Source organism: Elaeis guineensis, chromosome 9, assembly GCF_000442705.2.
Source record: "Elaeis guineensis isolate ETL-2024a chromosome 9, EG11, whole genome shotgun sequence".
NCBI classification, from domain to species: Eukaryota; Viridiplantae; Streptophyta; class Magnoliopsida; order Arecales; family Arecaceae; genus Elaeis; species Elaeis guineensis.
Genome location: NC_026001.2, coordinates 9,831,135 through 9,975,313, shown reverse-complemented (window position 1 = coordinate 9,975,313; position 144,179 = coordinate 9,831,135). Strand labels below are relative to the sequence as shown.

At 37.7% G+C, this 144,179-nt stretch overlaps 9 protein-coding genes and 1 non-coding gene across 26 annotated transcripts; 6 read left to right on the top strand and 4 right to left on the bottom strand.

Moving 5' to 3' along the window:
• Nucleotides 1-4,816: 4,816 nt before the first annotated feature.
• On the bottom strand, nt 4,817-10,095 carry LOC105051711 (auxin-responsive protein IAA25). The gene is given in 9 exon segments (XM_073242997.1): nt 4,817-5,067; nt 5,139-5,200; nt 5,319-5,436; nt 6,473-6,511; nt 6,514-6,654; nt 6,657-6,771; nt 9,238-9,254; nt 9,257-9,611; nt 10,063-10,095. Coding segments are annotated over 9 exon segments (912 nt in total). The 3' UTR covers nt 4,817-5,035.
• Nucleotides 10,096-15,467: 5,372 nt separating this feature from the next.
• LOC105051712 (uncharacterized) lies at nt 15,468-32,571 on the bottom strand. Of its 5 annotated transcripts, XM_029266669.2 has the most exons (12): nt 32,179-32,571; nt 29,979-30,035; nt 28,094-28,171; nt 26,876-26,929; nt 26,473-26,555; nt 25,885-25,984; nt 25,740-25,802; nt 20,704-20,976; nt 19,007-19,298; nt 18,630-18,733; nt 18,466-18,526; nt 18,293-18,358 (listed from the first exon to the last, which is right to left on the bottom strand). In XM_029266669.2, exons 1-9 carry the CDS (start codon nt 32,473-32,475, stop codon nt 19,221-19,223), a joined length of 1,083 nt encoding a protein of 360 aa, XP_029122502.2. In that variant the 5' UTR covers nt 32,476-32,571; the 3' UTR covers nt 18,293-18,358; nt 18,466-18,526; nt 18,630-18,733; nt 19,007-19,220. The 5 variants fall into 5 exon arrangements, with proteins under 5 accessions (XP_010930581.2, XP_029122500.2, XP_073099651.1 ...); XM_010932279.4 differs by lacking the exons at nt 18,630-18,733; nt 19,007-19,298 and adding an exon at nt 15,468-16,050 and having other exon boundaries at nt 18,174-18,358; nt 32,179-32,566; XM_073243550.1 differs by lacking the exon at nt 18,630-18,733 and having other exon boundaries at nt 18,281-18,358.
• A 1,695-nt stretch (nt 32,572-34,266) lies between these two features.
• LOC140851773 (uncharacterized) lies at nt 34,267-36,259 on the top strand. Of its 2 annotated transcripts, XM_073243916.1 has the most exons (5): nt 34,267-34,504; nt 35,401-35,460; nt 35,598-35,680; nt 35,793-35,839; nt 35,985-36,072. In XM_073243916.1, the coding sequence occupies exons 1-5, from the start codon at nt 34,382-34,384 to the stop codon at nt 36,011-36,013; spliced, it is 342 nt and encodes a 113-aa protein (XP_073100017.1). In that variant the 5' UTR covers nt 34,267-34,381; the 3' UTR covers nt 36,014-36,072. The 2 variants fall into 2 exon arrangements, with proteins under 2 accessions (XP_073100017.1, XP_073100018.1); XM_073243917.1 differs by lacking the exon at nt 35,598-35,680 and having other exon boundaries at nt 34,276-34,504; nt 35,985-36,259.
• A 15,698-nt stretch (nt 36,260-51,957) lies between these two features.
• LOC105051715 (uncharacterized) lies at nt 51,958-61,500 on the top strand. 2 transcript variants are annotated; one of them, XM_073243370.1, is made up of 4 exons: nt 51,958-52,214; nt 52,433-52,510; nt 59,845-59,909; nt 60,064-61,500. In XM_073243370.1, exons 1-4 carry the CDS (start codon nt 51,999-52,001, stop codon nt 60,104-60,106), a joined length of 402 nt encoding a protein of 133 aa, XP_073099471.1. In that variant the 5' UTR covers nt 51,958-51,998; the 3' UTR covers nt 60,107-61,500. The 2 variants fall into 2 exon arrangements, with proteins under 2 accessions (XP_073099471.1, XP_019708422.1); XM_019852863.3 differs by lacking the exons at nt 59,845-59,909; nt 60,064-61,500 and adding an exon at nt 54,241-54,581 and having other exon boundaries at nt 51,959-52,214.
• Nucleotides 61,501-64,498: 2,998 nt separating this feature from the next.
• On the top strand, nt 64,499-84,432 carry LOC105051716 (uncharacterized). 10 transcript variants are annotated; one of them, XR_012134309.1, is made up of 16 exons: nt 64,499-64,680; nt 66,080-67,717; nt 67,822-68,403; nt 71,128-71,289; nt 71,633-71,811; nt 73,566-73,763; nt 74,261-74,433; nt 79,215-79,633; nt 79,707-79,800; nt 79,969-80,315; nt 80,461-80,870; nt 81,001-81,148; nt 81,287-81,448; nt 81,542-81,630; nt 83,952-84,177; nt 84,265-84,432. XR_012134309.1 is itself a non-coding variant. In XM_073243369.1 (14 exons), the coding sequence occupies exons 5-14, from the start codon at nt 73,651-73,653 to the stop codon at nt 84,097-84,099; spliced, it is 2,103 nt and encodes a 700-aa protein (XP_073099470.1). In that variant the 5' UTR covers nt 64,499-64,680; nt 66,080-68,403; nt 71,128-71,289; nt 71,633-71,811; nt 73,566-73,650; the 3' UTR covers nt 84,100-84,432. The 10 variants fall into 10 exon arrangements, 1 of the variants encoding a protein (XP_073099470.1); XR_012134308.1 differs by having other exon boundaries at nt 66,080-68,090; nt 68,331-68,403; XR_012134311.1 differs by lacking the exon at nt 67,822-68,403 and having other exon boundaries at nt 66,080-66,231.
• A 2,920-nt stretch (nt 84,433-87,352) lies between these two features.
• Nucleotides 87,353-90,599, top strand: LOC105051717 (protein MAINTENANCE OF PSII UNDER HIGH LIGHT 1). Its single transcript, XM_010932286.4, has 3 exons — nt 87,353-87,653; nt 89,194-89,328; nt 90,026-90,599. Exons 1-3 carry the CDS (start codon nt 87,483-87,485, stop codon nt 90,389-90,391), a joined length of 672 nt encoding a protein of 223 aa, XP_010930588.1. The 5' UTR covers nt 87,353-87,482; the 3' UTR covers nt 90,392-90,599.
• A 1,813-nt stretch (nt 90,600-92,412) lies between these two features.
• On the bottom strand, nt 92,413-105,633 carry LOC105051718 (calmodulin-interacting protein 111). Its single transcript, XM_010932287.4, is given in 12 exon segments — nt 92,413-92,717; nt 92,823-93,264; nt 94,155-94,345; nt 94,514-94,594; nt 97,273-97,699; nt 98,428-98,930; nt 100,736-100,858; nt 100,861-100,942; nt 102,062-102,251; nt 103,366-104,231; nt 104,456-104,614; nt 105,224-105,633. Coding segments are annotated over 11 exon segments (3,066 nt in total). The 5' UTR covers nt 105,524-105,633; the 3' UTR covers nt 92,413-92,717; nt 92,823-93,120.
• Nucleotides 105,634-108,230: 2,597 nt separating this feature from the next.
• LOC105051719 (uncharacterized) lies at nt 108,231-120,769 on the top strand. Of its 2 annotated transcripts, none has more exons than XM_073243600.1 (12): nt 108,231-108,554; nt 110,273-110,338; nt 113,628-113,716; nt 114,576-114,622; nt 114,715-114,795; nt 114,879-115,044; nt 115,387-115,633; nt 115,721-115,786; nt 116,646-116,759; nt 119,428-119,497; nt 119,636-119,673; nt 120,375-120,769. In XM_073243600.1, the coding sequence occupies exons 1-12, from the start codon at nt 108,346-108,348 to the stop codon at nt 120,430-120,432; spliced, it is 1,251 nt and encodes a 416-aa protein (XP_073099701.1). In that variant the 5' UTR covers nt 108,231-108,345; the 3' UTR covers nt 120,433-120,769. The 2 variants fall into 2 exon arrangements, with proteins under 2 accessions (XP_073099701.1, XP_073099703.1); XM_073243602.1 differs by having other exon boundaries at nt 119,428-119,492; nt 120,375-120,516.
• Nucleotides 120,770-122,522: 1,753 nt separating this feature from the next.
• Nucleotides 122,523-122,604, top strand: TRNAS-CGA (transfer RNA serine (anticodon CGA)). Its single transcript has one exon. It is a non-coding gene; the product is annotated as a tRNA-Ser (tRNA).
• A 1,735-nt stretch (nt 122,605-124,339) lies between these two features.
• Nucleotides 124,340-132,590, bottom strand: LOC105051720 (uncharacterized). Its single transcript, XM_010932294.4, has 12 exons — nt 132,187-132,590; nt 130,551-130,672; nt 129,436-129,880; nt 129,038-129,144; nt 128,145-128,955; nt 127,386-127,829; nt 126,749-126,934; nt 126,273-126,500; nt 125,897-126,127; nt 125,726-125,810; nt 125,321-125,504; nt 124,340-125,042 (listed from the first exon to the last, which is right to left on the bottom strand). Exons 1-12 carry the CDS (start codon nt 132,391-132,393, stop codon nt 124,568-124,570), a joined length of 3,525 nt encoding a protein of 1,174 aa, XP_010930596.1. The 5' UTR covers nt 132,394-132,590; the 3' UTR covers nt 124,340-124,567.
• Nucleotides 132,591-144,179: the final 11,589 nt, after the last annotated feature.

The following is a 144,179-nucleotide window of genomic DNA, read 5'->3' as shown; positions in this document are numbered from 1 at the left end:
AAGAACTGACTGTATAACTGATGTTGTTTTCTTTTACCAAATAGTTGTTTCTTAAAACATGGAAAATAACAGCCTTTCAGGTGAAAAGGAGCAACCTGGGCTACATATAGATGTCAAACAAAGGATTTCATGATTTTCCTATCATGAAGGGAATAGGAACTTAAATGCGAAGAAATCCTCACCATAGTTAAACCATGTTCCTAAGCTTCTCGATCCATTAAAATATCAGAAAATACAATTTAACCAAGCTACTTGGCAAATGATAAATTCTTGAGGTCGTACTCCCTTACACACTTGTTCCTTCAAAAACATTTTTTTGCCAGTTCTAGTAAATTAGCTTCTCTCAAAAATAACGGGAGCCTTGTGTACTTTATTAAGATTCTGGGCTCAAAGACCAGTTAGTTCCAAAACTGGCGCCCTCTTGTTTAATATGGTTTCTTCAACTTCTGATATCCAATCCCTATTACTATTGGATAAATACAACCACTTCTAACTTAATCATGTGTCATCTTTTATGGTACCAGTTTCTTCACATATAAAACATGTTCCAAGCCACAGATATGATAGATTATGGACCTTCATCAGTCATTTCCACACTTTGAAATGGTGAGAAAAAGTATACAACTTATTCATTAAAAAATGATTCAACAAAAATATATTCAGGAAGCACACAAGTATCCTTGCATGATACAAATATCTTAGTTTAATAACAATTCAAATTTCATTTGTTTCAAGAAGAATATCAATTTATTCCCCAATGTTTGCAGTTGTTTCATTGCAAAAACACAAGCATGAAATTTAGAGGTTATATAGTTAAAAAGTTCAATCAATAAATGAAGTTTTATCACCAACAATTGTTAGATGAGTTGGTTGGCACCTCTCCCTTAAGTGTTTGCCCATGGAGGTGATCCAAGGCTCAAATCCTAGGAAAGGAGGAGGAGGAGGAGAAGAAGAAGCAGTTCTTTTATTACAAAAGCAGCATGAAATTTACAGGTCATATAGTCAAGAAGTGTTCAAACAATAAATAAAGGTTTATTGCCATAAGTCAATTGCAGTTCTTTTATTACAAAAGCAAGAGCATGAAATTTACAGGTCATATAGTTAAGAAGTGTTCGAACAATAAATAAAGGTTTATTGCCATAGGTCAATTGGTTGACACCTCTCGGTAATGGCTTGCTCTTTGAAGAGGTCCAGAGTTCAAATCCTGGATGATGATAATAATGATGATGATGATGATCAATTGATAAATTTGTACATCAATTGATACAAGACCAAAACTGAATGTGCATGAGTGAAAAATAGCTGCCTAAAAAGCTAACTAGGAGGCTCCAATATGGACAAACTTTTATTCTGACCAAGACTCTTGAAAGTTTTATTTTTAGTAAGCAGGTATCTTTCTCTCTTCTAGCTTAAGATGGTCAGAACCATAATCATATAAAAACAGAGAAATTAATATTGCCACTCTCCCTCCTTTCTTGAACAATGCACGCGCAACCATGTCAGCTCTATGAATCATTTGGTCAGACATATAAAACATTTATGCTATATCAAAGAATAGGTCGCCCTTCAAGCTGCCAAAAAACTAACAAATCACCCATCCAATTCAAGCCATTAATATCTGCCCATTAGTGATTCAAAAACATTTATAAGCTTTACACTGTCACCGTCATAGACCATGATAATAAGCTGCCATTTGGAGAACAAATGATAAACAGGGTCATTTTTCATAGGAAGAGCTTCTTGCAACATTAAAGCAAGCTAAGATTTTCTAAACACTCTAAGATTAATAAAGTTAACAATCTGCAAATGACTTCAAGACTCGTAGACCCTTGACATGACATTCAACTGTAGTGAGATAAAAGATCACCAAACTCATGCGGCAGAGCCACAGAAAACCAAATTAATTGATTATGGAAAAGACAGCAAGCAACAATAAAAATAACAAACATCAAATTATCTAATTGGATCACCCAAGATTTCCCAAATCTTCAAAATATTATATGATCTACAAGGAATCCGGCAATGGAGATTAGAAATCAGAGAAACCCCAACCCGAATCGATGGGAACGGAAGTTGGACATACTATGACCTGCGATATATGGTCCCCAAAAGCGTCTCCTTTCGCGCGACGGAAAAGGACCCAGCCATCGTGCCGTCGACGCTGGAATCCTTCGGATCTTCTAGGGTTAGAGTTCCGGTGGAGGGGGCGGCGACAGTGGAAGACGGCGAGGGAGAGCAAGATGTAGCCGGAGACGAGTCTCGATTCGAATCTCTGGAGAGCACTGCTGGTGGTCGCATGGATTCGAGGTAGAAGAATTGGTGGTAAATTTATTCAGACATCCCTGACAGTATCTAAATTACTTTTAAGGACCTATGATAAATTCCAAGGCTTTCACTATATCAATCTGCCTAAATTATTTTGCAAGTGAGGTAAAGAAGATAATTTTTTTGATAAGAAGATAAAAATGGTAGTTGAAGACTGGGATTTTTCTTTTTTTATGTGGAGTTTTTTATTTTCTTCAAAGTTTCGAGATGGGTTAGTTTTCTAAAATACTTGTTTTAAAGGCTCTAATAACGCAAAGGTTCTAGATTTCTCCCATAAAAGTTTTCTCCAGCTTCCATATTACAATAGCAAGAATTATGGGGATTTGAGATTTGTCATGGCTATATTTAGTTTCTAATCCTATGCCACTTCCTTGATGCTCAATTTTTATCTCACATATATGAGATGGTTAAACAACAATCGAACGCACCTAGGGTTATGTATATATAGTATTAGACGTACTATGAAAAAAGCTTCATCGGACCGCTCTTGTCTCCACTACAATATTAAGTATTAACTCATGGTAGTTTCTAGGCTAGCAGTACCTATGGCCTGCCTGCCATCAACATTACCCCATATACCATGCCAATCCTTAAACTACCATGGAGGAACTGGTACACTGAGTGGGGAGTAGAGTGGCACTATGAACTAGCACTTGTCTACTATATAATGCATATCTTGATATTTGCCTTGTATAAGGCTTTTGCATTATCAACATATTCATATTTTCCAAGGTGCAAGGTTTCCTACTTTTCCTATACATAGAATCCTCTTCCAATACGAGCATCTCGAAGTGCAAATTCTTCTCAAACTCGTCAACATAAATATACATATGCATGTATGTGTATGCGCATGTGTCTATATATATATATATATATATATATATATATATATATATATATATAATATATATATATATATATATATATATATATATATATATATATATGTATGTATGTATGTATGTATGTATGTATGTATGCAGGTGTGTGTATCTTATTCATTGTTCATGCTTTTCTAGTTATGTTAATTGCACATGCCATACTCTAGTCTACCATAAAATGTCAGCTTTACTATGACTTTGCACAAGAGATATCTAACCGTCCGTGTTTCCCGCACTGCATTTTTCAATCGCATACTGTTCGTATTTCCCAATTGCTTTTGGTTAGAGCATAACCAAGTGATTCAAGTTTCAGTTCCCTGCTCTAGATTTATTATATATTAATTTATATATTTTGTTATTTAAAAATTAAAATTACATCCGTAATCTAATTCTACACTCTCTTTATCTCTTTCATATTTTCTCGAATCACATTTCTCTCATCCCATCCAGCCAACATTAAAGCATGTGTCTCTTAACCACGAGATCAAAGATTCAAGTTCTTCTCATAACTTTTATTTGAATAAATTTTATTTAAAAATATTTAAATAATTTTTACTAGAAACTAAAATTATCTCATTGTATCCATAATATTTATTAATTTATTTTTAATAAAAACACATGCGTAGCATATTTTATATTCTACTATAGAACAATATCAAGGGTGAGTATTTTGCTCCCTTGTAGAGTATTAAATCACTTTTAAGTTCTTTAATTACAAGCTTCATATGAAGTTGGTAGATTTTGCCAACTTCATTTTATCTGCAAGCCTTGAATTACTTGTAACTCGTACGATATATATTTATATGAACTTAGTAGATATTAATAATTATAAATATTAAAAAAATATTTACAGGCTATGCATTAATCCTTAAAGGTTTAAATTACTTATAGCTTCTAACTTGCAAACATCGCATATAGACCGAAAGGTGTTGCCAAATTGACTTTGTATATTTGGAAAATACTATCTACAAATACCTTATCGAGGTTTACATATAAATTCTCGGGAAATAGGGTTTTTATAAGGTTTATAAGACTTACCAACTTTATTATGTAAAACTGACTTGTATTTAAACAAAGCCATTTAACTTTGGCAATAAATGGTATGATACAACATTAAATATTTAATTTTGATATCAAACCTATCTCCTTGTATAATTGAATTTAAACTTTATTAGCATCAATTTCTTCTTACCTCATTCTTATAAAATAATGAACTTTCAATGATAACATATATCATGATTATAATTTGGTTTGAGTTAAAAGAGTAAGTTAAGGTCAATATTTGTTTGTAACATAAAAAGAAATTTAATTTATATCTACTATATTGAATATAATATTAGATTTATTTATTCTAGAGAGCAATATATTTTATGATTCTGATAAGTTAACATGACATATCATATCCATTGACAATCCTTTTTGGATAATCAATCAATATTGATTAGCTTGCTTTCCTAAGTTACAATTAATAATATATTGTCATATATCGTGCTCCAAAAAATGGCATCAAAGCATGAAATAACATAATATTGTATTGGAAGAATACAATAATAGAATATATTTAAATGAAAATAATAGAATGCTCACAATTCAAGCTAATAATGGCATCGGGCTCAATTATCATATATCTTGAATTTTGATTTGATTAACTAAGACGTACATGATACATGTCCCACTACTAGATAAGCCTGACAAAATGATTGAATTACATTATTAACTTCTCACTCACAACAAATTAAAGATAAAGTACAACATTAACAAAGTGAAAAGTAGATTGGTTACAACATAGTGCCTCCTTTCTCTTTCACTCTGCTTTATTGATTACTCACTTAGTTTTGATGTCTAGCGACTTCTCCATCAACTGTAGATTTATAAAAGAATATAATTAGTAAAAAAAATTTAAAAAAAAAATAAGTTTCCATATAATTATACCTTTATGCAGTGCATTCGGATTATAGGCAATATATAGCCTTTTTACTGAAGTGAGGAATAACCTGCAATTTTTTGTATTAATTTTTCTTCAAATAGCATATCTTAAATATAATAATATTTTTTTCAAAAAAAATTTAGAAATTATGATTCTCTCAAATAATTAAGTAATAAGATACGTACTTCCATGGCACATCTCCCACAAGCATTCTATCACCTTCATGATCTTCATAAATAAGAATGAAGTCGGAAGAAGCCACTTCATCTTGTTCTTGCCCATTAGAGTTATTTGAATCATCAACTGAAAATAAAGAAATACATATCTATTTAAACAAAAGATAATATTAACATATTTAACTTATAGATGCAATGAACATATTATGAACATTAAGATGGTAAGAATACTATTCAAAATAATTTTTATTTCCAATTAGTATTTGAAAAGAAAATTATGGATATTAAGATTTATGGAATTAGAATACAAAGATTAAAGAGATGTAAAGTAAACAATGTTATTAGTTTATTGCATACAAATAGAACAATAACATAAATACTCTATAACAATTTCATAGAATATAAGAAGTTATATATAATTATTTGATTCAAGTAATATGGCCAAATACAAAGATTTTATCATATAAACTAAATCAACAAATGCTTTGGAATGATACAAAGAAAAAAGTCTATTAATATCTACATTTAAAAAAATCAAATGCATTATAGATTGAAGTCTTTCTTTAATTTGCGACAACAAAAACAAAGGATAAATTTAATAAATTAATCATATAAATAAATAAAATAGTAATTTATCTTATTCTTTAGTAAAGGAAAAGGAATAAAGATACTCTTACAATGAAGCACAGATGAATCTCTAAAATAGTCATGCCATACAAGACAACCATAATTAAACTAAAATTAAGAAAATAACTTTATATACAAAGCTATCTCCAAGAAATATAAAAAAAAAAATGAGAAAAAGTACAAAACACCTACTTAGTAGTAATTTTTATGATGATAGAAACTGGAGCGCATTAATAGATCATCCACAATCAAAAAAATCTGTGTATATTTTTTTATACATAAGTATTATATTGAATACTGAATAATCCAAAAATAGAAAAAAAAAATATGCAAAGTTTCAACTTAACCTAGGTTTTTGAATGGAAAGAAACAAAATTATTAAAAAAATAAAATAAAAGATAAATAAGACCATAAAATGCATAAAAGGAAGGTATCTTTCTCGCAATGCCCAAAAGCTGTGAAATAAATGGAGGAATATACTTTGATCAAGGGGATCTATATTTAAGAAGTCGAACCTCATTTAAATTATAGCTCACTTACTGAGAGAAAATTGTGGAACATTTTTTTGAGGGCCGAAAGAGCGATTCATAGCTATCATGAGCGTTCAAGTCAATCTTTCTTCCGACGAAGTACCCTTCCATATTTACTTTCACAAACATTGTAGGTTTTACCTCAAGCTCTTTGATTATGGCTTCTACCTCCATCGGCTTCACTCTGTAACATCTTTTTCTCCATCCATCTCAGATTTCAATGATTGTGGATCTACTAAATTCCTTCGAAAAGCACAAATTGGAGGCCACCCCACACTGGTGGAAAAGATGGTGGATCTATGGCTCTGTATAATAATCAATACAATCAAAACTATGTCAAGATATCAAAAGAGGCATAACAAGAATAATTCACAATTGTGCTCTCTTAGAAAGACAACAATTGATAAAATTGAAAGAATAAAGATGAAAGAGAGATAAATCCTTGTTAGCATACATGGAAGAAGATTGTTAGACCTCGATGGAAAGTGATGGAAGTGGGAAAGTTAGCATGATTCATTGGACTTATATGTAGTGAAGAGCCCACGGAAATAGTGAGAATGGAGTTGCCCAATATCAGAATCACTATACAATCAGTGGCAAGCTCGACTTATGCTAAAATGACAAAAAGGCCCTCCACTTTTTTTTTTTTTTTTCTAATTTAGGAAAACTATAATCAAAGACTGAATTGGATGCATAATGACCATTAATTTGTTATAGTAGCCCCCACTTCTTTCCTTGAAAAATGAATAAGCAACAATCTTTGGAAGGGGCAATATAATGACATAACTCTATTGCTGAAACCTTGATATAGACTTCTTTTGGTGCAAGTGAATTTTAAAGATGTACATCTGTACCAAAAAAAGATGTAAATGTTCATGAATCTCATTTAGTTAGTGAGCCCCAATATGCAGCCAGGAATTCATTGTACTCAAGCGTTCTGGAGTGAGGGATTGCTTAAAATGGTCAACTCTTAGGGCAATGGCAAAACCTGTGGGTGTGGAAGTGGAAATGGAAAGCCAGCTGCATTGATTGATGGGATTCTTTTGTTGTCTAGTACAGAAATGTCTTTGGGCCACTAAGTAATAGCTTGATATCTTATGGGCCTACAAGCCCAGCCCATTTAAATGAGGCATAAGGTGGAAGTCAACATTTGAGACTGGCTGTATGGGACCTTGCCGAGTAAACAACATGGTTATAGTTTCTAAAAAATTAACATTTAGAGAAACTATTGTGGTTACACAAAATTGCTTTCTGATATTATTAGTGTTATCATCATCATCATCATCATTTTATTTATCACACATTAGATTGAGTATATGTTATGTGTCACACTAGTGCAAATGTATCACGCCATTACATAATTGGTCATGCTTAATGGACCGAGCATGGAATTAGTCATGCATGACTATTATAAAATAGAATGTGAAGGAAACGATCTTCTAGTTGGCTTATATTCTTCAAATTTTCAAAAGAATATATTTCAATTTTATTTTTATTTACCAGATCATGAAAGGTTGTTGAATATATATATTACATTTCCTAACGTGCTAGGATCGGTAAGTGTTTGTATGTCAAGATTTCTTTCATTGTCGACTATAAAAATAGGAAATTGAGGAACTTACGTGTAGCTATCAATGTGAAGTCAAATCAGAGTTTTCTTTTGAAATCTTTTAAATCGGCATATCATGTGGAATGAGAACCATCCTCCAGCTCTTGTTGAGAAAGAGAGAGTTGATTTGAGTTCTTGTTTGTTTAGTAGGAATGTTAATACTTAACCTTACGTCGTACTATCAAAAATCAGAAAAAAAAAAAAAAAAAATCATAGTTATACATTCGAGATGCTTACAAATGATGATAAAAGCTATTATTCTGGAAGGGGACAGCTCATAGTCAATAAAATTGAATCCTTGTGCAAATTTGGATTCATATTTCAGTTTATGTTAAGACATAAAGTATACTCCTCTCTCTCTCCTCTCTCTCTCTCTGAAAAAGAAAAAAAAAAAAGAGGAGTCCAAAAATATTTAGCAAAATATAGGTTACTTCTAGCAAGTCTATTCCACATCAAATTAGAAGCCCATTTGTTCCTATTTTGAGGCCACATAGCAGCACACTTTCAACTACACTTGTTCCTTTTCTAGTGCCTCTATGAGTACACCGTGCCTCACATCCACAAAAGAATCCAACCATGCCCATCTCATTATTGCACCTTGAACACATAATCATGGCACATTTATAACCTAAGGCCTGGTTGGTTGCGGAATAAACTGGGGATATCCGCCAGTTAGAGGGTATCTTTGCCAAATTCTAAAAAAGGCCACGATATAGGAAATTTATACTCTATGGGGTGGTTTCCACGATATAAGTGGTTCCAAGGTCCTATTCCCTCCAATCATCAATTTGCCCTTTTTCACTCCATAAACACATAAAAAGTGGAGTATAATTTTATCTTCATAATAGAATCTAAAATATTTTGAAATTAAATGCGCATTAGATGCATCTTATTCTCTTTACTTATTTCGATGGAATATCTCTATCCCTCCAACAGCACAAAGGACATCGATCCCTCCTTCCTCAATTTTGTTCCGCAGCCAAATGCTATCAAAGTTCTAGCATTCAATGCTAATCTAGCCATGCTTTAATTATATACAAACAACAGCAAAAATATTTGCCTTTAGGATGTGCCGGCGGATCAACATATCTAACATGCATGTAGAAATAGAAGCAAGAAGTACTCTAATGAGTTCTTAGTAGGAGAAGAAAAAGAGAGTGACCAACCGTGGTATGGTAGAGGAGGAGGAGGAGGATTGGAATTGTGGCGAGCTTGCTCGAGGACTGCCTTCTGTTGCCGTGCAGCAAGACTCCAAGGGTGAATGAATCCAGTGTGGGTTCGAGGAAGCCATGTCTTGTCCGCTCTAAGATGCAGCCTATCCGGCGGGGAGGCCAAGCAACTCGGTCCGCTCCCTCCACCAGATTTTCCATCACTGGTGGTGGTAGCCACCGTGTCGTCGGAGCCATCGCCATCGCCATCGTTTGAGGAGATACCAAGCCTCAGCTCAAGGTGGTTCTTTAAGCCACTGGCTCTTTCCTTAGCTCTATCTTCATGCAACCCTCCTCCACCCCATCCTTCCTTCTCTTTTGAGGGGGGCTTTCAAACAGGTGGCCTTCATAGTCCTCTTCTTCCTTATTTTGCTGTTGAAATATAAGGTATAGATAGATTTATTGGAGAGAGATAGAGAGTGCAAAGTTGGTGAAGAATTGAGGAGGGAGAAGGGATGGGGAGGAAGGCTTCCTTTTAAGGGGTTTGAAGGGGTGAGAGATGGTGGAGAACAAGGGGTGGTGTGGCAGATAAAAAATAAAGGAACGTTGGAGTTTATATTGCACACGCTAACGAAGGGAGAGATGGTTGTGTGTTTGTGTGTGTGTCGCATGTAAAGACTTGTCGTTATTTTGCTATGAAATGATATGGTTAGACTTCCCAAGTGCTCTCTTTTTAGATTCACAAATCACCGCTGATAGCCCAACAGCTCACTACTATAATTGAGTCAGTGAGATTTGAGAGAGTCGTACAAACAATGGTAATGCTACGTGGCAAAAACCTGCGGCGTGTGGATGTTAGGAACCGTCGTCATTCAACCGTTGCTGTACCCAGTAAAAGTTTGCACATAAATAAAACAAAGAATTACCAGAAGATAGATTTCCCTTTTTTTATTATAAAAGGTAAAGATAAAAAACTATTGCCTTTGTAATTAGGTTCATGAAAGTATCCTAATTTCTACCAAAAAAAAGAAGTATGAAAGTATCCTAGATTTCTACCAAAAAAAGAAGTATCCTAGTTAAAATACTGGAGTCCAACATACCTAACATACTTAATGCATGATTCCCACTGTTGCGGCCTATCTCCGATAGGACAGTCGGTCTGGAGTCGAGTCGTTGTGCTGATCACTGTGTGGCAGAAAAAGAGAACTCATCCATCGGAGAGAGGGGACAGTAAAAATGATCAAAGACGAGAGTGAGAACTTATAATGTACGTTGACGACGATTCCACCGTCGAAGCGGCGGGGTTTGGTGGAGCACTAGGCCGCTGAGGGTACGAGACTTGTAAAGAAAGTCCCACCAAAGGTTACTCCAGCAAGACCCTCCGACACTCAAGTCAGAGATGGAACTCAATAGAAGAAGAAGCAAAATCTCAACATTGGAGCAAGCTTTGCACATACCTGAAGGGTCCTTTCTTTATCTCTATTTATAGAGAGATCGTGGCGAGAGAGAGAGAGAGAGAGAGAGAGAGAGAAAACCTATTTTGAATTTTTTGGCCGTACCGAGTAGTACAAGCCGCCCCATTGACTCTGACAGCGAACGTGCCTTTTGTTCGATACGCAAGTGGCTACGACGGCATGCCTTATCACACATAGGGCGTAATTAATGATCTCATGGGTGTAATTAATAACTTCGTAATTTTTTGTCACGATGCACAGAATATGACTCCTGAGTGATGGAACATGATGTGACTCGATGGGATAGCGTAGCGGCCACACTTGATGTTCAGTTGCTTGGCTGATACTCGTGCTCTTGGATTTGGTAGTAGGTCGAATGAGTCCGTTGAGTGGTGTTACCCAATCGTCGATTAAAGCATCGGTAGGAACCGAATATGTAGTCAATCATGTGTCGAATACATTAGCTAACTCGTAGGCCGTGCGTAGGCTGCATGCCAAATCAAGTTGATAAAATCCGACTCGACTGAGTCACTTCTCTCATCGGTCAGGTATCGTCGATCTTAGTCGATGAAAAGCCAGTTAAGATCGATTGATCGAAATCCGACCAAATCAGAGTAGTTGATCAGCGAAGTCAACTAGTCGGTTAGGAGATGAAAAATAGACTAGCCGAGCAATCGACGAGGATCCACCCAACACCCACAATACCTGATGGCAGCATTCATTCAACTGTGGTTTGAGCTATGTGCTCCAAATGAGCAAAGAGGAGGGTGTTTCAAGTATTGCTCTGAAACATTATCATCTTGTTGATCAAATGTTTTCTTTTTTTAAGAAAATCTTCGCTATTTTTCTCCCGGCACTGAAGGCGCTATTTTGGTTACTTTTATCAAAGAAAATTTGAAAAACTCGGTGAGTTGTTCTGACTAAAAGCTGCTGTTATCCAAATTTGAGCATTGAACAAAGAAGAAAACCCGATATGTGCAAGTATGTCCTCATCGTGGGTAAATTGCATATTGATCTTTATTTTTTTCGATGCGACTATTGGATCGATTTTAACAATAAAATATTCTATCAAATTACCAGTTAGCTTTTACTCCAAATATGATAAATTGATGAGTGCAATTAATAGTTTCTAGTTTGCTTCTTTTCAATCTCCTCCTCTCAAATTACCATGTCATTAATAAATTAGTGCAGGTATACAAGCTTAGTTGGGCTTCTTTGTGAAGCTGTGACTCAAACCTCAGTAAATGCATTGTGGTTTTGTAATCTGTTTCTCTTTATCATCCTCAGTACATGAATCAAGAATTGGCATCTCTCGACTTCACCCAAAAGGTTCTCTCTCCCACCACCCCCCTCTGGAAATAATAATAATAAACCAGTTTTGCTTGGATTTACGGCTCATTGTGGGGATGGTATCTCCTTTCTTCCCCTCTTTAACATCTTTAATTATTACTAGAATCTCTGCTTTACACTCAGAATTTTTAAAAAGAAGATGACATGTCGACCCACTAAAAGTGAATACCATCTTTTTCCCAAACCAAGCATTATTATCAACTACATTCATCATTATCTCAGCATCCATGATAGATAGATTGAGAGCTTGTTTCATGTTCTCCAATGTTGCAGTTATAATTGTTTTCTTGTTGACAAAATAATCAAAACACGTGTTTAATCATGAGTAACCCTGTCTGAATTTTAAATTGATCAAGTTTCAGGCCTTCTAGATAGGGCTATCCACTAGCACTCACTTTTAGATATGCTTTAAGATATCCGATTTTTTTTTTAATAGCTATTACTATATCAAAGGATCTTAATCTAAACAAAAAAGTTTTGCGGCTGCATTTGTCAGTTCATATAAATAACAGTGACAAAATAGCACTAAGAAGAAAGTTTAACCGACCGATTAATGATCTCCAAATCTTCTTATTAAAAAATCTTTTTATGCCAGAAATATTTCACTCTTCTGTCAAGTTGCACTTATTTGTCCCAAAAAATGTATTTGTAATTTTGAAAGGCCAATGCCTTTTGTTAGCAGCCTCTAACAACCAATTTTGACTTCATTGGATGACCAAATAATTTTAATTCAAATATAATGTTCTTCCATTACATGGATTCTTGTTTAATAAAAAAAAGGAAACTGTTATAACAAGTTGGTCAATTAAAAGGATGATCTCTATGAGAACTTTCATTGAAATGGTGAGTTGACTAGGTTGACTAGGTTGACCATTTACCTAGGGATAAGATCTCAGATTGCATAAGAACTGCAGTATATTGATCCGATGCATCAGTGCTGATATGATCGCATCTACAATTTATTACTAAATCATGTGTATCGTTAAAATCATGGTAATGACTACATATGTAGGTCATTATACACTCAGTTAAAAATATGAATTATTAATAAGTCATGGTTATCACAAAGCCCTCCAGTTTAGAAGGAAACTATGTGGTGGAAGAGAAGAACACCAATAAAACACTGTAAGATCAATACTGGATTATATCAAGTAAAAACTACCACACTCATTGTTTCTTGACTTGCATTTCTTACTTTTCTCACCATAGGAGGATGAGGGGAAAGGAAAAATGACAACATTGGGAATACAGAGGATCATAACAGGATTATGGAAGAATTGCCAAAGAAGTGTGATAGGGTTTAGGACAACCAACTTGCCCTCTTGTTGACAAAAGGTCTCCTCATGAGTACCTCATTGAATGACTCCTGTGCCAAATAAAAGATTCCCCCTACGTAAGTGGTGAGATTCAAAATAAGATCAATAGGTTTTGGCTCTCAACACCATCACATGTGTGCCTTGCTGGCCTTTATTTATTGATTTGTTTTTTTCTTTTGGCAGTCTCGTAGTCTGATATGACAAAACTAATGGATCACTTCAGATTGAAAGAGCCCTTCTTGTGCGGAAGGCAAACTGCAGTGAGATGATGTGATGGGAATGATAAAGTGCAAAGGTGAGTCATGATCACACACTACTACGGGATGCCATCCAAACAGCCCTACAACCATCATCATATTCAAGCTTTCCTCTTTTCTCCAGTCCCCACCCTTAAAACTACTAAAATGATCTTCCTTTCTTTCTTAACAACTCAGCTGCAAAAATATACTCTCTGCAGTGTAAAAAGTTTAGCCACTCATCACTTGAACATGCATGCTGAGCCTAACTGTTCATCAACTCTTTTCTTCTTTATTTCAGCTCTCTTTTATTTGACAGGGTGAGAAAGAAAGTTCAGAAAAATGGCATAGAAAGAGACTGGTCATGTTAAAGAAGAAATCTTATGTATAAAGTAGCATGCCAAAGCTAATTTGCAGTATGATTCACTTTAACAAGCAAACTTGCAAACCTAAACCATAAAAGGGCAGAAGAAAAAGCCCGACAAAAATAAAGTGGTTCATCTGAGAAAATGTGGAGCTCTAATGACACAGTGCTTAAGGAATTAATGAAATTCCTTTCTGTTTGAGCTTAAATATAATTAAGGTCCACATTCTCTCTGATCCAGGTTCACATGATCCATGGATAGATACTGCTAAGATTTAAATCAAGTGTTGGATACCACTATGTGGATAGCAATGCCATACAGGCAAATCCAGTAGAGAACCCCTTGCATAATTGAAAATCCTTTGAAAAAATGTTGACAATTCAAAGTCCATGGACTATCCAATTTCAAGATCTAAACTATGGAATATAATCTACACTAACAAAAACTGCTTGAAAACCAAATCTAGCAATTTCTTCGTCATGATTAATGGGTGAAAAATGGAGCATTCTATGCAACATCACTTAAAGAGGTCATTCGATCCCAGCTCAACTAGGAAATGATCCGAGCTCAAAAACATCTTCGAGCTCATCTCTTGAACCAGCCAGCCTGAATGCTGATAGTGGAATAGCTTGGCTTGGTTCAGCTAAAGCTGGGATCAAGGCATATCTGAGCGGAGCTTGACCAAGGTACATTGAGTTTGGATTGAGTCCAAGCCGAGCTCAAGCAGCCTGTTTAGCTTCCAGGCTGAGCTTGAGCTGCCTAGTACCACTGACAGGCTCAGTCATTTCCATCATCTTCTCCTTCCCCACATTCCATCATGCTTCTTCAGACCAAACCAATTTTCTCATCAACTCTTCTTCATTTTCTATCACACCGTTCTGTCCAAATCAATCAAAACTTCAGGTCCCATTCAAATCTCCTCTCTGGACATCATCGTCACAAAAACCAGTGGGACACCACCAGGATTGACTCATACCACTGCACGGCACACAGCGGGAAACATACACCCCTCCTTGTAAGAAGCCAAAACACCACATGGCGAGGCACAACGAGCTACAATCTGCCCCAGAGCTCGAAATTGTGCCAGATCAAAGGGAAACATGAATTGAGGCCTTTAGCACCAGACCCACATTAACCAAAGAAGAGCACGGGAGAGGAAAGAACCATGCTACCAATAGAGCCATCATATCAATCAATCCACACTGCCATAAAGAAGCAGGGGTTTGCGCTTTAAACTCGTGCAGTGTCCTTTTCCAAGTGCACTACTATAGCGATTGAGAAAATGGAGGGTTTCTGATGCCCATCCTTGACTTCGAGTCACCTCCTTTCTTTCTTTCACGGGGCTCTCTCTTGTGCTCTCTTTTCATGGCAGCCTTATGCTGCCTCTTTCGAAGGACAACCTTTTCTTCCTTACAAGAGGATTATACCTCAATATATGGAATTTTGAGAGGAAGAAAAAAGAATCAAAGTTATGAATGTTATGAATAAGAAAGGGAGTTCTTACTTCTTAAGATGGATAAGAATTCAAAATAGCAGCCAAGACTCAAAAGCATCATATATAGATGAATCTAACAATAGTTCTGTCCTGCAGTCATGCACAAGGAGTAGAAATTATAACTACTTGCTCCATATAATAGCTAAAATGAAATTGTTTATTTTCTTGGAGGTGTGTACCATCAAATTTCTATTGAAGGAAATATATTCATGGTAATAAAAAGGGCAAAAATTATGTAGGGAACAGAGAACGTCCTTTTTTGTGTGCAAGGTTATTAAAATGGACTATTTAGGTGCAGCTACTTGAGATGTACTCCAAGAATTCCACAAGCATATAGATTCGGCTTTCATGCAGACCCTCATCACGAAAGCCTAGCAAATGATGATTTGCATTTCAGAGTACATGGATTCTACACCTCTTTGCACAGTTGATTGCAAGCTTAACCAGCGCTCTGGCATTCACTGGTTGCCATTTGATGAGCCACCAAGAAGCATCCAGAATAATAAAGGTAAACTGAGTACCTGCTTTAAAGAACTTGAGGCGAAGGGATCACAGAGGTCAACATCATTCTAGAAGAAAAGCCTTGTATACATTCTGTAGTGCATATCCACCTGTAGCAATGACACATGGTTTCATAAAATAGCTATGGTGCTTAGCGTGCACAAGTTCAACCATTATGAGTTCTGAATAAATTTACAGAACGGGGAAGAAAAATGACTAAAAGTCTACACTGTTGAACCAAAAAGATGTATGCATAAAATAGAACATGGGTAAAACGGAGGGGATAAAGTTTCAGCCAACAAGCATTATTTCAGTTCCAGGACTCGAAATAGACTAAAGATTATTTACAATAATATAAGATGCCATGAAGAGTGGAATCCTTCATTTTCAAGGGCATCAAAATTCAAAGGCAAAAAGATGGATTCGACTAACCCTTTAGCAACACACAAGGCTAGATGAATAGACAGACCAACTCACCCATGGAGAAATTCCTCATGCAAGAAATGTCTTTCATTCAAGCTGGACTCTTCATAAGCCCATATCTCCAAATCGAGTTGTGGGTATTAAATTACTGTAATGTTACTGGTGAACAATCACACAATATCTGACCAACAGGCAAAATGGAATACAATAATTGGGATGAAATTTTGGAGTCTAAATAGGAAGGAAACTTTCCACCGAAGCTTACAGCCACAACATACACCATAGCAACTCTTCATAGTTTCTCATTGTAACCAACAAGGAAAGAGACCCGGAAACTGATTGTGTAAATAAAAAGGCAATCTTTTTCTTAATAAAAGATTTATATCGGGTTCAATAGCCTCCTCAACGGGAAATTCTACTTCTTCCCATGGGGGTGGATTGAAATCAATGTCCCACTGAGGGATAGGGTTTGAGCTCAATGCACTTGAACTCCGAACCATCTTATATAGGATGACCTCGGCAAAGTCCGAGAAACCATTTACCACCCACTCATCCCAACAATCCAACTGAAGGCCGACAATTCAAAGAATAAGTAGGAAATGTTTGATTCTGAAAATCTTAAAGTTCAATGATGGTGCATGGATCAAAAGTAGCACACTGAAATGAGTCAATGTTTCTTAGCATATGAGAGGAATTCTAGCATAAACATATGCAGAACATAGAGTGGGCCACGATGAAATGAAGAGAATCAGAAGCAACAAATAAGTAGGAAATGTTTGATTCTGAAAATCTTAAAGTTCAATGATGGTGCATGGATCCAAAGTAGCATACTGAAATGAGCCAATGTTCCTTAGCATATGAGAGGAATCCTAGCATGAACATATGCAGAACGTAGAGTGGGCCACGATGAAATGAAGAGAATCTGAAGCAACAATCAACAGATGAGCAAGTGTCTCTAACCGAAAAATAAAGAGAGAAGAAAAGAAAGAGTTGTCAAAAACAGATCACAACGAAAGAAAACATTGTGATACTCAGACTTGCACAATAACTGCAGGATACTGTCAAATAGGGTTTGCTTTGAGTTGAAGGCATGGGTTGTGGAGGGCTAGATCTAAGAAAAAAATTAGGCAGATACATCCGGAATGGATCCCACATATGTTAATGGGATGTCTGTATAAAAAACTAATTGTTATATAAAACTAATGCTAGAAGTTGATTGTTACAGGTAATGTTTTGTTGCTCAATTGAAAACATCAAACAAGCTCATCAATCTAGTCCAAAATTTTAGTCAAGCAGGCTAGCCAAGTGCTTTTATTAGCAGTACGCATTCTTTCTCCATAATTCAGCTTATTGGCTGGACAAATCACCATACAGCAAAAAGCATTATCATTAAAATAAACAGCTCCCGCAGAAGTCTTATTTTTTCCCAGTTAGTTCTGTCAACATCGATAGCGGCAGGTAAGGCCTACCGTTGACGTGAATAATGACCCAGTTCCCACTAGAAAGCATTAAAATTTAATGGAAGAGCACCTACATAATCAAATTCGCATATTGTTCTAGAGTGCTAGTTATATTGAGATCAACATAGAAACAAACATGACAAAAAAGCCATGGTCAGTTTTACTCCACATATATCTACTGAAGAAGATAAAGCATTAAATTAATGGTTAGCATCACAAAATCCCATGAACAAATAATAATTTTGCAAAAAAGCACACTATACTTGCAATAACTTCCTTTTCTATATACAGTATGGCCAAGAGTTTGCAGCTCATTTTCATAATGAGATAATGACCAGGTTGGAAATTACCTTAGACTGATGCAGCAAGGCATGTTGCATTTGGCAGAAACTCCAATTACAGTGTCCATTAGTTAGAATAATTTCATTTCAGAAAATTCATGGAAGATCATATTTCACATTGCCAAGGTAGAGACCACAAGCAGGAGCCATAGGACTTGCAGCAGCAATTGTCTTTGCATTCAGAATTTTTTCAACTGCACCATATTAATAACTACATATAAATTTGATATAACCATTTAGATAATATAAAGGCAAATTATAAAAGCAATAAATAAGAGAAAGAATAAGAGTGAAAACAGACCATTGCTAAATGTTAAGTCCCCAGTCCCAACAGATTTTAGGACACCAACCATCAGTCTGACCTGCAGAAATTTAAAAGAAAAAAAAAATCAGTGCAGATTTCAAAACATTAGACTGCCATTCTAAAGGTCAACTAGGCAAGTTTCTAAATTGATATTAAATCACCTTTAAGTTAAAAATAAGTATGCAGCATTATTGACATAGCATATTATCTACAACTCAGGCAAATCTCATTCATTGTCCAACTTCTTTTTATAAGTGAAAATTATCTGCAAGTAAACAGTATACGAATAAGCCCTAAATGGAGATAAACACAATTAAGGATCCGAAATGCGGATTGAGGGCAATATTTATCATGTATTCAATGAATAATCAGTAGCGACCAGGAGCTTGAGTTGCATATCAAGAGGCAAGAAGTTATCATGTTGAGCATGGTACTAAAAAATCCATACTGTGAAGCCTTTGGATCTGGCACCGTACATCACATTTGTTGATTATCTAAGTACTGGTTATGTTGATATTAGTCTTGAGGATGTTTTTACCATGACTTCGACATTTGGAATCCTTTCATGTGGGCTAAGACTGCAGATTCAATACAGGCAAGACGATGGCTCTTTTTCAGATCACCATCATTCTGACCTTCACACTTCCAGTAGAACAAAACAATAAAGCAGTAGCAGCAGCATCCTCCATCTACTCTCAGCTGAATTTTATGGCCTCTCCCCTCCCTCTTTCAATTGGGTTGATAATCCTTCTCTAAGAGCATTGGCTTGGTAACATCTTGTTTGGCAGAAAGATTTCCAGCAATGAAGCAGAATAGGAGAAGTTGAACATCTGGAATGGCACAGCTTCCAGTATTAACCCAAATCTTGAATCAAACGCCATCATTATGCAACCCACTTCAATAGATTCCATGGGAGTTGATTATGCACCCACACAAAAAAGATGCACCTTCTAGGGTTAAACAGCACCTTTCAAGTCAATTCCAAGTGAAGCCAACATTCTAGTTTTAAGAATAGTGAAAACTGAAGGGATTTTTTTAAAAAAAGATTGTACAGTTCAAAATTTTATGTATCGCAAAATTTTATGTCATGCACTTTGTTTTTTTCAGAGGGGGAAAAACTAAAATGTCCCTGCCACTTATTGCATGGTTTAACAAGAAAAAGGGGAATTGCTTAGAAATATTCAGGTATAAGAGCACATTACCTTGGCTTCAACACAATGTCCAATGTAAATGTCAAAGGCCTTAACAATTTCAAGCATTCCCTTTCCCCTTATTTTTCACCTCCCATGTCCATTACATAATATCAAAACCATGTTTCTAATTAGTAAATGTTAGCAGACTTGGAATGCTCAGTCATGTGGGAAAAAGGTGTGAATCTCAGACAATTCTTTTGGATACTTTGCATAAGATTTTTATTACTGAACAGGAAAGCAACATGCTTATAATTTTTAATAAGCCTACTGTAAAAGTAAATTATTGAAAATCAAAAGGCAACCACTTATAGTGTTCTTTTTAATAATATAATTCAGTACATGTTACTGTAACATAGCAAGCAAATACACACAGAAAACATATATATAGTATAAAACATCTGTTTTAATTGACTACTAGCTTGAAGAGTAGGATGACACATCTAGAAGTAGGTATAGGCATAGCAAGATATTCAAATGAAATGTGACACCCCAAGAAGAAAATTCGAGCTTCTAAGGATTCCTGTTGTTTCACTACTAGTCATGGTTTCAAATCCCCATCGGATGTCCCACAGGATGCCAAGACTGTACCATCCCAAGTGTCGGGATGGGACCATCCCAGCATCCCTATCAGCATGTCTTAGGGCATTCCCCTCCAAAGTATCAGAATGGGGTGGGATGGCAGCACATCCTATCCACAAGAAAACTAGGACAGCCCATCCCACGGGATTTAAAACCTTACAACTAATGGTCCTGTTCTAATGCCATAACTTTGACGAAGGAAGACAATAATGTTATTCCTTCATATATTTAGAGAACGCATGCAACTTTTAAGATAATTATGATACAAGGAGATATTTTATCTTCTTAATGATTGCATTAGAGTTCAAAAATATTCACACACCATAGATCAGAAAAACAGGATAACAAAAAATTCTCTTGGGAAGTAACATACAAACAACTAGTATATGTTTATTTTCCTATGAGAGGGAGGGAGAAGCAAATCAATTCATTAATGCTGAATAAAAAAGTATAGATAGTGAACCTGGTGGTAAAGAAAAGAGCGTGCTCGTGCTGTTATAACATAGCAATGATGCCTTGATCTTCGGCCAAACTCTCGACCACTTTCAGCATTGCACTTCCCAACACTCATATGAGAGACATTAGAACATTCTGTGAATGATTCCAGTTCTGGTGTCTTAGAATGATGCCCATTCAAGGATTCCACCTCTGTTCTCTCCGAAATTGATGGGAAGTAAAGGGAAGGAAAAACTTCAGTAACATTAAGTTCATCTAGGGTTTTAATAGGAGAGTTTGCCTGTGCATCAGCAAGTGAAATAATTAAGTTTATAACACAAAAAAATATGGTCATATTCTTAGAAAGAATTTAGAGAAAGGAATCAACAGACCATTTGAGAATCCATCAATACAAGAACACTATTTCAAGGAAAGAAATTTAGGGTTTTACTGAAATCTATCTTCCCATGCAAACATTCAATTAGTGGCCAATCTATAGACATAAAGAAAGTAACATAACAAATTAAGAACAGAATCTTCGTTATACTGGAACTTTAGGAACATATAAGTTAAAAGGACATGCAGTGTAATCCCTACTAATCATTAGTTGTGAAGCACTGAAAGCAGTCAATTCAGTCACAGAAAACATCTCTGCTCACCAGTTTCTTGATACTATTTTAACTATTATTGTGATTTCTTGCTAGAGGGTAATGCTTAAATAGAAGACAAGATTTAATAACATTTCATACACATTTTTTCCTTTATGTTCTGAACTTCAAACTATGCAGAAACCAGCTCCGATTATTTTGAAGTTGAAAAGGCACAGCAAATATGCTATCAGATAGGCATTTTGTAACGGGGCATAAATAGATAATTGTTGCTTTGGATCTTAAATACTATAAAAAGACATATATCTAATTCAAAAGGAGTCTATTTATCAACCTCTAAGAACATCACGATGAAACAAGAAATTCCATAACGTCCATGCAACTAATCAACATGTGAAAAGGAGCTTATTTACCAACCAAAAAGCACATTAGTATGGAACAATAAGTTCCAAAATTTCCATGTCACAGATCAGAACCATGGTCCGAAGATTCACATGGAACTCTGAACTGACACTGAAACATTTTGATTCAGCCAGAGCCAGTCCAAAATTGAGGTCAGTTTGAAATATTCTAATGTTTTGCCACTTGTTCATTTTCTTCAATGTTAGGGGTCATTTCTCTTGATTAAATTGTTTAGATTAATTTTCTCCAGATTAAATAAACTAGAATTAGATAGTTTTGAGAAGATCTGGAAGCATCATCACATTAGACTCCAAAAGGATTTAGAGAAAAAGTATATTTGTTGGTGTAGGTTCGACCATTCTAAAAACTCGAATCTCATGGACACATTTATTGGCATATCTTAGATTGTCAGCAAACAGCAAAGCAATATATTAAACATATTTTTTAGAAAAATGTTTTTTTGCTCCTTTGTCAAACCACTAAAACAATACACCCTAATGTTTTAAGCAAGATTTTTTTAAGATGGTTTCTATTTTATCTTCCTGGATTTATTTTTCTTTTCTTTCTTTTTTTTTAATTTTTCTCTAAGGTTAATTGACACTCTTTATTTCCTCAAAAATTTCAGTGCAAAGTGTCAAAGGGACAGTTAAAGCGGTTTGAAATTGCAAACGTGATAACTCATTTGGTTCAGCCCAAACAGAAACCAAATAGAATTTATCTTGATTAAATATACATGCCATTACAAACCAAAAGGCAGCATCATTGATACAGATGGACGCATGACTGATACTAGCAGAACAGAGATTTTCAAGGACTGTTTGTCAAGAGGGTAGGTAACTCATGTAGAAGGAGGTCATCCCCCGATGTCTAGAAACGACATTTATGCCTTTACATCTATATATTTACCATTAATGCATTAAAAAATGATAGCTAAAGAGAATAGTGATTATCTTCTTAGTCTGAGTAATTTCTGGCATTGTATGATAGCACACGAATAAGATCTTTCCCAGCAAACAAATTAGATAGACTGCTTCATCACTAACTTTATGGATACTGCCACAATTTTTTTTAAGGCCTTAACATAATAAACATATTCTATTGACATTTTTACCGCATTATTATGATAATATGATTAATCTTTTTTCACCATATAGTTTTTTTCAGATTGCTTATCAGCTGGCTTCCCCTTCCATATTTTATTTTGTCATTGATGTCACACTACTTCAAGAGATCACCAAACAAAACCCATGAGAAACCCAAACTAACAAAACTTTCTGACAATTTCCTGTGATGATAATAAGACAAGAACTGTTGCTACACTTATGAAGACCAATGATACATGTAAGCATCATGGTGTTGACAAATGAGACTAAAGGAGCAAGCATTTGCAAAAGAGGTTTAGAAATTAGATGGATGAAAAACAATATAATTACATGGAACTTGTAAAGTAAAAATATAAATAAGGATGGGAAAAGGGGGAGGGAGTAATTTCCCACATAAGTTGTTCATGCCAACTTTGGATTCTCAAGAAGCATTAATTCAATGTGGGCAAAATGAAGATAGGCTTTCCATATGTTGAATCACGATACTACTGAAATTTGCAAGCAAACTTATGAAATAAATCATCTGTTGCATAGAACAAAATGCTAGGAAATAAACCAAATGAATAAGCAAAAGAGTAGCATAAATGCAGGGGCAGCTCAACACATATGGAGACCTAAAACTAAATACTAGAATGAGGCCTTTTTTTTTAATTAAAATTTATATAAATTTTTTACTAAAATCTTATTTTTCTAGCTTTTTGAGATGTAAAATTTTTAATTAAATATTTATAATCAAGTTCTTCTAATATTTCTTTTTCAATTGATAATATAGCCAATCCATTTAATCTTTCTTGAGACATTGTTGATCTTAAGTAAGATTTTATTAATTTTAGTTTTGAAAAACTTCATTCTGCCGAAGCAACACTTATTGAAATTGTTAACATTATTCTAAAAGCCATATATGCATTTGGAAAAGAGTCGAATCTTCTTATATGATTGAGTATATCCATTGGACTGTTATCTTTCACTTGTATAATTTCTTTTAAAACTTTTAGCTTTGAAAATAAAGCTAAACCATTAATATCAGAGTAGTTATTATATTTTAAGGAACATTCAAGATAAAGACAATATTCTTTCAAACTATCATTGTCTAATGACTTCAATTTTTTATCATTAAATAGAACATCAAAAATATTTTTATATATCTTAAATTATTTAAATTTATTTTGAAAAAAAATTATTTAATCTATTATATATAAAAAATAATTAATTTTAAATGATTTTCTAAGAAAATAATAATAATAGTGGAAGTCGGTGACTGTGCGCGCGGGCAGGAAGAGATGGCGAGATGGCGAGCTGAGAGCGATGTTGGAATGATTCTCCTCTCCCATCTTTCTCTATCTAACTATCTCTGTCTTATCCACGGATAGTGTACCAACACACGACTCCTCAGCCATTTACTCCCTCCCCGACTTTTTATTGATACGAAGGCGTGCATAGAAATTCCTAATTTCCCATGCTGTATTCCAAATCCACAAGCACAAAAGCCTCGGTGTGGATGGCAGATCATTTGTACCCAGAGAAGTTCCTACGTGGGAGGTTTGATCCGCTTGGAAAAGAAGCAAACCCAACAGCCATAAATGCTTTATATTGGGAAGTAAAAAAATAGCTCCTTGAGAGGCCATACCCCATAAAGCACGAAATCCTAAGCTATGCTATAATGGTGGCGTGCCTCTTCTATGAGGAGAATAACCCCGAAAACTGCATAGCTATTAGTGGAAAAGAGGAAAGGAAGGCAACCCATGGCTTGAGATTGTTTGCGATTAAGATACTAAAATAGTGAAACCAAATGGATAGTGGGGCCTAAAGCAAATGGGGGCCTAAAGCAAAGATGTTAGTGGCTTTACCTTTTAGCCGGCCCTGCATAAATGTAAGATATTGAGGAAACAAGGCAGTTAAGATGAGTACATTATAAGAAGCATAAAACCATCTGCAATCAAAGAGGAAGTGAAACTTTTTGAAAAGGAATGGCCATGATTGTAGATTAAAAGCAACCTTATAAAAAGTTCTTCCACAACACAGGATAAAAAGGAAGAGACCAGAGAAAAATTGGATGGCAGTAGAAAGGGGATTTGGGAATGCTTTCCATTTCTTTGCAATTTGTATATGGACAGACAGGAAAAATTATCAAGTCGGACAAGAGGCATAAATACAAAATGGATGTGATATCATTTGTGTTCATTCCTTAATCACCAAGGATGGTCCTCCAAAAAACCATTTTTTCTTTTTCTTTTTCTTTTTTATTTTGTGGCAAAACCATCAGGTATTGGTGTCATCATTCTCTCTCTTAATGATGGGCCTTTTTTTTTTAATTAACATTACCCAATTTTGTGATATAAAGGAATAAAAAAAAAAGATAAATAAAGAATTAATCAATTAAACAAGAGAATTGAGATCCACTGTAAGCTTCATAATCTGGACTCTGGAGTCCTAAAGGCTAGAGCAAGCCCATGGCCATTCCATACTGGACCAGATTCAAACTACTAAGCATGCAAATATTTAGTCTGGGGCTTCTACTCTTTAAGCTTAGATAAGCTGAGCTCACCCAGCAAAGCTAACTTCAGCAGCTTGGCAAGCCCACATTATTTGCAACCCTTTCTTCAACCATACAGCTTTTAAACCAACAGCTAACTAGAGAATATTATCTCATTTGCCCAAGCAGAAGGGAGGATCTCAATTATATTAGGGAGGAAAGAGAAGTTGGTAGCTTCAAAAGTTTTGACAAATTCAAATTCCAGCTCAAAATAAAATGAAAGGATGACACACCATGATATTATGTTAGCATCAATTTACATGGAAAGCAAACTAAAAGATGAATAACACAGAAATGCCTGGCACTGGTTTCTTACTTTCTTCCTAGTATATTTCAAGTTTTCAACAATAATTACTAGATGATGTTTAAAAATTCACATGACACATAATTCCTTAAAAGCTTTGGAACAAGAGTTAACCTGGCAGCCAGCAGCCCTAAATGAGCTGAAATCATGACAACCAACAAGTATGCTGCATGCTTTCTGCATGGAAACCATTTGTTACATAAAACAAAACCAAAATTGAAGAGGAAATTATGGAGTAATGGTAAAGCAAATAATGAACCTTCATAGCAAGAATATCTATATCCTCTGGAACATGCCAGGCACGCTCTTTCTCAAAGGTTGACAAGGGCTCTGGCCCAGAGAGTATGCGATAGTGGTACCTATGAAAAATTTCACATCAAAATAATATTTTAATGCAAAACTATGAGATTTCCAGGAATACATATGTGGGGAAAAAAAAGCATGTTGAATAAAAGGTAGAAATATAAGTTTTCAACAGGTGATTTTCAAATATCACACTTTATCATGATTACTGGTGCCTATCAGAATGTCTTAAGTGACCCTATTATTGCTTCTACTTGTTGAAAAGGCTTGTTGCTAATAATTAGATTTCCTGTATAGTGGAAAAAAACTTCCGATCATAAATAATCTTGTCTTGATCGCAAAGTTTTTAGTTTCTCTCCTTCTTTTGGGTTGGATAAAGATGTGTACTCCAGATATACCCCAAATCCTTACTTTATAGCTATGGATATAAACCTCTCGCATTCCCTACTTTATATATGGATATAAACGAAATTATTTAAACAAGAATATTGCAATAAAGTATGTAAACTGTAACTTTACATAAAAAAGCTTCCTTGCCACCTACGTGCGCTCTAGGGCCTTGAATCTAGCATGAAAATCTGCTGGGACACGTCGAACATCAATCACCATTATATCACCTTCGTTCTTCTGCCAGATACCCAAAAGAAAACAACTGGATAAATATTAAGATCTTCTGGGATAACGTCCTTTAAGTTTTTCACAGTAAAACCATACATATACGCACCAACTGCATCGAGTTTTGAACATCATAGGTGTAAATTTTTCAAAAAAAAAAACAAATAGGGGCCATAAATTAATTACAATCTTTCATCGTATAAGTATATACCAAAATATCATAGATGTAAATTGTCACTAGATCCAGTATGGCCCTAAATACAGTTACATGATGAGAAAAATATGAGCCCGAAGGAAATTGATCACAAAAGTTGGATGAGAAACAAACACACCTGTAAGAAATGGTTCACAGCACGTCTAACAACTCCAGGTTCATGTGGTGGCAACTGCATTTGTAAAACAATGATAGCATATAGCATTACTTTTGTTAGAATTATTGGGAACAGAGTTGTGCATAGTAGCATAACGAGAGAGTAATGCAGAAGTTTGCAAGCAGTAAATTTCAAGATATAATACACAGTAGAAGCACCAAATAACAAGAGTAAACATATAGTGCACATAAAGATATAGTAGTAGCATAATTTGTGGGTTAACATATTGAACATATTGATTTAAAAGGGTCAAAGGAATTAACTTAGAGTAATTCATATTACTGAACTCACAGGCAAAGACCTCAGCAGGAGTAATGAGGTGCATCTGAAATCAACAATATTTATCCAGCCAAGATATTGATTTGTATCAATATCAGGCACCCAAAACATGGTTTATAATATCTCAGCCCGATATCAGCCAACACAATATCAATAATATTGGCCAAGTTTTTCCAATCTATCCTTTTCAATCCTAAATAGGTTTTTTATATATCAGGTATTAAGCTAAATGATCTAAGAAAATAGTTGATACAGGGTTTTATTATAACAAATAATATTTTGATTATCACAGTTACTCATTTCCAGCTAAAATCATGTAACATCTCAGTCTTCCCAAATTTTCTGACCTTCTATCTTGACTACGTTAAACTAAGAAATAGGGTTCTCTTATTATCGTCCACCCACCAAGATGGTTTAGATAGCATGTATTGTAAAACGATCACTCAATAGATATAATAGGACAATGGTGGCTGGTTATCTAGCACATCCCAAAGCCGTAATCCCCATGATATCTCAAATGTTGCCCTTTAAGATACATGTTGTCACAAGGACTGGAAATTATTCTACACAATGAATCATTCTTTAAACATATGTACTAAAAAAATGACTTTCTCCTTTTCAGGAACACTTTGCATGTGCAGTTTGGTGATCTTAGATAAGCCTTTCACTCACAAACTTATCACCTACCATGTATTTAAAGACAAATATGGAAACTGTATCACTGGGAGAGAGGAACTAAGCATTCCACATATATTTTTCCTTCAACATACTTAATTGATAGCAGAACTTAAATAAACACAAGAATTAATTAAATAACAAAAAAAGTCACTCTTACAGGAAGCATAGAAACTGCATGTAGGTAACTTGATAATTACATACTAAAAAGTGCTAGTTACAAACCACTTCACCAGGCTTTCTTTTACTTATGCGTTCCACATCAACATGGCATACATTTGATAAAGCATGCACTCCTGCATCCTGAATCAACAAATATGTTATAGATGTCCTATCTAATGTAAACTTGGTTGTCCACAAGGTCATTACAAAGAAACGTAAAAGAAACAATTATGTAATATGGGACTTTTGATATGTTGAAGGATTTCAGCAATGTAGAGAGTCCGTGATAAATCAAGAGAAAAATGGTCGAAAAAAGTGACAATCATCTCTTGATATCTGGAATGCGCAATCATTGCTGGCAGTCACATTCTGTTTGTCAAGATTAAAGTGATGTAGGTAAAGGTGAAAAAATACAAAGAATTATCATGTCAGTATAATACCAGCAGAACCATATGGCCGCGTCAATATTAAAACTTCACAGGTTTGAAGCTAACAATCAAGTCAAAATGAAAAGTTGTGACAGATCAATGTAGTAATACTAGCTTAGTTGACTTTGATATATGCCCAGGCCATGATTTTGAAAGAATTGTGCTATTATAAAGCACAAGAACAATATTTGACAAAAAAGCAATTTATACAATAGCTATATATTTACAAATGGTGGTGGCACATTAATAAACATAAAACAAAAATCAGAAACAACAAAAGTATGACCAGTGAACAATATCAGAGTCCAATAACTAAGATGAGATGTGGTTCATGAAGATCTGGGGCAAACGATGTCACTTGATACAACAAAGAGTGCTATTTCTTGTCACCATTACATCATTTATATGTCGAGGGCAAAAGGTTGGATCAGTCCATGTGCAGAAACTGAGCACGGGTTTTGCAATCTCAATTAGCAACAAATCCAAATTTAGGATTAACCATGCAGGTAACTAGGTATATCAAACCAAGCTTAGAAGCATTTTAAGCCAAAATTTCAGATAAGATGGTCTCAAGTGATCTTGACAGCATTTTTCATGAATATATTCAAAGGCAAGTTTCATGCTAAGTCCAGAACTTGATCAGCAATGTCTTTGATCATAACATAAATCATAGAACTTGTGATTACAAAAGATAATAGCATCTAAGTTTTAAACTTTAAATTACCCAATAACTGATTCAGGTTTTGATCCATCAAAACAAGTAAGCTCTGAACTCGCATCCAAGCTCGATTAAAATCAGAATCAAGTTCAGGTTCAAGTTTGTTTGAGGCCCAACTTAGCACATGATTATAGTGGACTAACTAACCAAGCATTAACAATTTCCCAAACGAAAAGGACTCTTATTACTATAGTATGTGGCAAATTACAATATGAAAGGAGCATGGTATGGGAAATAACATAAAGTGACCAAGGGCTATAGACTGCCCATGTTAGTAGGATTCTTGAGTTCAAGTCAAAGAGAATGAAGGAGAGTAAAAATGATGATAGAAATTTAAAAAAATAAAAATACTTACTATTCGATTAACCTATAATGATAGTCAACAATGTGTTCACAGTTTGTTACATAAAGAAATGATAGGTTATTGACTTTAAAATATTGGCTCAAAACGCAAGTATAATATCTTCAATTTTATTTTGAAATGTTGCAATGGACCAAGTTGTACAGATCGTTAAAATAAGTGCAGAAATCAAAAGATTTCATCCAGTCAAGGAAGTACTGGACAACTCACAAGAACATGGTCCTGATAAATCAATAAATACAACTGATGATAACAACTGCAAAATGATATTTCAGACCACAAAGCTTAAAATTGGAATAAAAAGTAAGATTTTTCACCAATTGTGGACATCCCAACATTATCAAGATATAAATATATGATTAGCATACAGCAATTCTTAGAATTCCAGTATTAAACATGGATTAGATTGAAATTTTTGTGCAACTTAGTATCACCACTTACTGTTCTACTAGAGCAGAAGATAGAAACAGGCTGTCCAACAAATTTATGAAAAGCCTCCTGCATGAATCACGAGAAATTTAATAATTAGTATTATGCACATCAAACATTTACAGCGGCTAAAAGAGAGATTTTGAAAATTGAGAATGCATACCTTTCTGCCCACACAAGTCTAAATTCATAAAAACATGGCATATACGTTAAGTGTTACGGATGTTAACAATCAAGCATTTATTAACTCATAAGTCATAGCACAATGTTGGGCATTATTCAAGCAAGATAATCTAAATTTACCTAGGTTCAACATAACTCAGCTCAGAAAGTCATACGTCACATGTTCATGGCACAATCTCTAGATAACAAAAATCTTTTAGTTACGTAATTCTAGGCCTTCTTTTCAAAAACACTGCTTTACAAATAGACAAATAGACAAACTTACTAGCATATACATGCCTCAGTTCCTTTCTTGCAAATCAAGTCTTTACAATGGCTTAGTTTCTAAAAAGCATGTATGGCACTATGGCTAAACAATAATCACATCCTGCATTCCTGTCATTTCATTAAACGTCATTTCGACTCCAACTCTCATTCCCACTGTACTCTGAGATTCAGTTAACAAAACCAATATTTAACCTTGCAATCAAGCTAATATTACAGGTGTGCTAAACTAAGCCAACTAAATATATGTGCAGACCTTGTTAGGGAAACCAAATGAACTACACCTACTTGAGATTTCTTGACATTGTACAGGTCAGGTCTATCATGAAGGGAAGGAGTTTCTATTTTGTGGACTGCAGTTACAATAGACCTGATGTTAATGGATTTGTACCAAGGTTCGCCGACTCGAAACCAGATCCTGTACCGGCCGGCCAGTGACATGAGACATTACGCCCTTATACCAGACAGTACCGAGCCCCGAACCGACATGAAAACAAGAGAGAATCGGGGAGGACGAGAGAAAGAGAGAGGCGGAGAGGGAGAGAGGGAGGGAGGGGGAGAGAGGGAGAGAAGCCAGTGGAGACGCCGGCAATAGCGAACAAAGGGCCACGGAGGCCTCGGAGGGCCGCCAAAGTCTCTAGAGCTCCGCGATCCTCTACAAAAGAGATTAGAGAGAGAGATAGAGAGAGGGGGAGGGAGAGGAATGAAGGGAGGGGAATGGAGCCGTTGGATGGCCATCATGACCACCAAACAGCAGAAATCCACCCACAGGTGCGGCAAGTTCAAAATAGGATGGTCGCAAATGCCGCCAGATCGCCTTGTTTTGAACCCGCAACATCCGTGGGTGGATTTCCACTGTCCGATGGCCTCCCCACCAGCTTCCCCTCCCTTCGTTCCTCTCCCTCCCTCTCTCTCTATTTCTCTCTTCAATCTCTCTCATGAAGGATCCCGAAGCTCCGGAGGCCTCGGTGGCCACCGCCGACCTTTCCATCTCCTTTCCTCCTCTCCTCTCTCTTCCTCTCTTTCCTTCTCCCTTGCTCCGTTTTTATCAGCATTCCGAATCAAATGCCCAAAGTGTACCGGTTGGCCACAGGTATGGTTCGGCATGCCACGAACTGTCGCGGTTCGGCATTCCATGATTTGTACACATATTCACTTATATATGTATCATGAACTTGCATGAAACCAATACCAGTCATGTCTTATTGAGCACCAAAATGTAGATTCACAAACCAATATGACATCATGATTTGAAAGTTAGAATTTTTTTCATTTCTGTTTAGCTCACTAAGTATTCAACCTTTCCTAATAATATGCAAATTCACTTCGCAAAAAATATAATAAGACAAAAGATGATGATGAAGCAGAAGAAAAAGAAGAAGACAAATATAATCCACTTTCCAAAGTAATATATATTAGATAACTGCAAGTGCCTAGATAACATTAGGAAACTTGAAGATCATGCCAGCTCGAATCCTAAAGAAAGCTCCTTTCTGGAAAAAAACGCATAAAAAATTAAAAAAATAAAAAACGCCTCTTCTTTTAATTCTGCGCGAAGGACAAATATTTTCACTTATTATTAACCATAAGATGACAAGACAAGCAGGGTTTCTACTGTCTTATTGAAATTTGTTTCCCGAAATTAACCTTCCCTATTTTCAACCAATTTCTCGAGACAATAATGAGCACATCCAAAATTTATTCCAACAGGAATCAAACAAGAAAACTCTAAAGATCAACCAATTTCCAGACGACCAGCCCATACCTCAAGAACGCCGACGACGGTCCTGCAATTGGGCTGCTTCTGGGATCCCGAGAACCGGGTCCCAATGTACTCCACCGCCACCAAATACCTCTGGATTCTATGGTTTTGGCTCATGATCTCGCGCCCCTCTTCCACCCGATCTTTGGCCTCCTCTACACCCACCTCGCCTTCCGGCATAGACCTCGAAAGCTTTGACGGCTTCGAGGATTCCAAGGGGACGTCGAGGGATCGCTTCGAGTCGTGCCGCGAGTCCGGCGATCCCGCCACCTGGGATGGACGCCCGCCGTCGTCGCTCATCGCCGCATCGAGAAAAGATCGAACGACTTGCAAAGGGTGTGCGTGGGTTTTAAGGGGTTTTCATGAGGCCTCGGACATATATGTAGGGCACTCGCCGGGACCTGCTGAGTAATTTTTGACAGGGGGTTGTACATAACCTGGAATATAATATCAGCAACTTGTTTGCCGATATCATCGCAAATTCGGAACGAGCATTTTTATAATAAACCCCTTAACGAGCATAAATATTATGTCTAAGTTTATGTTGTTAAACAATCTCCAAAAGGGGGCGTTTTGTAATGCTTATGTTAAACTGCCATTTATATCGGCAATAAATTTACCGAGCCTGGTTTAATCTTGGGATATCTATACAAAACGTCTTTTAGATTGTGAGTACTGCTCATATGTACCAAAAAAAAAAAAACTGCCTCATCATTGATTATAATGCGCTAGAGAACAAAGTGGTTCATGATCTCATCACTAATGGTACAGGGACATGAAATACAAATATTATTGTGGTATCTCCGGGGGGCGAACTCAACCTTCGGATCTTGTTCATTGTGATTCCTTCAGACAAGTATCTGGCCAAACTAGTTTGGAATGGAATTAATATCCAAGACATGAGGATCAATGAGTTATATGCTTTGCTGCGGCGAACTCAACCTTCGGATCTAGTTCATTGTGATTCCTTCGAGCAAGCCAAACTAGTTTGGGATGGAATTAATGCCAAGGCATGAGGATCAATGAGTTATATGCTTTGCTCAGGACCGTCGATTCATCCTTAAAAATTGGCTTAGGTGCGGAGCTTGAGGATTCATCCTAAAGTGGCTCTTTTCATCTGGTAGATGGCATTGGATAGGCTATCCTGCAGGAGTTTTTTTGCACCATCGAGGTGTTAATATTCTTCCTTACTGCGATCAATGTAAGGAGGCGGAGGAGATGATTGATTAATCACACCATTTTCTTTTTGTTGAAAAGCTCGTCTTATTTGGAGCTATATGTCCAATTGCTTGGTCCTCAGTCCCCTAGACTAAGATAGCAAAGTCTCTATCCACTTCATCGAGCGGGAGAACCGAGCTAGAGCTGTAGGCCAGAGGATGGTGATTTGTCTTTACTATATGGCTTACCACATTTTGGAATAGGAGCAGGTTTGACAATGCCTAAGATAGTCCCATATGGATTGGGATGAGAGTCATACTCAATGCTACTGACTTCGTACGAGCCAAGAGTTCGGAGGAGTTTTTGATGGCCACATAAATCTAGGATCTCATTAGTGCAACTACCGCATCTCAAGCGATTCACTTTTCATAGGAACCTTCGCTGCACAGTTTCCTCGAGATCGACTTCAATTGTAGTATAAAGGATAGAGGCAACTTGGTGGAGCTGATTTTGTCATCCACGATGAGAAGTCACTTTTTGCTATTATTGCATGGGGAAATAGGAGAAAGAGGAGACAAATTAAAAAAAGGTTCATATGGTTCGTTTGGACTGATCGAATGATCATGAGTTCCACACTAACCCTAATTGAGCTAGCTAATCCCTCTCAACCAGAAAAAAAATCGGAAGCTGATGTCTTCCAGCAGGAAGATCTCCAAGCAGCCAACTCATGGTCTAATATCCAATACTCGTGTCGTAAGACAAAAATGACGTCGTCTTGTTAATGATTTCCATGCTGGTAGTGCAGTTCAACAAAAAGGATCCGCCGTATAACATACCGAAACAACTTGTGGATGAAATGATGTCTAGACTCAGGAATCGCCAAACGTGTGGCTCCCAACTTTCTTATTGTCTAGCCTCATGGTTTCATATGTATCTATCTCTTCCGGATTGTTTCTTTATCCAGAACAGAGAACAAGCTGAAGAGGTTGGAATATATTGTACAAAGTTTTTCTCCCTGCACATTATTTATTATTTTAGTCAGGAAGATATGGAGATGGCCATGATCTCTTCCTTGGCTAGTTATCCTGTGAAGTATTTCCATGCATGGCAAACCAAAGCAGCGAAGACAACAGTTTCAGCATCAAAATCTATGAGCGTGCCCATCAAAGCAGTATGTATATGCCTCATTTTATATTCAACTAATATTATGTTACTATAAATATTCGTTGCAACAGTGATACCACATCAAACTTGTAACAAGCCAACGAGAATGTTTGTATTTCATAGATTACAGTATATTTTGTTAATTTCCATGATGATACCCCATATTGCCCCATCGATTTTCGATTTTTTATTGGCTTGTTACAAGTTTGACGCAGGTATCACCATTGCAACGAATATTTATTCTGCTTGTTTGCATGATTATTGATGCCCAAGTATTTCGACAAAGCATCAATGATTACATATAGAAAACAAATGCAAAAAACTAGTTTTAATAATATAAAAATTTTAAAGCACAATTCAACGTTATATCTAATCTTTCTTTACAATGTATCGAGACTTCATTTCTGATTTCCATCATCTATGGCATTGAGATATTATTACCATAATATTCTTGAGTTATCCTTGCTTCTTATAATTCAGTAGTTCTCCGACTTATGTATTGACCCCAATAGGAAATATATGAATTCCTGCAGAATTTTCATTTGTTTATAGAATTCATAGAACAGGATCTTTTAATTGTACCGTGCAAGCCAGGGGAGGAGAAAAGAGAGCTTGAAAAAGAAGGAAGCAAAAAAAAAAAAAAGGATATTAGTCAAACAAAGGCTTTGACAGGCTAAAACTTGGATCTTTTATATAAGAGTTAGATCTTGGGTTAGCCAAGCTGAGGTTCTGTAAAACTTTATTTACACTCATGCTAAAGATGAGGGAATCAGTAACAAGTAAAGCACCTTTTTTTTCCCCCAATTTTTCTGGCCTAGCTCAACATAATCAATGTGAATCCTATATATTCAGTGAATATGTCACCATCCTTCTCATGCAAATCTAAGTAGAGTATTTTGACAGGTTTTCAATAGTTGTCGAACATGCCAAGGAAAAGGTGCAATTGAGTGCCCAGGGTGCAAGGTCTTCATTCTCACACTCTCCTTTCCAATTTTGAGAGTAAAGAGTAAAAGTATTAGGGTTATGGTTCATTTGCATGCAATATTTTTTCTTTCTGATTTCTGCTGCTAGTCTTTTAAAATACCAGACATTTTTGACAGTCGCAGCTGTTTTCACTGCAACAGAAGAATATTTTTTATTCTTTCTTTAAAACAAAAAATGAAGAGAGAAGAAGAAGAAGAAGGTTAATGGACAAGTTTGCTTGACTGGAAAATTTTCTGTTTTTTATTTCTTGTTCCGCATAAGAAGAAAGAAACATATCTCTAATCTTCTTATGTGACATCTGGTATATGAAGGGAACGGGAAAGAACAAGAAGAATGGCAATATTTTCGAAAGATGGAAGTAAGTTCCTTTTTTTTTCTCTTTTTTTTTAATTTTTTTTCTAATTTTTTTTTTAAGTATTTTTTTCTTTTTTTTTTTCCTAAAAGATAGGGCTTTATAGCGAAGTATGTACGGTGTCTACCCCTCTAAGAAGTGTTTGTTTCAGGTGTTTTGATTGCCAAAGATTTGGCTTGAAGAGCTGCCCCAGTTGCGGCAAGGGGGGACTTACACCAGAGCAAAGAGGGGAAAGATAGAACCCACATATTCGAGATAATTTGATGGGTTTATATGTATAAGTTTGTATAGATGCTTCTCTCATGAAGCTCTACATTTCTAGGAGTTATTTTCTTATCTCAAATCTACCATATTTGTTTCTTTTATCATTATATTGTATATAGATTCACAATACTATGCGAAATGGCACTTTTCTTCTATTTCTTACTATTTTTTCTCTGCTTGACAAGCAGTACAAAGGGACGGAGGGGCTAATCCACCCAAGTAGACCTGATTATTTTAATAAGATTTGATCGTGTGGGATATACTTCATGGTATTGATTTTTTTTTTTTTCTTTCATGCAACTGCTCATCCTAGTGTTAAGGATGTTTTTGCTACAAATAATGAGAGATCAAAAAAGCACTAAAGATTTTGTTGGAATATCCCCTCTCTCTCTCTCTCTCTTTCCCCCTCCTATTTCTCGGTATTTTTCTTTTGTAAAGGTGTGCTTCAACTACAAATACTTTGAATTTAATTTACAATATTTATGAGGACCCATACCAATATATATTTAGTTTAATATACATATACTTATACAAAGTAAAGAAATTTTAAAAACACTTTCTTCAATTTTTTTTTTTTTTTTTGATTGAAGTTCTGGATCGTTGCAAATGATATGAAAGCAAATCATATGTATAAGTCATTTAGACTTAATGATACTATAGTACGAGCTTATTCAGAATAGAATTTACATAAGCCAAAAAAATCTCAAATATATGTAGCTTTTTCATTGAGATGTTAGTTTGTCACAAACATACAAGCAAATGCCATGGTGTATTTCATTAATGTTGAGCTTGAGAGTAAAGTATTTCTATAATACAAATGTAATAGATGGCTTTCCGCACCGGAAAAAAATAATTTTTTTTTTTTTAAATAGAGGGAGTATAGATAGGGCTGTTACTTCTGCCTTAGAAGAGATGTTGGTGTTGTAAGCCGGTGGAGACGAGAATACAACAGATGATGCCACTATTCTTGGCAGCTGTAGTCTCTTTCTGGATGGGCAAGTTTTTGCTTGCTAGGTGCCCAATCTCTCTCTCTCTCTCTCTGTGGTAGGTGTAAGATTATTGTGTTGTTTGTTAGATACCCACCTCCTCTTTCTTATAGTCAAAAATATATCCCACTGCTGCAGATTGTGACTAGCAATTGGCACGATGGTTCTGCATTTATAAGCTGAGATGTCAAATCTTAATTAATATATTTTCAAACTCCCAAACCAACACTAAGCGGAGGCATACGGTTTGGACTTCCATGGTTAGAGTCGTACAAGCATTTTAACATAGGGAATCTATCAGGTGAAATTATTGATCAGAACAGTTTGATCATATATATCTTAAATTTTTTAATAAAAATTTAATATATTATTTAAAAAAATAAAATTTTTTATTCAAAACAACAAAATATATCAGCTAATTAATCATAATTAATAATAAATTTTTTTTATTCAAAATTTTCAACTAAATTTGGATAATGATGAACTGTTTTTCCGTAATAAATAATATGTTGACTTTTTATTAGATGGTCCAAAATATATATGATTGAACGGTTTTAACCAATAATTTCTCTTGCATCTACCACATCGATGGCTCCTTGAATTCAATGGATCATATGGCAAACAACTATAGCCAAAATGGTCGGATTTCACAAGATTTAGAATACACGTGTTGGATAAATTTAAATTATTGTAAAATAATTTTTTAAGTTTTTCATAATTTTCATGACTCTATCGAATCATTTTTTTTTATTTTTGGTAAAGACTGTCAAATCATGCTTGTTATTGATAACATACTACATCTAATTGGAAAACCTTAAACAGCAAAGCATGGGATTCTTATTTTAGTCTTTTATTTGGTCTCCTATTGTTGGGATATACCGACCGGCCCTGATGCCGACTCACCGATGCCGACTCACCGACAGATCCCGATGCTGACCCATCTCCGATGCCAACTCACCGACGGATCCCGATGCCGACCCATCTCCGTCGTCGACTCACCGACGGGTCCCGATGCCGACCCATCCTCGAGGATGGACCGACCGACTTTGCCCGTCTAACGACGAGCAACACTAACAGTAACTACCGACCATGTCCGACTGGAGCGTGTCGGTCTAACAGGCCGACACCGCCTCCGATCACCTGAAAGTCGATCTTACATCACCGACTCTCTGTCGGTTTGAGCAACCGACGTCCGACCTCTACAGGCCCTTCTAGACGCCGAACGAGCGGCATGGGCTGCAGTCCTGTCAAGGACATGTCGTGCAACCGTCAGGGGGCGTTGTCCTGCCAGGAACCTGGGGCGCTGTCCCGCCAAGGACGAGAATTAATTCCTAGAACCTGTCAGCTTGTCAACGACATGACAATCCCCGGTGATTTGACAACTCTTTAGTTGTCTACATCACCGACGACGGGACCATACCACCTCCGACTATAAAATGAGGTAAGGCAGCAGCTTGACGGGGAGGATTCTTTTTTCTCTCTCTCGCTCTCTCCACCGCTGAGTCCCCTGATTCCTCTCTACTGTTGTCTAGTCTCCTCTCTGACTTGACCGTCGGAGGGTCCCCGCCGGAGGCATCTCCGGTCAGTGTGGACTTTCCTTTGCAGGTGCTCATTCCCGACAACCAGACGACGAGAGGATTGGCCCCAACAGGTTTGGCACGCCAGGTAGGGGAGGGCGGTACACGACCTCCATAGAGTTTGAAGAACCTTTCCAAGATGACAAGGATCAAGGCTCAGCGGTCGAGAGCCACCGGGTCGGCGAGACACTCTTCCCGCCCAGAAGAGGCCTCTCCATCACTCCCCACCGCGGAGCCTAGCTCTCTCCATCCCGTGGTGACCACGGAGGCGCAGATCGCAGCGATCGTGCGGCAGATGATCGTGTTGACGGACGCGGTCAAAAGCCTTCAACCCACCCGATTGCCGCGCTCGCCGGCGGTGCATCCGATGCCCTTCAGGAGCAGCCGTCGATGCCCGCGTCGGTCCCCATCTCCTCCTCGAGAGCAGCTGTCACAGCACTCCCACCGAGAGGAGGAGAGGTGGCTACGGCATGATGCCCGTCGGTCTCGACGACTGTCTCCTTCCCAACTGGAACGAGCAAGGAAAGAGAAGCGGCCGCGAACACCGTCCGCCTCCCTCTCGGATTCATCGGGAAACTCCACCCCTGGGGTCTCTCAGCACCGACAGGCCGATAACTACGAACGCAGGTTCGAAGAAATCGACCGTCGGCTTGCCCAACTGCAGGTGGACGGACAGAAGTCCTCGAACGACGTCGACTTTCAGACTGCCCAACCTCTCTCCTGACTCATCCTCGACGAACCGATCCCCAGTCGGTTCAAGATGCCACACGTGGAGCCTTACGACGGCTCTACCGACCCTGTCGACCACCTGGAAAGCTACAAGGCTCTCATGACGATCCAAGGGGTGACCGATGCCCTCCTCTGCATCGGCTTCCCCGCCATGCTTCGCAAAGCCACCAGGGTCTGGTACTCCGATCTTCGCCCAGGAAGTATTCACTCCTTTGGGCAGCTTGAGCACTCTTTCATGGCCCACATCAGCACCAGTCGGAAGCCACAACGAACTTCAGACAGCCTTTTCTCCCTCAAACAGAAAGAAAACAAGATGCTCTGACACTTCGTGGCATGATTTAATGCAGCCACGCTTGAGGTTCGGGATCTCAACGAGGATATGGATATCTCGGTCATGAAGCGGGGGCTGAGGGCATCCCGATTCACATACTCCTTGGACAAGACCCTCCCCCAAACGTACGTCGAACTGTTGGAGCACGCGTACAAATATATGCGCACAGATGAAGGAGCTTCCGACCGGTGCTTGACTGAGACCAAGGGCCCGAAGGAGAAGCGAAGGAAGGGTCGGGCCCCTGCCGAGCCTAGCAGGCCCCCGACCGACAGACGGGTCTCACCCTCGCGACGGAGCTCGAGATCACCTCGACGGTGGAGTCCGAGGTCGATGCACCCCCGGTATGATTCCTATACCCCTCTCTTTGATCCTCGTGCGCAGATTTTGATGGAGATCGAAGGGGAGGAGTATCTGCGACGGCCCCCACCTTTGAAGGCAAAGGACCTCGACAAGCAAAAGTACTGCTGATTCCATCGGGGCCACGGCCACAACACCGAGCAGTGCATCCAACTCAAGGATGAGATCGAGGCCCTCATATGCCGAGGGTATCTCGGCAAATTTCGGAGGAACCTGCCGACTCGATCCGTTACCGACCGACGACCCCAGCCGACTGAAGAAGCGACGAATAACCAGCCTAAGAAGAAGCTATGCCAAGACGATGAATAACCATCAACATGATCTCCAAACGATTGGGCTCGAAGACGACTGCTGAAGGGAAGACGACTGCTGAAGGGAAGCCGACGAAGAAGCTACGCCAAGACGATGTAATTACTTTTACAGATAAAAATATTCGGGGCATCCAAACTTTCCATGACGACGCTGTTGTTGTCTCAGCAACAATAGCGAATTATGATGTAAGAAGGATCTTTGTAGATAATGAAAGTTCGATGAATATTTTGTTTTACTCGACCTTCTCCCGAATGTGACTGTCGGCTGACCGACTCAAGAGAGTCTCTACACCCCTGATAGGCTTTGCTGGAGATTCTGTCACGGTGGAAGGGGAAGTTACTTTGCCCGTGATGGCTGGAACCGAACCACGACAAAGCACAGTCCACTTGACCTTTGCGGTCGTCCAAGTGCCTTCGGCCTACAATGCCATACTTGGAAGGTCCGGACTAAACGCCCTTAGGGCGATAGTCTCAACGTACCATCTGCTGGTCCGGTTTCCTACTAAAAATGGGGTCGGAGAGATGTGCGGGGATCAACAGCTCGCTCGGCGATGCTTTCAGATCTCTGCTCAAAGCGATGAATCGAATGGCTCCCTGACGGTCGACAAGTTGGACCAACGGGAAGAGGAAGAACGGGGTGAACCGGCCAAACAGCTTGTTCTCATCCCGATAATGGAGAATCCCGAACGAGTGGTCTGGGTTGGGTCTCAATTACCCGACCCCGAGCGACGGCAGTTAGCGGAGCTGCTGAAGGCAAATGCTGACGTATTCGCTTGGTCGACAGCGGATATGTCGGGCATCCCCCCGGAGACGATGACACACCGACTCAACATCGACCCAGCAATGAGGCCGGTGAGGCAGAAGAAGCGGTCTTTTGCTCCTGAAAGACAGAAGGCCATTAACGAGGAAGTGGATAAGCTACTTGAGGCAGGCTTCATTAGAGAAACTATCTACCCCGATTGGCTCGCCAATGTCGTTATGGTGAAGAAAGCCAACGAAAAGTGGAGGATCTGCATCGACTACACCGACTTGAATCGGGCCTATCCGAAGGATAGCTTTCCACTTTCGAAGATCGACCAGCTGGTCGATGCGACGTCCAGTTATCGACTGCTCAGCTTCATGGATGCCTTCACCGGATACAACCAGATCCGGATGGCGCCCAAGGATGAGGAGCATACGGCTTTCGTGACCGCCAAGGGCCTTTACTGTTACAGAGTAATGCCCTTCGGCCTAAAGAACGCCGGAGCTACTTATCAGTGACTTGTCAATAAGGTCTTCAAGGATCAAATCGGGCGCAACATGGAGGTGTACGTGGATGACATGCTGGTGAAGAGTGCGCAAATTTCAGATCACGTGCAAGATCTCGAAGAAATCTTCCGCACTCTACGACGACATCGGATGAAGTTGAACCTGACTAAGTGCGCCTATGGAGTAACCTCGGAGAAGTTCCTCGAGTTCCTCGTTTCACAACGAGAAATCGAGGCCAACCCCGAGAAGATCAAAGCAATCATCGACATGTGACATCCGGACACCAAAAAGGAGGTGCAGCAACTCAACGGAAGGATCATTGCACTCAGCCGATTCATTTCTCGGTCGGCCGAGAGATGCCTCCCATTCTTCAAAACCCTGAGACAAGCAAAGCACTTCTCTTGACCGGACGAGTGCCGACGAGCCTTCGAGGAACTTAAGAAATATCTGACTTCTCCGCCCCTACTTGTGAGGCCGGAGGTTGGGGAGGTACTGTATCTTTACTTGGCTACCTCCCCAGAGGCAGTTAGCTCGGTGCTCGTCCGAGAGAACGAGAACCGAGTTCACCAACCAATATATTACGTCAGCAAAGTACTTCACGAAGCCGAAACTCGATACTCGAAGGCAGAGAAAATGATATTTGCTCTGGTCATTTCAGCACAGCGGCTCCGTCCATACTTCCAGGCGCACGCTATCGTGGTTCTCACCGACCAACCCTTAAGAGCGATCCTGCACCTCCTTGACACATCAGGACGGCTGGCGAAGTGGGCTGTGAGACTGAGCGAGTTCGACATTCAATACCGGCCGCGACCTACTCTGAAAGCTCAGGTGGCCGACTTTGTCGCAGAATGTCCGACGACCGACCGAGCGTCGGGAGAGGGGAGCCCCGAAGAGGTTGGGACCTCCGAATGTGACCCCGATTCAACCTGGGTGTTGCACATCGACGGAGCTTCCAATGCTCGAGGGAGCGGGGCCAGATTCCTGCTCACCAACTCGGAGGGAGTGGTTACCGAGCACGCCCTCCGATTTGACTTCAAGACCTCCAATAATCAAGCCGAATACGAGGCGCTCATCGCGGGCTTGGGGTTGGCACTGGAGCTCGGGGTCGACAGCCTCAAAGTCCTCTCCGACTCTTAACTGATCGTTGGACAGGTCAAAGGCGAGTTCGAAGTGCGGGATCCGACCATGGCCAAATATCATCAAAAAGTAAAAGATCTCGTAGCACCCTTCAAGTACTTCGAGATCTTCCACATTCCAAGGGCAGAAAATGCTCGGGCCGACGCACTCTCCAGGCTCACGACATCTGACTACGGCACCTTGGGTCGGACATTCATAGAAAGTCTTGAGCAACCGAGCATCGACAAGATCGAAGAGGTGCTACAATTGACGATATAACCGAACTGGATGGATCCGATCGCTCAGTACCTGACCGACGGAACTAGCTCCGAAGACCCCGTGAAAGCAAAACGACTCTGGTGGGCGGCTTCCCAATATGTAATGGTGGATGGCTGACTCTATAAAAGGTCATTCTCCCTTTCCTTGCTGAAGTGCCTGGAGCCGACCGACGCAGACTATGCCCTCAGAGAAGTGCATGAAGGGATCTGCGGTAATCACTTGGGGGGCAAATCCTTAGCCTACAAAGTCCTGCGACAGGGTTACTACTGGCCCACCATGAAAAAGGATGCGGTTGAGTTGGTTCGGAGGTGCGAACCATGCCAAAGGTATGCCAACATACAACACCGACCCGCCAGCCAACTCACTCCCGTCGTCACCCTATGGCCCTTCGCCCAGTGGAGAATCGACATACTCGGACCTTTTTCTCCGGCGTCCGGTCAACGAAAGTTCATAGTCATCGCGATCGACTACTTCACTAAGTGGGTGAAAGCCGAACCTTTGGCGTAAATCACTGAGCGAAAAATGGAAGACTTTGTTCAGAAGTCCATCATCTTCAGGTTCGGATTGCCAAACACCATTATCACCGACAACGGATGACAATTCGACAACCAAGACTTCAGAGATTCTGTACGATATTTCATATCACGCACCGACTGACCTCGATCGGGCATCCACAGTCCAACGCTGAGGTCGAGGTGACCAATCGGACTCTTCTACATAGACTAAAGACCTGACTAAATGAAGCCAAAGGCCTATGGGTCGAAGAATTGAACTCTGTCCTGTGGGCGTACCGAACGATGCCCCGTGTCCCAACTGGAGAATATTCCTTCAACTTGGCCTACAGAACGGAAGCAATGATCCCGCTGGAGATCGGGTTACCATCGATCAGAGTCGAGCAGTATCGTGAGCCAGACAACTCCGAGTGTCGGAGAGCTGACTTAGACCTCTTGCCCGAACTCCGACGCGAGGCACAACTCCGTATGGCTTCCTATCGACAAAAGGTGGCCTGGTACTACAATGCTAGGGTTAAGCCGAAGCTTTTCCGACCGGGAGACCTGGTCTTAAGGAAGGCAGAAGTCTCGAAGCCCTTGGACCGGGGGAAGTTATCCCCGAACTGGGAGGCACCCTACAAGATAGCCGACACCTACGGGCCGAGAGCTTACCGGCTAGAGACCCTAGAAGGAACGGCCATCCTCCGGACTTGGAATGTCGACAATCTGAGGTTGTACTACCAGTGAGCTCTGTATCCCCTCGATCGGAATACAAATTCAGTTTCAAAACTTCGAAGTCCGGAATCTCGACTCTTCGACTGTGGGTCGGCGCTCGCCAGGAGTACGAGCCCTGGCGCCCCGACTTAGGCCCAACGTTCCGTTGAGAATCAACGGCCCGGTCACCGACAACACATCGGACACTTACAATGACCGATGTATCCATGATGATGGGAGCTACACTCCTTCTACAGACAGACTCTCAGGCAAAATAATTGGCTAACTTGCCGACTTGGCCCCAGCCAAGAAAGGCCAAGTGCCAACGCGACCAAGGTCACGTTCGCAACCTACCGACCAAGTTACGATCGATCGAAGGATATTCGGCTTGCCACCGTTTATCACGCACCGCGACGTATGTGCCCGACCACAGTCTGGATAATGGAAACTCGACTTGCCATCATTTTTCCGACCAAACGCATCGGACACTATCCGACTGATCACATCGGACGACATTCGACCCAACGGACGTGTGTCCAGAGGTCGGTCGACCTTTGACTCAACGAATGTGCCCGACTCATGTCAGGGCGACGCACACTCGACTTTGACCTTCGACTCACGATCGGGCGACGGATGTTCGACTCAGGCCTCCGACGGTCGCACACTACGACCGTCGGAACGGACGGTCTGTGATCGGAATTCGCCTTGCCTTTTCCATGGCGCATGCTATCGACTATCTCGGCTAACGACCTGGGATGTTACCGAGTGACCTAATAAGGTATGTCGGGTCTACAACTCTACGCTTGGGAAGCATTTTAGTAGAGCCTGACTCTATGACTCTACGACTCTACGACTTTACGACTCTATGACTCTAAGCCAGAATGCATCTTAACATGCAAAGGGAAGAAAGCTGAAAATACTTAATTTCATTGAGTCTACAAAATTGGGCCGAAGCCCGATTACAAGTATATAAAGCGAAACAAAAAGCAACAAGACTCCGATTATTCTTCGGAGTCGACCTCTTCGATCGGGAGGAGCTCGGGGGCAGTCGGTGTATCCGCTCTGATCGGCGCTGGGTTGGAGGTCGGGGCCATCTCCTCTTCGGCGACCTGCTCCGGGACGGTTTCATCCACCGCAGTAGCGTCCCCCGACGATGGGTCGGCCACCTCTTCTGTGGCTTGGTCCTCGGGTCCTGGGGGGATGATGCCGTTGAGGTCGAGCTCCGGGTACAAAGCCTGGACTGCATCCCGAGCATCTTCGTACCCCACCCGGTACGATGCGAAGCCGCTTTTCAGGAGTTCCTCCTGATATTTGTCGGAGCCGCGAAAGTCCTCCACCGTCCGACCCAATGACTCCTTCGTCGACCTCGCCTCTGCCTCCACCCGATCAAATGACTCCTTCACCGACTCTGCCTCCGCCTTCGCTATGTCAGCGTCGGCTTGGGCGATTGACAAGTCCTCCTCGGCCTTGGCGAGATTCTCCAGGCTAATCCGGAGCTGCTCGCGTTCGACGACGACGTCATCCCGCTCTCACCGCAGTCGGTGAGCGGTTCGACCCTTGCGCTTGGCTTCCCCACGGGCCGACTTGAATTCGGCCCCCGAGGCAGCCAAAGCGTCTGTGAGACGAGAAATTTCATCCTCAAGTCTCACCTCCCGATCGATCGACAGCTTTAGCTGCTTGACCAGTACCACCTTCTCAGCTTCGACGGTTGCCACCTTGTCCTTCCAGGCCGCCCAGGCATCCCCGAACCTCCAGTATCCGGTCTCTAATTCGGACATGGTGTAAATCAACTGCAAACAGAAGCCAATCGTCAGAAAGATAAAATAATAAAGTTAACAACAAAGAAAGGAGGCAAGGCAGAACTTATCCCGATCATGGTCGGGTAAAAGGAAGACAGCATCTCGGTCACCCGTCGAGTCTTCAGGACCTCCACGTCGGTCGGAAGGAGGGTCCCCTGGCATAATCTCCTGGCCAAGTCATGGTCGGCCAGGGCTGACGCTCCCTCGGGGATCCGGGCGCCAGTCGGTGTGGCACGACCCCCCGACCTTGAGTCGTCTGCAGGGGCCATTGGGGCCTTCCCTCGGTCGGCCGCTCAGGCCCGTAGATCGGGGAAGGAAGGGATGCTCGAGCTTGATTGAGCTCCCCCTGAGGCAGCAACGGGAGCCGACGGAGGACGTTCGGGCTCCCGAACGACATCCTGCGCCTCCTCCATCGACAAAACCGCCGACGCTCCTTCGGCCATTCCCTCCACCGGCTGCTTCTCTGGTGGCGCCGGCGTCGAAAGCGCGATGGCCGACTCCGACTGATCGACCGTCGATGCGGTGGCGGTCGGCGCTAACGTCGGGGGTCTCTTCGACGGGAGTGAGTGCCCGGCCCCGGACGCCGGCTTCTTCCTCGCTGCATACTGTCTGATCTCGGTGTCTGTCGATCTCATCCTCGGCGGCGTACCTACAATTTCAATAAGAGAATCAGTACATGTTCGGGGACAAACGTGAAGCGAAAAGACAACCGATGGACTGGACAGTACCTAGACGGGGGACCAGGCTCAGACCAGCACCATAGAGGGCTTGTTCGGTAACAAGCTCCCTCTGCTTCAGTACCGACATGTCCTTGAGTCGGTAGAAATCCTCTCGGTCGTCTGCCTCCACTCGGCCGTTCTCGTTCGGCCCAGTCCGAGACTCGCCCCAGCGAGAAGGAAACCCCCAAAGAGAAGAAGAAGAAACAAAGAACTGATTCTTTCACCCATGAATGGACGATGGAAGACCAGTGATGAAAGAAAGATCCTTCCGGAGATTGAAGAGCCACCACCCTCGGGCTTTAGAGTGGGGTCGGAGGATGAAGAACGCCCGGAAGAGAAAGATTTGAGGGTTGGTCGGCAAAAGCTGACACAACAGAGCAAAGCTGATTATTAACCGAACTGAGTTCGGCGCCAGTTGCGCCGGACAAAGTCCATAATAATCTAGAAGATTCCTAACAAACTCCGAAATTGGGAGACGAAGACCAGCCCGGAGGTCCTCAACATATAGAGCCACCTGGCCCGTGGGCGGGTTGTTGACCCATTTCCCGACCCCAGAGGCGAAGAGTCGGAACTGCTCCGGGATACAGTACTGATCCCGAAGCCGATCAACATTCGGCCCCGAAAGTGAAGAGACCTCCACTTTCAGGGTCGACCGAAGATCATCAGTCGGATTCCCCGACTGAGCTCTCCAAGGAGAAGTCCTGGCCATGATGCCAGAACCGGGAAGAAGGAAAAGACAGAGAAGAAGAAGGAGAGAGGATTCCAAAAGAAGCAAGAAGAAGGTGAAAGGAAACAAAAGTCTCGGACGAACCTTCCAAGGAATGAAGGCAAAAGCAGCTACCTGAGACAAGGGGGACCGCTCGGGCAGAGTCTCCACAGCAAAATCGTGAAAAGTGGGGTTCTGAAAATAAGTGACCTCATATATATAGGGCCCTTCAACGGTCGGGATGAGGGCGCGCCGACGAGAACCTCTCGGATGATCGACACGTGGCAGCATCTGGGCCCTCCTCCGGCCCGACGGTTCGACGCACCTATCCCAGATCGGGCCACGTCGCCTTCATTTGCTTGAACGACTCCAACCCAACGACTTCCTGACACGTGGCAGAAAAATCGTGCCTCAGAATTGATTCGCTGACGGCGATCCGCGTTCCTGAGGGGACGCCTGACGGCGGTCTGGCGCTCCCAAGGGAGCGCCAGACGGCGGTTTGCGTTCCCCCAGGAATCGTCTGACATCGGATCGTCTGATATCGGATCGTCTGACACTGAGTCGTCTAACACCGGATCGTCCGACGTCGGATCGTCTGACATCGGATCGTCCGACACTGAGTCATCTGACATCGGATCGTCTGACGCCGGATCGTCTGACATCGGATCATCCGACACTGAGTCGTCTGACATCGGATCATCCGACATCGGATCATCCGACATCGGATCGTCTAACACTGGATCGCCTGACACCGGGTCGCCTGACATCGAATCATCGGACATCAAGTCGTCTGACACCGATTTGTCCGGATCGTCCGCTGGTGAGATCAGCAGAATCAGGGCATGACGCAATGAAGAATCCACTCCTTTCGCCCGACGCCCCACCTGCGTAGAAACACGGACCGACGTGACATCCGGCTCAGGAGTGGGGGGGGGCAACTGTTGGGATATATCGATCGGCACTGATGCCGACTCATCGACGCCGACTCACCGACGCCGACTCACCGACGGATCCCGATGCCGACCCATCTCCGATGCCGACTCACCGACAGGTCCCGATGCCGACCCATCTCCGACGCCGACTCACCGACGGATCCTGATGCCGACCCATCTCCACCGCCGACTCACCGACGGGTCCCGACGCCGACCCATCCTCGAGGATGGACCGACCGACTTTGCCCGTCTGACGACGGACAACACTAACGGTAACTACCGACCATGCCCGACCGAAGCGTGTCGGCCTTACAGGCCGACACTGCCTCCGATCACCTGAAAGCCGATCTTGCATCACCGACTTTCTGTCGGTTTGGGCAACCGACGTTCGACCTCTACAAGTCCTTCTAGACGCCGAACGAGCGGCATGGGCTGCAGTCCTGTCAAGGATATGCCGTGCAACCGCCAGAGGGCGTTGCCCTGCCAGGAACCTGGGGTGCTGTCCCGCCAAGGACGAGAATTAATTCCTAGGACCTGTTAGCTTGTCAACGACATGACAACCCCCGGTGATTTGACAACTCTTCAGTTGTCTACATCACCGATGGCGGGACCATACCATCTCCGACTATAAAACGAGGCAAGGCAGTAGCTTGATGGTGGGGATTCTTTTCTCTCTCTCTCACTCTCTTCACCACTGAGTCCCCTGATTCTTCTCTACTGTTGCCTAGTCTCCTCTCTGACTTGACCGTCGGAGGGTCTCCGTCGGAGACATCTCCGGTCAGTGTGGACTTTCCTTTACAGGTGCTCGTTTTCGACGATCAGACGATGAGAGGATTGGCTGCAATACCTATCATATATTTGATGTTAGACTATCTCGAATCAGGAAGGCCAAGTTGGACACGACTTGTGTGCATGGTTTCCTTTAATGGACTGTTACGGGTGGAGGACCTTCGCATGGATTGGCTCGCCGAGCTAACCCTGATGAAAGCTTTGATGTAGCCGTTGGGACCTTACTGCACGATGGAAGATTACCGGAGCCAGAAATCGCCCATTTCTAAGTACTCTGCGTAAATGCTATCGCCTTGCTTCTTTCTCCCTGCAAGCCTCTCCTTCTATCTTTCCTTTACTCCTTTTTTTTCTGCATTTTTTTTAATTACTTTACAAGCTTGTTCCTATATTTCATATAAATTTTATTGCACGATTGAAAGATTAACTGGGCATTTACCTCTAGGTACTTGTGTTATATTTGGAGGTTATTTGGATGGAGCTGAGATCTATCGTACCTTAGGGTCTGCAAAGGGGGCAATCTCACTCTCACGACAATGTCTGGCACACCCTAACTTGGGCAAATCTACCATCTTTCTGATTTCTATTTCCTCAAAAAAAAATAAATTATTTATATTATCTTTTAAATCATAATTTTTTAAGATTAATGATACTTTTCATCTAGCAATAGGTGCGTGATGTACCTTGAAAGTGAAAGAAAATCGAGAAAAAAATTTAAACATTTTCTTTTATGCCCCCACCAAATCGGTTATCCCATTAAATTGATTGACAGTAAAAATTACACTATCAATAATAATAATTTTAAATAAATCTATCATGAATATAATTATTATTATATAAATTATCTATATAATATTTCATACTGATCCAAACTAGTCGATACATTTCGTACTATATCATATCGATGAAGAATCGATTCGGTTCAGATCGGTATTTTAAAAAATGATCTGAACCGAATCGAATAGTTCGGTATGGATCGATAGGATGCGGTACAAAATCGGTATGGTATGATGTGATACGGCTTGATTTTTTTTTTTTTAGATGGTTGGATTAGATCTTTTAAATTTTTTATTATCGATATGAGCCAAGTACGATATCGTATCGTACCGACCAGCAATCTGTACGAAATTTGATATCACTATTTAAAATTTTGATTGGCTATATTTAGACAAGTAATCATTAGGATAATTTATAAAAGTAGCATAAGAAATCACATGTCAATGGGTCCCTCGAATGCTAAGCTGGCATCTAATTTAGCAGATAGTTAAATGATAAATACTCCTACATCTAACTCAAGGGAAAAAAAGATTAAAAAAAAAGAGAAAATTTTTTTTCAACCACAACAGTCCTCCATATCATATCTTTCTTTTTAAGACCTAAATCCTCCTCTATTCACCATTCTAACATTTAATTGCCCAAGTTTGTTGTTGCATTATCGGTGCTACTACCAACCTTGCATTGGTGGCTCACCTTGGCTCTCAACCCTCATCTTCCTGCCGCTGTTGGGAAGCTCCCTCACCACTATCTTAGTCATCTTGATCTCCCTCACCCACCCACTCGCCCAATGTCGGCATCCACTAGTCACCATCCGAATGGCTCCCATGCTTTCTTAGCACCTTATTGCCTAAGCGATGAAACTAAGGTGGCATCCTCTACCACCTCATTTGGCCTTTAAAAATGAGCAAAATGAGAACTAAAATAGAGCATAATCTTGAAGGCAATCTTGTGGGCATCCTCAATAGTGACGATGTGCTAGGTGGTGGCAAGTGAGCAGGATTGGCACAAAGTAACTAAGAGAATATATGAGAATCTGTGTGAGCATGTGTTTAATCTTACATTATCTGTATACTAAATAGATTTTGAAGGAACAAGGAATCTAAATAGCACTTTCAAGCTAATCTTTTTGAATTATATCCTGGATCATGATAAAATCATGTCAGTATGAGTCTTGGGTCATAACAAAATTCTATTAGTGTGAACCTAGCTCATGGCCTATGTAGGCGAGAAAAATTATAACATGAGCCCATTGGATTGACACAAGCTCTTTATAGTATTATATGATTAATTTTATGATAATTGTCATTAGATTTGAATGCATTTGTATCTCTAATCTAATTCAATGAGGACATTAAGATTCAAATAGAAATAATATGTGAGGATCTATGCGGGTATATTTTTAATCATACATCAGTTATACACTAAATAGATATCGAGTATTTATACAGACTTAAGAAATTTAAATAATATTATTTGATTAATCTTTTTTGAATGGAGTCTTGAGTCATGACAGGATGTGATGAGGCTATAGGATTCAGTACATCCTTCACCTACACCATCTATCTTCAGCCGTTCTTACAAGATTAAGAAAGAAATTCCCCAATTGTTTGAATCTCAAAGTTCATAGGACATCCACCTTGGAATTAAGCAATAAGATTGTGGCTCCAAATACCTAGGTTGATAGATTTACCACGTCCTGATCACATGAGTACCTTTGTGGTAGGTGGCAAGAGTTGGGCCAGGCAGTCGGGGGGGAGGGTAAATCCGTCATTATCCATGAAAGACAAGCCCAAATGGTCCTTGCAAGAAAAGAAACAGGAATGGAAAACCCTTTAAAACCAAACGGTCGCAAAGTCGCCATCAACTTCAATCCAGCCGCCGATAACGGATCCAACGGCCCCAAATGAAACTTATCATGGATATCACAGTGGCATTTCTCGTATTTTAGCAAATTTCTAAGGCTTTCTCCTAAGTCCCAACCATTTAAGTACTAAATACTCTCCGTTAAGCGAAAAGAGAAGCCCATTTAACGGAGACGACGCGATGAAGAAGGCAGCCACGCCGTCGAGGGGAATTGGGAACGGATCGGCCGGCGGCGGCGGAGGCGGCGGCCTCTTCTCGAGGTCGCCGGAGAGCCGGCGATGCGTGAGATTTCCGGCGAGATCGCTGCCGTTCTCCGGGGAGTTCGCCACCCTGGGGCTGACGCCGTCCGCGTCCAAGTCCGACGTCAAGCGCGCCTACAAACGCCTGGCCTTGAAGGTATAATTACTCGCGGATAACTTTTAGTCCAATAGGATTGTTCAGGACTTAAAGAGTTGCCTAAATGGATCAAACGGTGGAAATTTGTTCGATTTTTTGAGTACGTTTTATCAAGGCTTTGCTGCGAGTTTAACATATCGAAAATCTCTCGCCTACTCATGTGCCTGAAAAAGTTTTTTTTTAATTATTATTTGGGTTATAAATGATAATATTTGCAGTACCACCCGGATGTGATGAGAGGGGAGAAGGGGGTCCAAGAGGAGGAAGCCTTTAAGGAGATCAAATCTGCATACGAGGTAATAAACAAATGGATACACCTAACCCATTCATGACGCATTCAACGGACAATGATTGGATGTTAAGTGTTTGTTAACTTGTACGTGCAGTGCAACCAACGTTGTAGCCTTGGACCTGTTTGTAAAACCGATATGTTTGAGTCATTTCTTTCTAAACGATGGTTTCAGGTTATAGCTTATAAACTTGTCCTTAAAAGGACAATACTAGTGTTTACCAAAAAAAAAAAAAAAAAAAAAAAAAAAGACAATACTAGTGGGCTACAAAAATACTTGAGACAATAAATACTTGGACGTTATAAAATTTGACATGATTTAATTTTTGAAGAAGTTTTCTAGCACCACTCTATTCCTTGCTCACAACACTCACCGACGATCACCGGTGGATTAGTATCAGAGGTAATCGCTGTGCATCGCACCAATATCGGACTGCCATATTGTGGACTGGTACGGTGTTTAAGTTTTTTAAGTTTTCATAGAATGGAAATTTAGTAGAATTTTTTAATATTTTTTTATATTTACTGTTAATGTATGATGGATTTTGAAAATTTATGTCTAACAATGTGGTATATGCAACGGTGCACTAATAACTTACTTAGATATATGGAGCATTATATAAATCTCAGAATCTTTTATATATTGCAAACGGGATTAAAATATGAAATATTGTGCCTTGAATGACTATCATGTATATTGCATAATAATATTTTTACTTTTCCCCATTGGATAAAAGGTCTGTAATGACAAAATCCTGTACTAAAGTTAAGATTTTTGATAAGCACTTTGCAGAGCTCCTTTTCTTATATGACCATTGCTTAATGATCTCTACTACATGAATACCTTTGAGGGAGTCGTTGAGAATTTAGAAAGCATGAGATGAACATGATTCTCCAAACTCCACTCGGCCGCTCAGAAGTTCTCTCTTTAAAAACAAAGGAAAAAAGGACAAAAGGTCATTACCTAAAAGTGAGAAAAATGTTTAACTATTGAATTGAACAAACACTTTAGTTGTTTTAGCTTTGCCTATGAATTGAACAAACTTTTCACTTGGAAAATATTTCGATATCCTCTAATTCAGAGTTCTATTGGAGAGATCTGTTTTTAAATCACTTGTCTTAATGTGTATCACGCAGTGGCTAGTGATTCATCAGGGCTCACTACAAATGTATTTGTTGTTTTACAATACATGAATAGCAGGTGATTGGAAACCGGACAATTCTACTTCAATTCCAAACTTGAGAAGAACTTGGTTATCAAGGGGGAAAAAATCTACAAAACTAGTTAAGAGGACAATGGAAGAATATGGGTTCTTTGAATAAATGATACAAGTTCACCAAATATTTAGTATCTAGCTTCCAATTATTACTATGTTAGATGAGTGGATTAAATGAAAAGAAAGTTGGAGAAAACTCTTTCAAGTTTACTTTTAGTTTTAACTGATCTCAGAAGGAGAAGATTCCATGAAATGAGAAATAGGCCACCAAAAAGTTTTTTAAGAATTTGATAAAGCTTCTTGACTAGTAAACGTATACATAAATAAAATGGAACCACCTGTTTCTTTTTAAATTATCTCAACAAGTACATGATCACTTAGGTAATGATATGTTTTACAAATTCAACATAACCCAAAAAAAGAAAAAAAAATCAAGTTTATGTTTATAATTAATGATGTAATTGATAGTTACTAATTTTATTATTTTTTCTTGCACCTTTTTCTTATTTATTGTTAACAGAATATAATGGCCCAGTTTGAAGGAGAAAGTCACTCCACTGAACAAGCACTTAATGATGAATGGGATGAATGGGACGAATGGATGGGTTTTGAAGGAGGAATACCTGTGGTCCATCACCCTTATTGATTCCTTTCTTCATAGACATTGCTTGAATGGTTGCAGATAATGAGACCAATAAGGGAATGACAACCAAATCAGCATCTCAACTATGCCATGTACAGTTCATAGAAATTGTAAGGCAAAAGTAATTTGAAAGGATGTATTCTGTTCAAAGGTGGTCAATAAGATTGTACCATTGGTCTTTCCATCATATAAATGTAGCATTCCATCCTTTGTGGCCATGCTTCTGTCCCTTTTTTTTGGCAGAAGAGATCTTTAGATAATGATATCTATACAGTGAAATTAACCTTCCTTCAAATACTCCAAACTCCCCAAAGGATCTCAAACTAGGTCTCCAATAAAGTTGTAATGCATAATTCACAAGCAGGCACCTTTTGTCATATATTAAGAAATTTTAATTATTCTAGCTATATGGCTTATACATAATTTTTGCCATTTCATAATTATTTAATAGACGTCCAAGGAATGTTCCTTTGGTTAGTTTTTGAATTTTGGATTTGATATTACTATTTATATCAGTAAGGAAGTTTATATTTTGGTATGAGGCTCTCATCATCAACAGTCATGTTGCAAAATTTTTTATTGGAAACTTAGAGGTATGATAATGAGTTTAGAAGAATGCATACTCTGCTCTTTCTTTTTTTATATGATTATAATCAAAATAATATGCTATTATATTTATATCTCCTTATATCAAGATTGTTGTTGCTACAAGACTCCGATTGGAGCCGACGTGGTTGGAGCTGGATGTATCCAGGATCCAAGATACCAGACGGAATCTGCAAGGATAGTCTATCCTCATCGAGGGTTTCTAATGGGGGACACTATGTTTAAGTTAGTCAGAACTCAAGAATAATAGAGGAAAAGAAAAGGGTGGAGAGAGAGAGACCATTTTTTCTCCAAGAGGTTCTCCCTTCCCTATTTTTTGTTTCTTATCCAAGGGTCACCTTCGCACCTCTTTTATAAAGATGTGGAGTCGTTTGTTAGTCAGAATCTATAGATTATTAGATCTGATTCTTTAAACCATTGGACTACATTCTAGCAGTTCGTTGGAGAGAAAAATCTGTCGACTAAACTTCAAGCCAAGATTATTAGTCATGGATGTCAGTTGCAGACTTCATCCGTATAGATAATGGAATTGGCGATTTGACATAGGCATGGGATTGAGGTCCTAGGCCTGCATCCGACGTGATTTTGTCAAGTCACTCTGAGCACACTCCAAGAAGAGGGGTTATTTCGATCGGCAAGTTATTTCCACAATAATTGTCATTCTTATATTTGCTATCCAAGCAACCAAGAAAATCAATTGAAATCAAATCCTCAAAATTTACAATTGTATATTATTTGACATGGCCAAGGATTTTCTTGGTATTAGTGCTTCTCATCAAGGGCATCAATGTTTACATATAACTTTAAGAAAAAGTTCCACCTCGCAAAGGTCAAAACAATATTATGTAGTTTACTTTTTGGCTCTATATTACAATCACTTTTTTCAAAAAGAAAAGATGGTAATTGTATTTAAATTTATTTAACAATCTTATTTTCAGTGGGTTGATCAAAGATTTAAATCCATAAAACCATTAATTTTACTTGTTTAATCAAATATTTAAAACCATAAAACTGTTACTTTTGTGGTGCTTAGAGTAACAATTTTGTGTTTGGTTTGGTGATGCTTGAAATTCTGCTCTCATATGTATGTGATCAACTGTTGATGATCAATTCAATAGCTTGATGCTAAATATTAAAAATTATTGGCATACATCTATATTCTACAGCTTCTAACCTCTCTTCGCTTTGAGATCTAATTTTGTGTTCCATAATCCCATACTTTTCTACTCACTTCCGGTGCTCCTCCCCCACCACCCTCCGCTCTTTCTCACCTCTCACCATTATTGAATCTTGTCATTCTCTCTTTATGTACTATATACCATCCACCTTTAATTACTATTAAAGCCAACCTTGAGCTATGCTGAACTTTAATTCAATCTCAAACCAAGCTTTAACTTGGGCTCAAACTTAAGCAAGGTTCAACCAAGCTTAGACTAATCTTAATATAAGCCCAAACTATTTTTGGCTTGATAGAAGCTTACCAAACTAACCAAAACAAGCACAAGTTTAACCACATAAAGAATTAAACAATCAAATAAAAAATGACCTGAGCTTGATCTCAAGTTTTAGGCTTCAAACTGATCTCAAGCTGATAGTGGGGACACTCAGGTTCAATCAAGCTAAGAAAAGAAAAATTATGTATTTTCAACAGATAAAGTCGGTAGAATTTGCCGACTTCATCTAGGTCGAAGTACCCCCCCCCCCCCCCGCTATCTACTCACGTGAAAAGCATGCAAGCTCCGCGGCCCTCTTCGCCGCGCCGAACGAGGCGGTGGTGAAACGGTTAGCGGTGGCGGAGGTGATCCAGCAGCAGGCGTCGGCGGTCAAGGTGCTGGTGGAGAACAGCCTCGACATTGGGGCCACCGCCATCTCCGTCGTCGTCAAGGGTGGCAGCCTCAAGCTCATCCAGGTCTCCCGACAACGGCCACGGCATCCGGGGAACCAATTCCAACACCTAGACCCTTGTTCTACGATTGCACCCAACGATACCCTTGCGCGAATCTTGAGCCTCTTCCTCTTGATTAATGCATGGAAAGAATGTATTCGATCCTTTCAAAGATTCAAAAATTGGTGCTTTTGTTTGTTCTCCAATCTTGATTCTTTTACGCATATAGGGTTTTTGTTGTGACCCCATTTCTAGTTTCAAGAAATGAAAGAAAAGCGTGGCTGATCATGTTGATTCGCCGAGTGGTGAATTCTAAATCATCTTCAAGAGCTGTTTGAGCGATGGTTTCTGACTGCCTTTCAAGGTCATTTTACTTTTGGAATTGTTGGCAAACAGTAGATGGTGGAAAGCTTGGGATAGGAAGGCTCACATCAAGCTAATGGAGGATAATCGCTCTCTGGACAAATGATTCAGGTACCAGGAGTTTCGAATTTGTCAAAAAATCATCAAGTCTTTAGATAAATTCATAGAAAGGATAAGCTTTTGAGGACACAAACTTGATTCAAAATTGGTAAAATGCATGAATTGTGTTTAAGTCAGTTGATATTTCTTATTATTAATGGCATGGACTTATTGTCGTAACAGCACGAAGAACATCAAAGTTGTCTGCACATGACCTACAGACACTTAGGGTGCATTTGGTTCGCAACCAGAATCAGAATCAGAATTGATTGGAATGGGAACTGGAGTGGCGATATCCCTTGATGTATTTGGTTTGTGACCGGAATTGGAATTGGAATCGGAATGGGATTTGAATACTAGGAGAGAGTAGTGTTTGGATTGTGAGGGATTGGGGCATTTCCTTTCTCCTTTAGAATTAGAATTGGAATGGGACTCTCCCCAGCCAACTCATTTCTATTCGCATTCCAAAGTCCAATTTCCCCCAACCAAACATACCCTTAAAACGACGAGTTTTAGAGGAGAGGCTTTGGCCAACATGACATATGTTGGTCATATTACTATGAAAGCTATAACTGAAGGTCTAATGTTACACGTGTATGTCCATCTCAAGTTCCTCCATCACTGTTATACAGTTCTATCATATTCAGTACTTTTCTGGATGCTCATTTTCAGGGTCTTTTATAGAGGTGGAGTAATGGAGCATGAACCCAGGTCCTGTGCTGCTGTTAGAGGAACTTTGATAATGGCAGGCCATTCTGCATTGTTTTGGTATCATTCCATGCTTTATGAGCTTCTCATCAATTTTTTTTTTTTTTGAGAACTATTTATGTTGTGGAAATGGAATTTTGATTATCAAAGCTCATTTATTTCAGGTTGAGAATCAATGTTAGAATATGATTGCTCATAGAAAGACATTGCAGATCTCCAATGATGATTGCCTAAGGATTGTAAACTTGATTAGTCAGTGCAGACTGGGAGATAGAGATTTGTGTGAAGGAAGATTTGTGATGAATATGCTTGTAGCTAGCAAAAAATTAAATTCCATGCACTGCTCTTGGTTTTCTTTCTTTTATTATCAGTTGCAATGCGATAGAAAAGAATGATTAGGATAATGCTGGATAAACATTTGAAAAATTTCTTCAATAAAGAATGAAACAACCGTACTGCAAAAAAAGATTTTTATTTCTGCTATTGCAGCATATCTCTGAGATATATTCAAATATTTGAGAAATATGTAATATAGTGAGATGGACATTTTATGGTGTTCTCTTGATAGAGAACCGGGGGGGGGGGGGTGATGATGTGGGGTTATGAAGTTTATTTGGACTTTTTTTATTTAAAGCTGGAGCTTTGTTGTGGGAGCAATTCCTCTTTCTCTTTTATTTTTTTTCATTCTTTACTTCACTGTAATTTAGAGGTTTTAGGGGGAGGGGTTTCCTCCTATCTATTACAAATAGATCTTATATTTTTTGATCTTCTCAACTTATCTCATTGACACAAAACCGACGCTACTTGAAGGCACTTCCCAGGATGTCCTTTTCTTTTTCCTTCCAGAACTATGGATTTGTTTGCTTTCTTGTTTCCTGGTATCCATCATCTTCATTGCCTAAGTCTTTTCCATCACATATTGGGTTGGCTAGAAGCACAACTCAGAGTTAAGAAGGTTCAATAGAGTGAATAATCTTGCGAGTCGTTGTCAACCTGATGCCAATTCTCTAGAAATTACTGCTGAATTCCTTGCCAAGGCAAACCTTGGCAAAAGAAGAGCTTGGCATAAAACTAAGATGGCTAATTGGCAGGCAGAGAGATCTACCTTATTGATTGGAGACTAAGCCCATATGACCAAGAAGGTGCCCTCCAAAATTCCCCCAGACTTGGAGAGATTATAGACAAAGAGGGAAAATGATAACTTTTGAGGTTGGAATTAAAAGAAGTCCAAATTTTCCTTCTGTCACTATTAGCTGCTTATTTTGACTTGCATCAGCAAGGCTGTATGCAGATGGCCACATGTTTTCATTCAATTCTTCCCAAAGATCTGATTGTTACTGAATGAAAGATATTTATAGGCATCGGTCATGATCCCAAGATGCCATTTTCTTCTTTCTTCCTGGAGTTGGATTTCTATTTCTATGTTTTTTCCTCCTATCAAAGACAACTTTTATTGAGTTGCATTGACAAGCCTGCAGAAGCTTTATGTATTTATTTATGTTCTTCAGACTTCATCTATTTGTTGATATTGTTCATGCAATCAACAATCTTTTATTTGGAAGTTGCTGTCAAAAGGGTAAATTATAAAAATGTTGTGAAAGAAAACAATTAGAAAATGATGATACCCCAAAAATGATGTTATGAAGATCCACTAAGAGAAAATTTGTATAATAGGTTCACATTTACGTCGTTGTAGTTTCGTTGCCACATTTTGTGAAATGGAAATTGTTGAATGTGATTAACTTGTGTTTTAGTAACTTATCATCTGATCTGATCAGTGGTTTTCTTTTAATCCACATCACAATATGCAAATTCCTCAGTTTATATACCACAGGCGAGTCATATTAGGACAAAAAAGACTTGGAGAACAATGCCTCCATTTCTGGTACGTCCAGTCATTTTCTACTTGCGATATGCCTTCTCTTGTAGTGTGGCGGCATAATCAATATACGTTGTGGCTACTTCATTATAACTTTATGATGTTTAGATATCCATCTGTGTATTTGTTTTTTAATTATTATTATAATTTGATGCTATAGGAACAAAATCTCAAAAAAGATGCCAGAACACATCATGGTTTAAACTATAAAATTCTGTACCGGGCCGAACCACCCAGTACACCCCGTACCAAACTAGACTTGTGCAGAATCGATCCGCTTCAGGCATATAAATCGACACATGGGCGAAATCCAACCCATACTGCATCGAACCACGTGGTTTGCCATGGATTCAGATCGATTTGGATCGATTTGCAAGCGAACTGACTGGTACTTCATGGGGTCGTTTGTGGGATGTGTGTGTGTCGGGGGGGGGGTTTAGCCTTTATGCCTCTTTATATGTTGAAGAGGCAGAGAAGCATTGAATGCTTCTCTATCTCTTCATTTCTTTACTTTTAAATAGAAAAAATAGGGAAACACTGCAAATTGCTTAAATTTTTCATGATTTCATCAAAAAATCAAGAGATTTCAACCAGATTCAAGATAATTTAAGTTTTCTTCTCTCTCTTTTTTTTTTGCATTTGTTTGATTGAAAATCGGCAATAAATAAAAAAATAGGAGAAAATCATGCCTTATGGGATAAGCATTCAGGACTATAATGCCGCTTGGTTAGAGGGATGGGTTGATGTTTCTCTTGATTATGTGAACAATCCAAATATCTATAAGTGTCATCAACACTCAATGAGAAACTAGATCAGTAGATCTTGAGGTTAGTATATTATATTTTATACTTTAAATATATTTAATATATTTTTTAAAAATTATTTTATTTTATTTCGGAATGATAGAAACATTATATAACATAAATAAATGTCAATTTGGATCTAAAATTATTCAAAAATAAAAATATCGATTGGATTGAAAAAAAAGTTGAAAAAAATAAAAAAAAGCATGTCGGTATGGAACCGGCATGCAATGGCATACCCAGAGTCGATACAGTATGCAACCGATACCGGTCTCGCTATTGATTCTAGAAACCTTTTTTTTTTCAATTTTTTTAATTTTTTTCAATTCAATCTTTTTTTTAAATTTTTTGAATGATTTTAGATCTAAATTAATGTTTATTTATATTATATAATATTTTTATCATTTTGAAATAAAATAAAAAAATATAAAATAATGCATTAAATATATTTAAAATATTAAGTACAATAACCTCAAGATTTATTAATCTAGTTTCTCATCGAATGTTGATGACTCTAGTAGATATTTGGATCGTTCATATAATCAGGAGGAACATCAACCTATCTCACTAACCAAATGGTATTATAGTCCTGAATGCTATTCCTATAAAGCATGATTTCCTCCTTATTTTCTACTTATTGCCGATTTGTGGCCCAAAATTGAAAAAAAAAAGGAATAAACGAGAAAGGAAAACTTAGATTATATTGAATCTGGTTGAAATTTCTTGATTTTTCGATGAAATCATGAAAAATTTGAGCAATTTGTGGCGTTTCCCTTCCTTTTTTTTTTTTTGTTTACAAGCAAACAAATGAAGAGACAGAGAAGCATTCAATGCTTCTTTGCCTCTTCAACATGTAAAGGGGCATAAAGGCTAGCACCCCCCCACCCCACCCCATGCGGTATCGGTCGGTCCAGTTCGGTACAAGGTGTATCGGGTGGTTCGGCCCAATATGGAATTTCATGGTTTGAATAGATTCACTTGATTCTTTTGGAAGGTTGCATGCATGACTGGCAAGATGGGCCTGCTTGACTGCATTAAAAGAGATCCGATGTAACTTCTATGAGGTATAATCTAATTTCAGTTTTAAGTCTTGTAATGTTGTTTTATGCATGTGTCTATTACGAGAAATCCCTTCAAAGAATGATGCAAATTTGTTACCAAGGGAAACATTAGCTAGGAGATGAGAAGTTGCATCTAATGTTGGAATACGTATTCTCTAAGCTGTATCAAGAGTTTAAACATTGTTAAATGATGGTAATTTTATTTGAAAATATTATTTAAGAAAAATATATCAAACACCCTTTGTTCATACTTTAGAACCATGCCCCTAACCCAGTGAAGCCATTCTATAATTACGTCCAACAGCATTCAGATGCACTGTGGTTTTAGGTCCAAACAATAGAAATCATGTTCATATTAAAGTTATCTGAAGCTGCCTCATAATCTATTGTCTCTGTTTAATTGTTGTCCAATTTCTTCTGCTCATACTTTAATTCCCCTTCCAACACCACCCCCCAACCCCGGCACCCCCCTCACCCTTCCCCTCCTTTTTTTTTTTTTTTTAACTTTGGGTTGGGTTGTTGTTGGGGGGGGTCATCATAGCTTTGTGAGTAAAAATCAACTTCCACTAGGATCATTGGTCATATTCTTTATTGTTTCATTAAGCCACTATCATTAACTCCTAAAGTTACTTTTGGCCCTTGGCTGAGTCATGAAGCACTTCACAGTAGGCTATTACAAATGTTGTGTGCTTTTCTAATAGAAGCATAATGTTTTTACTGTAAAGGAACTTTTCTAGGGTAATGTTAGACACACATTAGATGACATAAAACTTATCCAAATAGGTCTTCTTAAGGATCTTTTTATTTTTCTAGGTTTTTTGATCAGTTGATGGCTGGAAGTTTACTTTTTTAATAAATATTCTCCCTCATGATATGCAAGTTCCGTTACAGTTTTACCTTTTGCTTGAGGAAATTGCAGAAATGGCCCAATTGTTTCTGCTTTTTTAGATTCAAGCCGCTTTTATTTTGTTTATTTCGCAGTTCACAGCTTAAAAATATTGGTTCCTGTGCCTGTACTGGTACCTAACTTGTACAGTGTCGGTAGGTCTGATTCTTGTTATGGGGAGTGTACTAAGTATCGGTTCAATACTAGTGCATGTTGGTATGCTTGGTATAGATTGGTACAATACAGTATTACAAACCATGGTGTATTTGTTTTTCTTTCTTCAGAAGTGGCCCAGTTTTTGAAATTTTAGGGAGCTTGTGTCCTTGGCTCTGCAGATAGAATCTAGGTTAGGAGTGTGCATGGCACATTCAACAGATACACACTTCTTCAGTATTTAGTAACTTGTGCATTTTTTTTTTTTTTGTAAAAGATATGAATTTATTGTCAAGATATGTGCAACCATGATAAAAATTGTGCACATTCAGCTCTACTTAAACATATGTCTGGAGTGGACCCATTAGGGGAGGGCCTTAGGTGCAAAAGCATCAAAAAATTTTATAGATAGGCCATTATTGCAAAGAGGGGAAAAAAAAGAGAAAATGTATGAAACTATAAAAAAGGAAAATAGTGGGCCAGTTTTTACAGTGCCCTCTACCTTAAGCATGCAGGCCATCCTACTATTTTTGGTATACCCACTGTCTCACCATCTATTTTTTCTTCTTCTGCAAGAGATGCTGTAAGACTAAGAACTTGAAAGAGTCTTCAGATTTGACCAGCATCTATGAGCTCCTTAATGACATTGATTCTGATCTCATTCAGGAGAGTTATGATGGTACTTTCTGTTATCTTGATCATGTCTGAGAGAGGTGCTGCCATACTATCTAGTCTCATTTGTTTTCTTTTGTCAATATAGGTCTCTTGGATATTGTTAAGAATTGCACATTTCTTGGACTTGCTGATGAAGTTTTTGCATTGATACAGCACAATACTCATCTGTACCTAATGAATGTGGTTTCTGTGAGGTATGATTTTAAACCTTATATTTTCTCCCTTTTTGCTTATTGAACTTTCGGCTACATTTTTGTGGCAGTATCTCAATAGTTCCGTCAAGAAATGTGTCGACCATTCGGCCAATGTCATGTCAAATTGACAGGATGCTGCCATTGGGCATGCATGTCTGTTGTAATACTTTGTGCATTGCATGGTATCTGCCTATTCTGGCCCATCACTGTGTGTCAGTTGGGTGTGACTCAATATGGCTTGGTACCGCTCAGTAGTGATTTTATTATTTTGGTGTAGGATGGCATGTTTCAGCACATTGCTGTAGTTCTTTGGATGCTAACTATATCATTCTTTAAATTATTTAGTTTTGTAGGTCTTGTGCCAATATCAGCTCTGGAGTTTGCTCTAAAGGTCATTTAGTATATAAATTTGGGTGCATGTCAATGTAGTTATTTGGATGCTAACTATATTATTCTCTAAATTATTCAGTGTTGGAATCCCATGATTATAGGAAACCCAAATTATTAGGAATTAATTTCAGTTTTTGTATATAGCTGATTTTCCTAATTATTTCTGTTTTCTTTTGTAATTATTTAGCTTCCTATTCTAGGACTAGTGGATGTATATAAATAGGAGCTATGTAAAGAGCATTATTATTCAGAAATATACAAAGAAATTCTTTTCAAATTTTTATTTTCTTCATGGTATTAGAGCCTTGCTAGTTTTTTACGATATAATTTTACAGAGCCATATTAGGATTTTTGGGTCAAGCTTCTGGCGACCTATTACAAAGGGGGTTGAGCGTCACTGCCTGCCCCAGGAGGAAGCCCAGCCGCTGATTGGCCCGCTGCCAGAAAATCATCGCCATCCGGTGAAGCGCGTGGCTCCATGCGCCATCACAAGCCACACCCTCTTTTTCATGCGTCGGCATGTGGACCTCTTTTCCGGCAACTTTTTTCCGGCCGTTTCTTTTCTTGCATCCTTCCTCGTTGTCGCGCCTCTGCCTGGCCTTGGTTCTTGACTTGGTTTGCTTTTCTTTTTACTGATGCTAAGTGTTTTGTTTCTTCAGTGCTTTTTCTCCTATTTGTTGAAACATGACTGAGGGAAAGAGGGCTGTGACTGAAACAAAAATGGGCTTTGTGAGTGATAACCCATCTTTACAAATCAATCCTGTTAAGCTCGATGGAACTAATTATCTGGCATGGTTCAGATCCTGTCTTTTGTTCATTCAAGCTAGGAGACTACAAGGGTATATTACTAGGGATAGTCCAAAATCAGAAATTACCAAGTCTAATTATACTTAGTGGGAATCAGAAAATTCACTTGTGATGTCTTGGCTCATCAATTCTATGCAATCTTAGATTGCTCAGGGATATTTATTGTTGAACAGTGCAGCCACTATTTAGAATGCAGTTTCTCTAACCTACTCTCAAATGGGCAATGATGCACAGATTTATGAGCTATGTAACAAAGTTCATGGAACAAAACAAGGTGAGATGACTATTGCACAGTACTTTGCTGAATTAAGTGGTTTATGGCAAGAACTGGATTACTATCAGGACTTTCAAGCCACATGTGCTGCTGATGCTGTTAAGTTTTAGAAATTGATTGAAAAAAAATGCATATATGATTTTCTTGTTGGCTTGAATATAGAGTATGATCAGATATGGGTCCAAGTACTTGAAAAGGATCCCATGTCTTCCTCGAGGCAAACATACTCATATGTTCAACAGGAGGAGAGTCGAAGGAGTGTCATGATCCATTTATCCTCTGTTGACAAGGCAGAGCTAGTAGCTGCCTCTTCACGAGAGCAATCACATGTTCCTCATCAAGATCCTCCAGACAAGGATCAGTTACACTGTGACTACTGTGACAAGTCTTGGCATACTAAAGAACATTGCTAAAAACTGCATGCTCACCCAACCAAAGGGCGTGGTGGTAAGCGGATAGGTTCATCAAGACTACAAGCGAATGTGTCTGAAATAGTGGATTCTCTGAAGAAACAAATAATACTAAAATTTTTTCCAATGAAGAAGTTCAATCCCCAAGGCATTTGTTGTCTCAGCTTGAATCTCAATCTATGCACTGCTACCTCTTCTAATTTTATCAAATCAAGTAATGCTTTTCTTGCAAATCTTGAAAAATCTTTTTGGGTTATAGATTCTGGAGCAAACAAACACATGACTGGCTCTTCAAATAAATTTTCAACCTATTCTCCGTGTTTAGGAAAAGAAAAAGTCCGCATGGCGGACAGGTCCTTAGCCACTATTTTTGGAACAGGTTCTGTTAAATGTACTACCACCATAAATCTAGCTTCAGTTCTTCATGTTCCTAGCATTTCTATTAATCTTTTGTCTGTTAGTTCTATTACTAAAGCCCTTAATTACAAAATTGAATTTTTTTCCTACTCATTGCATATTTCAGGAGTTGAAAACAGGGAGAACGATTAGCAGTGATAGATTGCAAGGCGGCTTGTATCTTCTGGATGACAATTGTGGTCTCTCAAATCCTGATCCCAACCAAGCTTTGTTAAGACATTCTATAAGTGCTGAACAAGAGACCATCCAGTGGCATAGGCGATTATGGCATCCTTCTTTTTCTGCTTTAAAAAGATTATATCTTATTTTGTTTAGACAATGCAAATCAGAATTGCTAGTTTGTGATGCTTGTTAATTTGCTAAACACACAAGACATTCTTATCCTCCAATAAATATTAAGAGTTTGGTTCCTTTTATGGCTATTCATTTTGATGTATGGGGGCCTATCCGAATAGGTTCTTTGTTTGGTTATAGATGGTTTGTCATTTTTATTGATTGTTGCACTAGATTGACTTGGGTTTACTTGATGAAAGCAAAAAATGAAGTATTTTCTTACTTTCAACAGTTTCATAAGATAATTTGTACACAGTTGGATGCTCAAGTTAAGATTCTAAGGACTGATAATGATACTGAATATATAAATGAAGTCTTTCGTACCTATTTACATTCAAATGGAATTGTGCATCAGACTAGTTGTATAAATACTAGTGCACAAAATGGAGTGTCAGAGAGAAAGAATAAACATTTACTTGAGGTGGATCGATCCCTTATGTTTACCATGAACCTTCCTACACCTTACTAGGGGGATGCTGTTCTTTCTGCAGCCTATCTTATCAATAGAATGCCTCTTAGAATACTGAACTTTAAGAGTCCTTTAGAGGTTTTACAGGGTAGTAATTCTTATACTGTTCCCCTAAAGATCTTTGGTTGTGTTTGTTTTGTTCATAAGACAAATGTTGGAAAGTTAAAACCTAGAGCTCTTAAATGTGTGTTTGTAGATTACTCTGGTACTCAAAAGGGATATAAATGTTACCATCCACCTTCAAGAAAATATTTTGTTAGCATGGATGTCACATTTAAGGAATCTGAGCCTTATTTCTCCACTCAGTCACCTCTTCAGGGGGAGCATAAGAATGAAAAGATGTCCTCCTCATGTTATCCTCTTTAGGGAGAGATTCTTAAGCTTGAGACAGACCTTAATGAGGATAACAAGGACCAACCACCTCAACCCCTAAAGAGATTGGATAGACTGGATTTGAGAACTTACACACATCAGAACAAGACAAATATAGTCATTGAGCATGATACACCTGATCAACCGGCATCCTTGAATTCAGTTTCTGAATATTTTGAAGATTTATGTGGTGAGTTTCCTTTGATCCTTGATGATTTTAATTCTAACTCTAATCCTAATTTTTCTACGGATGATCTTGATGTTTCCATTGCTATCAGAAAAGTAGTCAGAACTTGTACTAAACATTCCATTTCCAATTTTGTTTCCTATGATTCTTTGTTTCCTTCCTATAGAGCCTTTGTCTTGTCTGTTTCTATCCCACAGGGTTGGAAGGAAGCATACCTTAATCCAAAATAGAAGGCAGCTATGGTTGAGGAGATGAGGGTTTTGGCAAAAAAATGAGACATGGGACCTTGTTACTCTTCCATTGGGGAAGAGACCAGTGGGATGCAAGTGGGTGTTCACAGTAAAACATAGGGCAGATGGTTCAATTGAGAGATACAAGGCCAGGTTAGTGGCAAAAGACTTCACACAGACCTATGGAGTGGATTATCAAGAGACCTTTGCCCTTGTTGTAAAGATGAATCCTATCAGAATCCTGTTATCTTGTGCAGCAAATCTTGAGTGGGACTTAACGGCAGTTTGATGTTAAGAATGCTTTTTTTCATGGAGATTTAGAGGAAGAAGTGTATATGGAGATTCCTCTAGGATTTGATGATGAGAAAACCAAAGGAAAGATTTGCAGATTGAAGAAGACATTATATGGCCTGAAGCAGTCACCAAGAGCATGGTTTGATAGATTCAGTAAAGTCATGATTTCTTTTGGCTACCATCAAAGCAATGCTGATCATACCTCATACCTTGTTTATGAAACACTGTAGAGGTAAGATCACATTACTTATTGTTTATGTTGATGATATAGTTGTGACTGAAGATGATAAGGAGGAGATTGCCCATCTAAAAAGGCTCTTAGCCCAAGAATTTGAAATTAAAGATTTAGGTAAGCTACGGTATTTTCTTGGAATAGAGGTTGCCAGGTCAGATAAAAGGATTTTTATTTCTCAGAGAAAATATATTTTGGATCTCATGGAAGAAACTGACATGTTGGGATGTAAACTTGCAGATTCTCCTATGGAGGCTAATCACAGATTGCAAGCAGGAGTTGGGGACTCGATTGACTTGGAAAGATATCAGAGGTTAGTTGGAAGATTGATTTATCACTCACACACTAAACCAGATATAGCTTATGTTGTTAGTCTGGTGAGCCAATATATACATGATCCTCGTGAATCCCACTTAGAAGTTGTGTTTTGCATTTTGAGATACTTGAAATCTGCACCGGAGAAAGGGCTACTTTTCTCAAAGCATGGCCACCTACAGATAAAAGCTTTTACTGATGCAGATTGGGCTGGATCTCTTGATGATAGAAAGTCAACATCTAGTTATTGTACATTTGTTGGAGGTAACCTGGTTATCTGGAGAAGCAAGAAACAGAATGTGACAGCAAGATCAAGTGCAGAAGCAGAATATAGAGCTATGGCTCAGGGTATCTGTGAACTGTTGTGGTTGCGGAAATTGATGGAAGAGTTGAAGTTGTCAGAAACAAATAGTTTATCCTTATTCTGTGACAATAAGACTGCTATTAGTATTGTCCACAATCCAGTTCAGCATGATCGGACCAAACATATAGAGATTGATCAACACTTCATAAAGGAGAAGATAGTGGATGGCTCATTAACTGTTTATCATGTGACTTTGACGGAGCAGTTGGCTGATGTATTTAATAAGGGACCAAGCAGTAGAGTATTCTACACTTTAGTTTGCAAGTTGGGCATGTATAATATCCATGAACCAACTTGAGGGGTGTTGGAATCCTATGATTATAGGAAACCCAAATGATGGTATCTGTTGGAATCCCATGATTATAGAAATCCCAAATTATTAGAAATTAATTTCAGTTTCTGTATATAGCTAATTCCCCTAATTATTTCTGTTTCTTTTTGTAATTATTTAGCTTCCTATTCTAGGACTAGTGGATGTATATAAATAGGAACTATGTAAAGAGCATTATTATTCAAAAATATACAAAGAAATTCTCTCCAAATCTAAATTTTTTTCATTTAGTTTTGTGGATCTTGAGCCAGTATTAGCTCTTGAGTTTGCTCTAAAGGTCATTCAGTATATAAATTTGTGTTTAATTTTTTTCTCCTATCTATTTTCTGTGTAGTCTAGAATAAAATACTTAGCCAGCTTTTGGCTATAAAAAACAATCTACTAGTACTTGTAACATTTTTTTTTTCAAATTTCCATTTTAATTTTCTTTTATGGATTCATAGATCTAATTCTTTCTAGCATCTAATCTAAGGACTTGCTTCATGTGATTATTGCAAACTATTGGTTCAATGTCAAAAAACTATGACTTCATATTTGCTTCCAAACATGCATGCATTGAATACTTAAAATAAGATTTAGATTTTGTTGAAGGGATTCTATGTAGAGTTAAAAGGGGAAATGGGAAGTTGGTCATGTATTGAATCACTTATATTGTAAGCTGCTGTCTATATCATAGGTTTGGTCTAATACAAAATATTCTGCAGACCATTGAGTCATAATTTCACAAAGGCTCCTTTATTTGTATTAATTGTTTTGTTCATATATTTTTCTTGACATTTACCATATAATGTTCAAGTCCACTTTTGGCAGAAGTGAGTTTGATATTCTAGTCAACATTAGGCCTTACGTATTTTTTATTAATTTGTGGCCTTTACAAGGCTGCACGAATGTTCCACTAACCATGTTCCATAACTAAGCATGGTACTTTTTCCCCCCTTATCATGAAGCTCATGTAGCTTCAAAGTTCAAATATAGTTCCCATACATTGGGCTAGCATTTTTGCTGCCTGGTGAATGCTTGCGTGCATGCGTATGTGTATGTATTTTGTGGATGAGGACTTGATTGGAGTATCACAATTCACAGAGCCTGAGGTATAGGTTAAGGACTTGACCGGAATAACACAATGCTTGAGATACACAAAGACAAAGAAACTTAAATATTATTTATTTAGCTGCAAATATGAAAATTCAATGTCCTAGCACTTTTAATGTGCTTCACGGTGCTTCTGTTTTGCTGTATAAGGATATCCGAAGTTTCATGGCTGTCGCATTGGATCACATGTTTTTCTGTTCTTTTTTCATTTAGCTAAAAATTACTATGAGATTATTTGCTGCTATTTTTTGTATCTTGGATTTACTCAAGACACATGGAAGCCTCTTAAGTTTCATTGGTCAAGTGAAGGATATTTAATGGATCTGTAATAATGGAAACTCAAATACAACATAGTGCAGAATTATTATGCAACTTATTTTAAATCAGTAAAGTGGCTGCCTACTTTTGAAAGTGAGAGGGATCAACCATTCATGGTGCGTATCTCCTCCATTTTTTTTTTTTTGAAACAGAGATTTATTCTTATCTTCAATGTTATAATGTGACAGTTTTATCTACTTGTTTAGATATATGCAGTTTATAGAATCAGTTCTTGCTAAATTGCCCTGTTTTGGCTATTATTGTCAGTCATAAATTGTCTTGACATTTACTGCTTATGGTAGAACCATTTTTCAATAAGTCTGTAGATACAAGTGGCTTCTTAAATTCAATTGCATGTTGCTGTTTTATAAAAGACATCAAATATAGATAGTGCTAATCAGGATTTTCTCTGGTTGGCAACTACTAACTTTTGCACTATCGTCATGCAACTATCCATTATTCAGCATTTCATTTTCTGTTTAATTTTTGAACTTCAACTAAAAAAAATCATTTTGATACAGGATATATACATATGTAACAGTTTTGCTGCCTCTTTTTTGCTAGTTGTTTGCTGAAATGAAATATGCTTATGTTTTTGCCGTTCGTTCTTTTCCCAGATGAATACCGTGTTGCTCCAGCAAAAAGCACAGATGCTTGATGAGCTTTTCTGCTTCCTCACGGATCAAGAAGGGAAGCTGACAAGGCTTCCTGTCATACTCGACGAGCATACTCCGGACATGAACCATGTTCCGGAATTTTTGTTGAGTTTGGAGAATGATGTAGGTCCTGAAACTTATTTTCAATCTTGGTAATCAATACTCTTGAGATCTTCAGCATATAAATTATTATAGGTCTGTCTTTCAGGACAGAATTTGGATGAGTTTATAACTGCATTTTGGTTTAACCCATTCTTAGCTTGTCTTTAGACTCCTATAAAAGAATCGGTTGCAGTCTGATGAGTAATATTTTTCATTCTTCCCCACTTTTATTTCCTACTTGATTGGATATTTGGATTTCATTGGGGGATGCAGTCATGAGGATTGCCTACACCTCTAAACTTGGGCTATACTTTCTTTCGTCGGGTGCAACCACATTAACAACGCTTCATTCCGTTTTGCTTAGGCATGGGCAGAGTTTGTTACATTCAGAAGAAGCTAAACATTGGTGCTCGTGATCAGCTAGAATCGGTAATGCTCACCCAAATTGGAGTGTCCTGATTTTGTTTTATCCGAAGGATTATTCAGCAGTGCGATCTGACTTTTCTCATGGGACATTTTCGTGGAAGGGCAAGGAACCTCCCGGTAATCTACTCAAATCAAAGGCAATTTTGATGGTTATTAAAGAATACTGACATGCTATTTATCACTGGCAAATTATACGTATATTTCTTAAATTTTACAATCCAAAAGCCTTGGTGGCTTTGTCCTGTGTCTTGAATCCTGGAACCCTAACAGCTATTCCCATCGTCGTATTAGTTTAGCAACTGGTACAAAATAATCTGATCACATGGACTGATGGCGTGGTCACAGTCACGTCCCTCATACTAGTCATATTTTGATACCTATGGTCATCCTTCTCAAGGTAAAACAACTGGTGCCAATTAGCCAGTCTGTCACGTTAGCCCAACTTAACAACGTTCCCACAAAGATATCTTGTAATATATTTGCCGGTTAAAGTGATTGTTAATCACACGCCGTCCGATCCCCATCAATTTGTTATCTCCATGCGCCTCGCCGTCACTGGATGGTTATGTGTGATGGGTCCACCGTGACCATCAGGCCGTACGCATCATAGGCCGCATCAATGCACGATCCGCTTCTGCGCCGCCCTTCTCCAATCTACCGGGACGCTTCCTAACCCACGGACACGTCATCAGGCCACCATCTGCCGCTCCCGGCCAACTCACCTTCCACGTGGCGGCTCGTGAACCCGCACGAGACGATTTCGTGTAACATTCTCGGTGGCCATGTAAACAAAAGGGCGATTTTTTTTTTTGGGGTTCAAAATGACGATTTCTTTCAAAACGGGAGGAAGAGGCGAGCGAGCGAGAGCGGAGAGCATATATAAAGTCGAAAACGAGCGCTCCTCCCAAAAGGATCTCCTCTTAAAAAACAGGACCGCGTCGGGGGTTTTCCTCCTTTCCACCGCCGTCTCCATCCCCGCCTCCTCTAATGCCACGAAGGTGACCATCTCGTCTTTCTCCTATCCATTTCCGCCCTGTTTCTATACGATTCGCCGCTCCGAGAGTTCTCGTTCGTGCCTCTTCGCGGTTGGAACCGACGTAGCTCGCGCGAATTCTAGGTCAAATCCAGTTCCTGTCGTTCCAACATTGGTATATGGTTCTCTATGCAAGATTTATCTTCGTTTTGTATTTCTTTTGATTGGTAGTGGAGTTTGCTGTGTTCTAGTGGGTTCGTTGTTCGAAAAGCTCTTCGTTGTGTCTTTGTGGACGGGAATCTTGAGAAGTTTCTGCTCATGCCTATCTTCTTTTAACTTTTGAGATATCTATTTGGTCCCGTTCTTGGTTGTTGCCGTTTCTGGTAAATTTTTCCTTTGTTTGGAGAGTAAAACATCAATCTTGAAGTGAAAATGGAAAAGAGAAGGTGGAAGGTATTGCATTGTCTTGAAAGCTGCTGTTCTAGGGTTTCTTGCTAGATGCTTTCTTTGGTCGCTTTTGCGGCTGATCCTTGAAACTATTGCTGCGTATATTGTTGACTGTGGATGATCTGCTCTTTGTAATGCAGCTTTTCATTCGGCAATTAATTGGCCTTTGCTTTATTGGTTTGGAAATTAGGTTGTAGGGTTTTTTTCTCTATGTAAAGTTCTTACCCCTCTGGTGATTCCCTTGCGGTACAATGTGTATTTGGGACTCCCGTATGAATTGACACTCAACTATTCCTAAATCGACAAGAAAGAATAAATTACATATGATTTTTTTTTTTGGTTTTATATCTTTGACGGCTCAATTATAGGACTATCCTTTGTTTTGTCTGGATTTAATTTCACAAAAATATAAATGAATTGGTAAAGCATATTTTAGGTATTTGTATTGCAGGTATTGAAGCTTTTGGTTGTCAGAGATTTTGCATTGGATATTTTCATTAAAGCCCTGTATCGTGAAAAGCTGTCTGGAATTTGCTATGCCTCTATATAAAAGGAAGCCTTTTAACCTGGCAGAGCCACCACAAGAGTTGGATCCAAATGAGCTTGTTTTCCAAGTTCGTTTTACAAAGGAGATATTTCGGGATTATCAGTATCCTCTACTACAATGCTTTCTTAGGTGATCAATATGAATGGTCTTTATTTCTTTAATCCCTGGACGCAATCATCAACAGCTAATGTCATTTATATTTTAAATTAGATTAGACTAAGGGTCTATTTGGATTTCCTGCAAGAATATCCTACTGGAATCAAACCTGTTTGCCCACCTAACCCAGCATCTTCTAAATGCTTGCTGAAGTCCTAGCCTAAATCCCAGCCTGTATGGCTGTTGGTTTGTATGAAGAAAAAAAGGCCCATGGAGTTTGTTTTTCCCTTCCCGCATGAGTCAGGCTGGGGGTGTTAGGTTGAGATAGGCAATGTTCAAATGGACTTCCCAGTCCACAAATCCAGCAGGAAATTCAACCCAAATCTGCTGCATTTCCCAAGCATGCCGTAAATGGTAAAGAATCATGCTTCTTGTTATAAACATCAGTCTTGCTTGTGGTTGATGACTATTTTCTTCTGCTTATCTCCTTAACCTGTCTTTAGAGACTACTTGAAGAGATTGAATCTTTATCGCCAAAGAGTCTGGACATGTAAAGTTACTGGGAAAACTAATTTAACATATGAAGAAGCTTTGGTCTCAGAGCGCCGTGCAACAGAGAAGGTTCAACAATTCCCTAAGGAATTAATGGCTCCCATTCTTCATTTGATCCAGCACAGTAAGAACTTGACTGCTCGGGCATTAGTGTCTATCTATTTGTTTCTTTATTAATTTACTTTTATAGTTCTACTCATTCGCTTTGGTTAAAACTAGAAGTATATCTTATTTGCATCCTTTGGAATTTGAAAGGTGCTGACTATTTTTTTTCCTGTATTTTGCTTTATGATGCACTAATGGACTTATGTTATCATACTCTACTTCCTGCATAATTGTTCCAGTCATTGTCCATACATGAGATATCATGCATCACGTCTATCTTATGTGTTAATTGATGTCATGTTGTTCCTATGCTGTTGGTCATTTTCTGTTCTACTACAAATCAGTGTGGATAACATAACTTATGAAGATATTGTAGTTTTTAATTCTTATTTTTGTCCCCATTTGTATCTTAGAAATCAAGGGTAGTATGCAAGGTATCAGCGTTATCCACAAGTTTGTCAATTATTTGACTTCTTAATTTCCATTGTTTAAGGCATAGATATCGTTTTGTTCTTGGATTTCTAGTATGCAGTGGAGGATCCAAAACAGATGTTTTAAAATGCCAAAGTTTTATGACTTGTACAAAGATTGTCATAAGTCACAGAGTTATTACCCATGATAGATTGGTTGCATTCCCTTTTCACCACATTTTCTGGGAAGTTGTTGGGTTTCTCGTACAACTCAGGAATATGTAAAGGTAGATGCCAACTCTTTTAGTATGGCTTGTGCTACTGAATGGCTTCTAACTGTCAAGGTTATTGATGCCTATGTCTCTTTGATTTTCTATGTTTTAGTTCTTAACTCCCCTTTAATATGTTCTGATTATTTTTCTTTTTCTTGTTGAATGCTTTTATTCTTTTCTAGTTTAATAACATACATATTCATTATGCAAAAGACAGGTCTCTATAACATGTGATCTCAAGCTTAGCTTGTCCAAGTAAGGACTGTAACCTTTCAAGAGGGTGGTTCTCAAGCTGGTCAAAATGTTCTTAGATTCTATGTTTCGAAAGTCTTGTCCTGCTCTATGGATTTTTTTTTTAAGAAACCTTTTTTAATATGTTCAGTTGCAACATCTTGCTGACAAATGAAAAATGATGCTTCTGTTGCTTTCTTGATACCTTCATCATTGTACTTTTCATGTATGATGCATTCTGACATCTCTATAAGTGTGTGAATGCAACAATCCAGAACCTGTCCTTCAAGATTTAATTAAGAGGCAGCATGTGGGTATGCATGCAGTATGCTTGATGTTCAATATTAGGTTTAATAGTTCCAGATGAGTAGACTAACAAAAATAATCTATTGCTTTCACAGAACCACAGTTTCTCCTCTCCGCATAATACTCATGCTTCTGGGCCTTTTTTGCACAATATGACATTAGAGATGAGAATATGGGGTATTGAAGAGTATCATTAGAAAATATTATCTGAACATGAACACGAGCAAAAGCAATATAGAGCTCATTTTGAGATGCATTTAGTTAGCTGCACTTAAGCTCAAAGAATAAATGTATGGCATAGAATGTCAATCCAGTTATTACCTAGCTAATAAGGTATCAAATTTTTATATTTGACATTCAAAGCATTAGCTATTTGTGCAACTCAATCTTAGGATAATTTGATGTGGAAGTGGGCTTAAGTTAGAAGAGGGAGCGAAAAAACGCACAACCTTAAAAGCTGGGTTAAGTGCTAGTGCAGTTAGCACATTTTGGTGTCAACAAGGAAGTGGTGCTGGCTTTTTGCAAAATAGTAGGCTGTGGTACCTCTTAGAAAGTGCCTATATGGAATCTTATCAATTATCAGATAATATATAAGTTCCACTTCTTTTTAACTGAATTTGGTCTTTTATCATATGAGTAAAGAGAAAACTATAAATAACACAATAGTAAGAGTGACCTTGATAGTTAGTGGTTGCAATGTATGTCCTTGGTTAGAAAAGGGGTTGGAAGCACAAGAAATGGCTACACGATTGGGACTAAGGTTTTAAAGTAACTAGAAGATTCTAACTATGACCACAAAATATTGTTGCAAGTGTTCTCTTTTTTACCGCATTTTCCTCATTAGATTAGATTATGTAGTTCGGAGGCAATGTTTTATATTTCAGTTTATGTTTATCACCATGTCATTTCCTTTTTTTTTTTTTGTTGATTTTAACCATGTCGCTTAAAGGAAGAAAACTGTATATATGATGGGGTTGAATTCTAGTTTGTAGCATATCATACATGTAAAGAAAATTTATCATATAATAATCATTATTACTTAAGCCTTTGTGTTTTCCATCTCTTGTCATATTATGTATATGAGAAGTTGATACGGGTTTGTTTTGTATAAATTTATAACAATGAACGCTAATCAAAATACAAACAATATTGTTGCGTGCTTGGATAGTTGTGGCCATGGATCGGGAATATGATCTTCCATGTCTAAGTCTCAAGGAATTGTAACAGTAATGACCAAGGTCCGCTATCTCGATACCGGATCCCATATTGGTACCTTACTGGTTTGGTACGGTAGGATTGGTATAGTAGGTTATACATCATGTGCTGAAATAGCCCGCAAACCATTTTTCTCAATTTTATCTCATTACACGGTGTGGGTCGGTGCTGGTCGGTACACTTCGTTGCAGGTCAATACGCTTCGGTACAAGCAGTATGGGGCTTATACCAACTCAAAATGGTATTTCATACCGGTTTCCTCTCAGTACGGTATGGTATGTCTTGTATTGGGCGGTATGGAGCTGTACGGCAAACCATGGACTAATGACAGTTAACTCTTTCTAACTAAATGGGGCAGACTATGAAGCCACTCTAGGTTGAGGTGCCAACTTGATGTTAACAGCTCCATAAGGATAGAAACAAGGCATGTTTAGAGGAGGAAATATATAGTTCCTAGCTAAGATTGGTTTGGGTACACGAAAGCTATGAATGTGGGGCAAGGATCAGCATACTGCTGTAAATATGTACCATGGTGCTGTACATACCCACCAGGGATCAATTTCACCCAAAGCACTGGGTTGTAGCAATCTGCAAATTGAGCAAGCTGCCCCTGCAATGATGTCTTGTTGGTGTTGGTAAAACAACAAACATTTCATGTAGTTTCTTACTTTTATTTAACAGAGGGAAAGGAGTCTATCTGGGCAGTGGTACAAGTGGAAAATGGGAAAAGAAAACCCCACATTGTGCCAGCAACTTATGCAAGGCTCAAAAAGTTGGTTTTGGTTTCAGTTTCAATTGGCCTGCCAAAAGATTTTTGACAATTTCAAAAGATTTGGTAGTCTTGACACAAAAACAACGGAAAACAAGTAACTTTTTGAAAAATAAAATCAAAAAAATCAAAAAAATAAATTAGATCTCATTGAAGTCTATTTGTATTGTGGATATCTTTGGATGTATTGCGCTTGGTGATATTATGATGAAATAGTCAAAATTTCTTTGAAAAATAAAGAAGATAGTAATTATATATCATTTCATTTTGGAGTGTGATGTACTGTTGACATTTTAAAACATGATTGTTCAAATGTTCATGAGATATAAGTTTCAGAATAACCAAATTTTTAAATGAATTATCTCTAAATTTCTTGTACAGACAATATCAGAAAGTCTTTTCATTCTCAGACTTGAGAAGCTTAATCTCAATTTTTTCAAATGTTTTTTAAGATTAAAAAGAATGAATAGTTTACAAAAGATCTGCATAAATTGTCATGTTATATTATAGGCATGTCCTTGATAAATTGTCATAAATGGCTCCGTAGTCAGCTGAAAAAAAGGGCCTAGGCATATTCAACTTTCCACTTGATTGATAAGTGTAACAAACACTTGAGCTAATATTTTAGAATGTGATCTTTATATACTGAATAAAAATGATGATTTGTTATGCATGCTTTATTTTTTGCTTTCTTGTATGAGAAATTTTAAATGTACAAAGTTTTATTTGTAAATTTTAAGATACAGAGTTGTCATACATAACTTCTTTAATATTGATGTTTGATGTTACCAAAAAAAAAAAAAACCTTCCTAGTGTTAGTTTTTGGATATCAAAGTTGAGCATGTGGTCTCAAATGTCTCCCAATGAAAGTCAATGCTAGCCCTCTTGAATTGAAAATCCACACAATTTATCGTTATCTATGACATCTAAATTAACTAGAAACCAAAGATTACTGCTTTAGATGTCTTCTATGTATGCATCAAATTGATGCAAAATAGGCAAGTTTTATGCTATGATACCATTTTTTAATTTGATTTATGGTTTAAAGGCATCCGAATCAGCCATATTTTGATCTGTATATGTTCTAAGATGTTTAGATCAATTTCAATGGGTTGGATTATATTGCCTATGAAGCACTTTTGCCATGCTAGCCATATTGCTGCCACCATTGATTTTGTGCCTGGATTGATGCATAGGCAAGAGAGCTCCTAAACAAATGGCTTTATTTTCAAGGCATTTTAGCATCATAGATTGTATTCAACCTTGTTGGTTTTCGCTTTGAGAGTGTCACCACTGATTTTGATTTTACTTGGTGTAAAATTGAAGAGGTAAGAGTGGAGTGAAACAAATGGACATGAGAAAACAAGAGCTCGGTATTATAAAAAGATGAAGGTTTCGTGCTGAAGAGATCCCCTTCTTCTGCATTTACAAGTGGGCTTGCATAATGATATGTTTGTCATACCTCAAATGCCTTTCGTTGTATCATGTTATGGATCTTTTTTTTTTCCTGCCTATTTATTCAGTGGAACTGATTTTTGCAAAATGTGCCTTTGACCCACTTCATGTAATGTCCCCAGTGGTGCTATTGGCTATGCAGGTACTCTCAGTTTAAAAGATCTTGTCAATGAAGTTTACACGAAGTTACAAGAATGTTTCTTTGAAGGCTTAGAATTGCATGGGAGGAAGGAGCAGTCTGTATGTGCATGCAGAATCTTGAAGATTTTAGATGATGGAGACACCACACTATACAAAGTGGGTTGGGTTGATAAAGCTAAGAAGGTAACTGACACTTCAATAGTCAAGGCTGATGAACTGATACAGAAGAAGCCACCATTTAGCAGGAATGTACTGAAAGCATTTATCAGAGAATCAACTTCCAAGAGTGCCCCATGGACAGTTCATGAAAATCTTGCAAAGAAGTATGGGATTTCCACTGAACTTCCTGAAGAATTGAAGGACAAGTTTATTGTTCAAAATGGCAAAGTACACAAAAAAGCAGGAAGAAGCAATGTTATGGTAATATTCTATCCTGATCCTCCTGCTTGTTGACTTGCATATATAGTATTTCTAAAATTCATGGTATCTTCAGGATGTGCGACTTAACAAAATCAACAAGAAAAGGAAAGAGAGTGAAAATGAAAATTTGGAAGCCATGGGTGTGATCAAGAAAAAATTAAAGAAAGGTACATGGAAGAAAATTTAATTTGTTATCTACAAACTAAATTTTGGTCCCATTCTTGAACTTACTAAGGTCTATTTGTTGAGTTCCTTAATTTTTATTCTTTTCAGGTTTAAATATCTTGAAATGAATATTATCATGCCATTTGTTTACATGTTCCCTAAATTTGCAGAGGAAGAGAAACTGGAAGAAAAACCAGTTAAATACCCAATTGATGACCTCTTAGTGCAGCCTGCTGCAGATGATCCTGTTTTCTCAGATCGCCCTATTCTGTCTACGGATTTTCGTGTGCCTATGGATTGCATTGGAAACCTTCTTATGGTTTGGGATTTTTGCTGTTCTTTCAGTAGATTGTTGCATCTTTGGCCATTTTCTCTGGAAGATTTTGAAAATGCAGTCTGCCACAAGGACAGTGATCTTATGCTCATTGTGGAGTTGCATTCTGCAATTATCCGCTTGCTAATTAAAGATGAAAGTGACTATTTCATGTCTATACAGAGCAAAAAAAGGAAATCAAAGGTGAATTTATTTATTTTACTCTTTTTCAGAAACATGATATCTAAAATAAAATGTTTGATCTGTGGAGTATCTGCCTTTACATCTAGCTAGCAGATTTGTCCTTTAGATTCCAAGTGTTAGCTAACCTTTTTACCCATTTCCTCAGATTACATTAACCAACTGGGCTGAATACTTATGTGACTTCTTGGAGATGGAAGGTAGAGATGAATTATCAAATCACGTGGCAACTATAAAACGGGGGCATTATGGTCTTCTTGACATCAATGTAAAACTGGGAATTCTCCATGAATTGGTTTCAGAGGCTCTCACAACTTATGCTATTAGAGAGAAGTTAGATGACTGCATGGAACAGCAGCAGGCACTTGCAGCTACTAGAAGGGAGGAACTTAGAAAGAAAAAAGAAGAGCAACATCTGAAAAAAGAAGAGGCTGACAATAAAGAAATGGATCAGCGACACATTCTGGAGAATGGCAAAGTAAACTCACATAATTATGTTTCACAGCAAGGAACTGAGAAAGTTCCTTCATCTAAGAAAAACCACATTTCAGAAAATGGGTATGCAAATCCTTATCTTTACTCAATTAGAATTAGTTAACAATTGTCCTATGCAGTATTACATATTGCTGGGCCATGTAATTATCCTTGTTGATGGTCGTTCATAGTAAGTGTGATGTCACAAACTCAGGGAAATTGCAAATAACCTGAGGATGGATGATGGAGGTGGCACTGAGAGAGTAAAAAATTTATCTGGTACCAAGGATAGTATGAAGGGACAGAGAAGAGGGAAGGACAGAGACAAAGAGGCTCGGGAAAAGAAACCTGAAGAATACAAGGTACTTACATCACTTCTCTCTCTCTGTGTTTGTGTGCATGCACACACTCAGGTACGAATGTGCATGCTTGTCCACACAACACAACCCCGCCGGTTTTGCCCTTTTCTCTTTTGACAGTTTAAAATACCTGCAACGCAGGAGCAGCACCTTGAAAGGGAGATAGAGAAATTGTCCATACGTACTAGTTCATTAGGAAAAGATAGAAACTACAACAGGTATTGGTTTTTCCGGCATGAGGGAAGACTTTTTGTTGAAAGTTCAGATCATAAGCAGTGGGGCTACTACAGTGCCAAGGAAGAGGTGATTCATTCAACGCTCATGTGCCACAATGTTTTTTCAAAATTTTCGTATTGCCTTCTGTGATGCTAATCTACATACTTTAAATATAATCAGCTTGATGCACTTATGGGCTCACTAAATCCAAAAGGTGAGAGGGAGAGAGCCCTTCAAAGGCAATTGGAGAAGTATTATCTCAGGATAAGGTAAATCTGATTCTTACCGGCTCATAGTTATTCTTATTGTGTCTTCTCAATACAAGTTAAGATTTGGTGGTTATGTAGTCCAATGATTCATATCTTTGTTACTCTTCTGGATGAATTTTTTAGCTATCTTCAACAGTGCCACTACTTGTGAATTATACATTTATTTAATTTATTGGAAAGCAACTCATGAGAATGCATAGATAACAAAATCATTTATGCTTAGATTTTGTAGGAAATGAAGCATTAATTTATTTATCAAATGGATTTATATCATGTTCTCGTAGAGTCAAATTTACAAATTTCACCTTTTAAACGAAATGCTAAGGTGTTGCATTTTCCCCTTATATTGTTTCATGTTCCTTTCCTTAAACCTCACAGAGTTATGTCGAAAGAGTTTAACAGCTATATCATTAAGGAAAGAGTTTGGAGTATCAGGATTTGTGAAAAGAGATGCTCAGCTTATTTTCTATGGGCTTCTATTGCCTAAATGCTTTTATTGCGGTTTTTAGGTCATGTTAAGCCTTTTGAGTTGTACATAGTTGCATCAGATTTCAGTTTGTGGAAGAAAAGCAGTAGTTGGCCAATGAGAACAGAAAGATATATTATACTGGGTAGTAATTCATTGTTAGGGAGAATGATATGATCAGATGGTGTTAGTTTGAAGGCATAGTGATGCTTCCTACTGAACCTATACCAATGGCAAAGATGTTGTAGTTCTTTGGAAATAGAATATGTTTTGAAGCAATCATGATGAAAGGAATACTTTGTCCAAGTCTTATTTTGCATGTGACTATTGCCAAATAAGGTTATTCACATGGAGCACAAAAGAATTTGTGAATGCACTTGTCTTATATGCTATCTAGCAAGGGTGGATAGTGTAATCTATCTGTATTCCTTGCAAGTCATCCACAGAGAATTTGTCTCTATGGACCTTAATTAGGACACAAATATTGGGGATTATGATTTAACCATGTTGGTAGTGGATTAGTTCTTCAGGTAGGATCTTTAATCATCATACCTACTAGCTGCCTTGTGAGGAAGCCACATGCCGTTTCATTAGGCATGAGAATTATGCAATAAGGAGCATCATATTTGATGAGGATCTGAGTTCATGTGTTGGTCTAACAAAAGGTCATTAACCTCCTGGGGGAAATTTGCTCATTTTTATTCTTTTTTCCTCCATGCGACAAGGGCATTAATGAAATAGGTGCAGGAGGTTCTCATGACACAACGGTTTTGCCTTGTCAAGCCCCATCTGTGCCTAACTACTCAAACTTCTGTGCCATGTGTAATATGGGAGATTGTATTGAAGGTATCCAGGATTAAAGTTCTATTGTTTATTCTGGAAAATAAATGTGCAGGATTTGTTGAGATGTCTGAGGAATTTTATAACAGTCTTCCTCCATTGGACTCTAATGAAGATGTGTGATTGTTGCCACTTGATCTCTCATTCTCCCTCTTGATGGTGGTGGATGTCGAATATCTTGTGTGAAAACCAGTGCAATTGTTCAAGTCTTTTGTCCTTCAAGGAAATAAGAATTTTCTTTCATCTTCCACTTTTCTTTTAGTTGAAAAAGCAATTTGCATGGCAATGCACTAGTCATCAGGGGAAGGTCACAAAGGGTAGCAAGCTAACGTGTCTATGTAGTTCAATTTCACTAGGCTCGAAAAGCAAAATGAATTTGTAACACGACTGCTGACTTTTGAAGGCCAGAGAGCCCCAGTGGTAAATCAGCAGTTGCATTGCTCAGAAATTTGCATCTTGGTTGGTGGTTTCATGTTGAAAGAAAGGAAAAGGGTGCATGTCCAACTCTTATCATGAATTTAGGAGCCTTAGTTGCTATCCGCTGATCTCCTGATTGATAAAAAAGTGATATGTAACAACACACACATTGGATTTTTTTTTTTTTTTTTTGGCGCATGATGAATTAAGCTGCAATGCAATCTGGAGGGGTTTCAAGAATTGGATTTTTTTCCCCCATTTCTGCGGAAGTTCGCAAGCTTGATTGAACCTTGTGTCTGTTTTTTCCTTCTTCCACTGCCAACATCCCCCCCACAAAACCTCTTCTCCTTTTCCTTTTTAGTAGAAGGGAATTGAACCTTGTGAAACAAAGTTGCAAGATAAATGACCATTATGTTGGCACGAAGACATGGTAACAATACAGTGTCTTGGAAGCACTATATTGTTTATATATTCTATTCCCAATCTGAGAACTTATTATCAGACTTAACTGTAGACTGTTGGTATTACCTTACAATTTCTTTATCAAACTGTACATCTCAAGCTGTGATATTTCATTTTGTTTTGATGTATTATACAGTACGGCATTACAGAAGAGATCAAAAGATGTTGCTCAAAAAATCCTGCTTGAGGAAGCGGTACTCAGGCGGTCTACACGTGTTCGGGCCCAACCGAGGGATAGCCCTGCTATGGCATTCCTTAGGTATGTCAACAAGTGGAAAAACTGATATACTGACTGATTGCTACCAGGGGGACTATTGTAAATTGGCAATTTCTGTCACTGCTAATGTGCCTTTTGCCTCAAGGTACAAGAGCTGATTTTAATCTCTGATCACATATGGGATATATTCCCATGTTGCCTTTGTATCTAATCAAAGACAGGTTCTTCTCAGGCCTTGGTACAGAAGCAAAAGAAATCGAAACCTGATGTTTCATCAGCCTCAAGACTTGCAGCATGTGATCTGAGCCTTCCAGCTCATCCCATTTTTGAATTGCCTTGTTACAAATTATAAAGTTTCATGACATGGTTGTTATCAAGCAATCAATTGTAATTTTATTTATCTGGTCAGGCTGATTATGTCTATCTGCAGAATGTCCAATTACATGTGTCATGGTCACACTAACAGCCTGCGGTTAATGCATAATCGGTCTTTCTGGGTCGTAAAAGGTCAAGATTTCATTGTGACGCGCGCGCGCGCACACATACGCAGAGATAGAGGGGCTATGGTATGGGCTTGGGCCAGTGTTAAGATGGCATTTGTTCGACCATCATCCACAGGTGCAACTCGTACTGAAGGAATGCTGTATCTCTTGTAGATGGTATTAGAGATATTCCAAGCGGTGCACAAAATCTGATGTGGAGTGTATCATTTTATTCTATTAGACCACATGATCATTATTTTTCAACGTGCGTTTAATATCTATTTAATATCCACAGTTTTATTTTTTCATTTGAAATTTAAAATGATGAAAATATTTTTCTATTTCGACAAAATTATAACATTCAAGGTGAAAATTATGATATTGTTTCGTGATACGATATTATAATTTTGACGTAGAATGTCATAATTTTTATTTGGGATATTATAATTTTGTCACAACAAAGAGATGTTTTTGTTCAATAAAATTATCATTTTTTTGAAATTTTAAATAACAAAATATCTCTCTATTTTGATAAAATTATAACATCTAAAGAAAAATTATGATATTCTGGATTCAAATTATGACATCCTGTCATAATTTTAATCTAGAATATCATAATTTTTGTTTTCGATGTCATAATTTTATCAAAATAGAGAGGTATGTTCGTCATTCAAAATTTTAAATAAAAAAAAGTAGAACTGTGGATATTAAATATGTATTGAAAAGCAGTATTCAATAGGATGAAGCGGTATACTCCACATTAGATTTTCTACACTGCGGGCGGTGCACAAAGAATTTCTCGACGGTATTATAGTTAGGTTTTTTTAGGCCCGCAAATTACATACAAAAAATAATTATAAAGCTACTCAATCCTTTAATATTCATTTTAACTTGAGTTTTTTTTGCTTGTATATCTTTTTAAATATTCAAATTTATGTAAATATTTTTTTAAAATTGATAATTTATATGTATATCCTTATGAAATACTTATTTTGCATGTATATTTTTTTTTCTTATTTTTTTTGCATATGTATGAACATCATTTAACACCATTAAAAAATGAATGGTTTAAAATTTAAATGACTAAAATATTTTTATTAATAAATATGAAAAAAAAATTATAAGGGTATATATATAAATAGCAATTTCATTAGAGTATTCATGCAAATTTGAATGTTTAGAAAGATACACACAAAAAATTCTAATTTAATTTTTATCTATTTCGTTTGGATGGATTTAGGTTCTCTTATTCTATAATGTGTAATATATTGCATAATATAACAATACGATGATGATATTATATAATATTTTATATATTAAAATATTATATTTTATTTTATTTTTATGCAAGATGGGACGATTATGTCCATCTTATAACAATATGATAAACTTTATACACTTCACAAAAATATTTTTGATAAAAAACTTTAAGATAAAATATAATAAGATTATAAATTTTTATTATTATATAATGTCTAAATCCACAACTATGTCCATTCTATGCAAATATATAAGCTATCCATCTAATATCAGGTTTAGATAATTTTTTTAGAAGCATATTATTATACATTAGAGGAAACATGGATTATTATGATTTATCTTTTTTTAGATAAAATAATTTTGATCTATCATTTGATAAATAGATTATTTTATCTATATAAATTAATAAATTAAATAAATTTATGATTTTAGTTGTATATATTAATTTTCTCTATTAGAATAAGGAAAGAATTAACAAACCAAAAGAGATATATTTATGTCAAGAGTTTTTTTTTGTGTATCCTTGTAAATATTTAAATTTACATGAATATCCTCGTAAAATTATTATTTACATATATATCCTTATAAATTTTTTTTTTGCATATCTATTCATAAGGATATTTTAGTCATTTTAATTTTAAATCATTAATTTTTAACGGTGTTAGATAATATAGATATATATGCAAAAAATTATATTTTATGAAGATATATATATATATATATATATATATATATATATATATATATATATATATTAATTTTAAAAAAAATATTTATATAAATTTAAATATTTGAGAAGATATATATATATAAAAAATTAATTTTAAAAATCATACGGTCGCACACAACTCAAGTCTTAAAAGGTGACTCTAATCTCGAGTCAGGATTCATCCTCGTCCATCAATGAATTAGAGTGGTCGCTCCTAATCAGACCATATGCATATTACTCGATACCTATTGTACCGAAGGATATTCCGCTTAATAATTGCCATACCATAAACATAGTAGACCAACGTGGAGATAGCCTTCTCTCATTCAATCCTAAATCCAAACTCCAATCCCATTACTCATTAGGAATTAAAATCCCGTAGAGCAGTGGGCAAGAGAACAAGCAGTTCGACGTCCGGTGCCAAAAGGTCTCTCTCACGACTTCCCAAGCAAGGTCGTCTGGCAGCTGTGATGGTTTGCCTATCACCACCACACATCTTCATTGGGAACCGAAAACTTGACATGATGTGGATTATGGACTAACCGGCCATTTGCGCATTTCCAGCTTGCTCGGCGTTGGCCCATTTGTGGTCTTCCATGGGCCACCGTGTTGCGTGCACCTGAGGATAACACGCCACGCTACCCTTTCTATGTCACCAATTCCCGATTGCGCGCTATCCACCGTGCATATGCTCCGCGGTTTGCCCCGGTTCACTTGCACCTGGTGCATGCAATAATTTCTCCTTCCATGGACCGTAGTAACACGTGGCCGACGCTAAATCCACTCAAAAAAAAAAAAAAAAGCATTTCCCAACCGAGATCTTTCTGCTCCTTCAAACTTCCATCCAAAACGTGGCCTTGAGATTTCTCTGTTCGACCATCTTCTCCTCCTTGACCCCACCCACGCCCCCCAAAGATTTTTTTTTTTTTTTTTTTCATATTCTGCTTGTGTTCTCAAAATCACCGGGTCACCAATCTTCTGAAAAGAAAAAGGTCTCCAATGGCCTGCAGCTCCCAGTCCTTAATATCTGCCAACACCTGCGTGTTTCCCTCCAAGAGGATTCTAAGAAAGCCCCAAAGGATTGTCCAATGGAACACGAGGCTCTTCACCGTGAACGCTTCCACAGAAGAATCTGACTGCAATGCCGAAGAGTGTGCTCCGGATAAGGAGGTCTATACTCTTCTCTTGCTTTAATTCTTTCTTACTTGAACTCATCTAATCATTCTTCTGGTTCTTTCCTTTTCATTCGGAGAAAAGAAAAAAATTGGGGTTTCTTAGAATGCTTTATATGAACTCATGTCATGTTGCTTGACTTGAAATTTGCCATCTTAATTTGTTTATTTTGATGTTATTGTCAGATAGGATTTAAATACAAGTCTTCTAAACAAAAATATGCTTTTTTCCACGGTGCATCCTTGCAGTTTCTTCAGAAGTTTTTAATTTTTTAATAAGACGTTGGTGAGTTTTAGGCTTTATTTTAACATGGTCAATTTTGTGTCAATTCTAACTCATTGTTTGATTTGGTCTGACTGAATTTAGATACTTTATGCTTGGTTTTATTTGGATGGGTTCGTCTATTATGTTTCCTTCAAATCACGTGCTATTCTGGTCCTCTCTTCTTTTAGTTTCTCAGATGTTGTGAAGAGGCTAAAAGCATGTGGTTATACATTTAGATATCGTGTTACAGAAATAACTTTTTTACATGATAGGTGGATCTTTTTTTACAAAAATGTTTGGAGGGGTAGTTGATATTGTGGTATTGTCTTCTCGGATATCCATTGTCGCCATATACAACATCAATGTCTTTAAATACTTGTTGGTTGAATTACATCTAGAGTAATATATACTGAGATTCAAGTTGATCTGATCATAAACATCCTTATGATTTTCACTCCTCTGTTCTTAAAAAAAGAAAGAAAATTAATTATACAAGTTATGAATTATGAATTTCCTGTCCCATGTTATTAGGAATAATTGCTTGTTTCCACTGCTTCTCGAACCCAACACTTTGCAAATGTCTATGCTTCAAAACTGGAACATTCGGACTGTCATATTAACCTCAGCCCTTCAAATTGCAAGAGACAGCTACTGCCCTTTTCTTTGTAGTTTTCATAATTTGATTGCCGATACATGTTGATGTTGCTGACTCTTTATAGTTGATACAAATAATTATTTCAACAGAGGGTGCTATTATAAGACAAAAAAAGCACTGCTTGAAACTGTAGAGCTGGAATACAGATTGTGCCTGGTGGTTGACACTATAAGACATCTTTGTTCCAAATCGACAGCAAAATTCATTGCACAATTATGGTATTTCTAAAAAAATGTTGCTTCTGAGCATTCATGTCACATTTTTTCATCTTCCTAACTGATTGATGTTATATTCTCTTCTTTTGATTGCTGCCAAAGTGTTAGAAGAGATGAGTTGTAAGCAGTTTTCACTTTCATTGATTTACTACATTGTCATGTACTAGATTATCAGTCTCTTTTTGCTGCTTAAACCAAATGTCCTTTTTTCAATTTCTGTTTAATTCCCTATCAATGCTACACATCTTTTAAAGTTGCATGTTCTCAGTAATAGGAACTGCTTAGATGTTCTGCTTTGTTAGAAGTGGTTATATTTTTAAGAATTATATGAAATCAGAAATAATATATTGTAAGGTTGCTCGAATGCAATGTAGCTGAAAAATGACTTCTACGAGATTTGCAGGTTGGAAAGGTCAGCATGGAATGGTTGGCTGAGGAGAGAACAAAGGTCGTTGGGACATACCCACCTCGGAAACGGGGTTGGACTGGTTATGTTGAGAAAGATACTGCTGGACAAACAAATATATACTCAGTTGAGGTTCGTGTTTAGTTTGCCATCTACTCCACCATGGCTTCCACAATTTTATGAATTTTTTTGGGGTAACATAGATCTTGAAAGTCCTTCAGAATTGTTGATTTCACAGGACAATTAGGTTCATAATCTTTACCATATGCCTTTACTAGTTATGGAAATTTTGTCCCAAATATCACAACTAGTCCTGGATGGTAAATCAGGAGATACGATATGAAGCCCTTCAGAGTTGGTTGGTTCTTTAGTTTCGGAGTAGACTCTAACTAATCTTTCACTGAATTTTGGTTCACAAGCCTTGAAATTATCATGAGTCTTTAATTTCCGCGACCAAGTAATAGAGTAACAGACCCTGTACCTTGAGGTCATTAGTTCTTTCTTAATAGAAATGCAAATTGTCCTGTTAACCATATATCTTATAAAACTGCTTTGTCAAAAAAGAAGATCAGTTCATGCTCTTTTATGATGTTTTCACACGAGGCAGAAAAAGTAATGTGATCTCGCTGAATTTATACACAAAACCATTGTCATGGCAAGCAATAAATAACTAATCATGGATGGAGACTTATATATTGCAACACATTGTTGTGACATTTTTTTTTTTTCTTCTTTCTAGAGCATAAACTAATTCGAATCTTTGAGTTGCTTCTCCCATCTGTTGATAGCGTATTGTATCAATTGATTTAACAAACACCATGTTCTCCAGCCTGCAGTTTATGTGGCAGAGAGTGCAATAAGCTCAGGGAGTGCGGGCACATCAGCAGAGGGAGCTGAGAATACTGTGGCCATTACTGCTGGCGTGGCCCTCTTATCGATCGCTGCAGCCTCTTCCATTCTTCTCCTGGTTGGTAAGAACCAACCACAAGTTCAGAGCATAGACTACTCTGGACCACCTCTAAGTTACTACATCAACAAGTTCAAGCCAGTCAATATTGTTGAAGCTTCAGTCCCCCCCGAATCTCAAACTTCTCCCAATTTAGAAGCCACAGTGCCTCCTGAATCTTCGAGTTATTCGACCATAGAAGCGTCGGTCCCCCCTGAACCTCAAGTTCCTTCGGGTATGCAATCATAAAGCAATTCTAATGTGCGTGAAGTTCCAAGTCGAGTAAAAGGAACATGCAGGGCTTTCTAACTGCAAGTATAAGCAATGTTTCTTGAGCATTGCCTCAGCCTCTACTTCTGAGAATGTACAATGAATTTTGTAGCACTAAATTGTATTTGAGATATGTTTTGGCATATACATGACCAAACCTGTGATTAATGCAAGTGCTTTTGTATAATCCATCTTCTGCCGGCCTGCCTTCTTCATCGTTCTTGTGATGAACATAATGATACACTTGACCTATTTGCAGTGTTCGAGACCTTTGAAAGAATTTATGATGCGCAAAACCATGTTTCCTGAAACCATAGCAGTTCCCTCAAGGAATTATGATGAGCTCTGTACCAATTCAAATGTCTGAGGATGGTTAGCTTTAGGGCTTTCTGATTTTATTCAAGAATGCAAGTATTACAAAAGGAACTAGTTTGTGGATTTAACATTTCGGCCTTGGACTTTGTTTCACTTCCCAGTTGCTTCAGTCATTAACTTTTCACATATGAAATTTAAGTTGTGGCTTTAAATGTTTATGTTATTCTGTTCTTAAATTCATAAGAAAAGTGTTCAAGATCAGGGTCCAAGATCTGGCTACCTTCCTGGTCCAACTTGCACCTGTTCCAGCTCGAGTACTACTTGTTGAAGTCTACCGGACCCAATATCTCCTTCTTCAATCTTCCCCAGCCGTTCTGATCTGGGAAAGTTTGCTTAAAGCTGTCAGCAAAAGATTTTCACCAACGGCTGCAACTTATCTGACACAACAGCCATGGTTAGATCTACGGTATTGCAGCAAGGGTGGTAAAATATAATCCGATCCATCAATTTGATCCATGTTTGATCTATTATAAATAAATTTGGATTTGGACTAAATAGATTCGAATCGTAGACAAATCAATCCATTTAATCTATTTAAATATTTATTATTTGGATTGAGTTTAATTTTTAGATGTTTAACCTGTTTTAACCTATTTAAGTTTTAGATTGGATTAATTTAGCATATAAGCCATTCAAATAAATTGAGTAGTGGGCAGCTGGGCTGCTCCTAATTCCCATTTAAGTTTTAGATTGGATCAATTTAGTTAGCATATAAGCCATTCAAATAAATTGAGTAGCGGGCAGCTGGGCTGCTCCTAATTCCCATGCGGTGCGCAGCCTGTTTTCTTGTCCTTTCCTTTTTCTTCTTCACGCTGCCATGCACAAAGTGTTTAAGGGATCAGTCTGGTCAAGGGTGAAGCCGCAGAGGGCCAAAGACAGCAAGTCATAAACTGATGCCACACAATATCCTCCATTTCTTAATCAGGTGATGAGGCGGAGCCACGAAGGATTAGAGACGACCGAGGATGCGATCAAGCCATCAAGAACGGAACTAGAGACAGTCGATAAGGCAAAATTGAAGGCAGCGAGAGCTCCAGCAAGCCATCAAGAACGAAGTTGGAAGAGGCTATGAGCTCCGATTGGACGGAGACTGAAGAGGCGACCGAGAGTGCAGCGAGGGTAAAATTGGAAGTGAGGGTGGCCAGTTGGATAAAGCTAGAGGCAAAAGCACAAAAAGGACAATCAGCCGAGCAGAGCTAGAGACGATGAAGAGTGCGGTAAAGGCGGAGGCTAAAAAGAAGATAGAGATGTAGTGAAAACAGAACTGTAAAAACCAAAGACAATAGAGAACAAATAAATTTTTATAATTTTTTTCAAATAAATCGTAAACAAATCTGTCCAGATAGCCTATTTATTAAGTAGATCAAATTTGAATTTGAAAATCTAATTTATTTAAATAAATAAAATTGATCCAGATGAAAAAAATTTTGCCTCGAACCATATCTAACCTGATCCATTTATATCTGACCCGATCCAATTACCACCCTTATAACTATAAGGGTACTTCCGCAACAAACGTGGTTACAGCTCTCTTTCCGGCCACATCCGTTTGTGTCGCAACCAGCTCTCACTGCCTAGAAAATCTCCCTGAAGCAGGCTTGTCTTCACAATGCAAAAATAGATCGAGGATGACCAATAAAGTTACATTACTATGGTGAGGAACCTCTCATCAAGTCCATGCTCAACTTGATTCAATACAGAATGCAAGCAAAATGAAGATCAAGACATAATTGACAAATCAATAAATTAACCAGCACAAGAAATGCAAACGAAATGGACAAACTAGTATACAGAAGTCAAATGTAGTAGTATTTCCACGGCAGTAATGAACTTCCAGCGACGCAGTCGTCCAAGCCTCTCCCCCAACAAAGCAAACAAAAGTCAAAACTGCTTCAGCTTGGTGCTGAAATTTTTTATATCAATTTGTCACCTGATGAAAAGCATTTGACCTCGTAACTTTGAACCTAAGGAATGAAGATCAACTGAAGTAAGCATTTCATAGAAATGTACATACAGGATAACGAGTTATCAATACCAGTAAATGCAGCCAAAACTGCAAGAGTGTCAGATCATCCAGATCCTCACATCCGACGACATCACAAACAGGAGCATGACTGCGAGCCTCTATTGCCACTCTCCTGCACTTCGAACCAATGTGTGGTTGGTACTCTGAGGCTGCAAATACTCTAAGACAGGCTCAAGACTGTATTAAGTAATATTCCCTACAATGACAATGAATAGAGAACCAATAAATGGGATGTGATCTACCACAACCAAAGGAGCTGAGTTGGAGAAGAACAGAAGGTAGACACACGACTAAGAGCTCCTTTGGTTCACTCATCTCTGACACAGCCGGTGTCAACAAGCCTTCGGAACTGTGCTGCAAGTTCCTGATAAAATTGAACATTTGATGGCTGTACCCTACTGATTCCAATCTTAAAGTGTGCCAGTGATACCTCAGAAATCTCCAGGTTCTCCTGATGAGATTCAAATCATACATCAATAAACATATTAGAACAAGAAAGGCTAATGGTGCTCCAAGTAATAGCATAAAGTGGTAAATGAACTAAAGATGCACTTCAAGAATATCATTGGATCAAAACTTGCCAGTGAAGGAAAAAACGCAGATTATAGTTTGCCATGCTCTTTGAATAGGATCAATGGTAAGTAATATGAAATCATATGATGAATGAATTTAAAGGAAAAAGAATATTGATATACATAGAAATCTAAAATCACAGTCTATAATGAGAGTCTTGGTGAGATTAACAATAAATAAACGAAGCACAAGTCAACTGCAAAATAAGAAAGTTCATGAGGTGGAAGTGATTGGTGTACATTATTTTAAGTCCTCAGAAAATATAATGTATGGAAAAACAAAGAAAAATGAGATGGTTCAATCAAGTTCAATAAGCCCCACAAAGCAAGCATTAGATGGGTAGCAATGATCTGTGCTGGCAGATCGCCCTGGTTTTCCTTTTCCTGGAACTGGGCCTTATGGCCTGGATATTAGCAGGCAAAAGGATGTAGCAAAGACTTGTATAACTGTAAATAGATGACAAAATAAAATTTGTATACCCAGACCTAAATATGCAACAATATTGACTGATTATGGATTTATGGTCATAATCTTGATCCTTAAAAAGTCATATACACTGATATGGTGGTTTCCAATTATGTGCCTTGTAGGTCAACAGGAACATTTCCCCTCTTCTCCACTCAAACGAATGCAAACGTTTTTACTTTCAGTAATTTCTGTTTAGTATTTACAGCCAGTTTTTCATAATAGATATTTCAGTAACAGATTGGTGCTTTGTGTGTTCCCAAATGTTACACAAATAATAGTTGAATAAGTAAATCAACATACTTCGAGTGCAGCAATAGCTGCTTCCCTGCATATCAGCTTTATATCTGCCCCAGTATACCCTTCAGTAAGATTAGCAAGGTCTTTCGTCTGGACATCAGGACTACAAGGCATGTTACGCATGTGAATTCGGAATATATGTTCACGATCACCCTCATCTGGTGGCTGGACATCTAACAGTCTGTCAAAGCGTCCTGTTCCAGTGATTATTTATTAGCTGGGCCATAGAAATAGTTTTCAGATATTCTAGTAAAGAAACAAACACAAAAAGTGAAGAAGGTGAGGTTATGGATTCAATGGCAGCAAACACGAGCAACAAAACAAGTAAAAAAGCCAGATTAATGATAAAGTCATGGTAGAACCTGGTCTGAGAAGGGCATGATCAATCTTGTCAGGGCGATTAGTAGCTGCAATAACTGTAACACCAATTCTTTGGTCCAAACCTGTATTTGACATGGTTAGCTAAGAATATAACATGAAATCAAGTCCAAACAAGACGATGAATGTTAATGAGATAATTTGAAACTTGAAGATACTACATTTCAAATAAATACATTACAGATGATAATGTAGGGAAATTAAAAAGAGTTCCTTCTAGTGTATCCATAATGATACACTAAATTTAAAATTTGATTTTCAGTAATAGATAACCAGAAGATGATTAAAAACAACTATTGGAGTTGCACATCCACCTGATTAAAAAGAAAGCATTCCTTTAGGATCTAGGTGGGCTAAGGCCGCATCCATCTAACCCTCCCAAGACTCATAGTGCTGGGAGCCTCGTGCACTAGGATGCCCTTGTTCCCTAGGGCAAGCCTTGGGCCCTTGGCACAACAATGAGGTCACTCCATTGTGATCTAGTGTTGTAGGTTCAAAACACAGAAATAATCTTTCCACATGGAAGGACAAGGCTGCATAAATCTGACTGTCTCTGATGATAGGGGTTTCGTGCACTAGAATGCCCTTTTATTTTTTTAGTCTCTCAAGCAAGGCCCCTTTTTTTGATAATATAAGCATGGTTTGCTGAAGCAACACCAACCAATTGACTAATACACATCATATGACCATTCTTAATAGTTGAAGAAACCATTTTTTGAATTTATACAATTTCACAAATTGCATACTCTCACACGCACATTGGACCATTTACTCCAAGTATAGTGATCCAAACCTCTAATAAAATTTAAAGGTTAAAACTTATGTATATGTGTATTTAATATTTGTATATGCATGCATTCAGTGTTTGTCAACTTGCTAAAGCAGTTCATTTGGGTAAGAACAGACGATACAAAGTATTCCGCATCACTTCACGTGACTGTATGGATTAGATCCAAAAATTCTTTAATTTTCAAAAGCTAAAATTAAACCACTTCAGCTCTTCAACAAAAATCCTAGCAAACCCTAGATGAACTCAATTCAATGTGATGAAAGAGAGGGAAAGAAAAAACCCAAATTATGGTTCCTCTCAGAAAAAAACAAAAAACTAAAGAAATGCAGACTATGGGTTCCTACAACCGCAGCTTGAGCCTAGTAGCTAGCATGTGATATAGTAGCTAGCATGTGATCAATTTGCAGAGATATGGTTATGCTAAGGATGGCAATTGTAGCCAACCCACCAAATACCCGACCCAATCTAATCCGAATAGGGTGATTTTTACCTGACGTGATTAAAACCCGGGGTGGGTATGGGTTCCAGATAAAATATCCAAAACAAATAAGGGTCAGGTATGTATAATAGTATGCCTCGCCCTAAACCCGACTCAATAAAACGTTAATCTAAATCCCTCTTTCGAAGTTACAATTATTTTACCCGACTTGACCCGCACCATCTACTTTATCCGATGTGCTCCAACCCTAGGCAGATATGGGTATGAGATTTTTAATTGCGGGGCAGGCATGGGTATTGGCTGACCCGACCCATACCTGACCCATTGCCATCCCTATGTTATGCATGTGTGAATAATATATAGTATATATTTAGTGTTTGTAAACTTGGTTTGAGCATTTTTTTTTTCTTTTTGGGGTAAGAACAAACAATACAAATATTCCATACTCTATATCACTTCAAAAGACTGGTTCATGGATCAGTAGTATGGATTTGACCCAAAATTTCTTCAATTTTCAGAATGTAAAACCGCATTGACTCTTCAACAAAAATCCTAACAAATCCTAGAGGCATAACTCCAATTCAATTTAGTGCGATGAGAGAGGTATCCCAAAAAAAAGGGAAAAAAAACAAATATGTTTCCTATCAAAAAATAATGCAAATTATTGGTTCTTAAGACTGGTAGCTAACATGTGATCAAGTTGCATGCAGATATGGTGCCTTTATTTAACTGAAGTTCACACACTTAGGAGCCACATTTTGAATAAGTGGTTTCATGAGCATGACAGTCAAGCCATGCCATATAATCAGCAGGCCACCTCTAGGATGGCTGAAGTGATGATAGTGATCAAGAAGAAATTTGTAATCACATAGCATTGCTAACTCCTTTGGATGCTCCCTGAATTTTTGAGGCGAAGTCAATAATTGGGCAGCTCTGGGCATTAATCATTCATTAAAAGTTTCATCCTTATCCAAGATGTCATCAATTGACGGATGGTGCACTAAAATGAATATGCAAATGGAGCCTTTGATTGTGGAATGAGTTTCAATTAGAGAGTGCCTCTGCAAAGCATCTGAGCTATGCAGCTTCTTGTTGCTAGACATAATTGCATGGCAAAGTCCATGCTGTTAAACAGAGAACACTGATATTGCTACTTGATCATTTTTTCTCAAAAAAGAGGGATGTGTGTGTGTGTGTGTGTCTCCGCTTGATAGGAACTCTTTTTTCTAGAGGAACATAGCAGCGTAGCAGTGGAAACTTTATTTAATAGTGTCTGCTGAAGGGAACGGAGCATATTGAGGTCTATTTTATTTTACAGGTACCTTTCAAATGCTTTTCTGATGAGTTAAATATTATGGCAATGGTGCTTCATGAATAATCAAGGCATCACTATTTAAAAACAATCCAGTCCAAAAGTGACAGCATTTACAGATGAAGCACGTTAGATGGTTGCTAGATTTGACTTAAAACAACCTATTCTAAGATATTACTGAAATAAGATTCATTACACATACCATCCATTTCCACAAGCAACTGGCTTAGGACCCTGTCAGCAACAGATGTCCCATCATTTTCCTGCCCACGTGTGACTGCAAGGCCATCTAGTTCATCAAAGAATATAATTGCTGGAGAGTTAGCCCTCGCCTTTGCAAATAAAGATCTCACTGCCTTCTCAGATTCCCCAACCCATTTGCTGAAAAGTTCAGGGCCTTTGACTGCAAGAAAGTTCAATTTTGCTTCAGAAGCTACTGCTCGAGCCATTAAGGTCTTACTACAACCTGGCGGGCCAATCATCAATAAACCCCTTGGAGGACGAATTCCTAAGCGTTTAAATGCATCTGGACATATCTGTGGCCATTGGACTGCTTCAATCAACTGCTTCTTGACCTTAGCTTGGCCACCTACATCTTCCCAACATACCTTTGGAAGCTCAAGCATTACCTGATGATGAAAAAGCATGATGTTATTTTGTGCATCTCAAGCATGCCACCAAAAAAAAAAAAAAAAAAAAACAAAAAAGTATACACGCATAAGGCATATGAGTGTGTTTGAATGAATATGCCAACATATGCACAAGTGTTTAATTATCCATAGAAGAATAAGCGTGCAATAGTGTTCATAACCAATTCAAACCAACAGCCTTCGTGAAGTGAAAATCATGGAAACAGCAACTGGAATATGGCCGTCTCAGAATGTGTTTTTATCATACCATACAATATATAGGGCTACAACAGGCAGGATTGCAAAAGGACAATCCAGATGGTGTGTGAGTTGTCAAGTTAATCTTCCAATTGAAAGAATTGGCTCAATTATCCATCAGTCTCAGACAAATTTTCATACAAGTAGATTGGCCAGATGTGAGACTAGGTTCTCAAGAGTGCACATTATATGTATGCACATTATTAACACATAGGACAGTAGAAGTAGAGTACAGATCCTCAATGGCCTTTATTGTCTGGACTTCCAGGTAGACACAAGGTGATTGGTCCACAGGGTGAAGATGATGCAATGGATGCAGGACCATGGAGGGTCCGGGTAAGGATGATATGAAGGCCCCACCACCAGCACCAGCACCGTATGGCTCTTGCCATCTGGACTAAGGCAAGGAACCAACTGGAACCAGCACTGCAAAGATATAAGTATAGAATAAGGAAAACAAAATAAATTACCTCACGCATGGCACTGGGCCTCACTTTCATCTTGGCCTTTTCAAAATCTTCAGCAGACACTTTAAGCAATATTTCTTCTTCCACTTCATGAGGTCTATAAGATCCATGTTGAGAAGGGACACAACATTCTAGGGTCCCTTGAGAACCAACAGTAGAAACGGGCCTTGATGACACACTCAGCTCTGACAGTGACGATGACAACAAACTCACCTGATCCAGAGATGCTCCATCCTCATCTTTGCAAGTACCAGAGCCTTGAATACCAGCTACATCTCCATCAGGTTCACCAAATGTTTTCTTATATTGCTTGCATAGACCTCTTAGCTTGATGTGGCGGCGAAGAGCAGTCATTGCGGCCTCATTGCAAAGGGCAGCTAAATCAGCACCTACAAATCCATGTGTAGCCAAAGCCAGAGATCCAATTTCTGTGCTGGTAAGGGAGTGGTCCATCTCACATAAAAGGGTACGAAGTATATCCAATCTCTGTTCTGGAGATGGCACTCCTGGAGTAGGTCAAAAAAGCAAATTATAAGAATAATGAATAATCAATCAAACTTGATCTGAACAGAACACAAACATCTTGTGTTTCATTAAAGTTAGTTACAATATGATGTGTGATGCTGCAGACTACTTTTGTTGGTTAGCAGTTAGTTTACTAGGATCTCAAAGATAATATTACAATTTAGAGTATATAGATATCATGAAAACAACCACTGATTAGTATATTCTAAAGCAAAGATGCAGAATATGCAACAGAAGAATACATTTATTTTTTTTTGGAAGGAAAAATTACAAAAGATACAACACATAATTCTAAAATAATTCTAAAATTTTCCAGATTGACAATAAGACTGTATGCATCTCAAACTGATCAGAAAAATAAATGTGCCAGAATATTCCTCTTATAGCATGTTTAATTCTTATTAACACCCAAACTTGTCAAAAAATTAAATACGTTTGGTTCTTATAATGCGTGATATACCAAAAATCCCCTTGGATATGCATTCTTATTTCTAACAAACATTGATAAAGAACAAAATATTGTACAATAGCAACTCAAAACACAAATTAACACCATTATTAGTTCACTAAACCAATATGTAAAAACTTGCTCCGGAAAAGCTGGATCTAATATGCATAAATTCAATTGCTAAAAATGAAAACACATGAACAAGCGACACCCAGCTTGATGGCTTTCTATTGTCAATTTACGCAGCAAGTACGTAAACCATCAAACAGAGACCAATATGGTATGTTTCAAGGTTTTAAATCTCATGGGACAGAGGTGTCTCAGTATCTCTATGGAACCGCAGCCCCATCCCGTCCCGACAGCTGTCCCGATCATACATCCCGATAGATATCTCTTCTTCTTTCATTTCTTTCTTTTTTTTTTCTTGTCTTCCTTCTTTTCTTTCTTTTTCTTCTATATGTCTTTCTTTTCTTTTCTTTTTGTTTCATTTTCTTATCCCTTCTTTTTTTTTTCCTTTTTCTAATTCTTTCTCTTTTCTTTCTTCCTTCTTTTCTTTCTTTTTCTTCTTCTTTTCTTTCACCTTTTCCTTTCTTCATCTTCCTTTCTTTCTTTTCTCTTTCTTCTTCTCTTCCTACATGGATGGGTTTCGGAGTCCCGATCCCGTTTTCTCACATAAACGGGATGGGACGGCCAGGACGCCCCTTGTCCCATCGGGACATAAAACCTTGGTATGTTCCATAACATACTGCTGATAGCACTATCTTAAACACGAGTCCTTGGTCATTGAACAAAAACTTTTCAATATGTTTACTTTAACAATATCCTCTCAAAATCTATTTAAAATATTCTTGTATAGTAATTTACAGATAAATGCCCTATTCATTAACATGATGCATATTTGATAGTCTTTGGCTATTCACCAGCACCTCCTTTGGTTCTTTCCAACTCTACAAACTCATGCAAATTAAGTGGTATAGCTTTGTTTACCTCCAGAATTTACAACAAAACATTTGCTGTGACCCTTTCAAGAGACCAACATGGCACAACATAGACAAAAACAAACAAACAAACAAAAAAGAGCTCACCTATATTATCACTAAAAGAATGAAATTTGAAGTCAATTAACAAGAAATAATCAAAATGTCCAGATTAGTGCTTCATCTTCGTTATTATATTTTTTTTTTTAAGAAAAAACAAACATCAAAACACAAAGCTGAACAATTAAGTGAATTGCTTTCTCTTTTGTTATGTTTGTTGTTGTGATGCAGACCATGCATATTGGTGCATGGATGCTCTTATCTTTCAAGAGCACAAATAATAGAAATTGTAGGAGAATACCTATTTCAATTTCTCGATCCAATCTTCCAGGTCGCCTCAAAGCAGGATCGATGCTGTCAGGCCGATTTGTAGCAGCAATTACAAGAACACGATCACCTCTATTTATCTCGTCCATCAATTTCATAGTGTTGCAACCATTCGGAGAGATAATCCTTCACCCCCATCTTTTCGTGCTGGAGCAATGGCATCCAATTCATCAATAAAAACCTTGATGACAACAAAACTAGTAATTAATGCATACGCAAGATAAGTGGACCCTGGCTCATCAATACAATGAAATGTCTCTCAACAAGTGAATCATAGTAAAATACATATCACATATCACACAGTTTAAATACTAAAACAAAAGGTCATGCCCATTATAAAAGCAATGCCAGTGACTTCAACAACCACAAGCACATAATGCACCATGTACAAAATGAGAGGGTTGCAAATATAATGAAAAACATTAGCAGAGGATGAGATTTTGTCATGCTGAGGTAATTCAAAGCTGATCATGAGTAGTGAAGAAAATCATGTGGATCAGTATGAGGTAACTTAAATAGTTAACACTGGATGGATGCGATATCAAAGTGACTCCACTGACCAGAAGTAATAGTCAACATGTATGCTTATTCTTGGCTGCCGGTCACACATATTTTTGATTGATAATGAGAACATGATGCATCAAGATTCAAGACATACAAAATATTGCATACAATTCATAAGGCAACATTTGCAAGTAAGCTCTCTCAAACTCTCTTTATGGAACATGTATCTTAAATCCTTTTTAAAGGTGGGCGTACTCATTTTTCGCCGTCACATTAATGAATCCACTGCATCAAGTTCAGAGTTCTAGGTTTTCTATTCTATCCTTTTTTTCAAGAGAAAAAACTAGTAAAATTAACAATCTGTTACATCCAACCAAGCTTGATAGCTAAATGCCACAAATGAATGATATCTTTTGCAAATTCAAAAGAAAAAATGTTCAGGAGAAAATGACTTTAAAATACAAGACAAATTCAAAAAATAAGAAGGAAAACAAATCCGTTCGACACAAGACCACTATACGTGAAAAACAGACGGTCGTTTTAATTAAGAAGTGGTTGAATTTGTATAAAATATAAAACCACAGATAGCAATCTCAATTTACTATTAATCATCCATATTCCTTTTCTGGTTCATTTGATTATTTTTTCTTCAACAACCTATTGTCATAGCCACACATTATATAGAAAACTAATAAAGCAGATGGTAATGGTTTAAAAATATATCAGCAAATCTTTGGACCAGGGAAACAAACAAGAACACGAGATGGCATTGTGAACTAAAAAGAAGTAATCTAACCACGGCAGGGGAGGCCCGCCTAGCTGAATCAAAAACTTCATGCAGAGCTTGCTCACTTTCTCCATAGTACTGACTAATAATTTCAGGCCCATTGATACAGAACAGGCTAGCACCAGCATCATGAGCACAAGAAGATGCCAAAGATGTTTTTCCTGTGCCAGGTGGACCATAAAGAAGAACACCTTTGTACCTGTTATACAACACAACAATAATAATTAACCCAAAAGTATTAACAAACAAAAGGAAGAGATATTTCCCCATTGTTAAACAATCCATCTCAAGGAGGAAGTAAACCATGGTCCCACGCTTATTAGGGCAAATGTTCTCAGTCATCAATTGTATAACATCAAGGAATGAAGATTGAATGTTTATACATCATATACAACCTACCATAACCTATGAAAGTGCCATAAAATATAAGCATCAGCAAGATCTTCAAGTCCATTTGACAACTGACAGGTTGAAAATGGCTACTAAATTCATTGGGCTCCTAGAAGTATATTATGTAGAAGACTAACCTGAAGGTATTAATACATGAAGAGTATATACACTTTGTACCTCAAAGCTTATATTAAAAAACTATATTATTTTTACCTATCAGGATATGATAAATATCAGCACATCCTTAAATAGAGTATTTGTTTTTCAGTGAATGCCATCTATCAGAATCAGAATCCTGCATTTTTGTTCCCCTTCCTTCCTCAAATGCAACACTCTATTGACTAACGTTAAGAAGAGATGTAAAGAATATTCACTAGAGGAGGAGTTTATGAAGATTGCAAAGTGAAGTTCAAAACTGATGTGAAAGATATTGACCCTATAAAGTTCATTGTCTAGACTCCAAAAGAGATGTGAAAGTCTCCTATTTCTTCTTCTTTTCCTTTCTAGCTTCTTCTGAGAGTCAAAGTGGTTCAAGCATATTTTCATAATCAACATTTAGGTAGCATATTATAGTACAAGTTTGTCTTTCAGAGTGGTGCAGCTAATTTGAGCAGCTCATGCACCAATACCATGCAGCCTTCATATTGACAAATGTGCAGCTACAATTTCAAAATCCAAGAAGCCTTCCATGGACGACCACTTACATTAGTTCTTCTAAATCATGAATACCCTCATGATTACTTTCATAAGGATCTTGTTCAGAGAAAATCTTAATACCTAAGGGGCATGTGCAGATAAACATACAAAAGGTAAGATTTTCTCTCCATCCGCTCTACAAATAAAGGCCAGCATATTTTTTGAAAAAAAGATCAAAGAGTGCAATATCTAGAAAGAGGCAACTATAAAGGACAAATTGAGACTACCTTGGCAACGCATCCTTGTCCGCCAATGAAAACAAAATGATTTCTTTCAGAGCTGCAAATTCTTTAGATAAGCCACCCAATCTTGGGACATCAGCAGTATTATCAAAATTTGCTTCGTATTCGATTTTCTCTAATGGCGGTTCTACTTTATCTGTGGTTCCCACATCTAACATGGAATCTGAAAAATGGACTTTTGTCCCTGAGTCCACCAGGAAAGCAGCTTGCACTTGTTCTAAAGAACCAAGAATTTGAATCTCATGAGGCAGCAAGTTATAATTTTCAGAAGTTAAATCTTGATTAGAGCAACCTGCTGGTAACTTATCCAAACCATCCACCAGGAAAACCCAAATCTGTCCACATATTGGAACAGTCACAAAGTTCCCCTTGAGCAAATGGCGTCCATAAAGCCACCGCGCAGCATAAATCTGCAGCAGTCCATTAACTTTTTCATCTACTAGTACCAACCTTGCAGTGGAGACATCCAAGCATGTAGAAGAATCTGCACTTAGTACACAGTCATGTGGTTTTCTCAAGTGCATTGGAGAGGCAAAAGGAGAAGAAAGCTTCGATTGATGGGATGAAGGAGTCTTAGGTGATGCAACCTTCCAATTTCCAATTGACACTGACTCAGTTGAAGAATCATTGATAGATAACCTTTTGCCGCAAGTAATAGGTCCAAGCTTTGGAGGAACCAGATCTAGGTAAAGATCCTTGCACTTGCACAGGTAGAGCTGAGTAATATTGTCTGTCCCGGTTAGGTTGTTAGACATGTTTTCAATAGCGCAGACAAATGCTGCTCTGCCCAAAGCAGGAAAGCCCATGGTGCATGAAAGACCCCATGACAGCCTTACTCCATTCTTGAGAACCTAGATTAAGACATACAAAATATGTAGGAACCAGAAGGAGCTTCCATAACATAATGTTTTCTCCAAAGAGCTATGAGTAAATTGAAAGTAGGATAAACAGAAGGTACAATCACGAGCCATCTTGGTATAAACTTAGTGATAAGAGCAAAGACCCTATTGTGCAGCATGAGAGGATCAGATCTAAGGAACCAGGTAGCTATTAGTCATTCAAGATGTAGTCATACCTTGCGTGAAGGGAAAACATTTGCAATTGCGAAGTAGCTCCCCAGTTCATCAGTCAATCGATCACTAGCATCAAATCCAAAATGTCTAGCACACTCCTCGGCCAAAGTATCAAGTGGAAAGCTATCCAGAGGTTTCTTGCAGGACGCAGCAAGTGATACCTGCAATGGTGAAAGAGAATAAAAAGAAACCAATAACTTTAGGGCTAAAATCATTAAGACTCGCCCAACTGTCCTAACCAGTTGTTAGTAAACAGAAAAGAATTCAAATAACAATGCAGCCCCAGTGCAATTTATTCACCAAAGTGCTTAACTTATCTTCAGCTAAAAGAAATATGAGAAGATTAACAGAAGCAACCTAGATACTGGCAAATAAACAGTGAATATACTCACATGCACTGAAAAATGAGTATTATTTCCATAAATTTCTTTAAATGCAATAAAAATCCCCTGCCTACTGACAAGTTCTACAGAAAATATCAGCAAAAGCTTTAAATTTAAATCTAATCACTTGACCCAACATGAGCTCATCTTGATGTCCAGTCTCACTGAATAAAGAATCAAGAACATACATATGCAGAAAATTGTCCTTTTTCCTTCAAGAAGCGAGAAAGCCGAACCTTGGAGCAAAAGTCGAACCCAGAGTATGATTCTAAATATGAAGTCAGACTCGCGTGATTAGATGATGATGATGATCAATTCAGTTCTTTCACGTAAAAAAATCCAGATAAAAAGGTAGTAACTGATAAGGCTAAAGCAATGTGGGAGTACCGAAACGAGGGAGCCGGGGACGAAAGAGGAGGAGACCATAGCGGTCTCGGAGAGCCAAACCGTAGCACGGGCTCCCTTGGAGAAAGACGACTCCGTCTCGGATATCCTCCCAAGGAAGGCAGCATCAGAGATGAGACCGGGGAACTTGGCGGATGCGTCGAAGAGGAGGCGGCAGCGGAGGGCTTCGTCGTCGCCGGTCTCCGACGGTTCCCGAGCCGGGGTCGCGGGAGAACGGGGGAGGGACGAGCGGTCGGCGGCGGTCGAAGGAGGTCTGGAGGACTTCCGGGCCTTCGAAGGCATGGCGGCGGTCGGAAGCCCGAGACTCGGAGAAGACGGGCGGCGGCTCCGGTTTATAATCTAGCCTTTGAAGTTGGAGTTAGAATTTCCGGGAAAAAAAAAAAAGGTTAATTGATACCTGGCCTCTGGTGGGCTGTACATGCTTATTCTTCAATATATAACCATATATACAATGATAAAAATACATACAAAGATAATAAAGATTTGTACAAAAAAATATAACTATGCACAAGAACAATTTATAAAAATAATAAAAAAATATAAGTATAAGCTGAAATTTAAATAATGATAATCAAAAAATTATACCTTAAAATATGGTGAAAAAATATTAGTCATTGAGCTCTTATAAAATAATCTTGGGACTTCTATCATTTTTGAGTTTACTAAATTTTGACTTTCTCTGTTTGTTTATATTTTTTATAGAGAGGATTTATCATTAAAAATTTATTAAAGAAAGAGAATAGTTAAAATTGTGAATAGTTTTATCATCTAATAATGAACTTGATGTTATTTATGGAAACTTTAGTTAGATACAAAATCTTATTTTAATTTTTTATTATCAATATATATATATATATATATTTTATATATCACATATATCATCATTATTTTTTATAATAAAATACTGGCTTAATTATGCAAAAAAATCTTAAATTTTTTGAGGATTTTCAATTTCATCTTAAACTTTTACTTTATGCAATCAGATTATCCAACTTTTAAATTCCTTCAATTCGGACTCTCGTTCCAATTTCTATCTGCTGGTTGGCTAAGTTGTCACATGATATATATAATCTACTTATGTGACCTTCTTTTGCCGATCTTAAAAAAAATTCTAGAAGTCTTCTTTCCTTTTTTTCTATCTTCTTTTATCTACGGTTTCTATCATTGAAAAAATCCTCTCCCTCCGGATCTCTATTCTCTAATATTTTCACCTTTTTGTAATAGAAATAAGAGATTTTATTTTTAGATTAGTAAAAATTAAAGTTAACACAATAATATATCTCCTCCGACCTCTTTTATCCTAACTTCATCATTTCACTCATCTCTCATCAATGATTTGGATAATTTTCTGCTCAAAATCACTGTTAATATTTGATACTAAAGTAATCTTACATCATTTTTCAGATTGACTGAGGAATCTATAGTGTAAGAATTAGGGATTATGGGAAACAATACCTAAAGTCATAACACATTTATACATACAATTAGTATACAAACTGAAAAATTATCTTTATCACTGAAATTAAGAAGTCCCTGGTGTTCATTACCGAAGGCAAACACCATCTCTTCAAAGGTCATTATTAGTATTCAGGCACCAAGAAAGAAAGAAGGGCTTTGGATCTTAATAGATCAAAATCTTAATTAAAAATGGGCTAATTTGGGGAATAAAAGCCACCATTCTTCATCGTCATCATTTTTTGCTATATAAGCAAATTTTTACTATATAGATAAGATATGTCATAACTCCATCACGGCAGGTCAATAGAAATTACAATTAGGATCCAAATTGAAAAAATTAAAAATTTAATGATTTAATTGTATTGAATAAAAGTTCAAAATAATATTAAAAATCTCTAAAAAAATTTTTTTTTTACATAATTAAGCGTCAAGTAGCTAATTGAAAAGTTATTATATATATTTTGATATACACCTTGTTAGTGCAAGACCGCAAAGTGCTAGTCCTCTTTTCATAGCCATTCACACAAGTCTCACGTGCCACATCATTTTTAATATTTAAGATAAAATAATTGATTTCATTAATTAATGATTGATTTGATTGATCACTACATATTATAATTTAATATTTCTATTATTATAAAATAAATTATTTAGATGAACAATTTATTTTTCTTTATTATTTTAAATTAACAATAAAATTATAGTCTTAGATAAATAAATTATGATCTATTAAAGTATTCATTAATTAAACAATAAAAGTTATCTCACCCTAGTTACTAAATTATTTGATGGTACATATTTTTTTTTATTTTTTATAGAAAAATACAGTTTTGAAATTGGATTGGCAAAAGAGTATTAACATGGCAGCCAAATTATGATATTTTTTATCGTTAAAAAAATAAAAAAGAAAGATCATTAGTGTCATTCTGGAATCTTTTCGGGGCTTATTATTTTAAGAATTAAAAATTTATTCAAAAATCTATATTTTTATGGATAAGTATTTCTTGAATAATATTTAAATAAAAAATAAATTATTTATATTTTTTTATATATTAAAAATAACTCGAAAATCCGTTGTCCATATTCTTTTGCATTATTAGTTTTTTTGGATAAGTTGTTAAGATGCATAAATATTTCTTATAATACTCTTTATTATATAAATATTATTATAATTATATTATAATAATAATATTATTATTTGATAATAATATAATATTATATATAAGATTATATTATATATTATTATTATTATATTATATGGTTAAAGATGTATTAAGAATGAAATAAAAATATTATTTTTTTGATTGATGAGAAAATGACTTATATATCCTAGATCGATAAGATTTTTTTTAATTGAATAAATATTATCTATAAAAAAATATTTATTTAAAAATATAAAATATAAATAAATTGATTAATAAAAAAATAATTAATTTTTTTATGATATTTATCCATAGGGACCTGGTCATGGGTATTTCCGTAATATATCCTATCCGTAAAAACGTTTGGGCGCCCGTAAGTTCTCTCTTCTTTAAGCAAATCCGCTGTCCGCTGAGCTGGTCAGCTGTTCCCGACTAGAACCCTAGCCTTGTCTTGGGGTTTTGCCTTCTAGAGTTCCCACCGCTCCCTCCCCCACCGCCGCGGCCATGGCCAAGCCCGGCCGAGCTCGGCCGGCCGCCCCGTCGGGGTTGGCGTCGCCCTCTTACTCTTCGCCCTCGCGCTCGACCTCCGGTTCGTACTCCCGCTCGCGGTCTCTTTCGCGTTCTCGCTCACGATCCAGGTCCTTCTCCTACTCTTCCTCTCCCTCCCGAAGCGTGAGCTCTCGAAGCCGATCCCCTCCGCCGCAGAGAAGAAGGTGAGGTCGTACCCACGAAATAGTGTCTTGGTACAGTTCGTGAGCAAATAAAGCAGGTTGATTGGTTTTTATCCCGTAAAAGTAGGTTCTTTATTTGGATTTCATGAACTGTGGATGCAAGTCGGTACTTTTTTTTCGTTTACTAATTAGAAGATATTATTGCTGATAATGTACATTGCCTTATAAATAAATCTCTACCCGGTGGGATGTTTTTATTGATGTTTTTCGCTTATACGTGTAGCATTCTAGGGTAAAACAGTAACGCACCGATGGTTTATGTTTAGATTCGTAGAATTACTTTATAAGTACGTAACTTGTTGTTGGTTGTCTTTTTTTGAGCCCTTTCTTGTCTTCTGTTTCTTCTGGGGTTAACTTCAAGTCTTGTCAAAAGAGTGGTGGAGTTTGAAATACTTAACTAATTGAATTTCGTTATTGTTCTTCGGGCTCATCAATTCTTTGCACCTAACGAAGGGTGCAATTTTTGTCCGAGATCTGCCAACGCGCCAAAACACCACAAAATAAATGGGCCTGGGTGAAGGTTTTTATAATTGGCTATGGGTTTGGCCTGTCAAATCGTGATTCACCAGCTGTTGAACAAACCCTAGGGTCATGATAATTGTGCAACAGGATATGCCTAGTCAAAAATTGGTCATGATGATTAGAAAGGCTTCATAATCAAGGTTAAGAGAATAAGAGAATTTCTAAAAAGAAATGTGGAGAGAATGATGTGTGTACAATTTACCATGTTTTCTTCTTGACTTTATTATTTTTTTTCCTCCTCTCTTGCATTATTTGGACCTCAACCTTAACTGCTGCTATATTCATCTATCGCGGTATACAAATGATAAGTAAAGCACTAAGTGGGTTGGTGGATTAGGTAAAGGCCCACATAAAATAAGTGGTTTGCATGTGGGTTGAGGAGTTTTTTCTTAACTGACCCGAGCACAAGCTAGCTGAATCTTGCCTTCCCTACACCTGACTGCATGTCTTCATATTAAATTTTCTGGTTAGCAATCATCCTTCTTTCTCAAGTATAATATGCTTCAGCCTTAGCTTCATATCATAGGATGCATAGACATGCTTTATCGATACCAGCTCCATGTGAAGAATATTCTTGCTGAAAATAAAAGAGAATTTCCTCTATTTTCTTTCATATTATGTAGAGTGGAAGTGGGAGAATGTGGAATTGTGAATCAGTGGCTGACAATATTCAGGAGATACTTATTACAAAAATTGTAACATTAGTTTTACACAAATGTAATTATACAATTACAATTAGATTTTGGTTTATGCGCAGTTAGAATCATTGCATAACTTGAAAAGAAACCAACTTATCAAGGAAGTTGATTTGTTGAACTTATGAATTAACCACAGTTTATGTATTTAAGGTCAATTGGTCATGCACTGACATGTATATCCATGCTTTTCATGTGAATCCTAATATGTTTTATTTCTTTTATGTTATCAATTAATTCCTCAGTTCTTATATAGCAAGAAAAAGTGATCATATGCTTTAGGATGACTAAAATATGATGCAAACCTTTATCTTCAAACTGGAGGTTGCATGTTCAAGACTACCTAATAAACATTATTTATCTGTTTATTTTGCTAAGAGCAGGTGATGTTCTTTATTAATCTATCTCTGTTTTTATTCTGTTGTTGTTATCACTTGCCTTACAATTAATTAATGTCTTACATGTTGTTCATCGTTCTTACAGTCCAAGTAGAGCTGGTAGACGAGGTCGTTCACCATCATCACCACCTAAAAGAGCTTCACCTCCGAGGTGGGTTTCTGGTTAACATTTTTTCCAATTTGATGATGTTATTAAGACTTGATTGTAATGGATATCTAATAGATGTGCTCTCAGAGCTATTACTTATAATGAATATCCTTGTGGCAATATAGTCTAGACTCCGGTTTTAATTACTCCACCTCTGTCATCTCAATTTCAAATTGTCCGCCATTGTATGCCTCCAATCGGCCACTTGGTCAGGCATTTGTTCATAGTGCTGGTTCACATTTGAATGTTAAATGTATCAGAAGTGGGACAGATTTTATATTCGGCCCAACCTGTCTATATCTAATCTATGTTTTATGAATTCGGTAGCAAATTTTGGCAACTACTGTCACAAATTTAGGTAGGGTTCAAATGATTGACAAAACTAGCATTGCTAGGTGATTTAGGCTTCCTAATGATTCGCTCATTGTTATTTGCTTAATCATAGGAAGATAAAACGGTTGCCATGCCATATAGAGGATTTAAAAGTTTGCACTCATTGTGGTGAAAAGTAATGTTTTCATTCTTAAGACTGGCACAAAGATACTAAGAAAGCCTAATGTTATAGTTCCACATTGACTAATAAAAGTCACATGTTCTTTTTAGTTTGGGCTGGTCTTCAGGTTGGATGGGGGAGATTGTTATAGTTCCACATCAACTAATAAATAGGGTGCTGCTTGGGTTTCTTGTCATAGGTTAGCCTTCCTCTTAATGGTTTAAGCCAAGGGTTGCCGAACTAGTGGCGGAGGGTGTATCGACTGGCAACAAGTTTGGCTTGTACTCATACCATGCCATTTCAGAGTGTTTCAAGATTTCTTTTTTGATTTTCAAATTTTGAATTAAAGTTGGTCGATGAGGTTTGCCGACTTCAATTCAAAATTTGCAAATAAAAAAAAGGTTTCGAAATAGAGGGCCGTGATTGTGATCCTCTGCTTCATTCCCTTTATTCTTGTACCATAGAGGATGGAGAGGGAGGGGGGGAGAGAGTGAGGAAGAGGGAGGGAGGGAGGGAGAGGGAGAGGGAGGGAGGGAGAGGGCTACCTAAGGCTTTAAGGACCTCATTGGTGTCAGTGTTTGGCGTCATCATCGAGCACTGGGGATGTAGATTAGGGTTTAGGTGATGAGAGGGAGGGTCAAAGCAGCAATCGAGGAGGCATTTAGCTATTGAATCACTATAGGAAGGGTGAATTAATTTTATATGATGAATCGTGCCAGTAGTTGACCATGCCAATAGTTGACCCTTCCAGTTCGGCTCGGTTTGGTAGTTAGTGGTTTAAGCTTTGGGGCAATGAGTCCATGACGCAGCTTGAGAATAAGGTTGGACTATACCATTACAATGTTGCTTAGAAAAATCAGTTGCCTAGGTTTTGTAGCTTCAGTTTAAATGTTGAATTTTTTGGCTGAAAAGATAAAAATTCGAAAAATGAAATACTCTTACAAAGTAAAGAAAACAAGGCAAGTATAACTTATACATTTGGAATGTATTAGATGTGTCTATCAGTATATATTTTTTTTGTTTGGTACCTTTTATAAACCATTAACAGTTATCAAGAACAAGAAATCTACAGAGAGATTGTTAAATTAGAAAACGTTTTAGATTTCACTTCAAAATCAAAAAATGTTATTTGATGGGAATCTTATATAACAGAAATTAACAAGAGCTTTTCTATTTTGTAAAGATTTTTTATCCTAGTTTATGATTTTTTTTTTTTTAAGGTTTTGTAAGGTCTGCCTAGTCACAGGATTTGTCTCCATTTAAAAGAACAACATGACTAATAATTCAAAATTTTAACATTTCTTGCAATTTTTCATCCTGATACCTATTTTTATCTCTTATATTTACAGCTCACAATATTCAAGTTCGGTTTTGTAGAAATGTTTTTGGATGCTTATTTTATCTCTCGAGAGAAAGCTGAGATTTAAAAAAAAAAAACATGAAATTAAGGCCTTTTGCTCCATCTTTACCAGTTCAAACAAATACTAATTATTCTTTTTGTTGAAATTAAGGTTTTAAATCATGTAGGATGAGGTTTTCTCTATTTTTTTGTGGAATAGGATGTGTAACCCTCTTGCTTGCCTGACAATTAGGATAGGGATGCCCCAAGATGCACCAGTTGGATGTTGGGATGATGGCGGGACTACCTCATCCCAACATATGGAATGGCACCCTATGCCAACATTCTACGAGATTTCCTACCGGGATTTGAAACCATGGTTGAAATGCCATAAATCTGAAACTATGGTTGAAACTATGCTTCAACTGAACTTTACCAAAATTCCTAACATCAAATCTTAGGATGTTTGGCTTGGTTTTGGCCGACACTATTCGATTTCAGAAAGAACATTTTGTTTTTTGTTGAAACTTTGAGTTATTTGAGAGACAAATGTACAAGTTGGTTACTTTGTAAGGTATCATTCTATTGCAAAACTATAATATAGATTTTGTGGAAGGATTGTTTGTCCACTTTGAAATAATATCAAAATTTTCTTTTTGTTGTACCACATAAATACCATTGGAAGATCTGTTAAGATAATAACTGAAGGCTTTGTGAGAATTGTTGTAAAAGGGTGGGCATAATGGGATTGCCAATATTAGCTGAAATAAACTGTAAATTGATCAAGGTGGTTCTCTGCTTTATGCTTTTGGGTTTGTCTGGACATCAAGAACATTTGGATCCAGACCATCCAAATTGAAAGAATACTTGACCTGACTATTGTAATTCAAAATCAAGTGGCTTAGACCTACTGGTTATATGACTTGATTGAAATGAACCTGAAATGTTGACTGTTCATTCTGATTTTTTTCATCTTCTCACTTTATCTCTTATCTGATCCACTTTATCCTTTCCTAAAGCAATCAATTTTTGAACATGCTTAACCTTGATTGGATATGTCGTCAATTTCCACTGGGACCAAGCCCTGTACCCTTGATATGGAGGGCATTCCGAATTGGTTTTGTATCATGTTTGGCCTAAGTATGATTGTTGAGAGCAATGAATTTGGTGAGTAGTGAAGTTTTCGCTTTTTGTTACTTTGATAAACAAATCTAAACTCCTTTCATGGATTTATTATTATTTTCCAATGAACAATGCATTGGTATTTCATTTCCTTTTTGCCATTTTTTTTTCTAGAAAAAGAACAATACTGTCATTTATGCTCTCATTTTCTTCACCTGGATTGGGAATTTACTACCTATAATTTATAGAGTATCCATGTGTTTAGTTATGGATATCAATCATTTCCCTTTCCATTCAAGCATGGGAGACAACTTTTATAAACTTCTCTTTTATTTCAGGAAAGCATCTCCAGTGCCTGAGTCTGTGGTTCTTCACATTGATCATCTGTCAAGCAATGTTAATGAAGCTCATTTAAAAGAAATATTCAGTAAGTTTTTTTCCCCTTAAATTTCAGTATCTAAATTGGACAGCTATTATTCTTGGCAAGATACCTTCATTAAATATGGGGTTGTTTAGAAGAAACACTAATTAGACTTATCATGTATTTCGGTTTGACAGTAACTAGAGTGTTTGACAGCTGTTTTCTTGGCATTGATGGGCCCCTTCTGTTTTAAGTTTTTGTCTTGCTTATTAACTCTAACCTAGCATTATTTTGGATGCAACTAAGGTTTTATTATTCTGCCATTATTCTTTTTGTTTTGCTAACTTTTTTAGTGGGACAATATACAAAATTCTCTAGGAAGATAATGGAGATTCATGATTTATTTGGGGAGATATGGTTATACAATTTGTTGAATTATTAAAGCTTAGATACACACAGAAGCATGTGTGCAAGCCTCCCCACCCCCCAGTTTGCACACACAAGGAGAGAGGACAATAAGTGGAATATCTAACAATGTCCTCGAATTTCCAGAAACAGTTAATGAAGGATGCACGGCAATCTTCTAATTAACAACATTTGGTAAAAAATCTTGATCTTCCTACTACTAAATGGAAAGACCAAACTTCAGAAACTAAATTTTATGATAAACTGAAAATTGAATAATTTGGTGGACATAGCTCCAGAATTTGAATCATGACTAGAAGCTTAGAACACTTTCTAGTTGGCTTTATAGATTAGTGAAGTATAGTATCAATTAGTGCATCTTACACATTCCGTTCATGTTCTCGTCTTGACTGTCTTGTGGCTCCAAAAGTGGATGACCTGTGCAGATCAGTGTGTGTCATGACCAAATTCAGAATACAAATGCATTAAAAGATCAGAAATTAAGATAGTTTCTTTGCAGGTAATTTTGGTGAAGTAGTCAATGTGGAGCTGACAATGGACCGGATTGTAAGTTGGCAAATTTTGGTTACTCTATGTTACTGATAATATAAGTATCTCTGATTTTGTGCACATGATTCCTGCATTTGCTTGTGAATCAGGTTAATCTTCCTCGGGGTTATGGCTATGTTGAGTTCAGGGAGAGGTCTGATGCTGAGAAGGCTCTTCTTTACATGGATGGTGTATGTGTTTTTGTCTCAAAAGAAAAGCTGATAGCCTGTTGCTTTAGCATATCTTAAAGTAATTTTCTTGTTGCAAATCACAGGGTCAAATTGATGGAAATTTTATCCGAGTAAAATTTACACTAGCACAACGGCAAAAAGCATCTCCCCCTCCAAAGGGAATTCCTCCTGCTCCAAAGAGAGAAGCTCCTCAAAGAGATAAAGTTGGTGCCGATGCCGAAAAGGATGCTCCACAGCGGCCTAGGGAGTGTAAGCTTCTTAGTATTATCTTGTTTGAAGCTCAATTCAAAGCTTCTTTAGTCTTATTCCATTTTGTGTAACCACTATTTTCTTCTTTATGTTATCTTTATTGTTTGTTATCAACTTGTGGTTTATTTGAGATTAGATATTGAATCTGGCCTCGAAGTATTTTCAAGAAGACTAGAACTTTTGCTTTGTTTTTTATTTCTTCTTATAATTCAGAACTTTCTCTTTAGCTGCACTACTAGTGCTAATACTTTTGGCTTCTTTTGGTAAAGGAACATTGTATTTAATGTTGTGTGCTTTAATGGTAGCATCTGATGTTTTCTTTTGATGACCTAATGTCATCAGCTTCTCCACGTCGGAAACCACCGTCACCTTTGCAAAGACGCTCTTCTCTAGCAAATCGAAGAGTTGATTCAGGAAGGCATCGACCTGATTCACCTCCTCGTCGTCGTGTGGATTCCCCTATACATTGCCGAGCAGATTCTTCTCCTTACCGACGTGAAGGCCCACCTCGGCGGAGAGCAGCATCGCCTCCTAGAAGACATTCTCCTCCTCCTCCTCCTCCTCCAAGGAGGCATAGGGCACCTGCAAGGTTAGTTATGTCTGCAATGTACTCTCTTAGCTTATGAACCTCTCGTTTGCTGCATTGACAACATTGACTTATCCTCATGCTTAATAGGGTCTCTCCACGAAGGAGTCGTGGTAGTCCAGTCCACAAGCGTTCCCCAATTCCTCCTAGGCGGCGGTAAGTTAGTCTGTACAACTTATGATTTGATTTTTTGCTTATCTTACTGTGACTCATCTGGGATGGAAACATTTAAACTTGGAACACTCCAATTCCTCCCTTTTTCTCAAAATATCATAAATTTGGAACACTCTCTTCGAACTTTAATGAAATGACAGATCTGCTTCTATTCTGAACCTTGATTCTGCTTATTTTTTGACAAGGAGAAAAGGTTGACCAAGTACTTGGCTATAGTAATTTTAATTTGTAATTTTTAACTAGAAATAATATACCGATGCGATCGATACAAGTAAGCATGATCTACGTATGTGCTTTTGCAATTTATATCTTATTTACTCTTAAAATGTCAGACTTGTATTAATACTTGTCTTCATTATATGTGCCATCTAGGTAATTCCTCTATTTTTCTGTTTTCTGCAATTGTTTTTACTTATTATTGGCATACGTAAATAGTAAATGGGGGGTCTGAAATGATCTGCATAAAGGTGCTGTGAAATTTTAATATTTGATGGAACCTTCAAGGGTTCCAAAACAACTGCTATACTTGACCAGAACACAAGCATGTACATCAGGCTTTGGCCATTATTCCAATGTTGTTATTCCTTTTTTTCAGCTTCCTTTAAGTTCGGGGAAAAATTCAGAAGACATTTTATGAAGCCTTTCATTGCATTGTAATGAGATGAGTGCATTCCATGCATTTCTTTTTCACTTTTTTTTTAAAAAAAGGACGAACTTCATTTATACATCGTAGCCCCAGTTCAAGATTTTACTTTTCCATTTACTGCCATTGGTTTTTACTTTTCCAAAATAATTTGAGCTCCAGTAGGTGTCATGCTCAAATATATTGGTTTTGTTCCAGATCACCTCCAAGACGACCAAGGAGCCCTCTAAGAAGGTCTCCTCCTCGCCATCATAGCCGTTCACCTGTTCAAAGGCCTGGTCGTTCCCGTTCTAGATCGGTCTCTCCTCGCAGGTAAACAACTAAAATTCTCATTTTTCTCATGTGTCGTTATTTCTTTTGGTTAAAGTTTGAGCCTGCTGTAGTGTTCTTTTTGAACATACTAGTATTGGTTTAACTGAGTCTTTTCTAATCTATCTGGGATTTTGACATAAGGTCGGCAAAATATGACCCAACCCACCAACCTGATCCATTTTCAATCCGTCATAAACATGTTTGAGTTTAGGTTAAACGGATTCCGATCATAAACAGGTCGACTCGTTTAATTCGTTTAATATTTGGGTCGGATTTGGGTTTGGATATCAAATCGATTTAACCATTTAACCTGTTTAATATTCAGATCGAGTTGAGTCAAATAACCTGTTTAATTCATTTAACCCGTTTAACCCGACATGTTTAATCTATTCAACCTATTTAACCGTTAAAAATTCTTTTAACCTGTTTAATCCATTTAAGCTAATTTGACCCATTTAATAAACGGGTTAAGTGGGTCGGATCGGGTTATCTGTTTAATAAATAGGTTGGATATAGGTTTGAATTTTTGACCTATTTAATAAACAAGTCGGGTTCGGATTGATATTTTTGATCCGATCCGCATTGACCCGATCTATATCCGATTCTACCTGACCCAATTGCCACCCCTACTTTGACATGTCAGCGGTTTATAAGTCATTTGCTGAGTTACGTGTAGCTTTTTAATGGGGTTACTTAGTTATGAGCTTTCAAGTCTTTGTGATGGAAAGTTTGCTTTAAACTACCATCCAGAGCCTTGTACAGTGAATGTGACAATCTATTGTGGTCAGCCAGATTGAAACAAACAAGTGCATACTCTTGTGGTGGGTGATTCTCCCATTCACTAAGCAACTGATTTGTTTTCTCACAAAGATTTTTTACCATCTGCATGTGGTGGCAGGCACATGGATATTGTCGTTGTGATTGCCCTCCTCTTACATGACCCCTATTAATTATTATGCTGTTCTATTTGTCAATTTCTTCTGTGCATTTGTTTGTTTCATGTCAATGTTATAGCCTTTTGAAGGTATGCCTGGAGCTGCTGGAAATTTGAAACCATCGATGTTTCTTATGTGCCCAAAGGTACTCTAGTGTTCCCTTTTGCTAATATCAGTCAAGTTGGCTGGTATGTCAAAAAATCTAGGTGTATACTTTAAGAATAGGAAGATGAGTTAGTATACGAATCCTCCTACATTTTTTCTTCTAAGAAGTTCCTTGGCTGTTATAGTGAGGATTCATAGCATTCCAGTGAGATTTTGTAAAAAAGAGAACAACTATGGTAGCCGTCATCTAATTATATGGCAAGGAGGGTTGGTGGTAATGTATTTGATAAATATTTTTAAGCAAAAGTGGTTTTAGAGTGTCCCGAAGGATTATGACCTCTGGAAATTTATTATAAGATAATTTTTGTTGGATTGACAGACTTACAGGCTGCAAAGGTGGCATGGACACTGCTTGCTTGGAGGAAAAGTAGGCTGGTTTGATTCCTTAATTGTAAGATTAAACCTCAAGGGCTCATGATGCGGTTCCCTTACTAATTTTCCAGCTCATGTAGAGAATTTATACATTGAGTTAAAATTTGAGCAGAAACACATGGAGTTACGGGAATGGGTTTTATTATGTAGCTGGATGCAGCTATATGCTGCCTGTTCAAATATGTGGTCTCTACATCTATTCTATTATATGATGGAAAAAAATTTCCACTCATGCATGGTGTTGGACATCCTCCCAATATTTTAATATAAAATAAATTCCATCTCCTGTCAATGCATCCCAACCCTCAGAACTCCTTGTTGCTAAAAGGAAAAGCGAGATTTACTGACACATCTGTTTGATATTTATGCATAAACGCCCTCGCATTCCTCCCCCAGCCTTAGCTCTCATACTCCTTGCTCTCTTCTAGCGAATTATAGCCATCCATACATCCTCTCTAATGCATTGTATGTGCCAAACACAAGTGATGCCATTAACTGCAAATGCTTGGAGATGGAGCAATGAGACTGGAGCACTAGATAAATCAAGATGGAAGATTTTTTTGACGTGCTTTATGGAGCTGATGAAATCTTACTGACCTACTATTGACTTTTTGCTGGTTAACTTGACTTTTGGAAATTATGCTTCTAGCCCCAGACTTCTAGAAATTTTATAGTTATATGAATAACATTTGATTTAACATTGTGTGGTATGGCATGTAGCATGGTCTGTCATGTTTCAAGAAGTTAGTTTCATAGGGATATGTGGAGTGATGAGGGGAATCTTATTAATTGATAACTCCTGCTAGATAGGATGTCAGTATATTAGTATTACTATTAACACTACGATTGACTTCTTTGTTTTTCTTTCATTTGTTTGTTGCAAAAATCTTAATATCGATATACTATCTTGATTCAATCAGCAGAGCTTTTGAACAGTACGTGTTAGATTCTGACAACGGAGGTTTTTTGGGGGCCAAATTAGAGTTACTGCTCAAGAAAAATAAATATAAATTTTATATATTTTTTCACCAAGAAATCTTATCTAGCTTTATGTATTTATTCCACATAATGAAATGTTTATATTCACTGATCGATTCATGATTAGAGCATATGTTTATCTAGATTTATCTATTTATTACTTGAATGGAGTTCTCATCTATGTCAATTTTTAAATCTTGCTTTCTAATTAAACACAGGGGTCGGGCACCACCTCAAAGGCGGGGAAGGTCAGATTCATCATATTCTGAATCACCCAGTCCTCGTAAGGTTATTATCGCCTCTTGTGAACGAAAAAAAGTGCACACATGAACACATGCTTGTGCACACACCTCTAAATACCTAGTTTATTTTTTTTTGAATTTCTGGAAACAACATTCGGTGAATTAAATTTCTTTTGTGAACCAGGGAGCTCGAAGGATATCAAGAAGTCGCAGTCCTAGAAGGTTGCCTTATTCTGCTTTTTCCGATGCATTTATTTTTTGTATCACCTTCTCTTTCTGAGCTGTCATAGGTTATCCTCATTGTTACAATCAGAGGCTACTGGAGTTTTTATCTTTAAGTCGAAATTTAGATTCACGAGGTCTATTGGGGATGGTGTTTCAAAATTAAATGATGATGCCCACTTCATCTCCCATATATGGGTAGAGATTCACCATGGGGCCTGTCGGTGTAGCCACATGCATGGAAGCTTAGATGCAGAGGCCAGAGGGATCACGCTGGCTGTTGCAATACACAGCCACGAGCCACCAGCTTCGCTCCAAGGTCTTTCCTCAGGATCTTGCTGGATGGCTCTGTGGATTGGCCTCTGACAAGAATACTCTGTACATGCTCTTGTAGGTCACAACCCAAGAGATCAAAAGATTCAAGTAGTGGCGACTTGATTTTTAGGTACAAAACGATAGTGGGTCCTATTTGTTTCTCGTCTATAATGTAGATGCTCCTTTGTTCGGGCATAGTTTCCTTTTCTTCTGAATGCTGTTGTGCACAGTTTCTGTTCTCCATCCTCTGCGGTTACACTTGGTCTTGATTTTTTTTTTTTTAATAAAAAGATTTCTCCTGTTCCACGTTAGGATTAAAGCATGCCTTAATTTTCCCAATGTTTCACATTATGTATTTAATCTTTCTTTCATGATGTGCTGTTTAGGCCTGCTAGAGGAAGAAGCCCCAGCGTCAGCCGCAGCAGCAGCTCCCCTTCCCCTTGATCTAATTAGCATTTTTCAGGTGGTGAGGGTATGCAGAACCCCCCCCCCCCCCCCCCCCCCCCCCGCATTCAACCCGAAAAGGAAAGCCTGGAAAGATGTCTGGGATATTTGGTGGAAAGAATTCCTTGGTTCATTTTCTTCCTTCAAACTGTGTTTAACGTTTATTGAGCTCCTTTTTGAAAATCGTACTAAATATTCTGTAGCAGATGAGTTCCATCTGTTCTAAAACTGGCTTGATGGTATTCAGACATCAGTTCTGGTATTAAACTTTATGTTGTCGCAACAATTGTTGTTACTGTGGCATGATGCCATTCTTATATCTCTGATATTAGATCCATGAGTCCTTGTCTTTTGAGTGGCTTGTATGGCGTCCTCGCCTTAGGGATAGCATGCATGCAACACAGTCTTTCTCCTTTCAGAGTTTTGATCTTAATGCTTAGACAGGTATTGGTGGTTGCTTTCCGGGGGAATGGTTGAGAGGCTTCCCTTTTTCCTGTCAAGAGGGGAAGGGGATCACAAAGGGATGTTTACTTCAGCCAGGCTCACTGCTGCCATCGGCAGGAGCTGCCTTACAGAGAGGATCCAGCTAGAAGCACCCATGAACTTGATATATATTACACTCGCCATATCAATCGCTTCACTATGTAAATCACATCAGACCATGATTACCTTGGGGCTACACTGCAAGACTGCATGCGCCACTTGAAGTGATCCCATGCCAAGCTGCTAAATTGGTCTTGTTATCCTGAATCACCCAAATAGCTCAGATCAAAGGTAGAAGTAACTTTCTGTTATTCAAATATAAAATCTCCCATGTCAACACAAGACATTCTAATTACTACTGTTGACCATAGAAGCATAATCAACAAAACAATCATTTGGATAAACAAAATAAGAAACCATCTAATGCATTTTGTTTTTTGTTAAAAAAAATCAAAGTGTTAGTAACTATCTTTTGCCTAGATACAACAAACTTGAGGCATTGTTGGTTTAAGTTGCGGATAATCTCTCCACCACATGGTTTTATTTTATTTCCATTCCCAACCTTTTCTTTCCATGTATTGGTTACATGAATAGGTGATTCTGCCAAAGATGTACTAAAGAATGTACTCTGATGACGATTTGATGATGATTTGCTAGCATGTCAGGGCAACATTTTACAAGGCAGTAGCTCATTTCAAAGCCAATCAAATCTTTGATACACATGAATATTGGTACCCCTTCCAATTAGAAATCCGCCACCATAAAAGTCAGTTAGTCATTTTGTTAGATGGTGTTTGCTTCTTCGCTAGAATCTGGGAAGAGCCGTAGCTTCGTGGCTACCACGTTTCATGGGAATTTAGCACCCATTACTCTTTGATATTACAATGCAGTAATGGTCTTAATCTTGGCTATACCAATGTGAATACCTTGTATTGCCAGCAGACGTGGGTCTTATCCAATTACCTGACAATAAGTACAAGCTGTTCTACTAAATATGCTTATGTTTGATGCACCAAGAAAAATATATGCTTATGTTTACAATTTGTACAAGCTGTTCTAAATATCGGGACAGATTTAGATAAGATCAATCGATTTAGGATCGAATTCGATCATATCAAAATTAGACAATAGGGATCCTATATCGATGATCCAAGTTGTTGGATATGATCTACTATCTTAAAAATGCTTGCACATAAAAAATCATACAATTTGAAGATCTCTAACTTTATGCATCAAGTGATCAAAAAATACATCTAATTCAATTTTATTTTAGCTATCTATTTTTTGACTACTTGATACATAGGTTAAAGATCTCCAAATTATATGATTTTTTGTGTAAAAGTAATTTTAAAGTAGTAGAACATATTTAACGGCTTCGATCATCGATGTAGGACTCTTATTATAGAGTTTTAGTTTGATCGAATCTGAGTTCAATTTTAATCGATCTGATTTTAATCTATTTTTATTTGATGCATCAAAAAAAATATATGCTCATGTTTGGGACCGAGCAAACTGGATTTTCACTCGAACGTCCATAGAAGGGGAATAGAGTATGGACAAAAAATATAGTTCAAATAATATATTATTTCACCCTCTTGATGGATGGTGTCGATATGTCCGAGTGGTTAAGGAGACAGACTCGAAATCTGTTGGGCTATGCCTGCGCAGGTTCGAATCCTGCTGTCGACGCGATTCTTTTGTCTCGTGGATAGAAATGTAAATATTCATTTCATTAAAAACTTTGTGTGCTTGCGAAAACAATAAATGATGTGTTCCTTTTTATCTTATTTTTTTCCGAAAAATTTATATGCTTGCAAATATAATTAATGGCAGGATGAATTAGATTTGGGATGTTTCTAGCTTTTGGTTCTCAATTGGTTTCTCAAAGTAGGCATTTTGGATATCTTGTACCGAGTATCAAATGAGAACAAAATTGATCATTTTTGTGATATCTTGTTTCTGTTCGGCCTATAGTTTAAAAAAATCCAGATTAGTTACAATTTGATTAATATGTACTTTTAAATATATCAAGATCAATGATTTGAAATTGTTAATTATATAGTTTATATTATGTTCTTTTTCTCGGTAGGTTAAATTTCTGTCATTAATTTTTGTCGATTTGGTATGTAGGTAAGAGATCTCAAAAATTAAAAGATAGTTTTTATGTATTTCATACACCTTAGATCATGATGACTGATGCTGATTTTTTTTTTTTTTTAACCACCATACCAATCCCCTAGAATAAATGAGTCTGAGTTGAGCTTTTATTGTCAAGTTGGCTTCAAGTCAATCTAAAATCGATCCAATTAAAGTTGGTAAAATTGAATTTAACCTCCGATCATATAGATCACTAGGGATGATCAAGTTAGAAACTAACTTCCAAGCCAATAATATTGATAGTTCTCTAATTTTATACATATGGTTTGATTTGCTAAACAAACAATATTCCAAAGAATGATAGACAGAAATCATGAAATTTTGGAAAGTAAAATTATATTTTAGTTGTTTTTATTTTTAACTAATTCATAATTATCATAATATATAACAATCTAAGATCTCATCTGAAAGATGAGTTAGAAGGTGTTACTTGCATTCCTTAGTCCTGTATAAGTGCTAAGATCCTTCCAACGAATAATCGATGTGGGACTAAATATACATCTACATGAATCCTCACATATTTCTATCGTTTAAAGTCTAACATCTTTATCACACTTTAATCTAAATCCATATATCTATTCATAAATATCACGATCAACTTGTGGTCAGCCCTAATGACCCATGCTGTAGAATCCTTTGGATACACTGTGAACTGGATTAGCTTTGATATCATTTGATCAACCTAAAATTTTATCCAAAAAGATCAATCAGAAGGTATTATTTGAATTTTCTGATCCTGTATAAATATTTAAAATTTTTTCAGTAAATAACTGATATAAAACTAAATAAATACCTACATAGATCTGTACATAATATATATTATATATAAAAATCATACTTTTGAAATCAAGAGATAAGTTTTCTTAATTTCGTCTATCATCTTTTTATTTCTAATAATACTTTTTGATTTATGTTAAACAACCTGTCAATTATGCCACCTGTTTTCTCACACATTTATTACTGCATATGCCTCTCTAGATGTTTCCGGTCACAATTACGTCTTCAATTTGCATGCCGATTATTGATTTTAAAAGAAATGAAATAAACATCCCTTTGCTAAAATGAAATGAAATAAACACCCCCTTGCATCATCCCGAGACATATAACCCATCTTATATCACATACTGCTAACATAATTATTACTTACTATATAGCATGTTACATTAATCTCGCTATTATTAAACATGATACCTTACTAGAATTATGAGATATCTACGAGCACATTAACATTTTCAACAGATAACACCACACCAAATAAAAAACTTGATTAACTCAATAAAAAGAACTTTATTAAACATATAATTCCATTTCTGTACACCTACACACCTTGCTATGGACAATTGATGCATGTTAAGGTCCTTTCTCCCTACACATTTGCGAAGTGGAATTTCTTGTTTACATTTCTTATGTGCATGCAAATCACATCTAAGAGACATTTCTATACCAAGCATCTGTACCATGACCCACAAATGACATCCCAAGCGACACTACACTTCTACACCACGCTTTTGTACCATGGCCCATGAACAAGGCCGGAGGTGGTTGCCATTATGATCAATACTTCCGCTGCTTTCACCACTTGATCCAAGAGCAGGACAGCTCCAACACGCCGCAGCGCTGCATCCGCCAGTCCCCGTCCCTGGGCCCCGCTCCCACAGAGCACAACTGCGCGTGCTGCCAGGTAAATTGACCGAGACACCCTCGCAAAGACAGCATCATTGTTCTGCAAGCTTTTTGTTAGCATTCTTGCCACCATGTCCTTTCTGCTCTCAAGCTTTGCTTCTGAAGTAGGATATAATGAGCTCGACGAGCTCACCATCGTCTCAATGATCTCATCGATGCCCACATCAGGTACACGCTCCAGTAGTTCAGAGAGCCCTTTGACAGTATCTGAGATCATTCTTTCCAAGTCTGAAGAAGAGACGGCAGCAGAGTTCTCACTGACAAGAACTTGTCGAAGGACTAAAATGCTGCATCTCACAGAAAAAAAGAAAAAAAAAAAAAAGAGAATAAATAGTGATACATTGTATGGGCCTACACATTCCTCTCTTAGCTGATATTGTGGTATTGGCCTACAAATTTATGCAGCTTAAAATTGAAACATAGCATACAGATAAAGATGTTGCAAGGCACGAAAGGGTCATCTTAAAGACACATGCATGAGAGTTTTTCAGTAAATTACTTTTTACTAACATAAGACAAACCTATCTAAAAGGAAAAGGAAAAAGAAAAGAGGTACGACATCTACCTTGTTGCGATAACAATAATTTGCTGATATCGGCTCTGAACAGATCTCAATCTCATGACATTAAGCTTAAAAGTTTCAGGCACCGTCTCAATGGTCAACCCATCTATTGCACTCACAAGTTTTAACAGGCCAAGCCTTACACATTTGTCAATCTTTTCACCGCTGCACTCTGGCAGCTCACCACCTGCAATGTCACAAAATCCAGTACAACAGCGTCAAAACAAATTGGTGATATTGCATGAACGGCAATTTTTTGGTTCTTGTATGGCCCAGAAATTTGTTCAGGTCAAAGAGAGGCATGATGAACCAAGTGTAATTACAGAACGAGGAAAGCATGCGAACCAGGGGGTAACAAACAACACACAAAATAAGTGAAAGTTGTCATAACATTGAAGAAGCATGGACCTGATGGATTAATAAGCAGATGACCCTGTTTGGATGCCAGTGGAGTACCACCACCAGTTCGAAGAGAAGTAACAGGGGGAAGACCCTGCAACAAAAATGAAGATAGAAGTCCTTCAGGCCATAACTATTTTAACCATAGAAAACATTCATCACGAGTTAGAGTGAACTTACATCACTTGTTGACAAGACCGAAAGAGAATCAACATGTTCGCTCCATTCCTCTTCCAGGCTGTTCCTTAGTGATGATATCCACTGTACTGTTAGTGGAAGAGAGCTTGCAGCTCCAGAGGGAGGTCCATAACGATCAGCAAATGCTTTCTGCAAATACTCCACTCCAGCAGATCCCTTTATGATTGGTTCCATCAACTGTATGCGTGCTTTGCTAATTTCCTTTTTCAGCGTCTGTCAAATTGAAAAGCATACATTCAGAATTTCTAATAGATATGACTCCACTCCACACACCAAACAAATGGCACAGGGTTTACCCATGCAAGCTACTGGAAAACCATTACGAATAATTTGAATGGAAATATCAAAAAAAGCTAACCTGTATTTGCTCCAGAACAAAGCGCAGACCCTTGATAGTTGCAATAACAAAAGAGCCATTTTGTTTGCCATTGGATTGAGCGATGTCTGCTAATTCACTTAATAATTTCTTGTGGGCTTTTTTCATCTCATCCTCATTTGCAGGAGCTGATAATTTCTGCAACATGACCAGCGCATACTCCAAAATTCGTCCAAGATAATCTGTGTCCTGAGTATCTGACTCGAGTACCTTTCATCAGGATGATAATTGTTAACTTGTGCACAAGTAAAACATCACACACACCATTTGCATTCTCAGCAATTGGAACTTCTTAAAATGAATAGATATAAAATGTAACGGGAAAAAATGTCCGAAACAACCAAAGTAAAATATATGTCAATACTAAACTGTATGAAACTATAATAATTTGCTAATACAAAAAAAAAAAAAGAAGAACATATAGATTGGCATTGCCATATAACTTACAGAATTTTTACCTGAGATAGAATTTCAAGATCGATACCGTCCAGGATCTCTTGCTTCCAACTAGGAGCCAGTTCACATAATTCATCCCTTACCTCCTTCACAAGGCCTATGATCCGACTATAATCAGGTTCATCTTCCTTCATAGCATGCATGATTCCATCCCAGAATGCCTTCTCCATTGTCTCTTTAACTTTCGCCTGCCAAAAAAGTTGGAAAATCATGATTCCAGGGTTCCATGAACACAATTATATACAGTTGGTCTTAGCATAAAAAAACAAATAAAAAAAGAGTTCTGTCATACTGTTTGAGGCATAATTATGCAGTTCCTCTCAGCAAAATTTGACCATGAAACTATCAAGCAAAGACAGTGACTGTAGCTAAATTATTAATCATAATCAAGTTTAAAACATTTGTTCCCTGATATCCCTCCCATTCTCAGCTCCTCAAACTAATTGATGGCCTTCCTTTTTCCCATTTCTGTCAAAATGTATACTTTCATACAACAACCTTCCAAAGTTTGATACCAGTTGTCAAAAAATGAAGCATACAGAGCTTTAAGAAAAAATAATTTGGTTGTTTTATAATCAATTTGATAGCAAAATCAAAATTGTTCTAAATCATCAGCAACATTCTGCAAAAGCCACTAACCTTGATACCAGTCTCATCTCCGATATTGATGTTGAGGTTATTAGTAAAAGTATCACAACCCCCATGAAGAATCTCATTCACAAGAAGTTCATTCTCTGTGGTGTCCAATTTGCTACTTGATTGTTCATCTACACTTTCAGTTTTCTTGCTAGCTTTAGGTGATGAAGAAGAGGCACTTCCAAACAAAGAACGAACCACACTACTGGATCTCCCATTATTCATGATGTGTTGCTCCTCAGACGTAGAAACCAAAGGCTGACCTGAACAGTTGGATGTTGATGGAGATGCAATATGAGCAACAGGAGTTGCCAAAGGACTCCCATTCTCCTTTGCTTCAAAAAATTTGGATCGCGTATCTGATAAAGCACATTCCATCCGCTGAATACCTGCATCCCCACTTAGGTGTTGCACTTTCTCCCTCAGTAATTTCTGGTCTTCCGTAACCTGGGACAACCAATAATAGAATTAGATAACCAGCCAGACATATTGCTCATGTAAGCTAGGATAGTCTAAAGCTACTCATATAGATTTTAAACATAAAATTAAAAAAATAAAATAAAATTCCTACTTTTTTAAAAATAAAAAGGAGCAAAACATTGTCAAATTTAACATGAGAACTTTGGCATTAGTTGATACCAATATTGTCATACTATTTTGTTCAGTATTAGTAACTATCATCAGTCCGACCAACAGAAAGCAGTCCATCTTCACTAACAAATAGATCTCATGACAAAAACAATAATGGTGCATCAAGCAAACCTGTTTCTGAATCGCCTTCATATCATGACTAAGATCACATGTCTGCCCTTCAGAAGTTAGTTTGCATGTTTGCATCATTGAGAGCTCGAGTTGACAAGCAGCTCTTACAAGATCTTCCTCCAGTGATCTTGCATCTTTTATCTTCCATACCACAAAGCAGTACAGGTATGAACACCATGCTGAATCAAAAGCTGCCAATTGGCTTCTGAAAGACTGTTGGCAAGGTGAATGGCCCGCAGATTCTTGATGGTGATCCAAGTCATCAGACATAACATCTGGTGATGACTGCCTTGAGGAACAAGCACTGTTGGGACCATCTAATATGATCTTGATCAGCAACTCAAACTCGCGAACAAAGTGTAAAGCTGACTCCATCAGTGCTACCTCACGCTCTCCCTGCCCACTGAGAACAGCATTTGGATGACCCAGTATCATGTAGGCACAGAGGACTACCCTCACAGTATACCTTGACAGCTTATTTGATCCAGAACTCTTGGCTCCTTTCTTCGTCACTCCTCTAGTCCTGGTGGCTTTGCCAGATGCCACTCTTCTGTTTGGAGATGCTAGGCGCTTTAGCAAATGATCAACATTCTCTGGACTAGATGAACAAGATGACTGGGAGAGTAAAAAACGACTCTCCAGTCGATCAAGCAATGCTTTGACAGTCTGAAGCGTTGTGGCCGATTCAATGCGTAATGCAAGTTGTTCGAAAGGCATAGACTTAGCTGAGTTCTCATTAATTTCAAAGTCTGCATAAGCTTTAGTCAAAGCAAAGGTAGTCTTTCTCGATCTCACAAACCTCCTCCAGCACCTAGCCATGCAATCAGATGTAAGATATCAGAGTATATTCCTATAGAACTGATGCACCCTATCAAACCAAAACAGAACCTCACCTTGCTAATTTTCTTGAAAGAAAATCCCCTTGTTTGTTGCAGTTGATGCGTGCAGAACTATGAGAGCTTCCTCTCTGTTTAAGATACTCTGCCCTCTGTCGCTTTGCCTAGTCATCAGTAATATATATGATTTAAATTATATTCAACAAAGCATCAAATAAATCTCTTAAAAATGCAAAGTAAAGTGTCATATAGGTCATTTTATTCTATATACAGAACCATAACATTAATTGGGTGAAATTCTCTAGTTAATGTACTATTCTGTAACTCATTCAGTGTTTGCACAATGTCCAACTCTAGGGGACTGATAACGGACAGTAATCAAGTCATACATACTCAGGTGGGTTGCTACAGAAATGGACTAAAAGGAAAGATAACAAAAGGAAAAGATTGCATACTCTTTGAAGACGATTTTCCAACTGTTCCTTCATTCTTCTTCTCTCACTTTCTCTTTGATGGCATACAGCCCTAGCTACTCGGCGTGCTTGCATTACTCTGGCATGTGCCCTTTTCTTTTCAGCTTCCAACAACCCCATCCGTTTCTTCTCGGCAGCAGCACGCTTTTGGAAGATTGCAGAACGGACATATTCTTTATATTTGTTCTCTCGGATTATCCGCTGCAACAAGGATCTGGCTGTTCTCTCCTGTGCTGCGGCCCTTCTCTGCATATGGGCCTCAAGAAGGCGCAAACGGTTCGTCTCAGCTTGTTGAACACGAGATTCAACTCTTGTACCCAGCTCTTCACGTTCCTTCTCAAAACGCATCTCTACACCAGTTTTAGCAGCTTGTCGTAGCTCATCCAACCTAGCTAATCGCATCTGTGCCTTTGCCAAAAGACTCAATCTGTCAATGACATAGGACACTGTTTTCAGATGACACAAAAAATGATGGAATGCACAAGCAAATCTCCCCAACACTTATGCCAAAACAGAACTTAAAATTCAAAGACTAACTTGTCATTCATCAACATTCAAACATGATCTAAAAATACTAATAATAATAATAACAGAATCAACATTCAAACATGATCTAAAAATAATAATAATAATAGTAATATCAGAATCAACATTCAAATATGATCTAAAAATAATAATAATAGAATCCCTTATAGAGGCCTCAATCACTTTTTATTATGATGACTGGTTGTCAAAGTCAGAGAACAGCCTATATTGAGTGCATCAAATCAGCCAAATCTGTCCACCCAGGATTATACATTGAAGTTATATTAAAACAGTAAAATTAGAAGGTTTCATTAAAAAAATGATAACATGAGAGAACACAAGAGGAAGCATAAGAAAAGGCACCCATAGGTTAAATTAATATCAATTAGCAACACATTAAAACAAAAAAGTATAAAGATAGTGAAAAGGAGCTAAAAACTAAAACAAATAATTTTTTAAAAATAGTTCACTTGAAAAATTTACATGCATTAGAAATAAACTTTGCAAAAGTCACAAGCAAGGTAGATAATTGTACAGAAAATTGTAATGGGAGCAAAGGAAAATCCTTGTACCTTTTTTGCTCAGCTGCAAAAAGCCTTGCTTCAAGCCGCTGACCAAGATCTTCCTCTTGAGATGACCAGGATGGGCTCCTTGGCTTGGGCCTTGCTTTGCTTGACAACCACTCATGAAATTGCTGCCAAAAGAAACACCTTCAGTACAACTCATGAAAATTTATCATCATCATTCAAAATGTCCAATTTGAAAAGTAAGAGTAGGAAAAATAAAAGATTAATGAAATGACTATAGATCAACATATTTCAGTAAAGTTGACAAGGATAAGGGAGAGATTCCTGCAAAAATTGCAGGTCATTTTTGATGGGGAAAGATGAAACCCAAACATAACTCCACAAACCACTAGAGCAAAATCAACTAATCAAAACATTGCCTGATAACTTCTAGAAGAAAACAGTAAGAATATTCGTAATAACAACAAAGCATAAAAGCTTGGAATCACTTACAAGCTTGTCCACTAAAACAGCATCAATAAAAAGATCAAAATAACTAAAATAATAAGATTGATGGAACCACTGAAAATAACAGGCCAATATTACGACTATTGATATAACTTCCAGATGTCATAAACATCAGAGGATAAGGTCTAATAAGATAATGAAGTATGTTGTTCATTCATTAAATGATTATTGCGGGCATTTTATGAATTTTGGCTGCCAGGATGGAGACAAGAGGAAGGGGAGAAACTGGAAAAGAATCTGGCTTCAACAACCCTCCCATTATGACTTTGATTGTAAAAATCTCCACTTTTGAGCATACAGACAATATTCATATTAGCTAATTGAGTACATGGGGATGGTAGATTCATGGTTATATTACCAAACATCAAAAGATACAGACTCGGCTTTCTAAGCCTGGCCATAACGTTTCTTCTTCTTTTTTTTTTTTTTGGTTCAACGAAAGAATGAAGAGAAAGGAAAGGGGTCTACAAGGCCAATAACAAAAAAACTGCATGTGTTTCTTTCTTCCTTCTTTATTTAAAACAAGAGCTCAATGATTTCTGTGCAATTCCACATATCGACATATTATTCAGGATAAATCAATCTACCAATCAGATTCCTAAAAGTTAAAGAGTATAAGCACCTGACTAGTGGGAGAAGCCCTACAACTTAAGAAAAAACACCAGCAACAAAACAGAAAAGAAGATCAAAAGTACTATTTTAGAAAACCTCTGCAATACATGTACATGGACGTCAACTAGAGGGTTTAAAAAAAGAAAAAAACATAGAGACAAAATTAAAACAACCGTATCAATTCCAAATTCTCAAGGAGACCACCATCTTTCTCTACAAAAGAAAGTAGTATGGTCAGGAAGGCAGCAATTTTCTTCAAAAAGATTAACCCATTATATTCTACGAAAAAGATTATAATAAAGTAATTCTGGGGTTGAAGGGGGAGAGAGAATTCAAAGATCTTAAACCCTACATGAAGAAACTGATTATTCCTACATAAAAATCACATCTATACCAAACGTGTAAAATCTTACAAACCCCACGGCAAAAAATTCCAGAATTCAAAAACCGCCACCAGAACCCAACAAAAACCTAGCAAGAAATCAATTTTTCAACCAAACCATCCATAAACTCCATAATTCCGACAGAAAATCAAACTTTCCAAGAAAAGAACAAAACTTACCTGTCTTCTGAGATCGGCTTCCTTGAGCTTGGCCTCGATCTCCTCCACGCTCGCCGGAGGGCTACTCCTGCTCTCGAGGAGCCTCCGCCGGATCCTCCGCGGCACCTTCGGTGGCGGCGACGCCGACGCCTCCCCGGCCGGGAAGTCGAGCGCGATCGCAGCGGGCCTCCCGGCCTCCGGCCAATCCACACCACCGGCCGACTCCATTGCCCCGATCGCCCGCAGCAGAGCGAGAATAGAGATCCCTCGCTGGCAATCGAAACAATCTCGAATCGAAAATTTCAAAGAATTAAAGCTGAATTAACCGAAAAGGAGAAGGGGAGAAAAGGAAAGAGGAAAGAAGGGGCGGGGAAGCGAAGGAGAAGGACGTTTCTTTGGATCGACTTCTTTCGCTATGGTTTTCGCTCTTTCTTTATCGCCGTCCTTCGCTCCCACGGAGTTTATATCACGGGGTGCGACGTTTGCGTATAATTTCTCGTCGTTTGGGGGATTAGGGAATAATTTCTTGACGACGCCGTTAGCCAACGGCTAGCTTCGAAGGCTTATCTAACTTCCGCTGCCTCGCTGGTCACCTAACTTTTATTTTTCTGACCGAAATACCCCTGTCAGTGAAAGTATTGCCTCTGGTACATTTTTGTGACTTTGTCAGTAGAAAGAAACGTTGCAAGTGGGTCCCAAAATTTTGGACTCAAAGCCTTGCTTTGCTTGCTTTTCTTTCAGTAGAAAGAAGGTGGAATTTGAGAGTACAGTAGTGCATCAACATGTACTGAGAGTCTGAGACAGATGATGCACTGGGAAACTAGCATAGGTTTGACATAAATATCATGATTTGCCATTTACAGCAGGCAGATCTAAAGAGTGCCAATGCATAAGCCTGCCAAATATGGTATTGCTTTTTTTTTTTTTTTTCTCCTTTTTTTAATGTCTTTTTTCCTTCTGCAATTACTGGATGGTGTATTTTTTTTAAACCTAATTGACCATTTTGACATCAACTATGTACTAAAGGTATCTAAAAAAATATAATATTTTGTAATTATCCTGGAATATTCATGTCATGTTTTCCTTTCCCTGTACTTTGATTTTAATTTAGGTGGTCTAAACGTGAAGTGGAAAACAATCTAAATTCTGATATTTAGAATTCATCATAAGATAGACAAGCCATTTTTTTATTTTCCTACAAAGCTTTTAATTTAGGCCCATCTGCATACAATAAATTTGTTGCAGTTTCCATACTTTTTTCATGAAAATGAACGATTTGTCCTGTATACAACTGTGATCGCTTATCAGTAAGATTATAAGAACAGTTTAACGGCAAAGAACGTGTACCATGGGCATGTACAATTATTCTATAGTTTTTGTGTGTCCTTTTTTGTTTGATTTGCTTAAATGATGGCGAGTGAATAATTAGATTATTCACTAATTTTACAGATTGAAGAATGAGTTAATTTGCAGTGCCAGTTTCCCGAGTAGATATGTTGTAGCTGGAAACGGTGGTAGGTGATAGGATTACACTGTACAGCTTCTTTCCCTCACACATCCTTCTCGATTAAAATAGTGACTGTTGGCTGAGAAGCAGTCTTTGACACAACAAATAAAGTAAGAATGCTCATGTCATCTAGTTTCCTCTAGCTTTTAGTTTAAGATTTACTTAATCTATGCCCAAGGTGGTGCATTCCCTGTTAATGGTCAATTTATCCTTAAGAGTGAATAGAAAGGCTAATTAAAGTTCATAGATATCGACAAGTGTTTGTTGTAACAAATGGCTGGCCAGTCTCCTTGGAACTACTTTTTGGTGGCTGTGTTCTTTATATAACCAAACTTTACTGTTGAGTAGATTGCCTTGTTCTATAAATATTGTTATATCATGGAAGTGAAAATTAATTAGCATTTGGACAAATACTATATGATTTTTTTTTCAGTGAAATCTATACTGAATACATTATAGTTTGTATCACTAGAAAAATATTTTCAAATAGTGAAGATAAATCTTTGAAAAACTTCATACCTGGTTCTTTCAATGACCTGACTCTAAAGCAGGTCCTTGACCATTAGTATTAAATTTTTAGTGCTGTACATACTTTTACAAATTATGCACACTCTTGCACTTATATTTCACACACTTATATTAGTTCTTACGTACAATTATATTGTTCCCATATGCACTTGTATCTATGTATATATTGTTATTTGTAAGTATGTATATCGTGGGGTATAAGTATGTATAGCTATTAGAAATTAAAGAAACTTTGAAATTTAAGATGTGTGTTAAAGCTTAGCCAACAAGAATAGTTATTGTCCAATCAATGGGGGGATCAACCATCAATTTATTGTAAATTTTTTTTTGTAGAACTCACTAGCTGCAAGCCAAAAATAGGAAATTCACTCAAAGAATATTAGAAAAGAAAATACACCTACCTCCCCTTTCAAGATCAATACTCTTTTCTTGATGCAACCCCAAATAGAGAACTACCAAAACCAATTCTTTGAAAGAAAAACATCCAGAGAGGCTCCATGTCTTATCAAAAAGTTGTTGCTTTAAGTTTCGTAATAAATTGATGTATTAAATATTATTCATGGCCTTGTCTCATGAACCTCCATGGTTATTGGTCAATGGGTAAGTTATTGGAATGATGATGTGACTCAAAACTATATATACGCTCCCTAACCAAGGTGGTTAGGGTATAAAGGCTCATGTGTCTACATGAATCATTGAAAATATAGACAAGCTCCATTCACATAATTTTGTAGGTGAGAACTATTTAAGCATTTAGGTGAGAATTATCTCTAGCTTGGTGGGAGGTTGGTTCCACCTTTCCTTTAGGAAGAATTTAGGTTCACTCCAGATGGTGATGATTTTTAGGCATTTGATCAAGTCAATTTTAATAAATGGTAGTTCCATTGTCATTCACGGAAAAAAAAAATAGTAAAGAAAGGACAAATCGCTTTTGTCCATAAAATTACAGTAGGCTATCGTTGAATGAGGCATGTGAGGCCAATGAACGAAAATGGGGATGTTGTGGTATATAGCATAGAAGAGTAATGTGGGAGTTGGATGATGTAACAACTTTACAGATACCACATAGCTATTCTTGAAACATTATAAATATAATTGATTAGTATCTTTTTTTTCTTTTGATACATACGAACGATCATATCATTATAGTGTGAGTACAGTCTGAAAAGTCAGAAAACAAAAAATCTTGTAGGATTTACGGACAAACTTCGTCCTGATGCTAGATCCAATCTTTGATATACTCGACGACATAAGATACCACCCAATCTGCCGCACTGTTTATCTTCTGAAAGATATGTCGAACAGACATCATGATAGAGTCACCAAAAAACTTCAGATATCATGAAGAAGCGAATGGACCTTCAATTATTTTGCCTCATCCTAGATCCAATTGATAACTGTGGCAGAATTGGTTAGTATCTCACCCTCAAGGGCTTGAATTTTAAGAAGTATAGAATTCAAATAATAGATATTATTAAAAAATAAAAAAAGTTGGCATAATAATTAATGTATTTAAATAATAAAATTTTTAAAATCATGATTTAATATGCTTATGAAATTATGCGTACCATTCATACAATATATTGTTATTGGGTTTATTTGCAATAGTTTCATAATGGTCATTAATAGCCATTACCATGCAACATGTTAAATAAAATAGAAAAAATAACACCATTATTCCCTCAAGCCATTGTCTCTCAAATAAAAATATTATTTCACATAAAAATATATACTCATTTTTAAAAAAAATATTATATTTTCAAAAACTTTTGATCTTTCCTTCTGGTTCTCAAATACACACACAAAATTATAGCAGTTATTTAGATTTCCATTTAACCAGAGTCCTTAAAAGCCCTTCTCTTAGAAATCATTTCTTCACTTATTCTGGTAACTCAAGCAAAATCCAGGGGTAGAAACGGAAATCGAGTTTCTTGGATGATTGGCGGTGGGATCGTCTCCTGGCACCGTTGGAAGCGTCGATTCGCCGACACCGTTACTTCCGAACGTTAGCGACCACAAAGCGACGCCTTCGATGACGGACACGTAGCGTCGTTAGGACTCTCCGAGAGAAGGACACGTCATCTCTCGCCAGTGGATGTCCGCGTTTGAAGTTGGAATTGCATTGGGCCCATGCCAATTTGACCCACTTTGTCATCTCTTTCCTTTCTTATGAAGAGCTCCAAAGGTTTGTATATATATATATATATATATATATATATATATATATATATATATATTATATACAAAACTTGCTTAGCTTGCTATCATAGAGGGGGAAAAAACCGTGACTTTATAATATTGCCATCCTATATAGATAGGGTTTTCGAATTCTTTACAGTGTATTAGGTTTTAGGTACCGAGCTAGTTACTTACAATTAAGCAGGTCAGCCGGTCTAATTAGATTGCAATAGATTCTTGCTAAACTAAGCTTGAAAAAATATTTAATTCTGTCCCTTTTGATCCAAGTGTTAGGAATGTGTGTGATTTGCTGCTATTATGCCAATACAATCCATATGCAACCATATAACAACTTTTGCCTAAACTCACATCCCCAATAATATGGTTGATGGTCTTAATTTGATAATTTTTATTATTTAAAAAAATGGAAGTGGTTACCACCTCCAATAATAAATTTGAGTAAATTATGAAAGAACTCGAACTAATGTTGCTGGTGTCCAACCAGAGTACTTTATTAACTAAATCAATTAGCACCACTATATTAGTAGTCAAATATGAAGGTAAAGATGATTTTTTCTTTTCAACATACTTTATCGTATGAATAATTGGTTTTTTTTATTAAAAATACTTAACTTTTCAATAACTTAATCCAATAAAATACAAAAGTCTAATTTTACAAATATAAGTAACCAAGCAAAAAAAATATATAAACAACACATATTTTTATTATTTTTCATAAGTAAAGTAAGGCTTCACATGGGCGTCTTGTTTGACTTGGAGCTATATCAAATGTCAATCCCCATTTAAAAAATTCATTACAAATAACAACAGTATTTCTCTTGTCATGCCATTCATGCCTTGTTCTAAGCTTGGACAGTTCATATTGGTTTTCTCCTGTTCCACTCGGAGGGGCGCCGCCCATAAAACCATATTTTAAGGCCATAATAATTCCCAATAGTAACGACATTGTGGGGATCTCGGATGATGTCAACGAAGCCCAAAAATAGCACGAATGAAACGTGTAGTTTTAAGACACCTCTCCCTCCCGATGTAAAGATTTGGAAAGATCCGATACTTGGCTCCCAAGAGGATGTTCGGCATTGAGCGTTGACACGTGTGACGATTGCTTGTAATTTTATAACACTTCTCTCCCTCTTGTTTTATTCAAAGATTGAGAAAGATGGGATGCTTGTCTCCCAAGAGGACGTTGGGCACCGTGTGCTGACACGTGTGACAATTGCCTGTGCTGGGAGAGAATTGCACGTGTGAACTGAGGAGGGAAGTTAGGTGGTGACCTGTGGATAGAGCATTGGTGATTCTTTCCCTACCACAAACAGGCTACACTGATGAAGCCAATGAGGTACAAATTGTGGTCCGGGTGCAATAAAGAGTCAGAAGAGCACCGTTGGAGAAGCCGGACCACCACTGGAAACAGGAGCAATTATTGCCTGGACCACGCCCAGGTAGACCAACGCAACTCTCGGAACACGTGCACGGTGGATGACGCGCAACCGGAAATTCATGAAAAATGAGGATTAATGTGGCGTGTTATCCATCGTGGGATTTGCTCGGTCTACCTCGGCGTGGTCCAGAAAATAATTTCTTTTGAAACAGACACTGCCCGTTATTGCCTTCTTCCGAGGGTCCACGTTGTGGGGTGGCCATCACCATTGCGGTGCTTTCCTTTTTCTGGAGCAACATTACTCTAACTTTAAAGTTTTGCTTGAAAAAGCCTACTCAATTAGTGTAGATCTCTCTATTACTTCTTTATCTATCACATTGCATGTGTCACAAAAGAAATATCGGAAAAGCCCGGCATCATTTTAGCAATCTTTTTCAAGTAAGATTTCATCTTAACTTGATTAATTATCTTTCTCACTTTTTTTTTTGGATAAAAACAGTGGTAATCTATCTTAATGAACTTAATTTCTAAGCTCTCAAACCAAATACCAACTCGTCAGCATTAATCCTTCCCATATTGCATGACATGAAGTAATAGGACCTGAATATATACAAGTATTGACTCGGATTAATTCCATTAAAATAATCAATATTATATATATAATCTTTGAAAATCAAAATTTTGTACTATACTTTTTTTTTTTGCAATTTGAAATATAAATGTTGTGAATTCTATAAAGTCTAAAAAGTGATGATTGTTGAATTCTACTGAGTTCATCAATCAGATCATGGTGCAATGTATTAGTTGGCCATCCCTTCACACCATATTGTCAAATGGCTGAGTTTTTCAAAAGCTTTTATGGCCGCTCTCCCTCCACCTACACATCATTTGTTCCTTTCAAAGGTGGATAACATCTAAGAAATCAAGTGGCTGAGACCAGAGGGGTGCTTTGAGGGGTCTCCCCTCCAACGCGTGGCACGAAACGTGTTTGCCGCAGTGTGGGTTATCCACTCCAAGGCTCCACACGGTGGGGGTGGGAACCATCAAAATGATGTAGGGTGGAAAACTGGTCTTGGAGGCTTTTGAGTAACACCACCACCACCACCACTAATCAAAAAAGGAGCATTACCTCTCAAGCCACTAGTTTATATGAAGAAGACACCAAAAGAACCTTTAGGTTGGTCCACCATCTCCCCAAAAGCTGTGATCATTATTTAATATATGAAGGACTTGTCATTTTATTGACATATATAAAAGCTCTAGCTAAATCTAATCTAATGGCCATCCCATGCAATTGGGAGGAGCCCGTATTTAATAGCATTGTGGTAGATAGGACATTAGTGATGGGTGTTGTTGGATATCTCCATCCATGAACGAAGAACAACATGTATGTGCCATAGATATGAAAAACATAAATGCTACATATTAGAATTAGTTGTTTTCATTTTTTTTTTTGATAAAATAATATCATGTTTGGTTTTCTTTGTCGATCGGCAATTAATGGTTTTAGGTTCACTATGCAGGCTTCTACTAGAAAATGAGTGCTCTATTTCAGATTAATTCATGATTATTTACTAAGGCACCGTGAATGAACATTTCATGTTAATTGTCATACAATTTATTTTTTTATTTTAGGAAACCTTATCACTCAAAATCTTAAAAAAAATTGATGTCTATTCCCCTCGAAATTTAGTAGAACAAAAGTTTTTGATGAGATAATACATATTTGAGTGAAAAAAGAATTATTAAGTTTTTAGAAAATCAAAGTCCTTCAACTAGTCTAACCAAGTCAAATAGTAGACTGCTCAAGCTTGATTTGCAGGTGAAAGTGCATGCTAATTGAGCTCAAACCAAGCTTGATAATAAATGTTCAAGCTAAATTGACAAAGTGACAACTTGAGCTCAGCTTATTCTTCGGATGTGAGAAGTCCAAACTTTACTGTATTGATTCTAAGCTATTCATAAACAATTTGGATCATTTGCAACCCTATCTTGCATGATGGATTTTCATAATATGAAAATTGTACTATACGCTTATGCACGAGACCTACATGTTAGCAAGTAGAACTTGGATATAATGAAATTGGCATTGTTAGCCAATGGGACAATAATAGACACCTCTGAGGACCCGCTCTTTGGAAAGATTCAAGATTCAAACAATGGTAATGGTAGTATATTAGCATCAATTTTCTTTTTATAGATAGAGAGACCCATGCTATAGTAGGTTACATATGAACAAGGAGGGTCTTGCATAAGAAATGACCAAAGATTTTCTCTAAAGCATAGAGGCATAAAAGGTCAATGTTTGCCTTACTGTAGAGGTTTGGATTTCTACATTTCTCTAGTAGATTCTAAAAGGTTTCAAAGTATCTCTAGTCCTCAGGTTTGTTAGATTGGGAAAAGATGAGAAAATCTAGAGCACTCTATATGATATTATACTTTTAACAAGAGAGAAGAATCTAGATAATTCTTGTTCATCCCATCCACCCTAGGCAAATGAATCCAAATAATCTACAAGCAGAAAGTAGAAAGTAGGTCAATAGGCTGTTGGAGGCTGAGCAACTGGGCCGATTTAACTCCAACCAACTCAACATGGGTTGGGCCTATCACCTATGTAGTGCCAAGCCAGCTTTAGTGCCTTTTTTTGATGAACAGAAACAGTTGCTTGATTGGAAGCTATACTAAGTTTGCATGGAGGGTCAGGCAACCTGATCCAACCTAAGCGTGACTCAGTTCTCACTTCTCCAACTACTTGGATTTGAACTGTATTTCTTCTGACATGACCCAACGCTTATGTAAAGCAAGGGGAAAACATCCAAGCTTGATCAGACCCAACACCACCTGACCTAAATTTACTCAACATGGAGTTATTTTTCCGTTTAGAAATTGTGGAATGGGTTCAGATTCAGGTTTGCTTAATCAAACATAGAATTTGGTTGAGTCATGTAAGATTTGGTAGCTTAGGGGTGTTGATGAGACCTACTTGTTTTGAGTTGCACACCCCTAGATCAGAAGGGTCATGTGTTCAACCAACGTCGATTGGACTTTGAGCTAGAGCATGGCTCATTTGAGATGAACTCTCTCTATCTCTCTTTCTAGCTGAAAATTTATGTTAAGATTTGATGCCTCAAGATTCGATCCACATTGACCCTACAGCGAGATCCGTGATGAAAAATGAAATCCAACGAGACCAAATCACCTCAAACGGAGCTCGGACGGAGGAGACATGCACGAGAGAAATCGATACAGAATGCTGAGAGAAGGAGCAGGACTCTTGGACAGCGGACAGCGGTCACTTCAGGGGTTCAAGGGGGTCTTCTTAGAGAGAGAATTTTTGTAAAGGAGAACTTCCTGTGAGAGAGAAATTGGGTGTATGAGGATTGAGGATGAGATCTCCTCTTGTAATATTTTTTTTCTCATAGTGAAGTTTGCATGTCCCGTGGGGATGAGTTTTTTTTAGCTGATCCACGTATGTGATTGTTTTCTGTTTTATTTTTTTTTCCTGCTGCATCGAACGGTATCGAAAAGATTCTGAGAGATGGTGTCCTGATCCGACATCCATCCAACATATTAGTCGGGATTAATTGCCATCTTCTACCCTGTATCCACCTTATCTCTTGACGGCTGATGCCGATGGAAATCAAAATCCTCCATCTTTCTCTAAATGACCAGGGGCTTGATTGAGCACCACTATAAATAGTAGCTTTGATTGTGGGCTCCCTCCGGGCAAATATTCTTTAGATTTTCAAGGATGTGCCATCCAAGAATCACATACCTAGAATCTATGGTTACTAAACAGAGGAGTGTCAACATGATGTCTGTCCAATTCACGATTTTAGCTTTTTATTACTCAAGCATATAAATCTGACCATGTTGGTTTTTTTTTTTTACTTGAGCTTGATTTTTGGGTAACCTTCGCACTTGTTAAATGTTAATTGATGCATCTTTCTGGCCTAGCCTGCATTCTTACCCAACTTTTAACCTTAGGCTCATATCCACTGCTAGCCTTTCTTTTTTTTTTTTTTGGTAGAAAAGTACTCACTGACTGATAAGTTTAGACATAATACTAATAAAATTCTAGGTCTGCTTACATACAACAAAGCAGCAACAGATAAAAAGAGGCCCAAAGACTATACAAGAGTGCCATTACACAAAATACCGTCACCCAAGACATATTAAAACAAATATAGTAGCAAAAGTAGAAAATAGAAATTATAAGGAGATGAGTAATAAAGAAATAAGAGGGAAATGTCACCACAAAAGCATAAAAAGTAGCCAAGACATTATGGTTTATAGCTGGAACATCTAGATAGCTCTGAAAGGTGGGTCATGACAGATCAACAACATCCACTCAAGTGCATGCATACATTCCAACAATAGCATCATATGAAATACTAGTGTCTAAAACCTGATGCACCAATGCTTGAGTCAAGAAGGCTAAGCACGTACTGCATCTTCAACTGTGGTGGAAGGGAGAAGAACACTGCACTCTTGTTAGGCTCTGCTGCGAGAATATCAGCCACTTTTATCACTTCACTAGTCAATGCCTCCAATGTAAGTAGCTCCTCCACTACTCTCGTCACATTCTTCTCAGCCATCTCCTGCTCACGTACCATTGCTTCAGTTATGGTACCAAAATGCATATCCATGTACGACATAAATGTCTCAAGGGTCGTAGACATGGCCTCTAAAGTCTCCTTCATAAGATCGGATTCTCTCGCCATCCTTGCCTTGTTCTGTTGGATAACTTTCTGCTTGTTTGTTTTTCTCGAACTGCTACCAGATGTCCTCTCTATCGAAGGAGGCTGTGTAACCGAGTGGCCTCCATCGTCCTCATCCATGCTAAGGTCCACTGGATCTTTATCACTCAAAATAGCTACCTCCTCTCTCTCTCTATATTTTTAATAACCTCTGCAAATGTTTCAGCACCCTTTCCTATCGCCCTGTCCTTCCCATAGATCTCATCAAGTATATCTAGATGAGAAAAAACTGCTTCTCACAAATCTTTGACGGACTCATGCACCTATCATTAGAAAATCATATATATTAAGAGATGAACAATAAATAAAATATTATTTGAGTTATAAAAATAATATTTATAAAATATACCTTGCACCACTCCATGTACCATATTTTATCACAACAGATCATCTTCTTTTGGTTATTCCATATGCATCTCGTTTGTGATAATATCTCTACAATAGCACTATGCTTTTGCTTTAGATATTTTATCCTGGATTCAATATGTGGAGTAGCCTTCAAACCACAACCAGATAGTTTTTCTTCAATCATTTTCTCCAACTTATTCATATATCTATTCTTAAAACCACCCTCCCCTTTCCATATGGGATCAGTAGACAATTCCTGAAGGCATTTCACTAACACCGCATCCTCATCATTTTTTTATGGATGCTTGTTCTTTCCTCTACCATGATTAACTTGGCTACATTCATCAAATTTCATCTTATAATAATTATAAATTATGATTTTAATGATCATAACAAGTATAGCCATTATCTTAAAAATAACATATATTACAAGTATATAATAATAATACTATTAAAATTCAAATATGAAGTATACAAACAAGTAGAATCATGTAACAAATAGTTTCATAACAAGTAAATGATTTCATAACAAGTCCATAACATACTAGGTCCAATATTTTGATATTCAACTAAAATACTTGAACAAAAATAAAAAACATAAAACATAAAACACAATCAACTCCTAAAAGATGTAGATCTCCAATTGTTAAACATTTATTGAGCTAGAGTGTTTCTGAAATTGGTTCAATGGTCAGATGTCTCAAGAGGGGTGATGAACTCAACTTCATCCTCTCCCTGTTCTTCCTCTCCTTCCTCTTCCTCGACATTCTCTTCTTCTTCTTCCTCTTTTATAGGGTCTCTATGCATATACCTCCTTATTAAGTTGTGAAGGAGATAGCAAGCCATAATAATGCGACATTGGGTCTATACAGAAAAAAATGAAGGGCTCCTAATAATTGCCCATCGTCCCTTAAGCAATCCAAAACGTCTCTCAATCACATTTCTAGCTTGAGCATGTTTCTTGTTGAAATATTCTTCAGCAGACTATGGTCGTCGTCTATTTCTCCACTCATTGAGATAATAACGTTGCCCTCTATATGAGGCAAGAAATCTCTCTCTATTAGTGTATCCAAAATCAACCAAATAATAACAACAATGACATCTAAAATGAAAAAGCATTACATATTGTAATTATAAGGCAAGAAAATTAAAATGAGCTTCATTTGTATATTTGTGTTCATCAATATATATACATATCTTGAGACACTCTTAAACCATTTGGCCTACTTATAGCATCTCGAAGCACACGGGCATCATGTGCAGAACCCTCCCAACCAGGCAGTACATATAT

Coding starts and splice junctions, on each gene's coding strand:
- LOC105051716 (XM_073243369.1), top strand. CDS start 73,651: ATGCCTCTATATAAAAGGAAGCCTTTTAACCTGGCAGAGCCACCACAA. Junction 73,764..74,260: donor GAGATATTTCGGGATTATCA/GTATCCTCTACT, acceptor ACCTGTCTTTAG/AGACTACTTGAAGAGATTGA. Junction 80,871..81,000: donor AACCACATTTCAGAAAATGG/GTATGCAAATCC, acceptor TCACAAACTCAG/GGAAATTGCAAATAACCTGA.
- LOC105051720 (XM_010932294.4), bottom strand. CDS start 132,393: ATGGAGTCGGCCGGTGGTGTGGATTGGCCGGAGGCCGGGAGGCCCGCT. Junction 129,145..129,435: donor TGGAAAATCGTCTTCAAAGA/GTATGCAATCTT, acceptor ACTGATGACTAG/GCAAAGCGACAGAGGGCAGA. Junction 125,043..125,320: donor ATTATTGTTATCGCAACAAG/GTAGATGTCGTA, acceptor TGTGAGATGCAG/CATTTTAGTCCTTCGACAAG.
- LOC105051719 (XM_073243600.1), top strand. CDS start 108,346: ATGGCCAAGCCCGGCCGAGCTCGGCCGGCCGCCCCGTCGGGGTTGGCG. Junction 110,339..113,627: donor AAAAGAGCTTCACCTCCGAG/GTGGGTTTCTGG, acceptor CTTTTATTTCAG/GAAAGCATCTCCAGTGCCTG. Junction 115,787..116,645: donor CCAATTCCTCCTAGGCGGCG/GTAAGTTAGTCT, acceptor GTTTTGTTCCAG/ATCACCTCCAAGACGACCAA.
- LOC105051715 (XM_019852863.3), top strand. CDS start 51,999: ATGAAGAAGGCAGCCACGCCGTCGAGGGGAATTGGGAACGGATCGGCC. Junction 52,215..52,432: donor ACAAACGCCTGGCCTTGAAG/GTATAATTACTC, acceptor TAATATTTGCAG/TACCACCCGGATGTGATGAG. Junction 52,511..54,240: donor AGATCAAATCTGCATACGAG/GTAATAAACAAA, acceptor TATTGTTAACAG/AATATAATGGCCCAGTTTGA.
- LOC140851773 (XM_073243916.1), top strand. CDS start 34,382: ATGGAGATGGCCATGATCTCTTCCTTGGCTAGTTATCCTGTGAAGTAT. Junction 34,505..35,400: donor TGAGCGTGCCCATCAAAGCA/GTATGTATATGC, acceptor GTATTTTGACAG/GTTTTCAATAGTTGTCGAAC. Junction 35,681..35,792: donor GAGAGAAGAAGAAGAAGAAG/GTTAATGGACAA, acceptor TGGTATATGAAG/GGAACGGGAAAGAACAAGAA.
- LOC105051712 (XM_010932279.4), bottom strand. CDS start 32,475: ATGAGCGACGACGGCGGGCGTCCATCCCAGGTGGCGGGATCGCCGGAC. Junction 30,036..32,178: donor CCGTCGTCGGCGTTCTTGAG/GTATGGGCTGGT, acceptor TGATTCATGCAG/GAGGCTTTTCATAAATTTGT. Junction 26,930..28,093: donor AAAGAAAGCCTGGTGAAGTG/GTTTGTAACTAG, acceptor TTACAAATGCAG/TTGCCACCACATGAACCTGG.
- LOC105051717 (XM_010932286.4), top strand. CDS start 87,483: ATGGCCTGCAGCTCCCAGTCCTTAATATCTGCCAACACCTGCGTGTTT. Junction 87,654..89,193: donor AGTGTGCTCCGGATAAGGAG/GTCTATACTCTT, acceptor CGAGATTTGCAG/GTTGGAAAGGTCAGCATGGA. Junction 89,329..90,025: donor CAAATATATACTCAGTTGAG/GTTCGTGTTTAG, acceptor CATGTTCTCCAG/CCTGCAGTTTATGTGGCAGA.